The following is a 144,179-nucleotide window of genomic DNA, read 5'->3' as shown; positions in this document are numbered from 1 at the left end:
AATTCCTTGCACTTCCTCCTCACCCCACTCCCCAACAAACAAACTCCTGTAGATCCACAAGATCTGGCTCACACCCTTACCTCCTCTTCAACCTTCCCCAACTCCCAGGGGATGACATTCAAAATATTTAGCAACCAGTTTAGCAATCATAATGGAAGTCAGCTGTGAACTACCAATCTACCATATTGAATCTACATTGAATCTCTGCACTGCCACAATCCTGGTCAGAATTAGCCACCCTGCCCATAGGGGTCCTCAGAACCTGGCCCTATAGATATCGATGTACTACCCTTTATCTCCTTCTGTGAGGGGTCTCTTGCCTTATCCTCCACCAACCCTCCCCACTCACTCACATGTACAAATACACACAAATATGCCTGTGAGCTTCCAAAAGGCAATAGTCCTTTTCTTTTTATTTATCCAGTAGACTAACGCAGGTACATCACAGGAGCTCAATAAATACATATGAATGAGTTGAGGTAGGAAGTAGTCTAGCCTTTATTCTGGAGAATTTCCTAAAATACCATTTCTGGATCAACAACCTTTCCTACTTCAAGACTAAAAAAAATTGTGTGTTGGGCACTTTTTAGTGCAACAGCCCTTATATAATACCTTGAAAACCATTCCTTTGCTTCTTTATTTCTAACTCTAGTTACTTAGTTGTAACAAAAGAGTATTATTATAGGTTAAATTCTTAAATTCATGTGTTGAAATCCTAACTCTCAGGACATCAGAATGTGTCTGCATGTACTGAAGATGTGGTCTGTAAAGAGGTCATTACATTAAAATAAGGTCATTTGTGTGGGACAGACACAGAGGGAAAACTATTGGAAGACACAGGGAGAAGCCACACATCTGCACGTCACACAAAAACGCCTCAAAAGAAACCAACTCTGCTGACACGTTGATCCTGGACTTCTCACCTCAGAACTGTAAGAAAATAAATTTCTGTTGTTAAAGCCACCCAGTCTGTGATATTTTGTTATAAATGCCTTAGCAAACTAATATAAGTACCAATCTCCTTTGAAAATGAAATGTACAACTTTTCACTGTGTGTGTACTATTTCTGAGTAAATGGGAAACTTCTTGATGTTAGTAAATATGACTTTTATTTCTTAGAATCTCTCATGAAGCATAGGACCATTTTTATACATAATAGATGCTCAATAAAAATTTAGAATCCATTTCCTAAACTACAAATTATACGAAACCCCTTCCTTGTCTTTACATATTCCAGGGCTTCTCAACCTCAGCCTATTGACATATGGAACTGGATAATTATTTGTTATTTCTTCTGTCCTGAGCTTTGTGGATATTTAGCAGCATCCCTGAATTCTACCCACTAGATGCCAGAAGCACACACACTACTCCATTCTCCCCATGTTGTGATAACCAAAAAGTCTCCAGTCAAATATCCCCCTAGAACTCAAGACACAACTGGTTGAGAACTGCTGATCTCAACCAGTTTTGTGATACTAGCTTTTTCTCCTCTTCTTGGACATTTTGTTCAAGTATTATACAAATCTGGGGATTCCTTAGAGAAATGTGCTAAGAACCTCAAGCATCAGAACAGTAATGAGAAATAAGGCCAAATTTATTAGTGGATGGGGCAGCTGTACACCTCCGAATATGATCTGGTAGAGATGTTTTGTCAAGTTTGACCTGTAGGAAGCACAGTCTCTACAGTAGGACAGGGCCAAGGAGAGGCTAAAAAAGCCAGACAGTGGTTTCTGCTGAGTCAGAAGCCCAGGCCTCCGTTCCCAAGATTTCACCTCCTGGTCACTGGTCACTAGCTAGGATCAACATAGACAAGAGGTTATTTCTATATCCAGTAGGATCGACTATTTTAAATGAATTTGCGGTTCCAGGCCATTTCTTAGTGGACAAATCCCCACATCACAAAAACCACCATGGAAATTGCCACTAATTAGCATGCTTGTTAACGACCCTAGAAAAGAAGGCAGCAGCTGAAAGGACTGGGGCCCCAGAACTGTGGTCTCCGCTCCGAAGCTGGCCTGGCACTCTGGGGCTGAGGCTGGGAGTAAGCAGACAGCATGGCCTCTTACTTCCTAAACCACCTCCTTCTTGGAGAACCATCTCAGGGGCTCAGGACTATCCTCTGCACCCAATCAACTAGAGCCAAAACCTCCCATGGGTGTAAAAATAAAATTATGGTGGGGAAGGTCATGGGGTCAGTCTTACTTACTAAGAATCTGACGGAATGATGGGTCATGCTTTGTGGCCAAAACTATAATGCAGTCTGATGGTTCCAGTGCCTGTACCATCTGAGATCACATCACTTGAAGAGAGAAGGCAGAGGCTGGAAATAGGCACCTGGAGGCAAACTGAAGGGCCTCTCATGCCAAAAATAAGGAATTCAGATTATTTCTGGACTCATCAAACTTCCCATGTTAAGAAAACTTTTCCTCTGATATTTCTGGGAAATCATGGATGATATTTAAGACACCAGTGACTTAAAGCAATATAACTATAACTTGAGACAATAAAATGCTACCTAGAGAGAAGGTAAGGAAGCGCCGTACTCCTCAAATCTCTCTTTCTTTGATGCAAAACCCAGCAGCAGATAGAGCAACACTTTTCATTTCCACATTCTGAATGACTCAGTACGATATTTACCATCCCAGAGGTACCAAGAGTACCAGTGAGACAAACACATACCCGCACTTGGACATAAAAGGAAGTCTGTGTTGTATTCTTACTGTGGCCTGTCACACCTGCTCCCTTTCCCTCAGCTCTTGGTGACAGATGCAAAACTTCTTCCGATTTGACCAAATAGCACCCACGCGTCTGGAGTTTGAGTGAACAGACACAGGGGCACAGACTAAATATATCAGTGGGAGTTTCATAGGGGTCCCCACAGCTTCCCTATTTCCTTTAAAATAGCATGACGCACAGGGTTCTTCTTGTGAGATGCAGCTCAAGGACCTGAAACATGGCAAGGGGGGCAGAGGGCAGCTAGTTAGAGAAGGGTAAGGTTAGCTTCCGTCAATGTTCAATACAAACCACGCCTTACTCACATTATCACAGTTCACATTGTCCTCTATATTGTTTTCCATGGCAAAAGTCATTCTTCCATATTTCCCTGTTGTCTGACTTATCTAGAATAACAAGTCAATAATGGCTATTTTACTTAGAGCAGTGGTTCTCAACCTTCCTAATGCTGGGACCCTTTAATACAGTTCCTCATGTTGTGGTGACCCCCAATTTCATTGTTACAAATTGAACATAATTAAAGCATAGTGATTAATCACAAAAACAATATGTAATTATATATGTGTTTTCCGATGGTCTTAGGTGACCCTTGTGAAAGGGCCGTTCGACCCCCAAAGGGGTCGCGACCCACAGGTTGAGAACCGCTGACTTAGAGCTTATAATCGCTTTATTACTTTTATACTAGAATATAATATCCATAGCACAGTCATTTTTTTATTGTTTAAAGTATTACATATGTCTCCTTTTCCCCCATCAACCCCACCTCGGCCACTCCCACCTCCCAGGACAAGCCCCCACCACCCTAGTGTCCGTGTCCATTGTTATGCTTATATGCATGCATACAATTCCTTTGGTTGATCTCTTTACACACACACACACACACACACACACACACACACACACACCATCCTCTGCCTTCCCTCTGAGGTTTGATGGTCTGTTCAATGCTTCTTTGTCTCTGCTCTCCAGGTCCATCCAGGCTGTTGCAAATGGTAAAAGTTCCTTCTTTTTTATAGCAGCATAGTATTCCATTGTGTAGATGTACCATAGTTTTTTAACCCGCTCATCTGCTGATGGGCATTTAGGATGTTTTCAAATTTTAGCTATTGTAAATTGTGTTTCTATGAACATAGGGGTGCATATATCCTTTCTGATTGGTGTTTCTGGTTTCTTGGGATATATTCCTAGAAGTGGGATCACAGGGTCAAATGGGAGTTCCATTTTTAATTTTTTGAGGAAACTCCATACTGTCTTCAAAAGTGGCTGCACCAGTCTGCATTCCCACCAGCAGTTCACGAGGGTTTCTTTTTCTCCACATCCTCGCCAGCACTTGTTGTTTGTTGATTTGTTGATGATAGCCATCTGACAGGTGTGAGATGGTACCACATTGTCATTTTTATTTGCATCTCTTGGATGATTAGTGACTTTGAGCATGTTTTCATATGTCTCTTGGCCTTCTGTATGTCCTTTTTCGAAAAGTATCTATTTAGGTCCTTTGCCAATTTTTTGATTGGGTTGTTTATCAAATAATGGAAGAAATCTTGAGACAAGAAGAATAAATACACCAAAATACACCAAATAATGGAAAAAATCTTGAGATAAGAAGAATAAAATTGAAGGCATCACATTCCTGACTTCAAAATATACAAAAGCTACGGTAATCAAAACAATCTGGTGCTGGGAAAAATGGATGTACAGACCAATGGAACAGAATAGGGAGCTCAGAAATAAATCTGATTGATTGTCAAGCAAGGTGCCCAGGACACACTATGGGGAAAGGGTAGTCTCTTCAGTAAATGGTCATGAGTAAACTGCATATCTACATCCAGAAGAATTAAATTGGACCCTTACCCCACACAATATACAAAAATTAATTCTAAATGTATTAAAGACTTAAATGTACTAGGTGTACCGGTTAATAATAGCAGATTTTGTAATCAAAGAAAACACGATAATTTCAAGAGAAACATCAAAAGTGCTTTATTCAAACTAATGTCCATCGCTAGCTACATATTTCCCCCATCTTTCAGGTAATTTGTGGATACCGTCCCAATAGAACTTTTCTTGTTTTGAGGAAAACCATTCAGAGACCCAATTTTCCACTTCTTCGTATGTTTTGAAGTGCTACTCAGAAAGTGCATGTGCCATTGATCAGAACAAGTGGTAATCTGAAGGAGCAAGGTCTGGTGAATACAGAGGGTGGGTTAATACTTCCTAGGCAAGATCTTTTAACGTGTCTTTAACTGGTTTTGAAGTGTGTGATGATGCATCAACATGAAGCAAAATTACTTTGCCATGTCTTCTGGCTCATTCTGGTCATTTTACAATCAAAGTGTGGTTCAAATTGATAATTTGTTGTCAGTAGCGATCAGTATTAACGGTTTCACCTGATTTTAGAAGCTCATAATACACCACACCTTCCTGATCCCACAAAATGCAGAGCATTGTCTTCTTTCTGAAGCGATTTGGCCTTGCAGTCAATGTTGATGGTTGACCTGGATCAACCCATGATTTTGTGCATTTGGGATTCTCAAAATAAATCCACTTTTCATCGCCAGTCACAATTCGATGCAAAGAAGACTTTCTTTCATGCCGTTGAAGCAACATTTTACTAATGACTTTTTGGTTTTCCATTTGTCTTTCGTTCAGTTGATGTGGCATCCATTTTCCTTCCTTTAAAATCTTTCCCATTGCTTGTATATGATCGGAAATTGTTTGCTGAGCAACATTTAATCTTTCTGCAAGTTGTATTTGGGTTTGGCATGCATCTTCATCCAATAAAGTTTGTAATTATTGGTCTTCAAACTTTTCCGGTTAACCTGGACATTCTTTGTCTTTCACATCGAAATCATCACTTTAAAGTGTTTAAACCAGCGTTTACAAGTATCTTGAGATGGATCATGTTCACCATAAGCTTCCCAAAGTATATGATAACTTTCAGCAGCAATTTTCTTCAAAATAAAGTAATGAATTAAAACTTCCCGCAAATGCTCTTTTTTTGGCATGAAATTTGACATTTTTAAGCATAAAAATATCTATGATGTTAACACCTTCCGAAAAATTGACATATGAAGTTTTGAAGCTTACTATCAGTACAACAAAATAGCATACATATAAAATTGCATATATATATATATATATATATATATATATATATATATATCAACATATGTGTAACTCCACCTATTGGGAAAAAAATCCACATTATTAACCAGTACACCTAGTATATATTCATCTATTTTTGGAAAAGGAGAATAGAGGAGAGAGCAGATAGGCTTGAGTTTAGTGAGTGAAACTAAGCAATTAGGAGAAGAAGAGAGGAGAGGAAAAACAAAAGCATTAAAAAATTGGCTATCGAGGAAAAAGAAAGGAGAAGGGTGCATGGACTTGGAGCAGGAGAGAGGAAATTAGATATATGAGTAAGCCTACAGTAATAATAACACGTCAATAAAGCAGATAAAGAAGATCATTTTTAACAAGGAGTAAAAAGAAAAGAGAGAGAAGAACTAAAGAGGGGACAGGAGAAGAGAAACACGATGAAAAAGGGCAAAGTGAGAAAGATAAGGGTGGAAAAAAAGAAAACATAAGATAAAATAAAATAATGATAAAAAATAAAAATAAAATGAAGAAAAATAATATAAAAAATAAAAGATAATTTTTAAAAAGAAAAAAATTTTAAATAAAAAATAAAAAAGTGAACTGTCATTCACTTCAGCTGAGTTTTAATGTCCCATGAGGGCTGGTTTAAGACCGCACTCTACTGTTCTGTCTGCCACTTCTCAGTTTCCTGTTAGGTAGTCAGCACCCTGTTGAAGTTCTCAGCAATCCACCACTCCTCTGTGTCTGTCTCTACAGCCCTGGTTGCAAGCAGGCGAGACCAATCTGCCTGCTTTGCTTGTCTGCCTATTGTCAGTCTTAATTACTCAAACATCTATTTCTGACACAGGCTTTAGGTGGGGGTGTTGCTGTATTGGTTTCCAGGACCAAATGGCCCCTCAACCCAATCCCCGAGGGCTTTCTGGGGCTATTCAGAGTCTTTGTTTCCTCTGCAAAGCTTGAGGCTGGGTGCAGCTGCACTAGTTGCCCTGTGGCTGCTGGAAGAGGCTGGCTTTCAGGAGAAAAAATGTCTGCTTAGGGTTGGAGGGTCCGGAAGTGTCAGTGCCAGATTCCTGGTCACCTCTCCCTGTCCTGATCCTCTCTACAGCCTCTCCCCAGCCTCCACAAAACTGCACCTCTACCTGCACCACAGCCTCAGTAAGTGTTTGTAATTGAAAGGTCCTATGAACTGGGTTTAGTGAGTAAAATCAGGGAAACTACAAAGGCAAAACAACTGCACCACTGTGAATTTCTCTCCCCACACCCCTCTGGCTACCCAGTACCACGCGGCTCTGGCAGTTCTTCAGGCTGCCTTTCTGGGTGCAGCCTCTCACAGCTGTGGACTTAGATCTAGATTCCCTGGCTGCTGGCAGCCCTGTGGACCTCCCTTCCACAGTTGAGTGTTACTCGTGTCCCCAAGGGACACAGACTTGGTGCAGAGCAGGTTCCTTCTGACCCTCTCATCCCGGTGGTCGCGCATCTCTCCAGCCCAGATCCTCAATCCTACCATTCTCCAGGCATCCTCTGTCTTTTCCAGCTGTGGATTGTCTCACCAGTTGTGTTTAATTTGCCAATTCCAGGTGAATGTTATTCGATTTAGTTGTTCCTTCTATCTGCTCCATGAGAAGGCACAGGATATATCCACATACTTGGCCGCCATTTTGAAAACGTATAGCACATTTTAATTTCATTTAACAAACAAGAGAAAAAAAAAAATGAAAACTGGTACAAATGCTGAGGACACATGCTAAGCTAAAAAGTTCTTGTAATGTGAAGTTTAGCTTCATCTATCACCTTGGAAAAAAACATTAGAGAAATCATTTTCCTTTTTCCTTTTAACATATACTGTGTCTCACAAGCCATTCAGCCAATGGGCAAATAGTATAAGTGGGAATTTTAGAGCATCCCTAGTAATTAGCGGGTAATCCTAGTTGCAGCAGGATTGAAGCATATTTTCCTTTAATAGAGGAGTGCAGAGGTTGTGGGCAAGACTGACTCTGTTCCATGAGGTCTCCCAGAAACACAGCTCTTTTAATTTTTTCTATTTTTTTTATTAGGATCTAATTTTCATAGAGTCAAATTCACTTTTTGGTGTACCCTTCAACCTTGTGGCTCCACTATTCCCCATGATGTTGTTCTTGTCTGCACATCTCTTCTCCATTCCACCCCACAGGAAGAGTGAAAGAGAATACCTAGCAACAAGCTTCTTTTTCAAGAGAAGCTCACATCCCACTGACAGGAATTTAATCACATACCTAGCTTCTAGGGGACTTAGGAAATGGAGTCAGTGTGTCCAACTAGAATGTTGAAGAATCTATTACTGAAAGGATGAAGGGAAAAAATAATACAATTGGGAATTATGCCATAATATCGAACTCTACAAAACTTAGGAATTATGTTTTTTTCCAATATCTTTTTTAAAAAGGAGAATATAGTACTAGAACACAATTTGCAACTAATCAACAAAGTAAAGGTATTAGGCAACAATGTTTACCTCTAGCATCCTTGTTTGATGTTGTTTTTTGTCTATCACTTAACTTCCATTTTTCCCAAAGATCTGAATCAATCAAAAGCATAAAAATTTTCTGTCAGACACAAGAGACTTTTGCTATTTAGTATCTTTGTTATTTTCCTTTAGTACAATCTAGAATTTACTTTCAATGACTCTGACAATCATAAAATGAATAAGTCTGTGGAGCAAGAATGCTTTCAGCCCAAAGCCACTCTGCATCATGTGACAAGAAAAAGATCCTGTGCTGTTTTCTGAATCATATATTTCCTATGCTATAGGCTATGACTCTGATCTGATCTTAATTTCCCATGACAACTATGAAAAGGTAAGAATAATGAAGTTCTGTAGAACATCAACATTTCGTTAGTTGTGGTTGCTTTTGATGAAAGCATGACTAATTGTTTGGCACAGAAAAGTTCTGATTGAGTGAAAGAAAATAAAAGATGCTATCAGTGTGTTAGCGAGGAGCTTTTTATGGTGCACCTACAAAACAAATATACAAGATGTTAATTTCCAATTATCAAAACAGCCTGTTGATGTGAAGTTTTATCTGTTTTGAAAATGTCAACGCCTAAGAGCAGATTTGCTATATTCCATTGCCATGACGTGTTGTGCTGAGTGGGTGGCTTAGCAGAAGTAGATATTCTTCCAACTCAATAGTAATAATAATAGTGAGCTTAACACCAGTAATAATAGCAGCTGTAATTTCTTTAGATCTACTATTTTTGGGCCACTATCCTACTTACTTTTTATGAAATCTTTCTTATAATTTCTGCAATAACATTGCAAGGTAAATATAATAGGTATTCTCACTTTAGGCTCAGGGAATAATTGCCTCGCCTCATCTGGTGGTTGTGGTGGTAGAACTAACATACAACTGAGTCTCCAGTGTGCCAGACCGTGTGCTAAGCACAGTGAAGCTGGATTCAAATTCATGGCATCCTTGCATGGTGCCTCATAAAATGAAACCTCTGCTCACAAGGACAGAAGCCAGGTTTGTCACAAGCCACAGGCTTCATCATGCTGTTTGTAGCCACTCAAGTTGCCTCAGAAAGTGTAGGTTCTGAGCATACTAACAGGTCCAGTGGTGATGTGGGATTCTAAAATAAATCTGGCCCGCCCTAACCGGTTTGGCTCAGTGGATAGAGCGTCAGCCTGCGGACTCAAGGGTCCCAGGTTCGATTCCGGTCAAGGGCATGTACCTTGGTTGCGGGCACATCCCCAGTGGGGAGTGTGCAGGAGGCAGCTGATCGGTGTTTCTCTCTCATCGATGTTTCTAACTCTCTATCCCTCTCCCTTCCTCTCTGTAAAAAATCAATAAAATATATTTAAAAAATAAATCTGGCCCAACTGGTGTAACTCGGTGGTTGAGAGTCAACCTATGACCCAGGAGGCATGATTCCCACTCAGGGCACATGCCCGGGTTGCAGGCTCGATCCCCAGTGGGGGGGGGGGGGCGGGTTGTGTGCAGGAGGCAGCCAATCAGTGATTCTCTCTCATCATTGATGTTTCTATTTCTCCCTCTCCCTTCCTCTCTGAAATCAATAAATATATAATTTTTTAAAAATCTGAACTAGGAAGTACCATACCCTCTCCTGCATGTGGTCATAGTAGGTGATGGCTAGACAATAGCTGCACAATTACTGGAATGATATTTGTGGATATCAACAGTTGTGCTTTAATTCAAATCCCCCAAATTTGTCTGAGGTAAATAAATATAATGTTGATCAGAATAATATGTCCCACATCCTAAAATACTTGAAAGTGGGGAAAAAAAACATTTAAAGGAAGCAAATATGAACCAAGCGCCGTGATCCATATCATTTTTTAATCCCTTCCAGTTCTTAGCAAGATGTCTTCCTATTGTAAGTGCTCAAGATTGCTCAATAAGCCCTTGCTGGGTGGCTCAATTGGTTGGAGTGTTATATCTAGATTGTGGGTTTGATCCCTGGTTGGGGACATATGGAAGGCAACCAATCAATGTTTCTTTCTCACATCAATATTTCTCCCCCCACCCTGCCCCTTCTCTCTCTCTAAAAGTAAATAGAAACATATCCTCGGGCCTCTGTTGAGGATTACAAAAAAAAAAAGCAATGCCCGCCCTAACCAGTTTGGCTCAGTGGATAGAGCGTCGGCCTGTGGACTGAAGGGTCCCAGGTTCGATTCTGGTTAAGGGCATGTACCTTGGTTGCGGGCACATCCCAGTGGGAGGTGTGCAGGAGGCGGCTGATCAATGTTTCTCTCTCATCGATATTTCTAACTCTCTATCCCTCTCCCTTCCTCTCTGTAAAAAATCAATAAAATATATTTTTTTTTAAAAAAGCAATGCCCAATAAATAGTTGTGATTGCTGTTTAAGGAAAAAAACTGAATTAGCTAAGCAGGTTACTTAAGGGTCTTTCTCTGTTTCCTGGATTTTAAGCAATTGGATTTATTACTAGTGTATTTAACAAAGAGATTTGGTTGACTGATTAAAGAACTGAGATGGTGGTACCTAGAAATGTTAAATGGCAGATTTTTCTGTTGTGATTTTCTTCCATTAAGATGACAGAAATAATGACCCGCCTGCTCACAATTGGTTCTTTTGTGGATGTATTAAATTTATTGGGGTGACATTGGTTAATAAAATTATATAGGTTCCAAGTATACTATTCTATGATACATCATCTGTGTATTAGTGAAGGGTTAAGGCAGTCATATACATGGTGACAGAAGAAGATTTGACTTTGGGTGGTAGACAACTGTTTTTATTACAAGAGTCTGCACTCACTTATTCATTTATTTAAAATGCAAACTTCTGTCTGTAAACCATGCTTTAAGAGATTTTAGAAAGTCATGACACATGGCTAGGGGAAGACATGAAGATAGTCACAGATTATACTTACTGTTAATTAAAATTAAGTTGTTGAATTTTACAACTGTCATTACTGCTATTAGCAGTAGCTGTATTTATTTGAATTCTACCACTCTATGTCTTTTTCTAAAAAAAAAAAAATTTAACCCAGAGAAGTTTTTGGTCGTTGAGATGGCTGTTACAATTTTGTCCTCCTCCCACAGAAGCTCACAATAACAAGAGTTAATCTAATGATAGTGCTCTCAGAGTATTGGATTCCAAATGTAATGTTTCTGCTTCCACACACATTGATCAGACTTGTGTTTCCCACCACACAAGGAGATTTTAGAGGGTAAGGTCCCCATCTTGTAAGACTTTGTACTGCACCCACCTACCACAGCCCCAATAAATTCTTTCTAAAAAGAATAATAAAAAAAAGAATAATCACCTTCATTTGTAAATTTCTTGAAGAGAAGGATTTTTGTATCTTTTTTCCAGCAGTGATTTAAACTTCTTCAGGTTGAGTGTTCGATCACTAACCTTGATAAATAGAAACAGAAGGCAAAGTGAACACGTCAGTCATCACATCAATGATAAGCAAACTGAGGATGATATGAAGTGATAAATGCCAACAGGCAAGTAGTTAGATGTTTTACATTTTCAGTTACACAGTCTTCCAAGAACATGTCTTGGAATTGGTGAGCTGCGCTTTATACTCAGGGACTGTCTTTGCTACAAAGGCCACAGCCACAGAAACACAGCCTGTAAAGTTGGTAAAGAAGTTCACATTGATTCTGTTCACATTTACTGAGCATTTTTTAAGTCCAGCACTGTCTTAGGTGCTGTGAAAAACATAAAAAAGCAGTGATGCCCTGGCCAGGTGGTTCAGGTGGTTGGAGCATTGTCCTGTACACCAAAAGGTTGTGGGTTTGGTCCCCAGTTGGGGGCCTACGAAAGGCAACCATCCCATGTTTCTCTCTCACATTGATGTTTCTCTCTCTCTCTTTTTTTCTCTCAATAAAAACATATCCTGGGGTGAGGATTAAAAATAGATAGCAGTGAGATTTTATGAAGAATTTACTAACAATTAACCCAATTGCATATTAATATAAATAACATGTTCTTATGAAAAATAACTATATTTCTCAAACAAAAATGTCAGTGAGAAGAGTGACATTGTTTCACATTTTTCCTATTTTTTTTTTAAATCCTCAGCCAAGATATGTTTTTGTTGATTTTTAGAGAGAAAGGAGTGGAAAAGAGAGGGGGAAAAAACTTTGATGTGAGAGGAAAGCATCAATTAGCTGCCTCGGTTACACGTCCCAACTGGGGATCGAACCCAAAACCTAGGTATGTGCCCTGATCAGGAATCAAACCCACAATCTTTTGGTGTGTGGGATGACACTCCAACCAACTGAGCCACCTGGCCAAGGCTTTGCCTGTCTTCTTAATGTCTGATTTAAGATAGATGAGTTGGATTATAAATCCACTTGTGTATTCAGTCTGTTACAATGTGTGCTTTGGGTTGAAGTATATGAAGAAAATTTAGCCTCACACAGATATGTAATTGAAAAAAAGAGCAAAATTAAAAAAAAGAAAGAAAAGAAAAAAGAGAAGTATTTTATAGCCATTTTGGAACATTGTGGCTATTCTTTGATATTACATCAAACTTCAACAAGTGATAGTTTTTTAATGGTTAGATTCAATGTGGAATCCAAAACCAATACATTAAAATCCATTGGTCTTCCCGTGAGGTAGGGACGACCATTATGCATTGGCCTTTTGGAAAATACAAGTAGATCTTGAAATGTTGGCACTTCTATCATACAATATCAAAAAATTACATTTGTTCACATCACTAATGATCTCATTTGAAAAGTCTTTAAGTATTGCCAAGCTGTCAAATTCATGGTAGTAGATGCAAATTTTACAAAATATTAATTTTCACTTACAGTAAAAGCTCAAATTTTATCATTGGCCGTAAATACTGCGTGTTGTTTCCCTTGAAGTGTCAGACTCAAGCTTCTCATGTTTGAGAAAAATTTCTGTCAAATACACAAGCTGTCGATCATTCTTTCAATAAATATGGTGTTACGTGGAAAAAGCGGCTAGTTGCTCTGGCCAGTGTGGCTCAGTTGGTTGAGTGTGGTCCCATGCACCGAGAAGTTGAAGGTTTGATTCCCTATCAGGGCACATTCCCCGGGCTGTAGGCTTGATTGCCAGTAGGGGGTATGCAGAAGGCAGCCAATGTTTCTCTTTCTCCCTCTCCCTATCTCCTTCTCTAAAATCATTAAAAAACATATTTTTTTTTAAAAAAAGAAAGAAAAAGCAGCTACTTGAGCTTGGAACTCAAACAATTGTATAAGTGCTTTTTCTCAAGAGCCAGCATTTATTAATCTAAAGTGTAAATTTTCATTGGTAAAACATGTTTGAATAATTGAGAAAGTCATGACAGATGGGTCAGGGCAGGACATAATGATAATCACAAATTATACTGCAGTGCCTGGTAGAGAAGAATACAATGACTATGGGGACAGTTTGGTGCCACTGCCTAGACTGGTGCTAAGGTACAAGTGATTTTATCCACCATTAGTGCAAATGTCAATCTAGTGAACTGAACAAATCATGTCTTTAAAGTTTTATGAAATGATTTCTACTTTGTAGTCCAACTGAAACGGTGTCAAGACCCACCATAAAAACTGCTGAGGTAGGAGAACCTACCAGACCCGCCTAGTTTGAGGATTTAGGGTATCAGTGTTTCTTGATTTCATTACCTGCATCACTATTAGCTCAAGTATAATGTGACATATTTAATATCTCCTGATTATATACATGCTTCTGTACCATTAAAATCACAGAAATTTCTTTCACAACTGGCCACAGCAGCTAGTTATGTGCCAAAAAATAAAAATCTCATGAGCAATATTTTTTTGTCCTTAAAAGCAAAAGCATTTTGTGACCTTCTGTCTCCAAACGACTGATGGATGGCTAGCAAGATGAGTTAGCCTTTCTAGTTTCAGCAAGCTCTGCAGAGACAATCAAAAGGGAGGAAGAGGGTTAAATGTCACCAACCCTATTTAATAAAATCAAAAAGGTCCAGAGCCCCAGTAGTTCAGAGCTCCTTTTGAAAACCTTTTACCAAGTATGATTGTGAGCTTGCCACAAACTAATTTAAAATCCAGAGTATTAGAAAGTGAATCAGAGATTTACAGCAAAGAACGTGAGAAAGAGGTTGACTTGGTTTTTAGCCCTATTTCCTTTTCCCTTATACTGTAAAATATACCAAATATAGTAAGTATTTTTGGATAGTTTACATAGAAAAGAAAGTACATTCTATTGCCAAATATTTTATTACATACAAAAAAAGAGCTTGAGCATTCTAATTGTAAAGACAAAAATGTGACAGGAAAAATATAAAGTAAGAGGCTTATAAGAAAGGTTGTGAAGGGGCCCAGATCATAGCAGGATAGGGAATTCATCATGTCTGCTGCCTGGTCAGCTCAGGCTGTGTCTTCCTGCACCTTGTGTCGTATACAGGAAAGTAACATTTGGTCAGAAACAAGAGATTCAAATTAAAAGATTTTATTTTTAGAACATTTTTAGGTTAACAGAAAAATTGAACAGATGACAGTTCCCAAATACTCCCCACCCCCCACCCCCGCCCCGCTCCACACACACCTCACCTGACACGCAGCTTCCCCTGTTATAAACATCTTGCATTTGTTTCTATCTGGTGGTGCACTGAGTCAATCAGTCAGGTGGTCAGCAGTGAGAAATAGTATGAGGTGCTGAGAGAAGCAAGGACAAAGTGGAACCCACTAGCAGCTCCACATATGTCCCTCACCACCTCTGACCCAAGATGACCTTCAGAGCACAGTAGCCACTGATTTATTCCTAATTCCTAAATCTTACACAAATTTCTCTTGTGGTCACTCTAAACCTGGGGCAACAGGAGAAAGAATTTTGGGAAACACAATTCCTAATTAGCTACCTTGACACAGTACAAAACATCACAGTTTACTTTTAAAAAAGAAAACTAGAAATAAATTTTCTCAGCAATGCAAAGAGTTTTATGGGAAAATGATAAAACATATAACATTGCAAAGAATATATAAAAGAATGTGAATAATAAGAGAGGTATTGCTGGATAAAACTAAATTAATCTATAAATTTGGTACAATCCAAATCAAAATTACAGTCAATCAAGAATGCTTCTAAAAGATTGTTGGCAGAAAAACACATGAGAAAATATCCCATCTGAAAAATAATAAAAATTGGAAGTGGGGTTAGCAATAAGGAGCTTGCTCCATCAGACACTTAAAAATATATGACAATAGTATATCTATAAATAAGTCGCTATTGCAGGAATGGGACAACAGAATAATAGAACAGAAACAATAAACAATCTCATAATAAGTTCAAACATAGAAAATAAAGGTCACTTTAAAAATCAATAAGGAAAATATATCTAAGAAAAATATTGGAAAACTAGATAAATATTTGGAGTGAGGAAAGAAATACAGCAAGAGTTCTGCCTCTTCCCTTTTGGGAAAATAAATTCCAGGTGTCTCAAAAATTTGAAAAATAAAATTTATATGAAGTACCATAAAGTAATTTGGTGGAATATTTCTATAGCTATGGGGAAAAAGTAAATACATCATCACACACATGCACACACACACACACACACACAGAAATAAAAAATCTGATAATTTAAATATATAAATTTGAAACTTCTATTTTAAAGACATGCCATTAAAAAAGTTTGAAAAAAATATTAACCTAGAAAAATATATTTGCATTACATATGAAAAACAACAAGAAATTTATAGCCCTCAATAGGGTGTGGAGAACAGGCACTCATGTTTCACTGAAGGAACTATAAATTTATCTAAGTATCAAAATGTAAATTTATATGATATGTAATGTATCAAAATGTAAAATGACCCAATAAACGAAATTCTTAGGAATTTACCTAAAGTAATTATCACCCAAGTGGAAAGATATATACCAGTGGTTGGCAAACCGTGGCTCGCGAGCCACATGAGGCTCTTTGGCCCCTTGAGTGTGGCTCTTCCACAAAATACCACGTGTGGGTGCGCACATACAGTGCGATTGAAACTTCGTGGCCCATTCGCAGAAGTCGGTTTTCGGCCTGGGCGAGTCTATTTTGAAGAAGTGGCGTTAGAAGAAGTGGGGGGTGTCGGTCGGTCGGCGGGCGACGGGAGACGCGGCACAGGCGGGCCGAGGGATACGCAGCGCGGGGGAGGCGAGCGTGATTCATGCACGAGTTAAGTGAGCCAGTCAGTCAGCAGTCTCATGTGCAGTGGTTAGTGCTAGTCGCGTCCGCAAATCGCATGCGAGTGACAAAAGTACCTATTCGAAGCATAAAGTTACCTGTTTTTTCCAACCAGCTGCAAATCCTACAGGTATTTTTATCATCAATTTAAGAATTGTAATTCTTTTGTGTTGGTGGCTTTATTATTATAAAATGAAACATTTTTTTAGGTGTCCTATTTGAGATGGCTACAAAGAAGAAGCAAGGAAAAACGGAAGACGAAAACCGTGAATTTAAAATTGAATTTAAAGTTGAATGTACCTACCTATATAGTATAAGTTTAAAAAATTTGGCTCTCAAAAGAAATTTCAATCGTTGTACTGTTAATATTTGGCTCTGTTGACTAATGAGTTTACCGACCACTGGTATATACCAAAGCATTGTTTATTATCTATATAGATAAAAGCCTGCTGTGCAAAGTGTCCCCTGGGGAGTTCGACTGACCAGGAGTTCGATCACTCGCTATGATGTGCGCTGACCATCAGGGGGTAGCGGGGAACATCCACCCACCCTCCCCCGCCTTCCCTCTGAATTAAATTTTACATTAATTATGTACAATCTAAAACAATTTGTTTAATTTGGGATTGTTTTCAAAGGAGGGATTTCTTTAAGCCCCATAATAATCCCTCTCCAGGGCCACTTCCTTTTTAGTCACTTGGAAATCATTGTTAGCCTTCATACTGCCAATCCATGGTTGTTACCAACTCAATGCCAACAGAAGTCGCCAAGTTGGGGGGTGTTGAAGAAGGAAATTTTATTCAGTGCAAAACAACTCAATTGTGATACAGCAAGGGCTGTGATACAGCTCAGCCCAGGGGCAGGTAGGTCCCTCTCCAGCTAGAACCTCTGCTCTGCTCCCTACAGGTCTGTGCTGGTCTGCTCCACTCTGAGACATCTTCAGTCTTCAGTGGAAAGGGAAAGTGTGCTTCCCAAGACACAGGGGAGCTGGCTTATGTGGACAGGAATCCCCACCCCTCCTCCCTGATTGGTCTGTCCTTATGCAAATGAGGACTCCAAATCTTCAACGTTTGGTTGGTCCAAAAGGCACTGTCCTGATTGGTTAGAATAGGACTGTTCTGATTGGCCAGAGCTGCACAGTCCTGTTGGCTGTAATAGTATTCCAGGAACTCTTTTGTAAGGGCTGGCTCAGGGGCAGAAACACAGTGCAGGCAAGCAGTTAAGTGCAGAGGCAGGCAGCTCAGCACAGGCTTCTCCAAAAAGTGCAGATTGCTGAGAGGCCCCTGCATGGAAATGGCTGCGAGGCTCTGTTTTTTAAAATTTAAGCCCAGTTAGCCATCAGGAGCCCTTCTTAGTAGATGTCTTCTCCCAACCCACCCCCCATATTCTGTGTCTCAAGTGGGAACACATTTGAGTATTGTGAACCCTGGGTTCACAGTTCTTCCTTGAATGACTTCTTTTTAAAAATCACTTTTTAACATCTGATTATACTTGTAATACCTGTTGACAGGAGAACATTTTTTAACACAGGAAACCATAAAAAATATTGATGCGAATTACCTCAATTCAATGGCTCAACGCCTCACTGCAACGTTTCCTCTTTCCCTTCCCAGTCATTTCTTTTTGTGTGTATAGTACGAAATTTGAGAAATGGATCCAGGAAATCATATCATGGGCTTTCTAGAGATCCCTTCCTTTTGTAAATGCAGCAGAGACTCCTGGATAGCTGCCTTGCCAGACAGACCTCTGGATGGAAAATCCGAAAGAAACAACTTTGCTGATATGTAAGCTACCTGCCTCTTTTGGAGCTTTATACTAAGTCTCATGTTACATGTAGGAGGTGGTGCCTATAATCAAAGCACTTCAGTAACCAGGATGCTGTTCCATTTGTACAATTCTATCTCGTGTGGAGGGTAGAAGAACCCACCACTGAAAGGTTCCTTTCTTTTCTGTAACCATTTGCACTAAGAAAGATGAGATTGGACTTGGGGAGAAGTATTAGCCAGTACTAGCTACTTCCCTGAAAATTAGACAAGAACTCCCGAGATAACCTAAATGCCTAAGGTAAGAATAATTTGCTATCCTTGAAGAAATGAAAGAAAAGGAATGAAAAGGGTTCAATGGCAGGAGGGAGCAAAAAATTTGGAGTGTTTACTATGTACTAGGTAGGTATTTTACTGGTGCTTTCAGACACTCAGAGATGTATCTACAACCCTGAGGTGAGACTGATATTGTCCATGTTTTACAGAAGAGAACTGTGAGGCTCAGCACGGTGAAAAACACGTCATGAGGTCACGTGGTTGGAATGACCAAGAAGTTTCCAAAGAATAGGACCAATCAAAATGCACACCTTCCCCCAGTCTAATTATTTAATATTATTCGTATAAATCACCCAATTCATAGAATGAATTTAGGTGAAAAGGACATTGAGAGAAACTATCTAGTTCTTTGACTTTGATAGGTCTTTACTATAAAACTACTTGAATTCAGTTCACCATATTACTTATTGCTTGACTCTATGTGCTTTATAATCTTAAAGGGAATGAAACTGAATGCAGTTCATTAAAATACACACCAAAATATTATGATGAACTAAATTACCACAATTGAAGGCACCTGGGAATAACATTGTTGAAGTCCTTTTTGTTTTTTTCCCAAGACTTTTAGCCTACTTCTAGGCTTTAAAAAAAAAAATTTCCTTGGCTTATCTCATTCCTGTTACTAAAAGAACGTCAACCTTCTGTTGTCTTGTGTTTGGTATCTTATCTGATTTTCTACAGTCATTTATTAAACTATATATTTTTCCTGAATCATTAACTTAACACATTCTACTAGTATGCCCTTCTACAATATGATAGATTTCCAGTCTGATCAATACTAACCAACCAAAGGCAGCTGGGAGGAGAGTTACAGAAGGAGGAGCAGACTTAATAGGACTGAGAAGGGAATGTATCTATATAATTATCACAATTAATTATGATGGCAGCAGCAGACTGTGGTGGACCCGGCACTGACATGGGTCCTGGTTTTGGCACAAGTGGGTATGTGACGTTAGAGAAACCATTTCCATTTTCCTTCATTTATAGATAAGAAAACAGAGATCTGAAGAGGTAAGGTGTCCAAGATCCCTTCCAGCTCTAAGGTGCTAAGATGGTAAATCCATGTAACTTTTTGAAGCCACTATCCAACATTTTCATGTATTATATTTATTCAGTGTTTAGTTCACCAGACAAAATACTTGGGAAGAACAAAAACTTTTCAACAAATGTTTTAGAGGCTACCAGGGCTTTCCTCCATGCTTTGGCCTTTTCTATGGCCTGAGCTATTTTTACTCCATATTCATCTGCTTATGCTAATCTTTGGACAACTGGGCAGGCTACTGACTTCTTACTGCACTAAGTCTTTCTGAAATAAAACAAGGAATTATAGATCTGAAGTTACTCCTACCCTATGTTCCAGTTTTATTCTCACATAGATTATAATTTTTAATTCAACTCCTTAAACATTTACTAGATGCTAGCCCAGATGCCAGGCAAGGTAGTAGGCCTTGGAATTCAAAGAATACCACCCAATCCTTGCTCTGGACACTTTTAATAGTAGCAAATAATAGCTCACATGTATTGACTACTTACTAGGCATTGTTCTAAGGCAGTGGTTCTCAACCTGTGGGTTGCGACCCCTTTGGCGGTCAAACGACCCTTTCACAGGGGTCACCTAAGACCATCCTGCATGTCAGATATTTACATTATGATTCATAACAGTAGCAACATTTCAGTTATGAAGTAGCAACGAAAATAATTTTATGGTTGGGTCACAACATGAGGAACTGTATTTAAAGGGCCAGAAGGTTGAGAACCACTGTTGGGGCTTTCCATTTATTACTCACTTAATGGTCACAACTTGTAAGTTCTATTATTATCTCTATTTTACTGATAAGATGAAGAAAATTACTTAAGACGATTCAACAACCAGGTGGCAGAGTCAGGATTTAAACATTCCTCCAAAATATATATTGGTCTTCCATGTGCTTTTATTTTATGTAAAAGGTTTTTCTGTTTCTTACTTTATTTGGCTTTATGGCTTTTAGATCTATCCATGATGCTATGATATATCTAATGTCATTCATGTGTTTATAGATCTACTAGCTTCATCATGGTGTGTTTATAAAAGCATTGTTGGATTCAGTTAGTGTTTTATTTAAGAGCTAGAGGCCTGGTGCACAAATTTGTGTACAGATGGGGTCCCTCATCCTGGCCGGCAATCAGGGCTGATCAGGGCAGTCTCGTCCAGTCTTGATCAGGGCTGATGGGGGCCGGCCGGCCGGGGAGGAATTATGGGAGGGCTCCAGGGTGTGTCTGGCCCTATTGCCCAGTCCCGATCAGCTGGACCCTAGCAGCAAGCTAACCTACCAGTCGGACATTTACCCACTAGTGGTGAGTGCACATCATAGCGACTGGTAGAGCGGTCGACCTATTGGTTGGACACTTAGCATATTACACTTCTATTATATAGGATTATGCATCTACATTCACCAATGAAATGGGCCCAATATGTTTTATAGTTGTACTAGAGGCCTGGTGCACAAAAATTTGTGCACTGGCAGGGGAGCGGAGGTAGGGAGGTGTCCCTCAGCCCCACTTGTGCCCTCTCACAGTCTGGGACCCCTCTGGAGATAACCACCTGCTGGCTTAGGCCCGCTCCCCGGGTGGCAGATGGCAGGCCCCATCCCTCAGTGCCTGCCCCGCCTCCCCTGGTTGCGCACACGGCAGGGCTGATCCGGGGGTTGGGACGCCGCCCTGGGATGCCCGGATGGAGGTCGGGCGGGCTGGCCGATCGCTGCTGCACCACCCGGCCGCCCCAGGTCGGGTTGCACATGGACGCCCGCCGCCCCGGGTCGCAGATAGCAGGCCCGGATGGCGGCAGGGCAGGCGGGATGGTGCTGTCCCACCCTGCCTGCAGTATGCAAATTAACCACCATCTTTGTTGGCGGTTAATTTGCATATCGTGCTGATTAGCCAATGGGAGGCTTAGTGAAGGTATGGTCAATTACCATGTTTGTCTATTATTAGATAGGATATGTGGTCTATATGATACTTGTCCCTTGGTATTTATGGCGGCTTCATACATGATCTGTTTTCTTCATCAAACTCCTCCTGTGTCCCTCTCATGTGTCTATGTGTGTGGTTCTCTGTATCTCAATATGGGTCTTTAAATCTGTTATTCTAGAAGTTAATCTCTGTGATTTCTTTATTTATAGCTTTCTCTTTCTGGGACTCTTATCAGATGAATGTCAGCATTTCTATTTCTGTCTTCTGTGTTCTTCAATTTGGCTTTTCTTTTACATTTTATATCTCTTGAACTTTCCTGCATCCTTCTAGGAGAGACCCTCAGTCTGATATTCTAACTCACAGGCTTAGTCTCTGCTGTATTCTTCCAAGTATTTGGCCCTTCATGAATTAAATTTTTCAGACATGTTTCTGCTTTGTTCTTTTTTACTTCTCGATCTTATCCAGCAGTGCTAATAGTGTCCCTTATCTCTCCAGGTATATTTAATCACACGCCAATGTGTCAGGGACAGTTGGGATGGCTAATGCTGTCTGATTTGCTATCTTTAAGGCAGTTATTGTGACTCAGGAACTCATTTTCCCTGGGGGTGTTTCCCTCATTTGGGGAGAATGTATTTTGGAGAAAAACCAAAAGAGTTAGTTTGCGTCACTGTGGGTGTCTTAGGGGGAAATGATTTCCAAATGGGGAATCCCAGGCATAGCAGCATTGCTAGTCCCATTTGCTAATTCCCCACCAGGCAACCCCTCCAGCCAGGATTTTACATTTCAATCCTTAGGGATGCACAAAGCTGCAAGGACAGAGTCTCCTCCGCCCAGTGCCTGGAAAGAAAGAGGGGTCTGGGAGTCAGCTGGTTAGTCTGCACCTGTTTCCTGACCCCTCAGTCCAGCAGGGCTCTTGTATAGCCCTAAGATCACCCAGACATGGCACCAGGCATACCATTTTGTAGTTTCCTGTTGCTGCTATAACAAATTACCACAAACTTCATGGCTTAAAACAACAGTAAGCATTGTCTTTTAGTGCTGGAAGTCAGAAATCCAAACTCAGTTTCACCAGGCTGAGGTCAAGTTTGCAGCAGCTGACTCCTCCAGGGCACTTCCTGCTTCCAGTGACCACCTGTTTGCCTCAGCTTGTGGTCCCTTCCTCTGCCTTCAAACTGCACCCTCTGACCTCACTCCCATGGTCACATCACCTTCTCCTCTGACTCCTCCGGTGTCACTCTTAGAAGAACTGTTGTGATTACATCAAGTTCCCAGATAACAGGATAATATCCTCGTCTGGATCCCTTAATTCCATCACATCGGCAAGGTCCTTTAGCCACATAAGGGTAATATTTGCAGGTTCCTGGGATTAGGGTGTAGACATATTTAGGAGCCATTATTCTGCCCACCACAACCACCTGGGCTCCTAGAGGCTGAGGACAATAAGATTACACAGCACTTTTGAAACACCTACTGCATACAGAGTATTGTCGGGGATGAGCAGAGAGAGCACAAACAGTTATCCTAGCTAATAAAAGAGTAATATGCAAATTAACCATCACTCCAACACACAAGATGGCAGCCCCTATGTGGTCAAATATGGCTGCCCCATGTGGACACAAGATGGCCTCCACAAGATGGCCAGCAGAAGATCAGGCCAGCAGGGGAGGGCAATTGGGGGTACCAGGCTGGCAGGGGAGGACAGTTGGGGGCAATTGGGCCAGCAGGGGAGGAGTTAGACGTCAATCAGGCTTGCAGGGGAGTGGTTAAGGGGTGATCAGGCTGGCAGACAGAGCGGTTGGGAGCCAGCAGTCCTGGATTGTGAGAGGGATGTCTGACCACCCGGTGGGATCGGGCCTAAATGGGCAGTCAGACAACCCTTGATGGGTCCCAGATTGGAGAGGGTGCAGGCTGGGCTGAGGGACACCTCCCCACACCGCCGGTGCATGAATTTCATGCACTGGGCCTCTAGTTAAATATAAGTGAGATATATATCTCCCTATAAAGAAATGTATACTATAGATGTAGTGTAGAAGACATATAGAGGTTGATAGCGTGTGGGTTGTATATGAAATTAACCAGCTTCAAGGCTTAAATGATCATATTTCCACTCTGTCCTGGTGGCATGGCTGTGCTAGAGGGACCTTCAGATTCTGAATATTAGCATCCCCTGGACTGACTTGGAACAGAGGCACTCTTCTTACACTACCCATCTTTACTGGGCATATGCACTGGGGATTCAGAATCAGGCAGGTGAAAAGATACATAAAGCCCAGCTCCTGTACTTAAAAGGAGTTCCGTCTAGCCCGGCTGGCATGGCTCAGCGGTTGAGGTCGACCTATGAACCAAAAGATCATGGTTTGATTCCTGGTCAGGGCACATGCTCGGGTTGTGGGCTCGATCCCCAGGAGGCAGGGGGCACGCAGGAGGCAGCTGATCAATGATTCTCTCTCATCATTGATGTTTCTTTCTCTCCCTCTTCCTTCCTCTCTGAAATCAACTTAAAAATTTTGTTCAGTCCAGAGAACCAGACACAAGCAAGTGGTGAACAAGCCGGTGCTGGAGCAGGGGACTCACCAAGAGCAGGGAGGCTGGCTAACCACCGGTTCCCAGGTGAGGAAGGAGATAAGGGCAACCCAGGCTGAGAGACCACAGCTGCACAGAGGCTCGAAGGAGATGACACATCCTGGAAACACTGAGCAAGTGAGCTCGCTGCACTGGGCTGTGTTAGCATCTCTCCTCCTCCTATGCGCTTGAGAAAAGATCGGCATCAAAGCCCTTCCCTAACCTCCTCCTCCAACCTTTCTTCTTCCTCTCCTTTCTTCTTTCCCATTTCCCTAGAGGGGATGAGGAAGGAGATATTAAGGTATCACAGTATGCTTCCCCCTCAATTCAAGTCCTTACGTTACAACAAACTCGAAAGCCTAGGGCTTGGCAAAGAAGAAGAGAAGAAAAATCAGTTGCGCTGATGTTGTCAGCCCTCAAGGGCCTCCTGACCATTGTTTCATCTCCGGAAACTTTTATCTCAAATTCTTACAGCACCTGCCTTCAAAGGCTTAAGAGCCTCACAGATACTCTCCCACCCCTTGAACGTAGGCAGGGGAGCGGTCCTCAGATCTTTGCTTCGCAGCTGAGAGAGGGAGCCAGCAGGACCTCAGATCTCCTGTGCAGGTCTCTCCGGGAGCTCGTGCTCCATCCCAGAAGCACACCTGACTCCAGGCTCCAGGTCCTGATGGATGACAACAAGACAGAATCTGAAATAATAAGGATTCTGCAAGCTGACTGAGGCAGAGGCCTTACTCTCACCCACTCGCTCTCTGGGGTAAGGAGGGAAAGAAGACTGAAAAAGCACCACCTCCTTCCACCTTCCTCCATAGTTTTATGTCCACAGTGTCACCGAACACAACACATGACAATTACCAGCACATAGAAAATGAAAAATGTCTATTATATGATACAAATTAGACCAGATATCGTAGACCATCTGTGTGTGCTTCATAAACATTGAATCAGGAAATCCACAAAGACCAAACTGACGTCACAGTTCCTTTCTGGCTAATAATGACTCCTTAGCTAGACAGGAGTAAACAGCATCCAACATCTGGTGCTAGGCCCCTGTGCACACATCCTCGCTGGGAGGACACAAGAGGCTGACCACGTGGACTGGTTTATGGGTTGTTGACTTTTTGCACGGAGTGGAGGGTGGAGCAAGCATCTGCTGTACTTCCCCTCGCTCTCCCACCTCTGACCGCACCTTATGGGCAGCATTCACGCAGTGGACATGGTGATGCTGAAAGGCTGCCCTTGACCTGCACGTGCATGCAGGGTGTGAGCTGACGGGGTTCACCATAAACAGTGCAGGCGGGTCAGGGAGTGACAGCGTGCTCACCGGATCTGAGCACAGTCCAGAAGCACAGCTCCCCTGGCAGAGCTCCCACGGCAAACTGACTGCAGGCATTCAGAAAACCACCGTCACAAGGCCCTCATCATCACTTTATTCACGATTTCCATGGCTTGCTTGGACGGGTTATATTTGCTCCATGAGTAACACAGAATGCACTGCCATGTTTTTAGCTCAGATGTGGAATTAAACCATCCTACTCTCAATGATCTATTTCCTATGGTTAAAAACAAAATGTTGGTTGTATCTCATAGTATAAACCTGGGGCTTCCACGGAGTCTGTATTTCTTAAGCATTTGATCCATCTGATCCATCCATCCAAGGAAACACCTGAACCAGATAATGTTAAAACTTATAAGAACATTGATGCTGTTTTGAAGAGTATTTTGCAAATGGATCAGAGGAAAAAGTTCAATGATTTTTAGTCTATGGGCTTATAGTAAATTAGAAAAAAAAACTAATCTGTACCCTCTGTGTGGACAGGGAACTATTCCTAAATTCATCAGTTCCCTTGAATGCCTTAATGTACTTAATGTACTTCACACAATAGGTGCAAAGTAAATATTGCTGCCATTCATTCAAAAATAGTTTTGAGCACTTAACATGAGCCAGGCAGGCATTGTTCTAGTCATCAAGAGACTCAAGACAGACCCCAAAAATTCTTGCCTTGAAAGTCTTGTATTTTAAGACTTTCCAAGTCATCACCTGCAGGACAGAGGTAAAGGGCAATAAAATCACTGGGATTGCCAACCCTGTGCCTTCTTTGGCATCTCAACTCTCCCTAGTAAATGGTGGTAGGAGGAGGGTGGTGGAATGAAACTTACCAGGGAGGCAATTGATTTACTGGGGCCTGGATTTATTGCAGCCATTTACAAGGCTGTTGTAAAATAGGTTATTGCTTTTATTGCCTAATCTTTCAAGAATCTCTGAATAATTTCTTTTTCTCCACACAGTACAAATATAAATTTTTAAAAATCTTACTTCAAATAATGCACTAGTAGCTTTTCTAGTTGTATGAATAAAACTCAATTGTCAAGTGAAAGAACGCTAATGAAAAATATTTAGGGAAAAGGGGGGGGACTTATTTGCTTACATGATTGGGACATCTAACAGGTCTTGCTACCATGGGATCCCAAAAGTTCACGGGCGGTCTTCAGGACACCAGCCCTTTTTCCCAGCCTCTCAGTTCTGCCCTTCTCCCTATTGGCTTTATTTTGGCAAGCTCATTCCACATGGTGACACAGGGGGCCGACTACAACCCAGATCTTTGTGATCTTTACCCTTGTGATCTCAGAGATAAAAATTGCCTTAGGGCCCTGGCTGGTTTGGCTCAGTAGATAGAGCATCGGCCTTCGGACTGAAGGGTCCCAGGTTCGATTCCAGTCAGGGGCGCATGCCCGGGTTGTGGGCTCGATCCCCAGTGGGGGTCATACAGGAGGCAGGCGATCAATGATTCTCTCTCATCATTGATGTTTCTGTCTCCCTCTCCCTTCCTCTCTGAAATCGATAAAAATATATTTTTTTAAAAAATTGCCTTAGGGACACAAGGGATTCCAAAAATGTAATCAAGTCATTTTCTCTCTGTACCTCTGCCCCTGACAATCTCAGCTCTGCTTCTCCATGTCAACCTTGTTCTCCCTGCTATCACGCATTCCCCCAGGCAGAGGAAGAAGGGGAGCACGGAGTCCCTGACAGTTCTAGTTTTGCATAATTCCAGCTCAGAAACTCTGGGGGAAAGAGAGCGCTTGCCATGTCCTTATTCCCATAATATCTCTGGAGAGGCTCCTACTTGCTCTGGCTCAGGTACTAGACTAACAGGCCAGTTATCATGGCCTTGAGGATAGCATATCATGATTGGCCAGGCCTTGGTCATGTGCCCATTACTTTCACTGGGGCAAAGGAGAATTAACAGCAGGTGGCAACCCCTTCAAAATCAACGCATTCAAATGAATTCCTCTCCCTCACCCCAATGGATTTGCATTGCTTTTAGGAAAATGGCCCCAACCTCTCACTGTCTCACCTCGGTTGCACTAGCCCAAGTGCAATTTTCAAGTGCTCTGTGGCCACCTATAACTCTGGCTACCATACAGATGGCATAGCTCTAGGCCCCTGGCCGGGCCTCTCTTGTTTTACTCTAGGGAGCTCAAAACATTTGCTTAAATATGAATGTTTTATGCCAGGGTTCTTGTTCCAGCATCAGGAAGGGTTCAGAAATCTGGAGAAGGGCTGTGTGTAACTTACTAAAGAGTCCAGAGACGAAGCATAATTTTGAAAGGCATTATAGGGAGTCAGAGGAGTTTAGCTAAAAGGAACTAAGTTCTCCTCCTCTCAGGACCCCTTGCTATTTATTAACACAATTTGTCCTAAGGCGAGGTGGAGATATACACTTCAAAGGGTAGGGTTTCATTTACAGAGTCTCTTGTCAGATTGGAAGAATTTGCCCATGGCTGTTCAGGTGTTTGGCCAGTAGGAGGCAATAACATGTAGATTAAGATGCCCTGAGCTGTCTGGCAGCAAGCAATCATCCTTTTCAGGTTTGGGGAAATGCCTTTTAAGCCATTCCCAGATGATTCAGCCCTGCTGACATGCTGGAATTGGCTTCTGGCAGTTTTATAGTAGTTTACTATTGCTGCTGTAACCAATTGCCATGAACTTAGTGCCTCAAAGTAACAGAAACTTATTATCTTACAGTTCTGGAGGCCCAACGTCCAAAATGGTTTCTCTGGGCAGAAACCAAGCTGTAGCAGGGCCATGCCCCTTGGGAAGCTTTGGAGGAGAATCTGTTCCTTTGCCTGTCCAGTGTCTAGAGCTGCATTGCTTGTCCGTGGCACCTTCCTCCATCTTCAGAGCCAGATCATGGCATTTCCAAATCTCTCTCTGCTTCCATCATCACCTTGCCTTCTGCCCTCTGCATCAAATCTCCCTCTGCCTCACTCTAGTGGAAATTTAGGGCTCATTCTCATAACCCAGGATAACCTCCCCATTTCAGAATCCTTAATTACATCTGCAAAATCCTAGTACCATATAAGGTGACATTCACAGGTTTTAGGGATTTGGACCTGTATACCTCTGCAGGCCATTATTTCGCCTACCACAGAGGGTGGAGATAGAATGAGTATTCCAGTAAAGGTAACAGCCTATGTTAATACCCAGTTGTAGAATGGAGAAGGTCAAGTTCTTAGAACTGCAAGGCCAGTGAGACTAAAGTGAACAGAGAGGGAATAAAGAAGGAGATAAGGTTAGAACAGTGGGCAAGCCCATTCAGAGACTGTGCCTTGAGAAAGGTCTGGGTCTTTTTCCTAAGAGCAATGCAAATCCATTGAGGGTAAGTGGAATACATTTATGTTTTTTTAAAAACCACTCTGTCACTAGTGTGGAAAAGGGACTGAAAGAGGAGGACCAGAGAGCCTAGAGGAAGATCAAGTTAGGATGCTAATGCAGCAGTCTGGGTGACAGGTGGTGGTGGCTTAGACTGTGGTTGGGCAGTAGAAATAGAGAGAACAAGACATATAAGAGAACTAATTAGTGGAAACGCTGATGGGAATTGGTAATGAACTTTCTCCAAAAGAGTGAAGGAAAGGACAGTCCAAACCATGACTCCTTTTCTGGCTTACATAAATGATGGCAAAAGGAAAGAAAGAAAGAAAGAAAGAAAGAAAGAAAGAAAGAAAGAAAGAAAGAAAGAAAGAAAGAAAGAAAGAAAGAAAGAAAGAAAGAAAGAAAGAAAGAAAGAAAGAAAGAAAGAAAGAAAGAGAGAGAGAAAGAGAGAAAGAAAGAGAGAAAGAGAGAAAGAGAGAAAGAGAGAAAGAGAGAAAGAGAGAAAGAGAGAAAGAGAGAGAGAGAGAGAGAGAGAGGGAAGAGAGGGACAGAGAGAGAGAGAGAGAGAGAGAGAGAGAGAGAGAGAGAGAGAGAAAGAAAGAAAGGAAGAAAGAAAGAAAGGAAAGAAAGAAAGAAAGAAAGAAAGAAAGAAAGAAAGAAAGAAAGAAAGAAAAGAAAGAAAGAAAGAAAGAAAGAAAGAAAGAAAGAAAGAAAGAAAGAAAGAAAGAAAGAAAGGAAGGAAGGAAGGAAGGAAGAAAGAAAGAAAGAAAGAAAGAAAGGAAGAAAGAAAGAAAGAAAGAAAGGGGCCTGGCTGGTGCGGCTCAGTTTGTTGAGCACCATCCTGTGCATAGAAAGGTCACCAGTTCGGTGTCCAGGTTGCAGGTTCTGTCCTCCAGGGGAGGCAACCCATCAATGTTTCTCTCACATCAATGTTTCTCTCTCTAAAAGCAATTTTAAAAACATATTAAAACAAAACAAAAACATTTTTTTAAAAAAAAGAAACACTGCAAGAGCCCTGGCCAGGTGGCTCAGTTGGTTGAAGCGTGGTTCCATACACCAAAAGGTTGCAGGTTTGATCATCTATTGGGGTGCTTACTGGAGGCAATTGATAGATGTCCTCTCTCTCTCTCTCTCTTTCTCTCTCTCTCTCTCTCTCCCCCTTCCTCTCTCAAATCAATAAAAACATATCCTTTCGTGAGGATAAAAAAAATATCTGGAAGAAAACCAGGAAGTGTATTGGGAGGAGCGAGGACAGCATGAGTGTAGTTTTGGACCTACATTTGTGGAGAGGTCCAGTAAGCATATTAGCCTGAAGTTCAAAGATATGAACTTAGAAATCACCAGTGTAAATGAAGTATTGATGAAGCACCAATGAAGCCCTTTTCTTAGCTGCATTGGAAGAAAAGGGGAATGAAAGGAGGAAAAGGTCTAGAACCAATTCTTCAGAAATACCAACACATAATGGCTGCATTGAAAAAGGAAAAATCTTCAAACGAAACTGAAAAGAAATAGCCACAAAGAGAGGGGTATGTTACAAAGCCAAGGGAAGGGTGTGTTTCAAGGAGGAAGTGGTCAACAGTGTCAAACAGTGGTGAGAGATTAAATCGGATACGAATGCAGCATCTATTATATTTTTACAACCTCTCATTCACCACCAAAAACATACATACACACAGCAACTTACACATAGTATGTATTCACTAAAGATTGATGTATTCACTGAATAGCAGGAGGCAGTGTAATGTAGTAGAAAGAGCTCTGAGTCCCAGACCACCCATTTGCTAACTGTGGCATTTTTGAACAAGGCATCTCAGAGTCTTGACTTCCTCACCAGTAAAACAGAAATGGTAATGATGGCTTTAACATTGGCTCAAGAAATGACTATTAATATTAATAGCTCTTTAAAAATATTAATAGCTCTTTATTCTTTAAGGTGTTTTCTTCTGAATCATCTTATTTGAGCCTTAGCACAACCCAGTGATTAGCCAACTGTAGGTTAAGCAAGGTGTCCAGGGGCCTAGAACTGGTCAGTTTGTAAACCAGGGTCTCTTGACTGCCAGATTAGTGCTATGATAAGAAAACATACTCTCAGGATCTGCAAGTTATTGCTTTTTGTTCCTCAGATGGATTGCTTTTTGCCGGGGTTCTTGTCCCAGCATCAAGAAGGGTTCAGGAATCTGGAAAAGGCTGTGCGTAGATGACATAGAAATCCGGGGACTAATAAAGAGTCCGGAGACGAGTTATAATTTTGAAAGGCATTGGGGGTCAGAGGACCTTCAGCTAAAGGAACTGAAGAGAGTCCCTCCTTGTCTAGGACCCTTGCTTTTATTAACACAATTTGTCCTAAGGCAAGGTGGAGGTAATACACTTCAAAGGGTAAGGTTTCAAAGGGTACAGAAGCATTGTCAGTTTGGGGAATAGCATACGGCTGTACAGGTGTTTGGCCAGTAGGAGGCAATAACATGTAGATTAAGATGCCCTTTAACTGTCTGGCAGCCACAATCAGTTTCCTATTCAGGTTTGGGGAAATGCCTTTTAGCCGTTCCCAACTGGTGACTACATGTGTGACTCAACCCTGTTGAGTCCCCAAGTCTCATGAACCTTTTGATGAAACTCTTAAAATTATGACATGCTGGAATTGGTCTATGGCAGCTTTTCAACAATCATTCTTGGGTAACTGATGTGATGGATACTGAGTGTGGGAATGGAGATATGAAGGTGAGATATAGTTCCTGCTCTCCAGGGGGTCATGGTACCATAAAGGAGACATACTATAAATAGATAAGTGTAATATGGCATGATAAACTCTCCAATGGGGGGCCTTTAAAGGCAAAGCACTGGGAGAACACAGTGGAAGGAAGTAATGATGAACTCTGGAACATGGGGGAGGGAAAGAGAACTCTGGTAAATCTTGGTGAGAACAAGGCTTAAAAATATATACCAACTTCAGCTATGATTTCTTTTTTTATTATTCTTTATTGTTTAAAATATTATATATGTCTCCTTTTCCCCCATTGACCCCTCCCTAGCCTCCCCCACCCCCCAGCACATGCCCTCACCCCCCTACTGTCTGTGTCCATGGGTTATGCTCATATGCATGCATACAAGTCCTTTGGTTGATTTCTTTAGCCACTTCCCTCCCCTACCTTCCCTCTGAGGTTGGACGGTCTATTCGATGCTTCTATGTCTCTGGATCTATTTTTGTTCATCAGTTTATGTTGTTCATTATATTCTCCAAATGAGTGAGATCATGTGATACTTAACTTTCTCTGACTGGCTTATTTCGCTTAGCATAATGCTCTCCAGGTCCATCCATGCTGTTGCAAATGGAAAAAGTTCTTTCTTTTTTACAGGGGCATAGTATTCCATTGTGTAGATGTACCACAGTTTTCCAATCCACTCATCTGCTGATGGGCACTTAGGCTATTTCCACATCTTAGCTATTGTAAATTGTGCTGCTATGAACATAGGAGTGCATATACCCTTTCTGATTGGTGTTTCTGATTTCTTGGGGTATATTCTAGAAGTGGGATTACTGGGTCAAGTGGGAGTTCCACTTTATGATTTTCTTTTTCTTTCATTAGAATCACCTAATTTCTGCACTAGAAAAGACCTTTTATTAAAAGTATCACTCTCTTATAACAAAGACAGTGCAATTGAAGACCGGAGAGGTGAGGTAACATTCCAAGGTCAAGAGTTAGAAAAAAAGCCAGGAGTCCCAATGTCCACTCCACAGTTCTTTAAACTCAGCTTTGTCGAAGTCAGGACTGTAGTATCTAGCACAGGGTTCGACTTGGTACTCACCTCGGTTGGTCTGCCAGTTCAGGCAAGAATGGACTACCCTCATCTGAAAGGCGTCAATACCCATGAAGGAGACTTGAAACACAAGGGCCTGGGCCTAGAGACATTGCTGGGCATTCACTGGAAGGCTATAGATGTATATTATCACAATCATATATTGTTTCTTTGAGAAACAATATTTCTTCCCTGGGGTAGCTAATGTAATCTGGTGTTAGAAAAACAAGGGAACACAGCAGGGTGGGAGAGGCCTACCAGAACCTTCATTAACAGGGGATAAGGTCAGATAGGGAATAAGGAGAAAATGTCTGCTCATCCTGTATAGATCAAAGTAGGAATCACTGCAACAAAACCTCCCCATTAAAAAAAAAAAAAAGATTTAATTCCAAACCCATGTTTCAAGAATATTCAATACAACCTCACAAAATGAATTTGGTATTAAAATGAAGTATTAACCTCACTAATTCAGATCCATTTAAGAAATGACAGAGGGTTAGAAAAAATATCTGACTCTTTGAAAAACAAATCAATCATTTCAAGATTGTTGTCAAATAAAGCCCTTAAAAGTTAAATAAAAAATTAGATGATCAGTAAGGTCATATACCACACACCATTTGTTTGTGAACAGACACCTATTACTAAACTTGATGATACTTAAGAAGTTAGTTTTCTGGAAGTTAAACATAAGTCATCTGCTTAGAAACCCTAACTTTATAGATGATAAAAACATTAGTGTCTATCTACCCTTTACCGAACTGCAAATTCCAAGCAGAATTCAAATAAATTAATTTGGAAAGTCCCTTGAATTCTTTGGAATGGAGTTAGACCTGTAGGTCAATTCTTCTGAGTCTTGCCATGACCACTATCAATATTTTATAGTGACACTTTCATAAACAACTTGAACAAGGAGCAAATCGTATAATCAAAGATAGCTAACCAAGTAATAAACAAACAGATCTCTCTCTGAAGATAACATTTTTAAAAAGCTAACAGTATACATTTTAGAAGACTAGATACAGTAAGGCCTCATTTATCCAGCACTGTTAAGCAAGGAGTTTGTCTATGAAAGGGCATTTTTCCAATAGCAGCTGATTTCCCCTTTAAATGACAACACTTCAAAAATTATCTTGATGAAGATTATTTTAACATGTACTACACACTTCCTCACTAGTTTACCTGAGCTGATCTATTATGAATTTACTGAGTCTTTTTTCTTCAGTGACTCAAGATCCCCAAAGATTAACATTTAGTGTGATAGTGTCAGTACAATTGATCCACAGAGTTGACTGGTATTCCTAGGGTTTCAGCTATAGACCCAACTGCTATGCCTTTTTCATTCTTATGTCTCCTTCTCCACTTTGCCTTTTTCTTACAATTGTCTGTATGCCTTCCTCCAGCAGTCTCCCTGCCCCCCCTTTTAATTTGATCCTTTAAGAAGTCAGAGGGAAGGAGGGGGTGGGTGGGTGGGTGGGTGAGGCGAGATTAACCAAAGAATTTATATGCATACATGCATAACCCATGGATACAGACAATAGTGTGGTGGGGCAGGGGGTAGGAAGGGGTCATTGGAGGGGAAAAAAGGGGACATCTGTAATCCTTTTAACAATAAAGATAATTTTTTATAAGTATGCCTTATTTCCTATTTTCCATTATGGGCATTCCAAAACACTTGAAAAAATATTTCTAAAAATAAAATTAATGTACTATTTTAAAATATTCACCTATCATACACAGATGTTTCTTCCTTGTTTTTTTTTAACTCAGATTTGTTTTAAAGTATATTAAGACAACAATAGATTCACTAGTGATAAATAAAAATGTATAACCTTCTTTTTGTGCTTGATAAAGCAAATTTTTTTTTCAAGAGAAACATTTTAAGGGTAATAATATTTCATCAGAGAGATTTCCTTCACTAAAAAAATCCTCTTTGTATCTCACATGTAGGTAACCTCTGGTTTTTCTATACCACCTTGAAGCTGAATACAACATTTCACATCACATCCCCCAAAGTAAATTCACCTCACAAAGCATACATGAAAAATGTAGATTGCACTGAAGAGTTTATAGGAAAACAGGGAAGAATACACTTCCTAATTTTCAATTTGGTAATATCCATCAAAATGAAAATGTATTAAAATAATCATTGGAACATTGTTTGTAACACAAGACTGGAAACAATCTTAATATTCCATTTATAAGGGACTGAGTTTATATATCCTATATAATAAAAGGCCAATATGCAAATCTATCAAACAGCAGAGTGATCGGTCGCTATGATGCCCACTGACCACCAGGGGACAGACGCTCAACACAGGAGCTGCCCCTTGGTTGTCAGTGCGCTCCCACAGGGGGAGCGCTGCTCAGCCAGAGCCCTGAGTCGGGCTCATGGCTGGCAAGTACAGTGGTGAAGGATGTCTGACTGACACCTTAGGGGCTTAGGCCTGTTCCCCACAGGTAGCGGGCCTAAGCTGTCAGTCAGACATCCCCCAAGTGCTCCCGGACTGCGAGAGGGCACAGGCTGGACTGAGGGAACCCTCGAGTGCACAGATTTCATGCTCTGGGCCTCTAGTATAAAATAAAATATTATGTCATCATTTAAAAGAATTATATAGATCCATAAAGCAGATATAAAATGATCACTAAGATATGTTATAATGTGACAATATAAGGTGCAAATGATACATATATGTCTTTAAGCATCTATGGATACATGCACAAACACACACATATATTTCAGATTCAGGGGGAGGGAGGCACACACACATAAATATGCTCTAGAATCTCAACCTGATTCTGGAAACATACACTAAAATGTAACAGTCAGGGCCTCAGGCTGGGAGGCACGGGAGGCACGGGAGGCACGGGGGTGGTGGTGGGGGGGGGGGAGTTTCATTCACTATTCACCCTCTGGTACAAACCAGGGAATTGGTTGTGGCTGTTGCTTCACCATGTGTATGTATTACTCTTCCAATTTTTCAATACCAATATGAATAATTCATTTAATTTTTAAAAGCATGGTAATAATAAGGAAAACTTATTGTCTACTCTGTGCCAGGAAGGAGAGTTTTTTACATGTATAATTTCATTTAACCCTCACAATAACCCTGGAATGTACCGTCATTATCTCCATTCTGCAGAAGAGGAAACAAAGGAACAGGAGAGTTCAGTACTTGCTCATCACACCTTTGGGGAGTAGCAGAGTGGAGGTGGAAATCCAGGCAGATGGGCCCCCGCCTGCATTCTCAAACCCCCAAACATACAGACTGCAAGCACAAAACAAAAATAAAAGGCATAAAGCCATTTACAAAGTCAGACAGACAAACAGACACAATCAATTATTCATTTTTGGAAAATAGTTTCCACACAGGAACAAGGATGCTGGTGCATGTTTTCCCCTACATCTTCTAAAAAGCTCAAAACTGGAATTAACAGTATAGTGGTTAAGTGATAGCTGTCTTCCTCCTGTAGAGAATTAGGCTGAATCTTTTTAATGTATATATAAAGTATTTTTTATACTGTTATCACTGGAATAACTGGAAAAACACTCCTCTACTACGGGAACCCTCAACAGCATCACTCCTACATCCCTTCCCATTCCTTTCCCCACATCTTGCCACAGAGCCAGACTAGCCACGGGAGGGTCTCTGAGGACAAGCCCCAAGGTGTCACGTTCTAGGGCTCTGCTGTGCCTGAGCCCTCTTCCAACTGCATATTCCTACCAGTCACAGTCCTAGACATCCTTCAGGCCATGACCAAATTTCACCTCTCAGAGGAAAACTCTCCTGACCATCTACATCAAAGTTCACCTCGCCCTCCCCTGGAGCTTTCGTAACACCCCATTCACTAGAACTGCAAACACAAATAAATAATACAAAGGAAATGTAGATTATGAAAATGTGTACCCACCAGCTACCTCTCCCTGCATCACAGGTCTCAGGAGATCCAGAACAAAACCTTTCCATTTTTTGTACCACCTCCCTGGCACAATCCTATATAATAAAAGGGTAATATGCAAATCTACTGAACGAGCGGAACAACCACCAGGGGGCAGACGTTCAATGCAGGAGCTGCCCCCAGCCCGCCGACCCAGATTTTCTGATCGAAGGCCTGTCCAACCTCTCGGTCCCTTCCCCGGGCAGGCAGGCTCCAATCGCCTGATGGGGAACAAGGAACCAGGGGTGGGTGGTGGTGGAAGTGGGCGGCGCCAGGTCAAGGCCCCCACCCTGCCAGTTGCCCCACACAGAGGGCAACTAGCAGTGGGAAAGGCCAACCTCATGGTCCTTCACCCCCCTCTCCCCCCCGCAAGCAGGCTCCAATCGCCCTTTGGTGAATGGGGAACCGGGGATGGGTGGGTGGGGCCAGCCAGCTGACATTCTTTCCCCACAGCCGAGACACAGGCCTGCCCACAGCTGCAGACAGTTGCTCCTCACTCCTCCCCACCTGCTCCCTGAGTGGGAGGGAGAAGCTATCAGCAAGGTAGCAGGCGTTGGTTAGGTGGGTTGTTGAGAAACCTGTTGCTGTTGAATTCTAACCCTGTTCAGAATTCCGTGTTCTCTGCTTAAAGCACCTGATCTTACCCTCCTCAGTGGTGATGCAACCTGAAATATAATGGGACCTTTTTGTGGGATGGGTTGTCGTGCCCCAGGACCCTGCAATTAGAATCCTCCAGTGAATAAACTCGGTGAACGTTCAGGAGTGACCAGAATGACCCTGATGGTGCCACTGGCCCCCTGGAACTCTCTCGGGCATTGGGCCCACACCCCATCCCTTCCCTGAAAGAAATTCTACACAAAAGCACCTCCCGTGAACGGGCCTCCACCAGGGGGATCACAGTCTCCTACACGGGCTCGAAGTATATCCTGGGCCAAGCCCACCTCGGGTGCAAGATGGCGAATGGGGAACCAGGGGTGGGTGGTGGCGGGGGACGGGCCAGATGCCAGCAGCTGGGGAAGTTGGCCCTGATCGCAAGCCAGGCCTAGGGACCGTACCCGTGCACAAATTTCATGGGCCGGGCCTCTAGTATTTGAATAACTGTTCAATGAAGGTTTGCTAAAAATAAAATACAGGGAAGGTCACAGTCATCAGGGAAACCTGGGGCAGATGGAAACCCGGGAAGTATGAGCAGTCAGCACTGGGCCGTGGAATGTTAGTCATCTTTGCTCTGCTCCAAGGTGATGTTGTCCCTGACAAGAGAAGCAGAACTTGCTACCAAAGAAAGTGCAGGTTTTAAAAGAAACAGAGGTGATGGGCATCCTGCTCTAGAGGGAACTAACGCTGGCCCAAAACTAGGTAGGGCCTGGGAATCTTCAAGGCTACTGGAGAATCGCTAATGGCATAAGGAGCTTCCGTTCGCCCTCACCCTCCCCACCTCATCCCTGGTTTGTGTTGTGTGTGTCCAGGGTGGGAAGGTCTTGGCATAATGAGATCAGCTTGGGTATTAGCAAGAGGAGTTTGTTGTTGTTGTTTTTGTTTTATCTTATAGGTACTTGGCTCTGAAGAACGTCAAGGATCCAGAGTTAACAGAGCTTGGCCACACCTGAACAAGAAGAGAAGCTGTCCTCACTGCAAGACCAAGCAGAACCCTGAAGGAGAGAGGTGGAAAGGGAAAGCGGGCAAAAACCAAGAGGAAAGGTGCCTTCTGGGAGCCTGTGCAAGGTGGCTTGCCTGGCCCAAAGGAAACCTGAGAGGAGAGCCCCTGAAATGCCCCAACACCCTCTGCCGTGGGCGTGCCCATAACTGGCCATGAGGAAGAAGGGACGCTTCTGGTGATGGGCCACGCTAGCCCATGAGCCTGGACAACCGTTGCAGGGAAGGACCCAAGGTTTCAGCATTTTAATGCATAAAAAGCCAGGCTTTGCTGAAGGCTAGAATTCGCCTTAATAGCTGAGTAGCATTCCAGATGTTCTCTGACAGTTTGGGAAGAAGAAATGGGTAAGGGGTTAGTGCAGAATCCAACTGAGACCTCCTGGAGGAAGGGAATGGAGGGAGGTGACAGCAAGGTCAGGGCTCAGTGGCTAGAAGCCCAGAGGAGCATCCTTAGGGAGCAGGCAGGAAAGTACCTCCTCAGTGGGGGGCAGGCCTGGAGAGGAACTGGCTAGGGGAAGCTCAGAGCAGCCTGAGGCCAGAAGGGAGGGCCCAGGAGAAATAGTCCAGGAGACAGATCCTGGGCAGGAATCCTGAGTCACCGTCCTAGAGGCAAGCCCTAGCTCCACCTAGCGCTCCGTCCAAATCCTCGAAGGTACACGAAGAGCTTTCTTCCTTATTGGTATCTCCATTCCTTTCCAGCCCTCTTGTAATTCAGTTGCTTGGTTTATTTACTGAGCTTCTCCAGTCAAATTATCATTGTACACCTTTAGGACCTTTCTGTGTTTGAAGGAGAAAAAAAAATCTCCCACATCAGTTTCCTCAACCATAAAATGGATATACTAGTAGCTATTGTGAAAACTAAGCTATGGGAAGAGATTTTTATCAACTAGACAGCATTCAACGAAAGTACGCTACTTTATTGCTGTTAACGTTACTTTTATCATCATTATTACAGACCTTGAGTGGAAACTCAAAAGAGTGACTTGAACATAGATAATCACACACATTTTTGAAATTGCTGTACCAGGGTTGGTGGAGTTGGAGTTGTTGGCACACATTTGCATTAGATTATTTCAGATGTGGTTCTTTTTCCTCTGTACTTTAGGAATAAAATGACAAATTCCTCCGATGTGGCAGAAAGGGAATTAAAAGTACAGCCCATCTACACTCTTGCCTCAAATGGGAAAATAAAACCTAGCAATCCTATTTCAAATGAACCTCTGCCATAAACTCAAGCCCAGAAACAGATGGGAAAAATCCCTGTGAGACAAAACACAACACACCCAACCCCCAATAAAAATAATAACAACAAAAGCACAGAAGCCATGGTGCTTCCAGAATGCAAGAAGTGTGCCAAGAACCATACCTGGAGGACAGCTGCTGCTGGCACTGGCACCTGCCAGGAGGAGATTACCTGCAGGCCATTCTTACTGTCCTCTGCAGAACTGAGGGGGAGAGGTTGTGTGGAGGGGAGGGCGGACAGAGACAAGAGGAGTGGCCTAAGGTAGAGAGTAGAAAAAACAATCAAAATGGGTGCTGTGGGGGTATACATAATAATAACTGACAAGTGATTCCTGGCCATGAGACCAGACATTCAGCAGTTTAAAATGCCGTGAGGTGAAGGTGTGCATAATTTGTTGTTATCACTAATTAGAAACACTACCAGATGCCTTCTGAAGTAAACAGATGTTCAGCTAAGGAAGAGGAGCAAAAGCAAATATGGAGACCAAGGAAGAGCCAAGAAAGGCAAGAGCCAGTTCCCTTCAAGCTGGTGGTTCTATGTTACGTGGCTGCACTGTCATCGCTGCAGAGCGTTCAACAAAAATCTGAAACGGGTGCTAGAGGTGCCGCCATGGATCTGATGGGTTGACACAGCACGCACGTGCTGCAGCAAAGGGCTCTCAATCTAATCCTATATAATAAAGAATTTTATGCAAATGGTCGTCGAGCCCTTGCACCCTTGCGCTGGGGCCGGGAGACCTGAGGCCACACCCCTTGCCCTGGCGCAGGGGCCAGGGGACCTGAGGCCAGGCCAGGGGACCTGAGGCTGGGCCCTCCCCCTGCCCCAGCGCTGGGGCCAGGAGACCTGAGGCCGCGCCCCCGGCCCAGTGAGGCTTTATGGGGGACCTGAGTCTGTGCCCTCCACCTGGTGCTGGGCCGGGGGACCTGAGGCTATGCCCTCCACCTGGTGCTGGGCCGGGGGACCTGAGGCTGTGCCCCCTGCCCTGTGGGGCTTGATGGGGGACCTGAGGCTGTGCCCCTTGCCCTGTGGGGCTTGATGGGGGTGGGGCCAGCCGGGTCTGGGTCTTGAACTATTTGGAGGTGCACTCAGGTGGGCGGGGACTTGACTCTAGGTCGCGCAGTGCGCCCCAGACTCTGACAGGAGGGAGATTTTCATATATATTTTACTAATTTTCTTTCATCTCTGACACTTCTATTATAGAGAAAGGGCAATTAGCAATATTAAAATATTTCCTCTAATTAATTCCCTTTTAATGTGCATGAATTCCGGGCCACTAGTCCAGTTATAAGATGGAAGAAATGTTTGCCCACATGCAAGTTCATGTGTACGCACACACACAGACACACACTCGGCACCCTGTGGGAACAGTCACTTCCTTCAGTTTCTGCAGCACAGGCTCAGTCAACCCGGCCGTAGCCCACACAACGCTCTGTGAATGACGCTCCAGCCCACTCCACTGCCAGCCCTCAGACTTGCTACCCACGGGTCTTTCCTGACCCTCCCTCTCAGGATAGTCACCAGAGAGTCCCAAGACGGCAGCTGATATGACTCAAGATGCTCTTTAATAGAGACCAGGCTACTCAGACAACGCTGGCCTCTCCCAGTGATGTGCTTGTGCCCAGAAGCCCTGCACCTCCTGGGAAAACACTCCATTGATGATTCTCCTCAGATGAGTTCCAGTCTCTTGACTGGACTTACATGCCTTGGCTAGACATGCTACAGAGTAAAAGGAGAGAGAGTTTTAGGATACAAATTATTCTATGACCTTTTTAATCACTTTGTTCCACAACCACAAATAAACAAGCCATTTGGAAATGTCTGGGTTTGATGGTTGAAAATGATAAATTTTGACTTTTAGTGTGTTGGGGTCTGTTAAATATGTGGATTTTTAGAGCATCTTTTAGTGGCAAAAAGTCCCAGAAGTGCACCCCAAAAAATACAATGATGGGTATATATATATATATATATATATATATATAGGGGATATAGGAGCCAATTGGAAGAGTTCCCAATGGACAAAGCTGCAGTAATTCAATTAACAAAGTAGTATTGGATTATAACCCAACTAGAAGCCCGGTGCACGAAAATTCGTGCACAGGGGAAGGGGGTCCCTCAGCCCGCCTGCCCCCTCTCACAGTCCGGGAGCCCTCGCGGGATGTCCTACTGACGGTCCTCTGAGGGAGGCAACCGGCCGATCAGGTATATAGATACTTTCTGGAGGCAGCACGGACTCCTTCCTTATTTCTTTCTTCTGTGGTTGGAGAACAGGGGACTAAAAGGTGGAGGCAGAACTGTGGCCGGGCCCAGGGCTTTTGAGGGCAGCGGAAAGAGGGAGAGGGCTGGGGAAAGCCTAGACACATTTCCTTCGATTGTCCTCCCTTCCTCTGGGCCCCTCCCTCCGCTTATTCCTTCTCGTGGTGGATGCTCAGGCCTCAGACTGACCGGAGCCCAGCGACAGTGGTGTTCAGCCCCCTCACTTCTCAGCTGAACGTACAGCCACCTCCCATTCCAAGTGGGGCTGTTTTCAAGTGACTGAAGCGCTGGGAATCCAGAGCTCCCGGCCTCTCTCCTCTCGGTTTTCTCCTTGGGTCGGTGGCAAAGTTCACCGAGACACTGAAGCAGCTCTGCGCTGGAGGGGGACGCTCGCAGGCAGTGCCACGTCCCAGGTCAGGGACACAGGCAGCAGCTTCACCTCAGCCCTGGGCAGGACGTTAGTGCTGGGCAGGCCTGGGCGTGCCTCCGCTGGGGGCAGAAGTCCCCGCCCCCCAGCTCCTGTGCGTGTGCAACCCGTTGACTGGTCATGACTCGGACACCGTAATGGACAAATTAGCATATTGCCTCTTTATTAAATAGGATATCCATGCTGATATAAATTATTAAAGAGATAAATAAATAGACAAATCTCTCATGCAGAAGAATTCCAAATAACTTATGTAGCTACTCCCCCTCCAAGGAGGTGGACTATAACTGCCCACTATTGAGGTGTGGGCTACCCACAATGAGCTTGTGCGAAGAGTACAGATGGAAAGGTGGGAGAGAAGGAGTAACTTTACCGTGGAAAAGCCTGCAAAAGCCACCTCAGCCAGGTGAGCCAGGTTAACATCCACAGTGAGCCATGTTGATAGCAGGACCCTTGGTGTGATGTGATGAGAAGGGCACTTACCTCTGTGGCCTTCCTTCCAAAACCCAGTGAGGCCAGTCTAACCATGAGGAAAACATCACACAACTCCCAACGGAGAGACATTCTACAAAATACTCGCTAGTCTGCCTCTAAAGTCTCAACGGTCACCACCAACAAGGACAATCTGAGAAACTCAGCCCAGAGAAGCCTAAGGAGACATTTACATAACAAGTAAATGTCACGTGGCGCCCTGGATAGGAAGCTGTAATAGAAAAAGGACTTGGTGTGAATGAAGTGTGGACTTTAGTGAATAATAATGTATCTATAGTAGCTCATTAATTGTTACAAATGAATAAAGAAAATTGGATGTGACATAAATGGGAACTCTGTACTATCTTTGCACCTTTTCTGCAAACCTAAAACTATTCTAAAAATAAAAATGTATTTGAAGAAAGTGGGCTTCCCAGGTGCCCCATCCCCAGAGGCTGTGATTCAGTAGGTCTGGGGTGAGACTCATCAACCTGCAGGTAGAGGAAGCTCCCCAGGTGATTCTATTGCAGGCGCCTGTGCAGACTTTTAAACGGCTACGCTCCAGATATATTTGTTTAAGCAGAAAAACAAATGGCCAACGAAATGTCTACCTTCCTTTGCCAGTGGCTCTGAGAATGAAAATGCCTGCCTTATACCTGCCTGGCCCATGAGGAGTATTCCCAGTGCTGGGCTACTCTGAAAATGCTGTCATATTATTCCATGGCCATTCACCAAGGCCACATTTCTTTAGGTTTTGACGGCCTCCCAGTACAATCAATTCACAAAGATGAGCTTTAAACAGCGAGGATAGCCTCCAGCTCTGCGAACTCGCACAATAAAGAAAATAAAATGGGAATAAAAGACATTGCTTCCAGCAGCCCTCAAACTGAACATAATGTTACATGGACAAAAGCTATTCATTCACTAGGAAGGGGGCAGGGGAGGGCATGTGACATGGGCAACTTCAAAGCTGATTTAAATGTGCTTAGTTGTACATGGTCTAATGGCACGCTCCCAAACCCTAAGCTGTTTACTCCATACTTCATCAATTAAAAGAAACATAATTTAACTAGTGAGTGGTCTTCAATTTTTAAACAGGAGCCTTGAGCTATTGAAATAGTTTAGTAAGGGAATAAACATATGTGGTTATTATAAATCCTACCATACCATTAGAATGGGCTGCTACAGACTATTAAGAAACAGTTGAATTGGATTTCTATTATTTTCTCCATGGGTGTTGATGCCTTGATCTCTTCATTTATATAGCCTCATTCTTTGGTGGGCATGTTATTTGTTTCCTGTGAATATGACATTTTCACAGTGACAAGATAGTCAGTTACTCCCAGGCTTTATCGAAGCATCAGGAAAAACATGAGTGTGTGTGTGTGTGTGTGCGCGCGCGCGCGCGCACATTTAACCAAACCAGCCTACTGCTTGCTGAAGGCAGCACTGCCAGCAGGAGTGATGAATCTGAGCACATGCTGTCTTCAGTTACACCACCAGCACTTGCTCACTGGTCACCCATCCCCCGGCCCAGCATGGGGGTCAGGCTAATGAGCTCGGTCTGTGTACCAGGCAGCAGTCTCCACTGACAACGTTTTCATTACTATTTTGCCTTCTTGCTCCTGGAAATAAATTGCAACACTCTGTTTTTGAGTAAAATGCAATGAATTCTGAACCTAACCAACCTCAGAGGAGGGCGGACTGTAGTATCTGACAGGCTAGCAGTCTTCCAGAGAGCCGTGAGTAGATTTGCTTTTGGAAAACAGCCTGGAGTTGGAAATTTTTTGTCTGAAGTAGAGAACCGTGGAAAAAATTCATTGAAGAAATTTAGCCCAAATCCACGTTGCCAACCTCAAATGATTAGTTTCCATATAGAAAACAAAAATAAAGACAAGGACAAGATAAAGTTTATTCCCAGACTGCTCTACTACATGAATCATCCCAACCAAGTAACCAGGATATTTCCGTCCACAATACCTCAAAACAGACTCAAATGGCATTGAAATCAATTGTATTTCCCCATTTTTAATGGCACAAAGTTCATTTGAGTTAAGCAAATGACATCATACAGGGAGGGGGGGAGGAAAATAGCAATATTTCACTGCGTATATCCATGATGGACACTTTCAATGGTATTGTGGGCCTATACTAGCTGTTGAACTACAATAGATTTTGCAAATGTCAATGTCCACATTGTAGTAAAGCAACTGATCAGAACCCAAAATCCTTGCCAGAATAATTTGTTTCTGAGGCAAATTATTCCGGATACTTTTTAAATATTTCTAATTAGAGTCACTAATTAATCCTCACAGTACTTGGTCCTTATAAACAAACAGTGAAGGAAACCACAGGGAAGCTAATTGATCATGGAGCAAATCAGAGGAGAATTAAAATTTCAAATGAAGTGTTTATCTCCTAAGTTCTAAGTTCAAGGCATTTTTCTCCACATTACTGAAAAATTGCCACAGAGATAAGAAATAGGCCAAACAGAAATCACTATGTGGAATGCTTGTTGGTATCTGGGCTCAGACATCTGAGGCTGCCTTTGGGTTTTTGACATCTTTATTTTTTGGAAATGCTAACTAACCCTGGCCGGGAGGGGTAAGGTAGGCCAACAAATACTGGCCAAAAAGGAAAAGACCCACTTGTTGATCTTGTTTTTAGTTAGACCAGTTTCTAGGTCCTTCAAAACAATTGTTCAAGACAAACTTACCATCTTATGCCTTGTCAAAGCATCTTCTAGGGTCAGCAACATCAAATGCTTGGCAAGTAAACTAAGCATGTGACAGCCATGCTCTAGATGCTAACGATACAGTGACCCAAGCGACACCTTCTCTCACAGTCCAATACAGAAAGACGCAAAAAAGAAAAACCCTGATCTTTCCTCTTGGACCTGAATGTCACAGCTCATGTAGGCCACAAGTGCAAGCAAGGTGTGTAGTTTACATTCTCTAAAAGTCACTTTTTTAAGTTAAAAAATGGTGAGATAAATGTTAATAATATATTTTATTTAAATGAATATATCCAAAATGGTGTCCTTTCAACATGGAATTGATGTGACTGAATCATTAATGAGGTTTTGTCCACATTCAATCTCTCAGATCTCTGTGTGTTCTTCATTCAGAGCACATCTCAGGTCGGACTGGCCACATTGCCAGTGTTCAGTCCACACCTGTGGCTAGTGGCCGTCATATTGGACAGCACGGCTTTAGATGCCTAGCCTGGCCTCTCTTCTTTCACTCTGGGGAATGCAAAGCATTTTTTCAAACAGAAGGTAATGTATTAGTTGCCTATTGCTGCTGTAACAAATTACCACAAATTTAGTAGCTTAGGTTGCAACTGCCCCGGTGAGGTTGAGACGGCCCCGGTGAGGTCGAAACGGCCTCAGTGAGGTTGAATCAGCCCTGGTGAGCTTGAAATTGCCCTGGTGAGGCTGAAACGGCCCTGGTGAGGTTGAAACGACCCTGGTGAAGTTGAAACGGCCCATGTGAGGTTGAGACGGCCCCTGTGAGGCTGAGACAGCCCCGGTGAGGCTGGGATGGCCCTGGTGAGGTTGAGACGGCCCCGGTGAGATTGAATCGGCCCCAGTGAGGTTGAGACAGCCCTGGTGAGGTTGAGACGGCCCCTGTGAGGCTGGAACGACCCCTGTGAGGCTGGGACAGCCCTTGTGAGGCTGAGATGGCCCCTGTGAGACTGAGACAGCCCCTGGGAAGCTGAGAAAAATACCACATGAACTCACTCATTTATGGATAATAAGGACCATTATAGACTGATGAAAAAAAATGGATACAGAGGCAGAGCAGCATTGAGCAGACTGTGAAACTACAGTGGGAACCCTGGGGAGGGTTGGGGGTGGGGGTAGGAGATCAACCGAAGGTCTTATATGCATGCATATGAGAATAACTAATGGACACAAGACACTGGGGGGTGGGGGAAGCCGGGGGAAGTCAAGGAGGGAAAAAATGAGACATGTGTAATACTCTTTGTAATACTTTAAGAAATAAAAAATAAAATTAAAAAAAATAAAAAAATTTAGTAGCCTAACACAACCCAAATTTTATTGTCTTACAGCTCTGTAAGTATAACATGGGTCTCACTGGGCTAAAATCAAAGTGACATCAGGACTGCATCTCTTCTGGAGCCTCTGAGGGAGAATCCATTTCCAGCTTCTAGAGCAGCGGTTCTCAACATGTGGGTCGCAACCCCTTTGGCGGTTGAACGACCCATTCACAGGGGTCGCATAAGACCACCCTGCATATCAGATATTTACATTACGATTCATAACAGTAGCAACATTACAGTTATGAAGTAGCAACGAAAATAATTATATGGTTGGGGGTCACCACAACATGAGGAACTGTATTTAAAGGGCCAGAAGGTTGAGAACCACTGCTCTAACCCCTTCCCCCATCATCAAAATCATGTTTCAACTCTTTGACTCTTCCTCTCTAATCACATCTGCCTTTGACTACAGTTTAAGAAGATTCGATCGGGCCCACCTGGAGAATCCGAAATAACCTCCCCATCGCAAGGTCCTTAACTTCATCACACCTGCGAAGTCCCTTGTGCATATAATGTATTCACAGGTTCTGGAGATAAGGGCCTGAACATACCGAGGGGACGGAGGAGGGGGACTTATTCAACCTGTCACGGCTATCAAGATCCTTTTCAATACAGTGGGGCCTTGACTTATGAGTTTAATTCGTTCTGAGACCGAGCTCCTTCGGGACACTCGTAAGTCAAGGCCCCACTGTATAAGTAGAGGAGAGTGAACAATTAAACCATGGAGTTACACTGGAAAGGCACTGGCTTTTGTCCTCAAGCTCATTAAGATTCCCTCCCTTGGGTAAGAAAGGCAGAACCAGGTTCAGGAAGTTCTACCTGTACCTCAAGACGGGAGTTTTTTCTCTCACGTGTCACTGACCATTCAAAAAATATTTTAAGGTTTTTAGATACCAGACATGTTCCAATCCTACAAAACAACCACAACTAAATATCAAGAAGAAAATCATGGCATAAGGTGGTAGTTGGTTTTCAAAGATAAGGGTTTTTAAATTATTGTTATTTCATTCTGAAACCTATTTACCATGTTGGGAGCACATTTACCAAGTGCCCACTACATGCCAGACGCTGTTCTAAGGCTAAGAACATAGGGAACAAAACTGGCAAAGTCCCAGCTCTCGGGGAGCTTACACTCCAGGTCCCCAATTTTAAATGCTCACTCTCCTCTCCTTATATTGAAAGGGAACTTGATATAAGTTACACTCGGGTAGGCTCTAGCAGTGGTTCTCAACCTTCCTAATGCCGCGACCCTTTAATACAGTTCCTCATGTTGTGGTGACCCCAGACCATAAAATTATTTTAGTTGCTGCTTCATAACTGTAATTTTGCTACTGTCATGTATCGTAATGTAAATATCTGATATGCAGGATGTATTTTCAGGGGTCAAGACCCACAGGTTGAGAACCGCTGCCTAGTGGAAGAGATAATAAATACTTACCTCAGGTGGCAAGGGGGCAAAGAAGGAAAACAAAGCAACGTAAGGGGTTAAAGAGTGCTGGAAGGTAGTTGCTATTTGACCAGCATGGTAAGGAAAGACTATATTGGTAAGTTGACATTTTGAGCAGAGACTAAATTAGGAGTACAATTTAGAGCATATTTAGAATAAAAGCTAATTGTAAACAGCATGGACATGATGAAATACTAGTAGAAAAATCCCCCCCAAAAAAGCTACTGAGGATGTGTGGGGTGGGAGCTGGTGGAAATGGGAAAATAAAAAAGCAGGAGCAGGTTTGAACACACCAGGTGGAATGGAATGTGGTGCGGACAGTCTGCTGACTGCTCACCCGAGTGGATGTGACGGCCCCAGGAGCCCCTAGGATTCACCTGTCCTGTGTGCATGGCACTGTCTGGGCGGTGCCGTGAGGACGGGTGCCATGAGCATAAGGCAGCAGTTCTAACCTGAAACTGGGGGAGAAACCTAAGCAGAAGTGAACGGAAAGGAGAAGATGCTCCAGATCCTGACTGGGCATGGAGGTGTGGGCTTTACAGTCAGGCGAGGTGAGGGGCCGGGAATGTGAAACAAGGAATGCCCGCAGGAGACTGCGAGGTGGTTGCAGGTCGGGCTAATTGTGCCCCAGGAAGCGTTTTACAGCTGAATTCGGGGCTCTGTAAGCCGTGGGCTGTGCTGCTGTACCACCTTGCGGCTCAGAGGAACACTGCACTTGAGGCCGTGCCTTCCCAAGGCTGCCTCGGTTGTAATTAAACGCGCATGGCTCCGCGACGGTTCGGAGACTGCCCTGCCGCGAACCCGTGGGAAAGGCTGCAGAGGTACCTGCGGAAGGGCTGGCGCATGGGACCACTGCAGAGGGCGAGGGCGAGCTGCCAGGATGACCGCCCCAGCCCTCCAGAGCGCAAGCATCTCAGCTCTTGTTTCTTCACCCTGAATCCCGAGGCAGCTTCCGGAGATCAGCATTTCCCCACTCCTGGCTGAGAGCCCCGGGCCACGCGACAGCTCTGCCCTCTTCCATGTCCCCTGGCATTTCTCCCGCTACAGGTTCTGACCTAGAGCCTCCTCCGCCGCCATCTCCTCCCCTCCTCTGATCCCGTCCCACGCAGGGCAACAGCCACGCAGGTCACAACCTCCTGGTGGGTCGCGGAGCTTCTGCCAGGAGCTGGGGCAGGAGTCCAGGTGCAGGCAGGACCCGGAGACACAAGACAGTGATGAGACCGGCCAGGACACTAGCTTCTCTGACTACTTCCAATTTCCTCCCTCACCCTGCGCATCCAACCTTACTAGTAAAGAGGCTGACAAGCCGAAAACCCAGGGAATGTGTACTTTTCCCAGGGAAAAATTCAGGAAACAGAAAGTTTCTGTGTGGTTTTTTTCCCTTAATCTTCTTGTGCTTAAACATCATTTTTCTTCAAAGCTGTTTTTGCAAACACTTAAAAAAATACACCCCCACACCTCCTTTCAACAAATTTTGTTGAGTACAGTAGTCCCCCCTTCGCTGCAGGGGATATCAACCCCCCGTGGGTGCCTGGAACCTCAGACGGTACTGAAGAACCCTGTAGATACTGTGTTTTTTCCTATATGCACAAAACTATAATAAATTTTAATTTATATATTAGGCACAGGAAGAGATTAACAACAATAACAATAAAATAGAAGTTATAATACACTGCAATAAAAGTTATGTGAATGTGGTCTCAAAATATCTTCCACCCTTTTTCTTGAATTGATGTGAAATAAAATCCATATTAAGTCGAGAGACTTTCACCTTTTCACTTAAATAAAGCACTTTATGAATTCTCTTTGGCATATCCGAATTGCCACCATCACTGCTCTTGCACTTTGGGGCCACTATTAGTAAAATAAGGGTTACCTGAACACAAGCACTGCCATAGCGACAGTCAATCTGATAACCAAGACGGATACCATGTAACCAAGGAGCAGGGAGCATGCACAGCTGTGCACAGCGTGGATAGCTGGACAAGGGGATGGGTCAGGCTCTGGTCTGAAGGAGCAAGACATCATGAGATTTCTTCATGCTACTCAGAACAATGCACAATTTAAAATTTATGAATTGTTTATTTCTGGAATGTTTCATTTAATATCTTTGGACCACAGTTAACCACGGGTAACTGAAACCTTGGAAAGTGAATCATGGATGGGGGACTACTGTATCTGTTTTAAATGATTTTTTCATTGTGATGTATAACATGCATTTAAAATATTATATAAAGAATGTGTATACTTTGAAGAAAAATAATAAATTGAACATTCAGGGACCCACCACTCATAAAAAGAATACTACTGGTACCTTAGAAGCCTCGATTGCATCTGCTTCCCTTTCCCCATCTCCACAGGTAATTTACTATCCTGAATTTTGCAATAATCATTCCCTTATATTTTTAATAGTCATATATGTATTCATATATATATGTATGTATGTGTGTGTGTATGTGTGTGTGTGTATGTATATGTGTGTGTGTGTGTGTGTGCATATATATATATATATATATATATATATATATATATATATATATTCTACATATGAGGGGTCCCAGATTGGAGAGGGTGCAGGCTGAGCTGAGGGACACCCCACCCCAGTGCATGAATTTCATGCACTAGGCCTCTAGTATATACATAAGTGTGTATATGTATATGTAACAACAGTATATAGTTCTGCTTGTTTTTGAACTTTACCTAAATGGATTTACTTTTTGTGTGTTCTGTAACATGCCTGTTTTGCTATTATATTTTTGCAATGCATCTCTGTTGATGCATAGCAATTGTCCTTTTCCACTGTTGTATAAAATGTCCTTGAATGAATATATCACAATTTATATATGCAGTCTACTATTCATAAACACTGTACATACCTCCTGGTGTACATAAGCAAGTTTTTCCCCTAGAGTTTATATATGATAGTGAAATTGCTGTGTAATAGGGCACACACAAATCCAACTTAATTATGTAATAATCATTTTTCAAAGCAATTGTACCAATCTCACGAATCAGGTTGCCCTGGAAACAGACTCCGATGTTCCTGTGCAGGAAGTTTTTTTGGAGGGTGCTGTCAGAAACACCTGTGGGTGATGAGGAAAGCGGGCTTTATACCAACCATCTTATTTTGTTTTTTCTATTTTTTTTTTTGGTCCCAGTCTGTTTCTTTTTTATACTTCCTTGATTTCTATATATAGCATATATGTGAGTATATATAGTATTATGAGTATATATATATACATATATATATTCCTACTGAATACCCTGAAAATTTATTTTAGCTTGCTTTTTAATAATCCACAAAAGTGGACAAATATAGGTATAGCTTTTCCTAAAAAATTTAATATGTATTCTGTTTTTACTTGAGAGTTGTTGGGTTTCTTGAATCCGTGGAGGCTTCTTCCATCATTTCTGGAAAATTCCAGCAATTATCTTTTTAAATATTAATTCTGCTCATTCTCTCTCTTTTCCTCCTATAATTATTAGACATGTATTAGTTCTCCTTTCACCCAATGTCACTAGGGAGGCCTCCTACTTGAGATAATTGGGTTCTCCTGATGTAGTTGGGTCTTGGATGTTATTGTCCTGTTCATGGGTGGAGTCTCCTCTCAGGGTGTCTGATTATGTGGCTCGCTCCCTACCGCGTAGTGCCAACCATTGTGGAGGCGCTGACCAAACAGCACAAAATACAAAAATACAAGACACGACATAGAAGGAACAGAACACAAATGTATACAAGACACCTATACCCCAATAAAAGTGACCACCAGAGAAAAGAGAATTAGGAAAGAGAAAAGAGAACAAGAATGATAATAAGAAAGAAAAGGAAAAAAAGACTATGGCAAGAAAACACAACACAACAAATAAACCAAAAAGCACAAAATAAAAAACCCAGAAAACAAAGGCAGAATCTGTAGATGCAGAGCTTAAATAGAGAAAATAAGGTTGAGGGATTGGATGAATGGGGGAAGGACCATGGTTTAGAATAGAGGAGGGAGAAAAGAAATGAGAAGACAAGAAGAAAAAAAAATTTTTTTTAATTAAAAATAAAAAAAATTTTTGAAAAGGAGAATAGAGGAGAGAGCAAATAGGCCTAAATTTAACAAGTGGAACAAGTTAAAAAATTAGGAGAAGAGAGAAAAAATTGAGTAGTGAAGAGAATGGAGTAGGAAAAGGGGTGGGAAAAGATAAGAAACAGGAATTTTAGGGGAATATAGGCAGGTTTAGGGAATTTTTAGAATTGGTGTCCATGGAAAAAAACACAGGGCTACCGACTGGGAGAAAGCTTGAAGCTCCAAGCGGTCCATAGATTCATTCTTCGATTCTCACAAACCCGGGAACCAATCTGCCCAGGGGAACATCATGTGTTCTAGTCCAAAAATTTCATATCAGAAACACTAAAACAGGGAAAAGAGAAGAAAAGGGTGCAAAAAAGTAAAAAATAAAATAAGATAAAATAAAAATAATTTAAAATTTTAAAATAAAAAGTAATAAAAAAAATTAAAAAGTGAAGTGTTGTTCGTTTCAGCCAAGGTTTAATGCCCCATGGGAGCTGGTTTAGGACCCCATTCTGTGCTGTCTGCTCATTCTGGGCTTCCTGTTAGGTACTTCGTGCTGGCCACTGTCAGGCACTGTCCTTTGGCTTTTAGCACCCTGCTTGGAGCTCCAAGTGCTCCACAGGCCCTCCGCTTGTGTCTGTCTCCACAGGCCTTGGCCGCAAGCAGGCGGGGCCAATCTGCCCTCCTTGCCTGTCTGCCAGCTGTCAGTCTTAATCACTCATGCCTCTGTTTCTGACAGGGCTTTAGGTGGGGGTGGTACTGTTTCGCTTTCAGGGAATAAGATGGGTGACTTTTTCCTGAGTCACTGCTCCACAAGTGACCCAGATATTACTCTGGCCTTGGTTGGAGAGAGATCCTTGTACGGAGACCAGTGGAATTGGCTGGCAACCTGGAGTTTTTTCAGTCTGGTTCACAGAATAGGGAGGCCAACTGGCCCCTCTTCCAATCCAGTCACTGAGGGCTCTTTGGGCCTATTCAGACCCATAAACTTAGCCTCTGCCTTTGTTTTCAAAACGCAGGCAGGGTGTGGCTGGCTCTATTACTGGGAGGGGCTGGCTCTTCAGGAGAGAAATGGCCTCTTAGGTTTGGAAGCCTAAGAATGTCCCATTGCCAGATTCCTGGCCACGTCTCCCTGCCCTGCTTCCCTCCCCCACCTCTCCTCAGGGACCTCAAGACTGTGCCTCTCTCCCTGCGCCAAGTGTTTGCAATCGAAAGATCCTATGTTCTGGGTTTAGCAAATAAAAGCAAAGACAAAACAGAACCAAAACGACCATGAACTGCGAGTTTTCTCCTCCCAGCACCGTGCTGCTTGGGCTGTCTTTCGGGCGCCTTTCGCGGCGCAGCCTTGCGCGGCTTTGGTGCAGTGCAGCTTCCTCCTCACCCTCTCAGTGGTGTCCTTCTCCAGCCCAGATCCCCAGGCATCCTCTGCCCTTCCTTGCTGTAAATTGTCTCCTCAGCTGTGTGTAATTTGTTAATTCTGGTGGCTGTTCTCCGATTAGTTGCTTTTCCAGTCTGGCTCCAGCACGAGGTGCACGACACATCTGCCTATTTGGCCGCCGTTTTCTAGCGCCCCATCTATTTTATTTTAGCCGTCCTAGTGGATATGAGGAAGTTCTCTGTTCATATTTAAGCTTCCCTTTTTGTCTTACCAAAATATATAATACAGCTACTTTGTATTCTGCATCTGACAATACCAACATCTGAAGTCTTTGAGCTGGTTTCCACTCTGCTGGTTCATGTTCACGGTTTTGTACATTTTTAAAATCTAAGTTTCTCATTTTTCTTGGAACTTTATCTTTGGGAATAATTGAAACATTAGAATGAACATGGGATTTGGTTGCCTCCCACAGGTTCTGAGAAGCATTAACAGAAAAATGTTAAATTCTTCACTTGAGGTTTTTTAAACCACTTAGGTAGGGTGAATTTAGGCTGAAGCTCACATGAGAATTAGCTTATCAATTCTCAGGGAAGATGTTTTTCCTCTCAATTTACTGCCAAAGTTTTGGACAGAATAAAGTTTTCTTCTGATCCCCAGAGTGGGAGAGTTGGGGTTCCCCGGCTCAACTTCACATTTATATTGGCCTACATTTTCCTTGCCTTCATGCTGACTATCGAGGCATTTAGGAAAAGTTTTAGTATTTTATGCAGCATGTTTGTTTTCAATGGAAGGGTTAGTCATCTGCCAAGCTAACGAAAATGCAAGTCTGTAAACAAGCTGATTTAGTGTGCTTTTCATGTTGTTTCTTTTTAAATCCTTACCCAAGGATATTTTTCTATTGATTTTTATTGAAAGGGTGAGAGGGAGAGACATCAATCAGTTGCCTCCTGTACATGCCCCGACCGGGGATCAAACCCCAAACCTGAGTATGTGTCCTGAACGGGAATCAAACCTGTGAACCTTTGGTGCACAGAACGATGCTCCAACTGAGTCACACCAGCCAGGGCTATTGTGCCTTTCTTTAATTTACCTTACAGACTATTTAATCAAGAAATGTGGCTCGTCTCTTAGGTGATTCCTATCATCTGGTATTACCGAGCCATCTTTTGTAAGACTCCATATATTGTATCCAATACATCATAGTAATGAGTATAACTACACATACCTGATTCAAAATCATTGGCTATGGAGTATGGGTTTATAATGCACCGAATTACAAACTTTCCTAAACATCTTTTAACATTTCACTTTCCCCATTCCCCTGAATGGAGGATTATTTGTTCTCCAGACTCCTGCTTCTCCTCCCTCTTGGAGAGAGGAGTCAGGGTGGAGAGAAAGAGGTGAAAGGCAACTGATTACTCCAAAGTGTTCATCTCAAAAGCTTGAACAAGTATGGGAGGGTACATAGTGCATGTTTGCTGGTGCAAGACGAGCTCTAGTTCATGCGTGAAAGGGCCTCTATTGCTGTCAGCTCTGACAGGCAGAATAAGATTGAAGATAAGGAGAGAGAAAAATCAAATTGTCAAGCTGAGATAATTACTTTTGTCTGGTTTCTAGAAACCAACCAGAGACCCTTATTAATATTGTCCTTCTCAAAAGATATACATAAAATACTTACATTATAAAGATTTTCAGTTGTACAGTAAAACCTTGATATATTGGACTAATTCTGGCGAGGTGGTGTCCAGTAAAGCCGAAAGTCTATTATATAATAGATTTTTCTGAATGTGTATGTTAAAAAATTGACAAATCAGTTTATCTGTTTTTACTTATGTAGACACGTTTGTGTAATTAAAATTAAATATGTATAAAAAGTTTAATTTCAGAGAATAGTTTTCTATATGTATTACTCTTAATTTTAAATTTATAGTGAATAGGTCCAGTAAATGCGTGCATTCACCAGTCACCTCGAATAAACAAACGCACACGGCTGGGGCATGGCTTAACATCACCAGCAGGTGGCAGAAGTTAAATAAAACTTACAGGAAGTCTAGCCAGGTAATAGAATCAATTACCCCACGATGCAGCTCAATCTGAGCTAATCATTTGAGGAACATTGTTTACAAAAAGTGACTCTTGCATTCAAATATGTAAACTATAGTTATAGATATGTAATATATATTTATGTCAGCAAAATTTTCCAACATATGGCCTATTTGCTAAAATTTGTTAAAAAATTAATTAACAAAATTCATAATTAGTGAATAACCAAAAAAACCTGCTAATGTAATTATAAGCAAACCTTGGTTAAAAGCATTTTAAAAGTAAAAAGGCATTAATTTTCACATATGACATATAGACCAGAAATTTTATCCATTAAACCTGAAGTCCATTAAATCAAGGTCTGCACAACCAAGGGTTTAGTGAACCAACTTTGACACAAAGCAATCCCACATAATAGGAATGCAAAAATACACTATCAGTCAGTCAGACCAAAGAGCTCTGGCCGTTATTTCCAGTCAAGAGAGTGGCCAGATTGATTGACAACCAAACCTGAAAAGTTCAAAGCTTTTAAAAATGTTTTTGACAAATATTTAGGAACTAAAGGAAATCCTAATTATATAAAACTAGAGGCCCGGTGCACTGGGCCGGGGCGGGGCGGGGGGGGTCCCTCAGTGTGGCCTGTGCCCTCTCACAGTCTGGGAGCCCTGGGGGGATGTCCAACTGATGGCTTAGTGGGCCTAAGCCATCAGTCGGACATCCTTAGCGTTGCCATGGAGGCGGGAGAGGCTCCCACCACTGCTGCTGTGCTCGCCAGCTGTGAGCCTGGCTTCTGGCTGAGCGGCTCTGGGAAGCACACTGACCAGCAGAGGGCAGCTCCTGCGTTGAGTGTCTGCCCCCTGGTGGTCAGCGCACAGCATAGTGACCGGTCATTCCACCATTCAGTCATTTACATATTAGCCTTTCATTATATAGGATACGCTATAGATGAGGCCCCTTCGAACCAATGCAAAAAATTCACTGTTAACTCATTCTGGAATTGTCCCCACTTAAAATCAAATTCCTCCCCCCCCCCCACCTCCCCCTGTGGGGCGTGTGCTGCACCTTGGGAACCACTGTGCTTGACACTTTCCCTCTCTGAGCGTCATTTCTGCATACGCATATACATGGGAATTGTAATCTCTCCTCCGCCTACCTCACTGGGTTGTCATGAGGAGGTTCTGAGCTAATAAACCTAGAAATGTTTCATCAAGTAAGTGATGTCTAAACGGGAAGGGATTGTTATTTTTAAGCCCACAGGTACCCTCGCAGGTAACAGGTGCTGATTAGGGGAGGAGGGCATGATTGTCTCCTGGGACTGTAGCTATGGAAGCTTTGCAGAGGGTTCCACAGGCCTCAGAGGGGTGGGCTCTGGCCAGCAGCCCTGTAGCAGTGGTTGACCCTGGAGGTGCTGGCTAGGGGGAGGGGGGAGTGCTAGGGGGATGCTAGGGGGGTGGCAAGGCTGAAGGGGGAGTAACTGTCAAACCTCCCCACTTGGCACCATTCTTTAAATTGTACATGGCCTTTTCGCAGCTGTATGTGCTCAGGGCGGGGCTCCAATCTCCTGGAGCAGGGCAGGGGCTGGGCCAGGGTGGGGCCAGGCGGGCTAGGAGGATGGGTTTAGCCGCACCCCCAGAAAGGTTCAGTGCACTTCTGCTGTCGGGGAGGAGATGTTGGGGGGAATGAGTCTGACCCTGGGGAACCGCTCAGGCCTGCCTCCACCAGGGTCTGGAGTTGTAGGGAGGAGAGGCGTGCCTGGCCCCAGCGGAGGGGGCCCAGCAGCAGCAGGCCACGGGCCTCGGGTGCCTCAGGGGTGCTGACGGGTTGTCGCAGGCGTGCTATTGTTGTGGGCGCCCCTGGCGGGGGTGGCAGGGGAAGAGATTGGGAGTCGGAGATACGGGCTGCAGCTACCCCCAAGGCTGGGTCTTTTCCCTGTCTGGTCAGCCTCCCTGTCCCCCTGGGGGTGCGGGGGCTGGGGTAGGGTGTCCGTGCAGGGGAATTGGAAGAGCTCCCCATGGCCGCTTCCTCTTCCTTCTTTGCAGTCCGGGCTCCTGTCAGGCACTCTCCTCAGATCCCTGGGAACTTGGCTCCGGCCGCCCTGCCCCTCCATGGCTCCCTGCAGCCCCTGCCCCACTCGGCTCTCCCCGCCGCCTGCCTGTCAGGAGGCTGCCAGGATGCCCTGCTTCGGGGCCACCGGGGAGTATGTGCTAAGCCTTAGCTAAGCCCCCGGCTTGCCGCGCACCGAGGGCCCCAGGGGTGTGGCGGAGGCCGCGGCACGCGCTTCGCTCTCGCTGCTCCTGCCCAGGGCCAGCCGGTTTCGCTCCGTCGCTTGGCGTCTACGTATGCAAATTAACCGCCATCTTTGTTGGCGGTTAATTTGCATATCGCCCTGATTAGCCAATGGGAAGTGTAGCAAAGGTACAGTCAATTACCCTTTTTGTCTTTTATTAGATAGGATATATACAGGGGGGGAAACATGAAGGAAGTATGCTAACATGTAAATAGTCTCTATGTTATTACAAGTTGTCATCTTTTTGTGTTTTGGTTTGTAAATATGGTGAGTGATGAGCAGAACTTGGGCTTTGGAGCCTAATGACCTGGACATTACCCTATCCCTGTTATGTAAGAAACCTAACTCCTCTGAGGCTGAGTTTTTTTCCACATGAAAAACTAGAAATAATGACAAGGCTGATATGTAACTTCACTGTGAAGCACTTGCCATAACAGTAAACAGAAATTATATGAACATGTATTGTATTTGGGTGCTTGCCCCTTCTTTCATTTTCTATTTTACTTATTATTTTAAACATTGCTTCTCCACTATTTCCTTAGAGTTCAATTTCCTTCTCATAGAAGTAGTATATACTTCATCAGGTTTTCTTCTCAGCACAGGTAAGTTAAATGTAAACTCTTTCAGTCTACTAGAAATTTTATGTTCACTCTTAAAAAATAGTTTAGCAAAATATGAATTTCGGATTTGACTTTTTTAAACCAGATCTTTGAAGATGTTCTATTATCTTTTGGCTTCTATCATATCTCTTCAGCAGGTTGCTGTGAACCAAACTTTGCTTTGCAGGTAAGCATCTGTACCCTCTGGTCGTTTTGAAGGTGGTCAGTTTTGCAGTTGTGTTTTAAACATTGTGTGTGCACTCACATGTGCATGTGAACACTCACATGTGCATGTGTACATGTTCTATAAAATGTTTACACAGAATTGCACATAATCTGTGCAGTTTAACCACTATCCAACTCAAGAAATAGAATATTGTTGATACATTAGTCTTCTGTATATCCCTCTGCCCCAGAAGTAACCACTAACCTGGATTTTATAGTAATCAGTTCCTGTTTCTGACACTTGTAAATTAATATCCAACAATAACAGCAAAGCAACGCTTTGAAATGTCCTGTACAGCACAAGTTCTACGCAGCAGACTTGGTAATGGTTCTGTATGAGGTGCTCCACGCAGAAGTGGTGAGAAAGCAGCTCTCACTGCACATTCTTATACCTTCTATAATTTAATAACGTATGCACTTATAACCCTCTCAAAAGATAAAATATAGACAAAAATGAAAGGGATATCAATATTAAAGCATATGGAGAAAAAAACATTTAAGTACTACATGTAAATTAAAATAGTACAGTTACCTGGGAGAGGAAGGTGGATAAAAAATATTAAAACGTCTTGAAAGCTAATAAGATATTGAGGAGTCAGTGGGTCAAAATCCAACAAAAACAAAGGACCCTAGGAGGTAAACCCAGCATTCAACACCATTTTTTTTTTGGTCCCCGAATAATTGCCAAACCTGACAAAAAACCAGAGTAATATTCTGGCAGCCTCATAGGGCTAGACAGGCAAAAGGCAATCCTCTCCACCCGCCAACAGGACAAACCACCTCTTCTTCAGGTCGGAGCTCCCAGGGCTGCACTCTCTATATGCAGGCCCTGGCCTGGAGGGCAGCACAATCAAGCTGCCCTGGTGACCCAGGAAACTTCAATTTAAAGTAAGGAGCTCCCAAACTAGTTGTGCCCCCAGGCACCTGACAGAAAAGGATCCCCCCCCCCCCCCCCCCCCCCGCACACACACACCCAAGAAAAAGTACCATCATTCTAGTCCTTTGCTCCATATCATACAGATAGGTCTCAAGTGGCAACAATTTTAAATCAAGTTCTTTTGACCCCAGAACCTATGTTCTTACTTTTCTAAACTGCCACAGAAAAAAATAGTGTATGGGAATGGATGTCATTTAATCTAAAGTTATGAACTGTTTGGAGTTCTTTTCAAAACCTGCGGAAGTGATGAGCCAGCACTGCAGACACATCTCCAAGGACAACACCTTTTTCATGAAGGGGATCTAGTACAATTTTTGAAGAGCTAACTGAATCTGCCACTAACTTCTACCCCCAGTACTTACCTGGTCTTCTAGGGTGACAAGTTTCAATCTGTCTACACTGAAAGCCCCCACACCTTTCCTTCTCCAATCCCAAACAGCCTTTTTCCTTCAGTGAAAACTCAATTGATATTATTTTTAGCTCCCTCATATTAGGCTGTTATGGATGTGGACGGTTCACATTATTTCTGTTCTTTTTAAGATGGTATCTGGACTAGGCATGGTCTGAATAGCACAGGGTCAAGCAAGACTATCATCTACCATGCCCTGGGCTTAAAACCAACTACTGCAGTAGAAAAACTGCATTCCACTGCAGTGCGGAAAACTACAAACACTTTCATTAAGCATCTGAGTAAGAGCTAGCTAAGCTGTTTTCAAGATTTGTCACAACTCCTCATGCTGTAGCAGAACTGGTCTTTGGTTCTTCAAATAAGTCACGAGCCTCTTCCCCTCAGGGTGCTTGCTGGCTGTATTGGAGCAACTCTCCCACTCCCCTCCACCCCTAACTTCCTGCCTGGTTGGGACCTACTAAGCTCAAACCTAGCCTAAGCCTCAGCCTCACATCTTCAGGAAAGCCCCAAGTTCCTCTGTTTTAGGCTCCTACCTTACAACAGAATTTAAATTGTTCATTTAAAGATTCTTCTTGCCCGGCTGGTGTGGCTCAGTGGTTGATCATTGACCTATGAACCAGGAGGTCAGGGTTTGATTCCCAGTCAGGGCACATGCCCGGGCTATAGGCTCAATCCTCATTAGAGGGAGTACAGGAGGCAGCCAATGGATGATTCTCTCTCATCATTGATGTTTCTATCTCTCTCTCCCTCTCCATTCCTCACTCTGAAATCAATAAAAACATTTTTTTTTAAAAAGACTCTTCTTCACTAAAGAATAAGCTCCATAAAGGCAGACCAATGGGGGAGGGGGTGTCAATAAATGTTGAGCTTTTCTTTTTCATTCAAACATATTCCCTCTCCCAACAGGGCATTGGCACCAACATACTTTCTCTCTGCAGCCTCTTAGGATCCTGATACGTGCCTGAGGGTTTCTCATGTTCCATTACCCTGTATTTAGGCAGGACCATGATTTACCTCCCACATTATTATAGCACTTAACCATTTGGGCCTAGTGAGGTCTTATGGGATCTGATTTTCACTCAACACACTGACTGTGTATCTCACCAGCTGTGTCAACGGCAGACTCTGCCACTGAACCAGGGCCCCCTCCTTCTGGAAGCCGTGGCTTCTTGGGGTTCAGGGCCAATGAAGAGGTCTATTGGCTTCCCCAAACTTAGGCAACTTAAGGGACTTCCCAACATTTGCTACATGCATCTGAGGTTGACTCAGTAACACAGACTTACAGGTTGGAAAAGCTATTGTAACATTTCAATCTCCCTGGAATCCATGTCCTCCTGCCCCACAAAACCCCATCATTATAAACAGAAACGAGGTTGATTTCAGGTATAAGTAATTCTGGCAGCTTCTCTTTCTTCCTAACAGCCTTATTCTGAGTACACAGCATTTTAAGCCTTTATAGAATTTCTAAGCATCAACTTCTGGGTTCATAGAATTTATGTAACAGGGAGGAAAGTAACTGTATATCAAGAAAGCCATAAAAATATAGCATTTGAAGTAAAATATTCAAGCCTATAGTTGTAAAAGAGCAGTGTGTAAACATAGAACCTTCCTACCTTTGAAGGAAAATGTCAAATCATGGTTCCGTCATCAAGACAAAGAAAAATAGACTTTGAAGTCCCTTGTCTGCTCCTAGTTTACTTCAATTCTACTTAAATATTATTCCTTGATATGGTTACTGGGTAATGATCATAATGCTCTTTCACACCCCTGACCAACAGATTTCCAACATCTTCACCCAAGGCAGTATAAAAAGCCATGCACCAATGGCCTATGGTGCCTCACAGTGCTGACTTGCCCGGTGGGTTCTGAACTATTGACTACAGGTCTCTGGGAACATGTTCTCAAAAAGCCAGGAAGCCACAAATGTTCATTCCTTTCCTCCATGTAAAATGCCTCATTAAAACACAGATACTATGTCTCCGTACAATAACTCTATTGAAAAAGAAAATGTAAATCTGACAGACTCTGCTCTTGGTAAACCTATGCAGCCTCTCCCTTCTTTCTTCTCTATACTTAAACAATATGCTTTCAACAATTATGATATGCTTTCTTCTCAGGACAAATAGACTCACCAAGTCTATAATTTCTAGAATTTACCTTCCCCATTCAAGCAATCCTAGAGAATGGAAAAAATGCTGGAACATCTTTCAAATTTTCTAAGCACATTACCTCATTTGCTTTAAGTCAGAGGTTGCAGCTTAAACACGGACAGGCCCCTGCGGGCAACAGAAATGGGAGAAGTGGAGCAGGTCATGCCAGAGGTAAAAAGAACATAAGCCCAGACTCCAGGGGCCATCATTATTAGCTCCTCCCAAACTGCAAACAGAGGAGTGCAATCAGTGTTCCAGAGCTTCTAATTTTTAAGGAGAATCTGAAACAAAACATATTGAAATGTGAAAATGCCTTATTTTTGTGTTACTTTAAAATACTCTCCCATTGGGCCAAAGCATATCATTGGGCTGATTCAGCACACAGGAGTCCAGTCTTAACCCCTTACTGTAAGCTAAGAAATCTATGTAGGTGTCTGTTTAAAAGAAGAGGTATGGGGAAAGGGGAGGAGCTAAAATATCAAATTCAGGGGCTTCATAAAATATAAAATGTTTCTTTTATATTTCTCTTCAATCTAAAGCATTACCCTCCTTAACCTAAAACACAAAAAGGTGATTACAAAACTACAAAGAATGGAGGAAAAAAATGCAATGATCACCCCCAAGGAATCACCTTCACACATTCTTTTGTTCCTGCTATAAACATACTGCTGCAAAAAGGGCTCAGATGTTTACTCTTAAACTTTTCGCACAAGAACCCCAAAGGCATATTCATCCTTGGATATGTGACTCCTCTCCATCTGTCCACTTTCAAAAATCTGAAGTATTTCATCAAGCCCTGTCCCTCACCCTCCTCTCTATCCCAGCTAGGACACAGATCACAAATAATCCCAATGTGCAAAATTGTTCAAATTTTGGAATTGCAGTCAAAGTAATCTTGCTAACCTTTTCTCAGAATTTTTAAATTGTTATATTGACTGGGATGCACTCACACCCAAGCCATTGTTTGTTATAATTTCTTGGCATTTTGAAACATTCCTGAAAAACTAGAAAAATCATTCCCTCATTTCTAAGGCTTAAAATACTTAAGGAAGTCAAATTCCATTTGTAATAAATTAACAGCATCTAACTTTTAAGTGCTTTATGCTTCATGGCGTAATAGAGGTATGATCCCTATGTTCTATGGAAGGAGTGTTCAACCCACACCAGAATTATTTCATAACACACTCATAGAGAAGTCAACCAAAATATTCTAGTTCAAGCATGTCAAACTCAAAGGCTAACACAGGCCAGATAAACAAGATTTAAGTTTATGTGGGCCGTAAAAAAACAAAAGCTTCAATTTTCATAGAAACATAGGTTTATTTCGAAAAAGACATGTTGAATACAAAGGGCTGAAATAAATGAGTAATTGTTAACATAAAATAATTGAATATTTTAATAAAAATTATTTTTTCTTAAACATTAACTTACCAGACACTGAATAACTGCACAAAGTAATAAGCATAACACAAATAAACCTATTTTTCTTGTTCTCCAAAAGCAAAATATTTCCTGTTGCGCACACCAAACAAGTCAGTCCAAGACTAATGATGTGGCAATCAGCTGCTAAAATATTCACTGCTAGTATTAGTGGAGAGAAATGGTGTGCCTGCGTGTAAGGCACATAAGGGAAATGAATGCAACACGATTATAGTAATCAGTCATTAGCGGATGTTGTAGTTCGTTATTAATAATTACGTATAACAGGATATTGTAAAAATTAAGTTACGAAATTTTTATTAAAGCGTTTCTTACATACCGTTATATCGGTGGGCCGCATGCGGCCTGGGAGTTTGACATGCTTGATCTACTTTGTACTAAAATCCAAATCTGATTAGACAAATAACCTTTCAAGTCACGGTGTCAGAATCCAGAAGCACCTAAATAAGTAGTTAGAATCCAGTGTCCAATTAAAAATATTCTTGCTCTAGCCAGGTGGCTCAGTTGTTTAGGGCATGTTCCGTACACCAAAAGGTTGCGGATTCGATCCCCGGTTCTCTCACATCGATGTTTCTCTCTCTCTCTCTCTCTCTTCTCTTTCTCTCTCCCTCTCTCTCTCTGTCTCTCTCTCATCAATAAACATGTCCTCAGGTGAGGACTTAAATATATATATTCATTCCTAACTTCTCTTGTCCTGGAAAACCATGTTAGAAGCACTGAGATTGTTTGATGTGTCTTCTATTACAGCAGTTCCACTTGTATGCCCTTGTTTTAGTTCAGTACAGAGTAGTTAATAAGATATTATACAATGAAACCGAGGCCAGGCATTTCGTAAGTTTATTGGAGAATTCTTAGGTGGAAGGGGAAAAATCACAGACTTAAACAACTGGTGAAAGATAAAAGAACAACTGAGAATTATTACAGAAGTAATTTTTGAAATGTTTATTTTGAACCACTGCTGAAACAAAATTTTAGTGCATCCTAAAGTTCGTATTTCAGTAAATGAACATATTAAATTACTGAAAAGCAAAAAGAAGTTACTGTTATACAATACAAGGTCTTAATATAGTAATTCAGCACAGTCAAATAAACAACTACAATTATTTAAAGCTGCTTTTGCTATATATCTGATATATTAAATAAGAATGTGAATTACTTTTAACACTGCACAAGTAACAGAAGATAGCAAATCCAGCAATATTAAACCTGATATTAAATAGTATTCAAACATTACAACAAAAATAAAACAATGAACTTCTACAACTACAATTCTACCCTTGTGAAAGGAATGTACATGGATGGTAAAAAAAATAAATAAATAAAGTGACAAGAGTGACTAACACTGTATCTGCTTCTTCAGAGCAGAAATAGAGAGTAACTGCATACAGGGTCTTTTGCTACAAATGAGAAAAAATGTATTTCACTTTAGTACAATTTTATAATTCCCACTGAAGCTCTAACTCTTCTGTGCTGGTGACAGGTGGATAGGGTTTTAAATGAAAGTATTTTCCCTACAGTTTGAGTATGGATGTGTCATTTTTTAAAAATTTGTTGGAAAGTTTCCATTGAAAAATATAAAATTTAAGCAATATACTGATGGGAAATTGATAACATTAATTGTGGAAGAATAATATTAGCTAAATAATTAACTAAGAAAACATCTGGGTCTGGACTCTGATGATGACTCAAGTTTGCCTCTGGGGAATGTGCACTAATGCCAAAGTCACTGGGTAAACCACCTTTCATTTCATAAAGGGTGCGTTTAGTAAGTAATTAAACTCTCTTATCAATAACATAAACCACTTATTTAAGCATAATGAAAGTATTATGAATTTAATTAATTCATATCAAATATCTGAAAGGGTAAGTGAAACATTTTTCAAAGTATAAAGATGTCAGTCATCACATATATTCACTGAGTGAATACTTTCAAAGGTTTTATTCCATTAAATTGTATCAAAGCATCCAATAGACATTGTAATTTTCTTCTGTGATTTATAATGAATCATTTCTTTTGTATAAATCTGTACATATTTTCAAAATCAACATTAATAATACCTAAAAATTTAAACTTATCTTGAGAAAAGAAGACTATGAAAGACTTGCCACATTTCAGTCTAAAATAATGTTCTAAAAACCCCTTATCAGAGGCCTCATTCACTTTCTACAGATCCTTCAATGGCTCTAAATGTGATAAAGAAAATTCAACTCAATGCACATCACAATTTTAACAGTTCTGAATAAGATATTTCGTAAGAGCGAAAATCTACAGAATGGCATTAATACAACATTATAATATAAATATGTCAAGTAGATTTGTATTAAAATAAGACAGAGCTGTCTTCAAAAAACAGCTGTTCTGAAGACTGAGCAACCAAAGGGATCTAGAATGTCTTTGGAAAAATCACAAAGTGCCTTCAAAGAAAGTAAATTTAGACTGTACTTGATAAAAATACTGCTCTAAACACAAATGTTTTCTAAGTAAGGAGGCTTCTTTTCACATCTGCCAATACTTCACATTTTCTCTATGTCCCTGCACTGAACTGATACAAGTGTGGACTTCTCTATGATTATTACTAGGCATGCCAATACCTAATGACTGGGCTGACATAAGTGGAAGCTAACTAAGAGAACTCGGAAAACAGCACAGCTCCATGAAACTGCAAAGGAGAAAAGGAGCTGAGGAAAATCTTACCTCAAATTATTTTTTATTATCTATCTTCTTTTTTAAAATCCTCACCTGAGGATATGTTTTCATTGATATTTTAGAGAGAGAGGAAGCAGAGAACTCAGTTTGCTGTTAATCAAACCCATACATACACTGAAGTTTCTAAACACAATGACAGTTACACATTTGTAAAAATTCAATCCAAACTTAATAATCAGTTAACAAGTGTTATAATTAACAACAAAGCTCCTAACATTTAAAAAACCCAGTCCAGTGCTGCTGTATCTCAAGTTTGAAGAAGCTAAAGGCAGAAACAATTCTGGCTATATACATTTCCTGCATTTCTCCACCTTAAAAAATACTTAAAGAACTTGAGGAAATTTATTTTCAAGGCCTGCTCTTTATCTTAAATTGAGAAAAACCAAAGCTTGCAATATAACCTCAAAATATTTAAATAGCTCTTGGCATTTTCTTAAAAAGCAAATTTGACTTTCATTATAAAATACATTTCTCTACCATAATTATTAATTCAAATTAACGTAAGTACCCCTATTCCTTGTCCCATTGCAGGTGCTATGGCTTCTACACTATGTGCAGCTTCCAAAAAAAGTCAGTGCTCAGGGGAAAAAAATAAAATGAATTAAAGCAAAACCAAAGCCCCCAGAAAAAAGTGATTTACTCTAGACTGCAAAATCCAATCGTGGAAGAACCAAAAAATTCACACATGCACACTCTCCAATACAAAACCAAGACACAATCTTGGTCCTCTAGTCAAATCAACTTGCAGTTTCTAAAGCTAAAGCAGTAGGAAATGTAGAGCCCAAAAGGATCATGTCAGAGGTCTTTACAAAATAGTGCAGATAGATTTTATCACAGGAGGATCCTTATTTTCCCCTAGAAAAAACTTATCTTTGCTCAAGAGGAGAGGTTTTCAAAAATGCATTTCCCTATTAACATTAATTTTTAAAATTTCAACATGTTTTTCAACTTTATTTTAATTTATAGAATAAGTTGGGGACCCCAAATAGTCAAAAAAAGAAATAAAATTTTTTGCTGCACAATCTTTACAGACATTTTAAAGCACCTTTTTAATATCAATAGTGAATTTCTAACCAAGAAAATATTAAAATAAAAGAGGGCACAAACCACTAGCAAGGTTAAAGTACTCCTTTACACACACTCACACAAACACACTCACACACACACACACACACACACACACACTCACTTTCCTGCCAGAACGATTGGAAATAATGTACTTTGATGAAAGGCTGAGAAAAGTATCATTTACAGTATTAACAGAAACCTAAAATATTAATGTTCCTAAGGAATTAAATAGTTTGAGGGATTCAAAAACCTACCAATAGCTGAGCTTTGAAAATAAAATTGACTTTTAAAAATGAGTCCAAAACTACCAGAAAAAAATCAGCTCCAATGCTATTTTTTTATGTCAAATTAGTAATTAATAGGATACCACTTGTTTACAAAGGAGCAAATTCTAACTCTTTATCCCTGGCACCTATCCTTAGCTACCTCAGTGCAGTTTTTAGCAGCACAATTTGGATGTAAAAAGAATGACATCAATGTCCCTGAAAACCTCATGGTTAGACCTTCCTTCAAATACGTTCTTAGGGTTTTAACATATTACACATGTGTATAGAAGAATGAAGATAATATTTGACAGAGATTACAAAAGTATGAACTATATACAGTATGTGATGACACAGGAGCTTAAAAAGCTGTATTTACTTTCCCCCAATTTACTTTAAATGTTAATATTCACTATTCAAATTTTTTCCTATGCGTCTTTATCTGTTTCTTCCTCTCCTAAAACAAATAACAAACATATACTGGTTTGGAATTTGTTCTATGCGTTTTCCAAGAGCCAATCATACAGTGACTTGCATTTCTCCTCACTGGAAGTCTTTTCCACCACCTCATAGTAGTTAAGCACAGCCTGCAGGAGGTCTCCCACTTTCCATCCTTTTTCTTGTAATTGTTTTGAAAGCTAATAAGACAGAAAGATATGTCAAACATTAACCAAAAATAATTTTATAACAATAAAGTTTTCATTTTTATTTACATCAGCGAAATCTAAGAATCTTGTTTGTAATAAAATACTGTTTCCCAGTTATAACAAAGTTTTCTCCCTAACCACCACTTTACACAAATTAAACATTTTCCTTTCCTGCCCTTTATAAACACATCTCCTCCACAGAATGACACTTTGGTATTGCTGGAGACAGAACTCCAATAACCACACCAAGCAAATATCCTGTGTGGGAGTATAGAGCTACATTTCTACAGGAAATTCTTAACCTAACTAAATACATCTGCCACACTCTCAAGTAGAAACATAAAATAGTAAAGGCAATGTCAAGCTTAATAAAAGGATGTGGATTTTCCTTCCACAACATATAGTGTGGTGTATGTTTTTGGAATACACACTCTAGCCTCAAAGGAAACATGGTTTTCTAAGTTAAGAAATGTTAATGTTTTAAAAAAACAACAACACAAAAAGTAAAATACTGTGGTCATCATTTCACAATACAGTATATATGACGACGTATACCTGAAACTAATATAATATATATCAATTATACCTCAATAAAAAAAAAGTAAATAGTTCTGGCCTGTTGGCTCTGTTGATTAGAGTGTCATTATGCACACCAAAAGGTTTAGGGTTCAATTCCCGGTCAGGATGCATATGGAGGCACCCAATGATGTTTCTCCCTCTCTTTCATTCTCTCTCTTCCCCTTGCTCTCTTGATTAAAATCAATAAACATATCTTCTAGTGAGGATTTTTAAAAAGTTAATAAATACAGGTTTAAATAAATCTCTATCGTCACCAATCAGAACATCTTCACTCATTTTTTTTCTATTTAGTTCTGTAAAAACTACTTTAATTTCTGTAATGTAAATATGCTTAGCCTTTTAAAAAATAGCTTTTGAATATACCTCAATAAAAATAATTCACATACAATTCACTCTTTTAAAAGTGTACCTGTTGATGGTTTTTAGTATTATTCACTGAGTTGAATGCAACCATCACCACAACCAATATCAGAACATTTTATCACACCACAAGGAAAGCCCTACACATTAGTAATCACTTCCAATTTCTTCCAATCCCCTCAACTCTAGAGAATCACTAATCTACTTTGTGTCTCTATTTGTCTATTTTGGCCATTTCATATAAATGAGGTCATTTATATGAAATTATTATTTATATCACATGATCTATTATGACCAGCTTCTTTCACTTAGCACAATAATTTCAAGGTTCCTCCATGGTATAGCATGTACCTACTTCATTCCTTTTTATTGATGGATTATGTTCCATTGCATAAATATGCCATATTTTATTTATCCATTCATTAGTTAATAGACACTAAAGATGTTTCCACTGTTAATCTATTATGAATAATGTTGCAATGGACAACATTCATATACTTAGGAGTGGAATTGCTGCCTTATATAATAATGTTATGTTTAACTTTTTTTTTTTTTTTTGCTATGTTTAACTTTTTGAGGAACTGGCAGAATATTTTCTGACAAGGCAGAATATAGGGACAAGGTCCCCTAACTCAAGCGCTATCACACTCAGCTCTGCTGCTGGCCTTTCTTAGCCCTCAGTTTATCTAAGACTAAATGACTTGAAAATGTTTGCTCCCTGAGGTCATTTCTAACACTTTTCCTACCCATTCTTTCTTCTTGACAGTTTATTTCCTGAGCATCACTTTCTGTCTTATTTCTCCCTTTGCCCAAAAACAGAGACCTAAACTGAAAAAAAAAAAACAACCAACAAAAAAACCCCACCAAAATATCTAAGTAAAAACAAACAACAACAAAAACCCACTATTTTTTCATAATATCTTTTTCACACACTTCTTCCAACAATACTTTTGTAAATTCTGAACCAGGAATCACGAGAAACTGGGCAGTTCCTTTTTTGTTATTATTGAGCAATTTACATTGGTTATTCATTAGACTATTCTATACCTTACAATTAAATTAAACCAAAGTTCTGATAAGAAACATTCTGAGCCAAAAATGTTAAGAATCTAAACTGAAAAAAAAAAATGTTTAATGAAAATACAGTTTTTTATTGCAATAACAGACCATTATATTTCTTTAGCAAATATGCTCATTATTTTTTGGATATTTGAGATAAAAGAACTGTGGTAATGATTCCCAAATGCTGGTTTGTGCAGTAAACTGAAAATCTTGACTAACAAGGTGCTTGGTATACAGTACGTTCTCAATAAAAATATCCTATTAGTGCATCAAATCTGAATGTTTTATTAGAACCTTATTAAACAGGTCCATTGTCCCTTATTAGAACTTAAACTTCTACTGATTTTTGATTTTGCTAGCTCCTCACACTAATGAAACTGAATTAACAGAGAAAGAGACAAACGAAGTACTAGGCACAATTATAAATCAATTTAATACAAAGAAAAACTCAATCTTTTCATAGAAACACCTGAAATGTTTATTAATGGCACCTAACTTTGAGAACTTAGGATGTACCAGGCACTAGATTAAGCATTTTTTACAGTATTATATTGAATCCTCACAAACCTCTGTAAATTCTATACTCACTTCCATAGTGCAGATTGGAAATTGGTGAACTTGCCCAAGGTTACACCGCTAGAGAGTAACAGGGCTGACATATGAGCCCAACTATGTGACTCTATTGCCTACACATTTAATCACTCTACTATCGATGAGTTATCTTATTAGATCAACCAGTTGACACAGAATGTCATGTACTAAATATATCTTCACAACCACCCTATAAGGCAGATACTTACTTGTATAAACTCTTTCTTTGCAGAGTCATGAAAAGAAAGTTCTGCAACTTCAGCCTCAGAGGCCACGAGCCACTGAAGAATAATCCTTAGTTGAGGGTCTACTGTGCATGGCTCCATGTCAATATTCGTTATTAGCAGCGTCTTTTCATCTTGCCCCAAACCTAATATTTAAATTTAAACAATATGAAGTGAAATGCATCAATTCAACTCTCAATACTCTGGTTTCCAAGGATATGTAAATATTTGCCACGTCTTAAGATTCCAATGAATGCTTGGAAAAATTCATCCTTTTTTAACCACACCAAAACATCAATTGAAATGTTTCTTTGAAAGGGCGAAATAATGTAAAACAAAGGGATAACTTTGATCACCTACTGATAGCACAGTACTGAAGTACTACACATGCCATCATTTGTGTCAAAATATGATCCACAGGTAAAAGGAGAAAAAATGAAACTATAAAGCAAGATTACAATCAAAATACAAATGAAACACACAAATAAAAACCTCAAATAAACACATTAAATGGACTTTAAGAAAGCTTTTTGAACTAAGAGAAATAGCAGCAGCAACTACTTGTATAGCATACATTAAAGTATTATTCTAAGCTGTTTAGATATGCAAAGTCCTATAATCCAAAACCACCTATGATGTAGAAACTATCATCATCTCCATTTTACAGGTAAGGTATCAGAGGCAGCGAGAGATCCAGAGTCTCAGAGTGAGGAGGTGGCTGAGGAAGGATATGAACACAGGCAATCTGGCTCCATGCTCTTAATGGAAAAATGTTATATGCAACCACTTTAATCCCAAAAGCAAGACAAGGGAATTTTCTGGCACACCACTATCATAAATGAGATATTGCTCTCACGTTTATTTATTTATTTTTAAATGAAAGTTATGTTTTCACCCTAGCCACATCGTTCAGTTGGTTGGAGCATCTTCCTGTGCACCAATAAGGTTATGGGTTTGATTCCCAGTCAAGGCACATATCTAGGTTGCAGGTTCAATCCCTGGTCAGGGTACATATGAGGCAACTGATTGATGTTTCTTTCTCATCTCTCTCTCTCTCTCTTTCTCTCTCTCTCTTCCCGCCCCCTTCTTTCCACTCTCTCTAGAATCAATGAAAATCATATCTTCGGATGAGGATTTAAAAAGTAAGATAAAATCAATGTAAAAAAAACATTCTCAGGTGATTAAAAAAGAAAATATAATCATGTTTTCAACATAAAGTAGGATGAATCTGTTGACTGTAAAAGTAATGACTTAACACTCCTGCTTAAATTAGGATGGCTGGACAATAAGCAGTGCTAAGACATGGGCCATCCCACACAAAAGGTGAACAGTAGGGCCTGCTGGCAGACATGGTACCAAATAGTACCAGTAATGGAAATTTGTTGGTTAATGTCCCTGATTCATTTTTATAGTTTGCATTCTAGACCACTGCTAATTATTTTTAGGATATGTGTAGGTCCCTAATTTTTTCACTTAAAAAGCTGGTCTGGCCCTCGCCAGTTTCTCAGTGCTTAGAGCAGTGATGGCGAACCTATGACATGTGTGTCAGAGGTGACACGCGAACTCACTTTTTTGGTTGATTTTTCTTTGTTAAATGGCATTTAAATATATAAAATAAATATCAAAAATATAAGTCTTTGTTTTACTATGGTTGCAAATATCAAAAAATTTCTATATGTGACACGGCACCAGAGTTAATTTAGGGTTTTTCAAAATGCTGACATGCCGAGCTCAAAAGGTTCGCCATCACTGGCTTAGAGTATTGGCTTGTGAACTGAAGGGTTGTGGGTTCGATTCAGGTTAAGATCATGTACCTCAGTTGCAGACTCGATCCTGGCCCCAGTAGGGGCATGTGCAGGAGACAACCAATCAGTATGTCTCTTTCACATCAATGTTTCTCTCTCTCTTCTCTTACCCTCCCTTCAACTCTCTCTAAACATCAATGGAAAACTTACCTTAAGGATTAACTTAAAAATAATAATAATAAAGCTAGTCCACATTATTCTCTTAAAATAAATGTAGTTTTGCCCTCCTCTCTCACCATTGACTTTCAATCAAAAAGGGGTTTTGGTGCACTATCGTACTAAATATGGTCTCTGGGCCATGTTGTGATTCCTGCAGGGGTCATGGGGTCGGAAGCTGTCACCCCAAGGCTTCTCTGTACTATTGGCTTTTTCAGTTCAGGACTCCTGGCTGCCTCACCTATGAATGACCTTTGTCTTTAGAGAAGGTACTAAACACTAGTGAAAAGAGAAGGGACTGACATCCTAAAACTACAAACAACCAACAACAAAAATTTTGAGGGTTTTTTCCTTAGAATTTCCATAATTTTGAATCTGTCTATAAATCTACATCAATCTATCTCCTAATTTACCAGTTTCTAATTTAAAAATTTTAAAAGTTGGCTACAATTTTCTATATAATAAGAGATGACTATAATTTCAAAAGCTAGGTAATAACATATATTTTCAAATAATTAATCTCCTGATTTCTACTTACTCACAAAAGAAATCCTAACAGCCTGCCTAATGCCAAAAGTGAAAATTTCTAAATGAATTTTATAGATATTAACTTATATTTTCTTCCATCTTAATCATTCCTCAGTCAAGTTAGCATTCATTACGGAAAATATTCACTATATGCATTTATACCATGTATATAGCCTTTGGAATAACCTACTCATAGATATTACTTGGGAAAAGTATAAAACTTTTCTATATTAAAAAATCAACACTTTAACAAAAATAAAGCAAATATTATTATGCTAGCCATAACTCAGCAAGTACCACACTACTTCTACTTTATATCTGATGAGAAAAACTTACTTCTAGAAGCCCTGTATGAAGAGACTATCTACTTAGCAGAGGCACTAGCATTCAAATAGAATAATCATCCTAGGTCTGAGGATTTTAGCTAAAAAATTGGTACATGACTTTCCTAAACAAGAAAAGTACAATTGGTCAATTGGTAATAAAACTGACTGGAAATTTAGGTGTTATAAAATACATTTCAAAAAATTCATTTTGGCAATTTTCTCAGTTTACCCACTTCTAAAAAAACCTACTTATATAAAAACCCTGGGTGTAACATCACAGCCAGAACCGCAACCAACCTGAAGGAAGTCAGTCCTGCAGGGGTCGTCTTGGAAACAGCTTCGCCCTCCCCCAGCTGTTTCCTGGAGAGCGAGGTTTCAGGCAGGAACCTGCCCTCAGAGCGGAGCTTGGAAGTGAAATGATTTGTAATGGATCTATTATTGAAGCTACCTTTGGAAATACTATATCTATAGATCAGTGGTTCTCAACCTTGGCTGCACATTAGAATCACCTGGGAATCTTTTTAAAATCCTGATTTCTGGGCCTCATCCTCCGGAAATTCTGTTTCTTTGTTACTAATGTTGTGGCCCTACCCCATAATAAAGAAACAATTTCCGGAGGATGAAGCCCAGGAATCAGGATTTTAAAAAGATTCTCAGGTGATTCTAATGTGCAGCCAAGGTTGAGAACCACTGCTATAGATAATATTAAAAATATATCTAAATGTGCAATTCTTTGTCCAAAAAATGAGAATATTCAAAAATTAAATGAAGAAAATTTGGATATACTCGATGGAGATTTTCACACATATTTGAGTGATGATTCCATTGATTCCACAAATGATGCTGAAAAGGAAAATTTTCCCATAGAATTTCTTAATAGTATTACTCCTTCGGGAATGCCCTGTCATAAATTAAAATTGAAAGTGGGTGCACTCATCATGCTGTGGGGAGCCGATATAGGATTAAGCCTCGGACTGACCTGTTGGCAAAGTCACTAACAGGTCTTCCGAGTCTTAAACAACCCAATCCAAGAGGTGGCCGCTGATTTACACGCGCTGTCATTTAAAAAATAAAAATGGGGGAATTTGCCGGAAGCCGGTCCACCCTTACTACTTGACACGGTCGCTGCAGGGAAGAAACATCTGCACAGCATATGTTTCAAGGGACCTGGCATATATGGCATACTGTTCTTAATATGTTTGCTCCCCTACTTAGCGCTATGTGTTTTAACCAAGGTCACCTCTCCAAGAAAGGTTGTTTCCCCAGGTGGGATTTTTCCCTGGAGTTAGGGATTAACAGGACTAAGGAAGGGAATAAATCAGTAAAACCCCTTAACTAAGTACCATGCAGGTAGTTAATCACTTTAACTATGAATAATCACGCTTAAGCTACATAATCTTTACTTAGAATAATCTCCTTCAGTTACTTCCTTGTAGCTTAACAGAACAATAGAGTAGTGACCTTGGAATGGAGATAACAAATGCCCTAACCTTCGGAATAGAATGGATAAGATTAAAATCAACTGGTATAAATACAGATGTAACAGGAGAATAAAGACAGAACCTGGCTGGAGAACCTGACTAGAGAACCTGGCTAGGCTGCTGATAACTGAACACTGCCTCCGTGTCCTTCCTTCTTCGCCGACTCCGTCCACACCTTGGGGAACCCCTGGACCCGCCGGGCTGGACCCCAACATCATGCTATTGAGAAATCTCAATATTAAAAGGGGTCTTTGTAATGGTACCAGATTTATTATCAAAAGATTTCGACCTAACATTATCGAAGCTGAAGTATTAACAGGATCTGCAGAGGGAGAGGTTGTTCTGATTCTAAGAATTAATTTGTCCCCATCTGAGACTGGCCTCCCATTTAAATTGATTTGACGACGGTTTCCCGTGATGCCAGCCTTTGTGATGACTATTAATAAATCACAAGGACAAACTCTAGACAGAGTAGGCATATTCCTACCTGAACCCATTTTCACACATGGTCAGTTATATGTTGCTTTCTCTTGAGTTTGAAGAGCATGTGACATTACAGTTAAAGTTCTAAATACTTCATCACAAGGGAAATTAGTCAAGCACTCTGAAAGTGTTTTCACTCTTAATGTGGTGTACAGGGAGATATTAGAATAAGTTTAATCACTTTATCAGTCATTGCTTGCATCACTGTTGTTTTTATATCATGTTTCTGTTGTTTTCATATCATGTTTTTGTTGTTTTTCATATCATGTTTTTGTCGTTTTTATATCATGCCTCTGTTGTTATATCCTTTTGTTACTGTTTATTTATTAATAAATTTATATATTATTTTCATATATATTTTACTAATTTCCTTTCATCTCTCACACTTCTATTATAGAGAAAGGGCAAATAGCAATATTAAAATATCTCCGCTAATTAATTCCTTTTAAAAAAATATATTTTATTGATTTTTTTACAGAGAGGAAGGGAGAGGGATGGGGAGTTAGAAACATTGATGAGAGAGAAACATCAATCAGCTGCCTCCTGCACACTCCCAACTGGGGATGTGCCCGCAACCAAGGTACATGCCCTTGACCGGAATCGAACCTGGGACCCTTGAGTCCACAGACCGATGCTCTATCAACCGAGCCAAACTGGTTAGGGCAATTAATTCCCTTTTAATGTGCACGAATTTCGTGCACCAGGCTACTAGTGATAACATAAAAAATCACTGGTTCAAAACCAAGCACTATATCTCAAACAGTATGAATCTTTTTATGTTCCATCCTAGAGAAGACATATTGATATTTTCATAATTAAGGAAAAATAAGATGGGGGTTGGGGGGAGTCAACAACCATCTAAATACAATAAAAATTCAGCTTCACCCTAAGCTGGTTTGGCTCAGTGGAAAGAGTATCAGCCTACGGACTGAAGGGTCCCAGGTTCGATTCCAGTCAAGGGCACATGCCAGATAGTGGGCTCAATCCCCAGTTGGAGACATGCAGGAGACAGCCGATCAATGACTCTCTCATCACTGATGTTTCTATCACTCTCTCCCCTCTCCCTTCTTCTCTAAAATCAATAAATATATATATATTTTTAAAAAATTCAGCTTCAATGTGAACCATTTTTAGATTCATTCAGACAGTCTAAGATATTTAAATTAGGGATTACAAATCACAGCCCAGAACTCCGTAACCAATTGTATCTGTTATTAACATATTCAGAATTATGTTCATTAAAGGGAGAATTGAGTATTTTCTTCAAATACATGTATGTGAGTGTAGTACTGGAATTTGGGAAGACATGTGAAGAGGGAATATGATTTATGTGAGATTGTCATTAAACACTAATTCTAGAAGTTACTTGTTTGAAAGGAAAAAACTATGACATACACTATAGTTATAATAAATAATATGAGTAAGGAATTTATTTTGAAAAAGATAATTATATAGAGTTGATCATGAATTTCCCTCACAAGTAACTGAATCATTCTTTTAAAGCAACTCAGTCTTTATATCAATGGGTACTTCATTAGTTTAGCAATCAAATAATACAAACTACTCAACAAAAGGCCTGACATTGGATAAATTAAAGAATACCCTGATTTATAATGTAAATACCCTTATTTGTAATGGCCAAGAGCCTAACTGATAAAATGAACAAATACAAAAATTAAAGACTCTTCTAGAGAACCTTCTAGAAAAGCATGGCCCTGCCATTGTGGCTCAGTGGTTGAGTGTCAACCTATGAACCAGAGGTCATGGTTAGATTCCTGATCTGGGTGCATGCCTGGGTTGTGGGCTCAATCCCCAGTAGGGGGGCATGCAGGAGGCAGCCGATCAATGAATCTCTCTCATCATCCCTCTCTGAAATCAATAAAAATATCCTATATAATAAAAGGGTAACATACAAATCGACCAAACAGTGGAACGACTGGTCGCTATGAAGCGCACTGACCACCAGGGGGCAGACGCTCAACGCAGGAGCTGCCTCCTGGTGGTCACTGCACTCCCACACAGGGAGCACTGCTCAGCCCAAAGCTGGGCTGATGGCTGGCGAGCGCAGGGGCCCGCCTCTGCAGCAGCGCTAAGGATGTCCATGGGGAGCAGGCCTAAGCTGTCAGTCAGACATCCCCTAAGGGCTCCCGGACTGCAAAAGGGCGCAGGCCGAGCTGAGGGCACCCCCCGCCCCCCGAGTACATGAATGTCGTGCACCAGGCTTCTAGTCTACACTAATAAAAGAGAAACATGGTAATTAGCGTACGACTGCTACCCTTTTCATTGGCTAATCAGGGCGATATGCAAATTAACTGCCAACAAAGATGGCGGTTAATTTGCATATGTAGACACAATGCAGGGAGGCGAAAGGGAAAGCAGGAAGAAGCCCCCTGCCACTGACAGTGATCAGAAACCCAGGGGGGAGCTAAGAGCCATGATTGGACAATCGGGCGCCTTTGCCGCCCTGGCCAGTGATAGCGGGAAGTAGGGGCGAAGCTGGCAGTCCCGGGAGCTTCCCAGCCCCGCACCCAACTTCTGCGATCCATACCACAGAAGCTGGGTGCGGGTCAGGGAAGTGTCCGCTGCCAGCTTCCCTGCCGCCAGCTTCCCTGCCGCCAGCTTCCCGGCCGCGGCTTCCCCCTGCCGCCAGCTTCCCGGCCGCGGCTTCCCAGCCCAGCATCCGGCTTCTGGGATGGGTGACCGCAGAAGCCCAGTGCAGGGGCGATCACAGAAGCCAGGTGCGTGGGCAGGGAAGCAGCCTCAGCCAGCTTCCCTGGCTGGGGCTTCGCTGCCCCACACCCGGTTTCTGCAATTGGTGATGCCTATTTCTGCATGACACTTAACTGACTACCCTCCCTTGAAGCACAGAAGAAGAAGAAGCCCCCAGAAGAAGAAGCCGCCCACCTTTGGTCCTGGCGCCAGTGCCTGGGGCTGGCTGCAGCCCAGGAGATGGACAAGCTACTGGCCAGAGGTCCCAGGCTGCAGCCACCCGGAGAAGCTACCAGCCCTGTGGTCCAGGGCGCCAACGCCTGTGGCCAGGGAAACAGGTTCCCTCTTCTCCTACTGTAGTCATTACTTCAATATTCCCCTTCTGAATTTCTCTCCTGTGCTGCAACCCAACTCCACTTTTTATCGGAAGGATACGGAACAGAGAGAGCAGTGTTAAAAGCTTACATTTTTAAGCCGGTAAGGTTGGTACTTAAACATATAAATGGAAAACTAGAGTCTTTAAGGTAACAAAGGCTACAAAGGACAGGGACAGCACATGACCTATTATATCCAGCAATCCATATGGGGACTGAAAACTTTGCAATGATGACAATTACTGAAGATATGAATCAACTAAAATAGTTGACAGGGACAATTCTTCCATCTTTGAAAATATATACATCAAATCTGTTTAAATAGATTTTCATCTGCATAATATAACACATTCTGACAAGACCACCACCACCGCCAATGTGGTCAGTGTTGTGCTGTAAAATGTTTAATAACTGAGGGACACCCCCCCCCTCGAGTGCACAAATTTTGTGCACCGGGCTACTAGTATTAAAATAAAACAAAACATGCAAACACTTTGAAAAACAAATTGTCAATTACCTTCTATGTCGTCCACATGCTCTTCGTCTTTATCATCTGGCCCATCACTTTTTGAATAAAAGAACAGAAGCAGTTAAACAAAAAAGCTTTAATAATGGTATTAAAACCAATTCTTGAAATGTGGTAAAGAATGAATGTTACAATATGATGTGTGATATTTAAAAAGGGGAGAAATGACAATAAAAAAGGAAGCTTTGCTTCTCACATCATTTCATGTTAAAATATGAATTGCAAATGATGCCTAGATAAGTTGTCATAACCTAGAAGTTCTACCTGACCATGATATATAGAACACCAAGTAATTTCATAATAAAATTTAATTTAAAATAATTTGAAGCCAAAATATTCTACCAATTTGGTTTTAGATAACACAGCATTTGAATATCATAGAATGCCACAAATTATTATTTATTAATGCTTCTGCTGATGCCGTTTATATATTTTTAACATAGTAAGAACACATTTTTCTTATGTATGAAGTAAAACTATATAAAAAAAAAGGACAAAACAAAAACAAAAAAACAGAAATCCTGTAGGAAGCAAGCTCTTTTTAATGAAATAATAATTGGTAGAATGAAAAATAGCAAGCAGAGCAATACATGCATAAAAGTAATACATTTTGCAATTAGATGTCAATCATATCTTAGCATAGAATTTTTTCATTAGATGTAATTTATCAAGCAGAATCATGTCAAAAATAGGAGAAAAGCAGCTTGATACATATTGGCATTGTAACCCACACTGTTTTAAGAATATGACATCATGCATTAGTGGTGAAAGACTCATCAGTTTTTAAGTTTCTGGACTGGACCAACCTGTCTGATGTTGGAAAGGATAAATTGTCCTCATACAAATCTCCTTCTAAACCAAGACTGCTCCAGCTACTGCTGTTACCATTACTGCCAGAGGAAGAAAAGAACAGAGCTGAACTAGAAAATGAATAGTAAAGACGATCATGGTTTTCCTTGGAACAGCTTCTGTCAAATGTTAACTGTGGCTGTTCTGAAACTGCCACAATGGAGTGCAGCATCCACAGGGGTCAAGAGGCCCACACTGCTACTGCAAAAGGTACCTGACAGCTTCAGAGATCTGGGTGTTTTCCTACTTGTCCTCAAGAGATCATAACAATTATTCTAAATGTATATTTATTTTACAGATTATGACAACAAAATGTCTTTAAAAGCAGCAAATGAATGCATGAAGTTTTACAATTAAATTAAGTATATGTCAAGTTTTAAAGGCTAATACTCTTCAGTTTGGAATAAGAATGTTAACATTCTCTCAGGTCTTTAGATAGTGCAAACAGTGATAGATTTGGGGGGTAAGGGAGGTAGACACTGAAACATAGTCCCAAAGAGACCTTTTTTTCAACTACTTGGAAAAAACAAGTATTCTTATTATGTCATTACCTTCATTTCATATATTACATATAATTCAGTAGGTGGCAAATAACATACATTTTCTTCAGAATATTGACTAACCAAGGCTTATTCAAGCATTTCACTTGTCTGGTTGGCCAGTCACTAATTCCACACAGATAACAACTTATTTTAAGCCAATCAAAAGAAGAAAGCAACTATATTCTAAAATTGCAACAAAGCAATAAAAAACAAAAAGCAACTGTGTTCAGAAACAAAACTAAATTCAATCTTTCAGATTAACACCTAAACATGCAATTTTTAAAAATTCTAATCAAAATAATTAGTAAGCACATTAGTTTGCAGTGAAAGCAGCTATATTTCCCCATATTAGGCTAAGGAATTATAAAAGTTAATATTTATATAAACCAAAATTTTGGTTTTAAAAAATGAGTTAACATTAAATAATTTCATAGGCATCAGTAAATGTTGACAAAGTTACTAGAAAAAGGAAGATTATTTAAAAGTTCTAAGTAGTTTCCAAGCAATCTCAAATAATTTACATATCCATGTTTACTCTACCACTAAGAAATTGTGACAAACTATAATGTATTAGGGAATAAAAGTTAAAACGGAGCAGTAGCTTTTCACATATATTCAAACAAACATAGCTCTATCATAAAACTATTAAAACAAGCAGAATCTTGCCCATGTAGTCTGTCCAACAAACCAACACTGAGAAAATACAGAAATAGAGTGAACAGAGAGCTACTAGCCAGAGAAATTAATGATCTCAAACACTGTATTTACTTCTAGTAACAGAATGATTAGCTAAACAAAAAAATTTACAAACTTTTTACCCATACACTAATGATTCCCCCACTTAATAATAAAAATCAATCATCTAAGTATTAGACGAACATGAAAATACCAGCTAAAATATTGTCAAACTCCCTCTATCTAACCTCATTCCCCCTTCCATGTTGCCCCTTAAAGTAGAGATTTGAAGTCCGTTATTTACAAAATGCCACTTATCAACTAGAATGGCCATGTATTTTTCAACTCACCAGGGCACTTCTGAAAATGAAAGACGTCACCAACAATAATTATACCAGAACAGAAATAAACCAGGACTGTCCTGAGCAAACTGGGAGGTATGATCATCCTATGTTAACCACACATAAAACAACTTCATTTCTTCACTTAAAATCTTTCATTTCATTCCTGAACACTGTCCTGCTTCCATCATTTTCTTTTATGTCTTTTCATGTTTCCTATGTTAAAGACAGACATTTGCAAACCACTGGCAGTTATCTAAAAAGTTTGGCAAGTCCAGCCCCATCTCTTACCTAAACTACTACAACTTTAAAAAAAAAAAAAAAAATATATATATATATATATATATATATATATATATATATATATATATATATGTATATATGTATATGTTCTGATGATTAGAGACAAAGGGAGAGGGAAAGAGAGATAGAATCATCAATGATGACAGAGAATCATTGACAGGCTGCCTCCTGCACATCCCCTAATGGGGATCAAGCCCACAACCCAGGCATGTGCTCCCAACCGGAATCGAACCTGGGACCCTTCAGTCCGCAGGCTGACGCTCTATCCACTGAGCCAAACCAGCTAGGGCTAAAACTCAACTTTTAAGAAATTCACAAACCAGCCCTGGCCAGTTTTTTTCAGTTGTTAGAGTGCTAGCCTATGCACCAAAGGGTCAAGGGTTTGATTCCCGGTCAAGGGCACGTACCTCTGTTGCAGGTTCAACCCCAGAACCTGGTAGGGGATCAAGCAGGAGGCAACCAATCAATGTCTCTCTCTCTCACGTCAATGTTTTTCTCCTCCACTCGGTCTAAAAATCAGTGGAGGGACAAAATTCACAAACTGCTGAAATACTTGAGATTCACTTACATAGACCAGTTCTCTTTCTGATCTAATCATTATACATTCCTCCTAAACACTTGTGAACTTTTGAGATTATTGTTTCTTTTTTAACTGGTGCCCTCTATGGAACTTCCTACTTAGAGGGAAAATGCAAGTTTGTCCAAATCTCTGAAGTCTTTAATCTCCTACCTTGATTTCTATACCAGAAAATAACAGTGCCTACAGCACATGTCATCAAAAGATGAAACATGAAAAGCCATATTATCTTACATGTGTTCTCTGAACCTTCTGCATTAAAATTATCTGAGGGTCTTATCAAGCATGCAGTATCTTGGGACCCTCTAATGACCTAGGGAATCAATCTCTGGGACATGAGGCCCTGAAAATTGTATGTCCAACAAGCCTGGATGCGTCCCACTAACTTTCTTTGTGCTGAACCTTAATGCCACAAAGCGTAATAGTTCTTAAGACTGTGGTAGATTAAACTACAGAAGTTTTTCTGACAAAATGCTATCAGGCCAAACTATCCCCATCCTGAATTCAAATAATTTTCTGAACCGACTTGGAGACTTGGATTTATCCATATTAAATATACTTATTTTAGCCTCAGCCTAATTTGGTCTTTTTAAACCTTGATTGTTAATGGAATTATCTTTCATCCTAATTTTTAAAAAATTTTTACTGAATGTATTGGGGTGACATTGGTTAATAAAATTATATCGGTTTCAAGTGTACAACTGTATAATACTTCATCTGTATTTTGTATTGTGTGTTCACCACCCCAAGTCTTCTGTCACCATTCATCTCCCCTTTACCCTCTTCTACCTCCCGCTCTGGTAATCACCATATTGTTTTCTGTGTCTATGAATTGTTTTTTTTCTTTGCTAATCCCTTCACCTTTTTCACCCAGCCTCCCAACACCCTTCCCTCTGATCGCTGTCAGTCTGTTCTCTGTAACTATGAGTCTGTTTCTAGTTTGTTATTTTATTTTTTTCATTGGATTCCACATATAAGTGTAATCATATGGTATTTGTCTTTCTCTGACTAGCTTATTTCACTTAGTATAATACTCTCCAGGTCCATTCATGCTGTTACAAAAGGTAGGATTTCCCTTTTTACGGCCAGGTAGTATTCCATTGTGTAAATGTACCGCTGATTTTTTATCTCCTCATCTCCTGATGAGCTGCTTCCAAACCTTGGCTATTGTAAATAATGCTGCAATGAACATAAGGGTGCATATATTCTTTCCAATTAGTGTTTCAGATTTCTTCAGATATATTCCCAGAATCACTGGGTCATAAGGCAGTTCCATTTTTAATTATTTGAGGAAACTCTATACTGCTTTCCATAGTAGCTGCACCAAACTGCATTCCCACAAACAGTGCACCAGGGTTTCCTTTTCTCCACATCCTCACCAACACTTGTTGATTTACTGTTTTCATCTTCGTTTTGAGTCGTTCAGAAATGAGTATTACTTATCACCAATAAAATAATGCTGTATAGGACAGAACCAAGAACAGAGCATGGTAGATGTCTCCCTCTTTTCATCAAACTAGGTAACATTCCACATAGAGCTGTTCAACTGGCTACAATGCTCTTAATGCCACTAGCCTCTAACCCTAGTTTTCCCATTTTAACACCGGGATTTCCTAAGCAATGTCAACTCTCACTGAAACTCTAAAAGCCTATATCTCTCAAAGATGAGAGAAAAATTTAAGTGTTCATATTCTAGTCTAGATAAAGTTATGGAAAAGAGCCAAATGATGATGTGTGATTATCACCCCCACTTCCTACCCCCAGTTTTAAAAACTGCCATTTTTGGGTCTAGATTTTAAGAAATATTGAAAATTTACAACTACATTTTAAGAAACTATGATAAAATAGATACTTTATAAAAATACTAATACTTACTAGCTAATCCAAGCATCAAACAAAGTACTCTGAAATGATGATCTGTTTTAACAAGTGATAGCCATTTCCTTTCTTATGCTCCCTCATCCCCTCCTCTAATAGTCTGCTTACCTCCCACTCCTGATAAGTCCATTCCAAGGCTCTGTTCACCTAGAGCCTCACAGGGTCCTTTCCACATATGCCCAAAATTGGAAGTATGTATGCCGAGAATCCTCTCCACTCCCTAGACTCAGCTATAGATGGTATTTATCATTTCCAATTGTCAATTAATTTGGATAAAGATTTTATGGAATTTTATTGGTTAGAAAATGCCTGTATAGAGTTATACATATAAGAAACAACTGTATCACAATTAATAAAATATTCCATAACTTATTCAAAATAAAGTTAATTAAGAAAAGTTATATATGAGGTAGGTGCCTCTGCTATACCAAACAATTTATAATGAGTTTATGTATTTCAGTCATTCGAGTATAAATGATCTGGATCATTTTTTTCCTGAGTAGCAGGACAAGTAAGGAACCTTTCCCCCCAAAAAACATACTATCTAAACTAATCCCTGTGAAATTACAGGCCATTTTTATGTCTCTTACAGATAACTGTCCTTCTTCCTATCCTCAAACAGCTATTTTTAACTGGCATGCCACAATAATTTTTTTAAAAATGTAATACCTGACTATTTAGTCAGGGGCACTGACCTCTTTTCCTTTAGATTGTCAAATTAAAAACTGACAACAGCCACACAACAATACCAGTACCTGTCTGGTGTGAATGAATCAAAAGCATACCTGTTTTTTTTTGTCAGATTGGCAAAAAATATGTTTTTTGGTGTGCTACAGAATTTTAGTAATTACTGTATGTGTGCCATGAGATGAAAAAGGTTGAAAATCGCTGCTCTACAGAAAAAAAAGTACTCTCTTTAAAGTAAGAAAAAAAAAGTTTTTCCTCAAAAATTCATTAAAAGTCCAGGTAAAGCCTAAAAGGGTATAAAATTAAATGTATGTAACATTTTCAAATCAACTATTGGCACATCCAGAGAAAATTAGCTGGGCTAATTATTATCCTATATAATAAAAGCCTAATATGCAAATTGTCCCCTTGACCAGGAGTTCGACTAGGGGGTGGGGCCAGCGGCCGGGGGAAGGGAGATGCCCCCAACCGGCAGCCACTAGGAACCCTACCCATGCACGAATTTCGTGCACTGGGCCTTTAGTATTTAATAAATGTCAAAAAACCATTAGAAATATATTGCAAATAATAAAATACATTTTGAAAATAATGACAGATTCTCAAATTCAGAATTTTAAATAATACTCAATGTAAACTAATAGCTCACTTCATAGGTCTGAGGATCTAAACTATGCTATTGCATGTAAAGTTTTAGTTACCTTTCACTTAGATGATGAAAACTGCTGCTTTCATCCTGGTGTTCATCTTCGAAACTTAAATTGGACCAACTACCAGTGCTGTCATCACCAATACTGAGATTCATCTGCTGGCTACCAAAAGACTCAGTTGACTGAAAGTCTTCTGTTTCTTTTGGACTAAAATAAATGAATAAATGAATGAGTGCCAAAAGCATCAGGTTCTGAACTATCTATATATATAAAAAGCTAGCAACCAGAATGCCAGAACGACCAGAATGCGGGGTCACTATTATGACGACCACTGCGGCCAGCCCAATAGGGGGTGGGGCTAGGTGGCCAACCTCTTGCGGCCCCTCCCCCATGGGCCTCCACCACCCGGATCGGCCTGCAGCCCTTCCCCCTGGCCGGTCCTGCCCGATTGCCCACCTACCCCAATAGGGGGTGGGGTTGGCCGACCAATCTCCCACGGCCCCTCCCCCAGCCGCTGACCCCTGATCAACCCCCTGCCCCCAATCGGCCCCCTGACCCCAATTGGGGGGCGGGACTCACTGGCCAATCGCCTGCAGCCCCTCCCCCCAGCCAGCCCAGCCCTGATCGGGTCCCTATCGGGGCGGGCCAGCCGGCCAACCTCCCACCGTCTCCTCCTCCTGATCCATCCCGATTGGGGCTGGGCTGGCCTGACCCCACCCATGCATGAATTCGTGCACTGGGCCTCTGATAAGACTTTAATTCTTATAAATGATAAAGATAACAAAAACAAGAAATGATATTCAGAGTCAGACCAGTGGTCCACCTAACCCCCTTTCATTGTGTCTGCTAACAAAGAGACTTAGCAGGGTAGCTTATTACTTTCAGAGTTAACTGAGTACCCATGAACACCCATCCATCCTAAGTGCATCACTTAAATTCTCTTCAAAGCAGTTCATATTTTCAACTGGGACCACTATGAAAGAGCACAAGTTCCTAAGTTTTCCAACTGCTTTGTAAGATAGTACTTTTATTTGCACAACAAAACAAAACAAACTTCATTTTGGCTTTAAAAACCAAAAAAGTAGTTCAAGTAATTCTAGTACTGTAAATTAAAATTAGAGTCAAACTAGCCAAATCTCTTTGATGTTAAGTGTGTATTATAAACCTAACCCTACTCATTTTTTTTAATAAAGAAATGTTCTCAAATTTTATTCTAACTTTTCACTAGGAAGGCCATTCACTGTTCAATTATTGCAACTGCCCAACTCATTTAATTCTCAACATAGCAGTTGAAAGTATATTTTTAAACATGAAGAGGGAAAATGTTATTCTTCTGATCAAAACCCTCTAGTGCAGCGGTTCTTAACCTGTGGGTCTCGACCTCTTTGGGGGTCAAACGACCCTTTCACAGGGGTCGCCTAAGACCATCCTGCATATAAGATATTTACATTACAATTCATAACAGTAGCAACATTACAGTTATGAAATAGCAACGAAAATAATTTTATGGTTGGGTCACAACATGAGGAACTGTATTTAAAGGGCCAGAAGGTTGAGAACCACTGCTCTAGTGGCTTCTCACCAGCCAAAATAAGCCAAATACTTATAACATATTACCTGGTATGACAATCTCTCATAACCTACACCTTATCTCCTACTACTCCCCTTGGCTCACTCACTTCAGCCACTCAAGCCTCTTTGCCATTTCCTCCACATGCACAGTCCCAACCCTTTGCCTGGAACCCTCTTTCCACTGATTCTCATGTGACTTATTCTCTCTTCACCTTTGGCTCTTTGCTCAAATGTTACCTTGTCAGGGTTATTTTTGCCTGCTACCTGTTCAAAACTGCAAACCAGCCCCACATGCTGCCACGTACTGCCACCACCAAAAACACTAAACCCTTGCTTTAGTTTTCCTCCGAAGCGCTTATTACCATGTACTACATATTTTACTTATTTTTTTTCACATTTTACTTATTGTCTTACTTTACTGTAACATGAAGTCCAAGTGAACACATATTTTTGCCTGTTTTATTTACTTTTGTTCCCCAGTGCCTAGAATAGGTCCTGAACTGCCCCCACTTTGGGGCTATTCTCATTTTGTATTTAAAATATACTAATCAGAATTATATTGGGCATTCCTACAATCACACTATAGTTTTAAACCATAATAACTTCATATTTTAGTTGGGTAAATGGTTAATACCTTCCCTCAAAAGCCTGTTGTGGGATAATGAAGAATGTATATGAAAGTAATATGTAGGATATGAAACAATACATCAACTTTAAGAAATAAAAATTATTTAAAAAAAAAAGAAAAAGAAACAATACATCAATGTAACAGAGAAAACTTGTTAATTTAGGGTTAAAAAATAATCCTACCTTTCTGAACAGAATCTAAGACATATATGATCAAGTTTAACTTTTTTTTAAATCATCACATGAGGATATGGTTTTATTTTTTTTTAATTTAGAGAAACATCGATGCGAGAGAGAAACACCGATCAGTTATCTCCTATACTTGCCCTGACTAGGGATGGAACCTGCAAACTGGGTGCCCTGACTGGGAATCAAACCCGCAACCTTTCCAACTGAGCCATCTGGCCAGGAACGATGGAGTTTAACTTTTCATTTTATCATAGACCCAAAAGAAACTTGAAACTTACCTACTAACAGCATGTTCAACATTCACGATGGCTGAGGTCATTATTTCTGTAGTAAGGCTTTCAGCAAAGCTAACACCATCTTGTCCAATTCCACTATCAGCTGCCAAACTGGTATTGCTCAGCTCTCTCTCTGCTTTTTCAATAGCTTCAGCAACTATCTTCTCAGCAAGCACTGTCTTCTTATCAAGATCAACATGAATTTGAGGGACATCAAGGTGAAAAATTCTAGATTTCTGATAAATGTTGCTAAATTTTGAATTAGAACCTGGCTTACTATGAGCAAGTGAATCCTGTCTGAAAGAATATTGAGGTGAGTTTCCATTGCAGTCATGGAGTTCTTTCTCATCACAGTATCTGCAAGCTTGACTTACAAGAGGTGACAACTTTTCTGCATAAGTGATCCTATCTGCTGCTTTTGCTGTCTCAGACACTTGGAAAACTGCAGATCCTAAACTGAGTTCTAAAGTGTCATCAGCTACTTTTTTAGCATACTGTTCTATAGCTTGAACAACATTCACTTCATATCCATACCCATTTAAGCTGCCTGCACTGTGGTAAAATCTGTGATTTTGCGGGGAAGGTTGAAGAGACTTAGGAAATTCTGGCTCAATGTGAGACTCATTATCTTCATCACATCCAGACTTTTCATAAAGGCAAGAATCTGTTGAGGATTTTGGCAAGCCAAGTGCAGACACTGTAAGCTCTTTTTTAACATCTCTGGTTATGCTGTGAGCAAGAGAGGTTGAAAAACTATACAGTTCAGAGCATTTACTTCTGTATGTATTCCCTGTCCATTCACAAGTTTGATTTTTACAGAGGTAACCTTCATTTCTTTTACTTTGTCTTTTTTTATCTACTTCTTGGTGGTGTTTATTTAAGAACATTAAGAGTTCATTGTTGGCTTTCACCTGTGAGTTTTGCAAGGGAAACATTTTTGAGTTACACTTCATTGTTGCTCCCTTAGCTGCTTCTTTCAATCCTGATTTGATAGATCGATAAGCAAGTCTATTGGCATACTGATCCATTATTAACTCACTATTACCACCTTCCTGTTTTAGTATTTGGATAATGTGACCTGCATATTCATCTGTCACACTTTCACAGCTGGGATACTTATATGACAGACTTGACATACAAGAACTTGGTGGTAATGAAAGAATAAACGGGTCAACTTCTCTTGGATGTGATACAGTCTCTATATTCAACTTTTCTTCTAATCTATTAGGTTGGTCACCATCACTATAACTATTCTTCTTCTGCCTGCAAAGCATACAACTTCTAACTTTTGCTATTTTCTCAGCTTCTGTAATGACTTCTGCTGCCATATCACCTGCAAAATTGCATAATGCTTGTAAATTTTCATCTGTGTGATTTAACAAAGTAGGTGATACACTTCTTTGACTCTGCACATTTAAGCAAGGGCTTTTAATCTTGGGTTCTTGAATTATTTTATTATCTAAATGGGAAGCTGCCATTTCAGTTGCAAGAGAAACGATGTGTGAAGCTAATGCTTCGGCAAATTGAGTTTTCTTCTCTGAGTGCTCTGCCTTCACATCCACTTCCGGATGCTCTTCACCTTCACTACTTTCAACTTCTTCTGAAAGAGATCGCATGAGTTTCAACATGAATTCCTCTTTTTCAATAGTATTTTGTTCATTTTCAGACAAACTACCAACAGATGAGTAGTGAGGTGTAGAAGGTGGTGTAGCAGGTGCAAATTCTTTTGCTAATTCCCCTTTAAGCTTTTTGGTTAACTTCTTGATATCCCATTCAGAACTAGCCTGGGATGGTACTAGAGGAGTTGATGGAGGAGTATCAGGTATTACATTTCCATCTCTGATTTTCTGTTTATCTTCCACATGCAAACCATCTACACATGTAAGCACTGCAGATGAGAAAGTATGGGAATGGGGATAAGGATTTTCTTGCCCAAAAGACAAGGGCACCGGTGCCATATTATTCAAATTATACTTTTTCACTGATTTGTCCTTAGCAGCTTCCTTCAAATCAGGTTTTTGACCTGCCATAGTTGAACAACATGGTAGTGGCTCTAAAGAAAATCCATGAGCTACAGAATCTTTACATTCTGGAACACAATCCTTTCCCACTAAAAGTGAACAGTGAGTTAAGTGATCTTGAGCATCAAGAGATCTGGGAAACTTTTCCCATATCAACCGTGACTCTTCTTCAGCAACAGGCAAGCCTTCCCTGTTTACCATATTTTTATCCACATTGGAGATCAGTGATTTGCTTTTCTCTACGGAATGTTTAATAACAGATTTAGATAATCGATCAACAAACATGTCCTTATTGCTAGCTTCATTCTGTTGCAGGGTCACTTGATCATAGTGGAAAGGAAAGTTTTTTCCCTTTACTGTTTTAGTTAAACAATCTGTGTGTTCATCAACTGTTTTTGTAACTTTGAATGATGTCACTGACTCTAAAGTTTCATTTACTATAGAATGCACCAGTGCTGTAGAAAAGTTGCTAATAATCACAGGATCACTTGGTAATTTTGAAGAGCTTTGCATTTCAACATCATCATTAGTTGGTTTAAAATCATTCTGGTTACCTAGACTGTGTTCTGAAGATAAACAAATATTTCTGAGACAAGCTACTTCCTCTTCGTTTTTTGTGGAAACACCTGCTTCAGTAGAATCACCATTCAAATTACTATCACCAGATGACAGATGAGTCTTTGCCTGATATATATTAGATGAAAAGTGATATGGGAGAAGGGCACTTCCAGCCAGGGGCACTGGTATAGAAGTAACAATTCCAGAAGTACAAAATAAGGCCTGCTGTACAGTGTATTTATATTCTGGCATTGGTTTTGTCACAATTGCTTGACTATTAAAAATGGGACATGTGGAAGTCTGTGTCCATGGCACAATATTTTCTGCACTCACATACTTTATGTTATCTGTAGAAACACTAACTGCTGCCTTTGTTGTAAAGATCACATCAACTTGTGATAGCTCAATGAATGCTTCCTGCATTACAGATTCAGACAAATCTTTTGCATATGACTTCACTACTTTGTCTTCATAGTCAAATGAATACTTTGGAGATGAAGGTGTTGGAGGAGATGAAAACTGACACACTTCCATGATACCTTCAAAAATAAGCTCTTCAGCAAGATCTGCAGCAAACCCAGCAACTATGTTTGTAAATATCTGCTTCTTTACATACTGTAAATCTTTTAAAGCATTTGAGAAAGCTTCACTCACCAAAAAATTAGCCAGACCACTAATAGCACGCTCTTTCAGTGAAAATGCATGCTGCCTTCTCAGTTCATTAAATGCCATCTGAAAAATGGATGACGTTAATTTGACGGCTAAATGGCACAATGCATTGGTACATGAAGAGACTCCTTTCTGCAAGTCTTTAAATGCACTGCCAAAACTTTTTTCCACAAGATCTGCTGCAAATTTTTGAATGCTATCTCTAATCATTAAGGGTTTATTTTTAGATTTATTTTGATCAAGGTTTCCACTCTTTAGAGCAATGGTTTCATTTTCTCCCTTTTTAACACTATTAATGTTTGATATTGCATTAGTATGTTGAGTATGAAGGACCGAGCCCAGTACTTCACATGTAATTCTATTGGCATAATCTTCATAGGTGTAATAAATAGAATCATGATCTTCATGAATCCTATCTCCACCAATATCTGTTTGGCAAAAACATTCAGCAGGTGTACAGCTTCCAAGAGGACTAAAAGCAGAGGACCGAATGGGGCTAAACAAGCCACTGTCTTCCCCAGATGCCTTCACTGGGCGAGGAGAATCTGGAGCATCACACAGGTTGCTGTAAGGGGATTCTGGTTTACGAGGTGTTGGCTTTCGAACATTAGCTGGGAGAGCTGGACAATCAAACTTGAATTTTTGAGGATTCATAGTAGTGGTTACAGAAGATTTGTCATGTTTGTGCCCTTTCTTTTGCGATGTCTTCCCTTTTACAGAATCTTTTAGAAATGGACAAGAAGTCTCTAAAGTTTGTTCTAGTTCATCAAACTGATCAAAACTATCAAAAAATTCACTTACTTCTGAGTCTGAGTCCTCTATATCATCTTTCATTACAGGAATTTTTGGTAACTCAAGTTTTGCTTTTAAACTTTTTTGATATCCTTCTTCATCTAAGAAAATAACCGGACTTGGACTTGAGCATTCTGATTCAGATGAATAGGCAGGAGAAGAAGAAAAAAACGTTTTCTGCATGTCACTACCTTTATCTGAAGCATTAGATGACCTATAGAAACTCCTTTGGATCCAAGGCTCAGAAATTGATGTTGTGACTGAACTTTTCACAGGTTGTTCTTTATGTCCCAGAACATTTATTAAGGAAGTTGAAGGTTTCGTCAATGACTTCTGCCGCCCAGAGCTAACCAGAATCCTTAAATCATGGGTTTCTAACTGGTGACCAGCAGTAGTCTGTGAAGCAGCATCACAGTGGCTCTTTAGTGCAGTAATGTTTACTCCTATAGGAAAAGAATAAAATGATCAGCTTATTCTTGAACAGAATTTTTTTAAAATTTAAATCAATGGGAATAGACTTTCAGCATAAAATATTTATTTGTAACATGTCTCTTCTAAATTATGTTAACATATTCATCCCAAATCATTCTCAAAATCAAATATATCTTTTACTAAAATAATTTAATTTTACCCCATACTTGAGAATACATAGAATGCTGTCACATGTGTTAGAAACACGAATACAGTGACTCTGCCAGTTAACTCCTCTCAAGTTTGACCCTAGGCATGTTCCAAACACTTAATATGGTAAACAGTACTAACAAAATAAGAACAGAAATAGCAAAACTAACCAGATAACAATGGCCCAGCCAGGGTGGCTCAGTGGTTTAGCATTGACCTATGAACCAGGAGGTCACGGTTCGATTCCCGGTCAGCACACATGCCGGGTTTGAGGGCTCGAGCCCCAGTGTGGGCATTCAGGAGGCAGCCAATCAATGATTCTCTCTCATCATTGATGTTTCTATCTCTCCCCCTCTCCCTTTCTCTCTGAAATCAATAAAAATAAAAACCAGATAGCTATGAACTTAAAAAATCTCAAAAGTAATTCCTCAGACAATCAGAAAAAAGGTTAAAAAGAATTGAGTAACTTGGCCTTAAAGCCTTTAAAACTGAACTTTAAACTTTAATCCTCTTCAGTGGTTCTCAACCTTCCTAATGCCGCGACCCTTTAATACAGTTCCTCATGTTGTGGTGACCCCCAATTTCATTGTTACAAATTGAACATAATTAAAGCATAGTGATTAATCACAAAAACAATATGTAATTATATATGTGTTTTCTGATGGTCTTAGGCGACCCCTGTGAAAGGGTCATTCGACCCCCAAAGAGGTCTCGACCCACAGGTTGAGAACCGCTGCTCTATACCAAGAAGTTTAATAAAGACAAACCATCATTATATGGCTTTAAGGTCTCTTCTTCCTCTAAGTGCTCAAACGCAGTGACAAAATCATCCTCTATAGAAGACACTGACTGGTTAGTATCATCATCATCTTCATTAGTGGTCTCCAGTTGGCGTTTCTGATGAAAGTATGTATCCAGGGTGTATCTTATACCAGTAGCATATTTACTTAGGAGACTAAAGATAAAATCAATTCTGAGTCTTGGTAATGTAGGTGGTAACACTCTCATGACACAAAGCATTCCAGAATGACGACTCTTGGGAAAGATGATAAAAATATTTTAATATAAAAACATATTATACATACAAAACATATTAACTGGCAGTGAAGCCTAGAAATAACATAATCTCATGGGGGAAAATAAAAAAGAAAAATACATGCATCCTGAAATGCAGCCTGATTTTGTAATGCTTAATTCTTTTCTTTATTCTTTCTCCACATTTCTCACTCCCCAATCTTTTTCTCCCAGCTTTCTCTTAACCAGGTATTGAAATTCTACCTACATTATCTTCTTAAATGTTATAGAACTTACTATCCATTCATTTAGCAATAATGTTTTCCTGTACTATTGTACAGCCCTGTGATTTTTCTTATTTAATCATTCACCTAACTTACCAACTACCCTGCAAACTGCTTGAAGGCAGGAGCCAGGTACTATTCTATTTTTGTATTCCATTTTCCTGTAGCGTTCAGCATGATTTCAAAGCTTCATGAGTTAGATTTCTCATGAATCATACTTCCTCAAATATGGTTTCTTTTTTAAAAAAAACAAAAAACTTCACCGAAGCATTTAAAAATTTAATAGTCTTAATCAAATGTCATTGTAAAATCTGCCCTTAAAAACTCATTAGAAATTATATATAAAAGTTACCTGATTTAGAGGACCACTGTTTATATTTGGTGATTTATTTATATCCTTCATACAAATAATTTCATTTTCATTTAGACTACAGAAGTGTAGTGAATTCAGAAGATCTGGAAGTTCCAAAGAAACAGCAGCTAAATCCTAATTTAAAGCAATAAAACTTTGTTAAGATTCCTATAATGAGGGTCCTATCTAAAAATCTTAATGTCTACTGGTTAATAAATTTCCCAGTTCATAATAGTTAACATATGCTTATCAACCACAACCAATTTTTTTAAAACTCAAAAATGAAGTGTACTAAAATATTTTAAAACTCAAAAATGAAGTGTACTAAAATACCTGCCATTTCTGTACCCTTTTAAATGTATTAATATGAAGCAAAAAAAATTTTACATGGTACCTCACACATCCATGAGGGTTAATAGTTTTTAGAGGCAAATGTCAACCTGCATTCCTCAGGTTTAACTGTGAAATTTTTCATACAGGATTCTTGCCTACAGATTATACTTCACTGGAGTTTAAGTTTTATATTCATAAAATACAAGTCTATTTTTCTGCTTTTTCTCTCTGAAGTATTATATTAAACTTTGATAATTTAATAAAGATGTAAAGAAAAAAGCTTTTTTCTCTCATTTGTCCTTTTTATGTAAATACTAGAGGCCCGGTGCATGAATTTGTGCATGGGTGGGGTCCCTAGGCCTGGCCAGCAATCACAGTCCCAATCAGAGCCAGACAGCTGGCGGGCGGGGGGAGGGCACCGTGGGAGGTTGGCCAGCAGTGGGAGGTTGGCTATGGGAGTGCACTGATCACCAGGGGGCAGCTCCTGCGTTGAGCGTCTGCCCCCCTGGTGGTCAGTGCACGTCACAGCTACCAGCCGGTCATCCGGTCGACTGGTCATAAAGGTTGCTTAGGCTTTTATTTATATAAATTTTACCCAGTTAAGGTATTTTAACATCCTTGACCTCTCAGAGTACTTTCCTTTCTAATTACAGTTTTACCAGTAACTCTTAAAGAGGAAGTAGAACAAGAGAGAAATACTTTGGAACACTTCTGCTTTCAGCCTCACATTCTCAGGAGTATGTCCTCTCTTGCACCTACTGCCTAAACTTTTTCCTTCAGGTAAGGGTACAATCAAGACACACAAGAGTTTTCATTATCACTTTCTATGCATTGTTCACAAAGAATTGAATAGTATTACTTCTTCTTCTATTGGGAGACTTTTACTGCCACAAAAGGAAACATATGGCAATCACAAACCTTAAGATACTGCATGAGGTAAAACACAGTATGCCTACCACACCTACTGGAGCGTCAACCACCCTTTATGTAACTGTATAGCTTTCCTTTGCTGATCCTAATCTCAACTGTCAGTCCCTCTTAAATTCCTGTGTAAATCAAACAGGCTAAAAGTTTTGCATTGGCTAATATTACTTTTTATAAATTTTACCTTTTAAATTTAATTCTATCTCATTTATTTTACCATTTAAATTTCATTCTATCTCATTTGAAAATATAAGAATCTGACTGTTGAGGTCAGATTATAAAAACCATCCAAATTAAAAACAAGGCTTACATTCTACCTCAGGAGAAAAAGTTCAGCCTACAGTTTCAGCTTCCTTAAGATAATTGACTTTTGTGGTTTCCTAACCTAAAAATGCTTTCTATACCAAGAATACTCAGTGAAAATGCAAAAAGTGAAAATGTCCAAAGCACACTCAAAAGTTGATCTCAAAATGTCACCTTTTAACTTTAAACAGAAATGATAACAGAAAAGTTTTAGTGTTTAAGTTTTTGGTTAATAAGGCAAATTTTACGTGTCCCAAAATTTGTTCCAAATAATCTCTCCTGGTCCTTCCCAGTTTAATAAATCATCCATACCTGTATATGAGCAGCATCTGTTTCTTCATTAAAACCTAGAAATGTGACCTGAATAAAAATAAATAAATAAAGCTCTATTAGTTCAAACGTTAACATTTTATCTCAATTAGATTACTGACAGCTGAGAAACAGAAAAAAACGCATAAAGAATTAAAATACTGTCATATATAAATATCAAATCATTATGTTGTATATCTGAAGCTAATATGATGTTTTATGTCAATTAGACCTCAAAATAAATAAATAAAAATGCTGACTATCTTGGACAGAATGATTAATTTTTTCAAAGATGATGACGAGGCTTTCCACCAAAGATTTGGCTTTATAGTGCAGTTCTTCAACTTCATTAGCAAGTTCGATCAATTCTACTCCCAAAACATATCTCACATACATCTACTTCTCTCCATTCCCGCTACCACCACTTCTCATCTGCACTACTACAATCCTATTCCACATGATCCCAGTAATTATCATGTCACCTGCCTTTCAAAAACCATGCTTCCCAGTGCAGTTCTAACAGGCCCCAAGGCTCTGGGTTAGCTGGCTTCAGTCTTCCCTCACTTTCATTTATACACATTGGCTCACTTCAGGGCCTAGAATATGCCCAGTATGTACTTGCCTAAGGGCTTCACAATAGCGCCCCCTCAACCTGGATCTCTCCTTGGATGTTCCCATGCCTAGTTCTACCTCATCCTTCAAGATCCAACTTAAATGTTATCTCCTCGGAGAGGAGGCCCTCAAGGTTACCTCCTTATTGACTCCCTGTGATATCATCACTTATTTCCATCAATGCCCTTATATAGAGATTTCTCTGTAGAAGTTTATATAAGTTAAATCTCTAAAGAATATGAAATGATATGAGGACATGTCACATTAAATAAAAAAGACAAGTTACACAAAAATGATAAAGAGTATGCCTACAATTTCAACAATATTTTTTAAAACATACGCATGGGAAAAACACTGGAAAGCAGTACATCAAACTACAACAGTGATTAACTCAAGACAATGGAATTATAAGTGATCATTTTTTCTCTTTTTTTATTGATTTTAGAAAAGAAGGGAGAGCGAGAGGGACAGAAACATCAATGATGAGAGAGAATTATTGATTGGCTGCCTCCTGAAAGCTCCACAATGGAGATCAAGCCCACAACCCAGGCATGTGCCCTGACCGGGAATCGAACCTATGACCTCCCGGTTCATAGGCCAAAACTCAACCAATGAGCCACACCAGCCAGGTTTTTTTCTACTTTTATCACTGTGGGTTTTTTTCCCTCCTTCATAAGATTAATGATAGTCATTTTTTTCTTTCATGCTTTCTATAAGGAAATATGTACTGCTTTTATAATCTGAAAAAAAGTATTATTTTAAAAGTTTATATTCTCAGCCCTAGCCAGTTTGGCTTAGTGGATAGAGCATTGGCCTGCGGACCGAAGGGTTCCAGGTTCGATTCCAGTCAAGGGTATGTACCTCGGTTGCAGGCTCCTCCCCGGCCCTGGCCTTGGTCGGGGCTCACGCAGGAGGCAACCTATCAAGATGTTTCATTCACATTGGTGTTTCTCTCTGTCTTTCCCTCTCTCTTCCACTCTTTAAAAACCAACGGAAAAATATCCTTGGGTGAGAATTAAAAATAATAAAAATAAAGTTTATATTTCCTTTGTCTTTGACATCATTAGAAGAAATATTTTCCATTTGAAGATAGAATAGTAAACTGTCTGCTAAGCAAGCACTGTGACTAAAAGTATGAAATACTTAAATAATAGCAATATGGATAATCTAGGAATTAAGGGAAAATATCATGGTTAAAATACAAAGCAACACGATATACTTTTGATCTCTTTCTGACGATTCAGAAGCAAGTCAGAAATTAGCTCAGGATGTTTATTCTGACTTATTAGGGTTGTTACTTCACAGAATTGTTATAGTTAATTTCTACAGGTCTAGGTAGGTTGTTAACCTATAGTAGCTTGTCTCCGCATCTATAAAACTTAAGGCAATACAACTTCTCCTCCACAGTTGTGAGGGTTAATCAGATAATGTAGAGGAAAGTGCCTAGTATATTACAGGCACCCAATAACAAAGAGACATTCAATTAAATTCCTTTCCTTTCTTCGAAAAGATACTTTGGGATATGTACACTCTAAAGTGAGAAAGAAATTCCTTCTATTCTTTCAAATTTCCTCTTACTGAATACAAAAGAGAAAATAAGCTGACATGGGGTTTTAAAAATGCCACTTGAGTCTTGCATATCCCATTGATCGAAGAAGACCTTGCCAAGGAATGTGGGCTCGGAAAGGCACTACATAAGGAGCTGGAGAGATACAGGCTGGAAAATTGTTTGAGGGCAGAAGGACACAGGAGACTTGTCACATAGCAACAACCAAGGAGATTAAGAGCGGCTCAGCTTGATGAAAATAAAGTAAAAAGGGAAAATAAGATAATAGTCAAGAGCCATAGAAATTGAGCTGATACAAAAAGAAGAGGCTCTGGTCAGAGAACACTATAGGCCTGAAAGGTGTGCTCATCATTCTATGGAACTACTTCAATATAGTTTCTCAAGAAATAGGAAAGAAAATCATTCCCAAACATAAGAATAATCAAGTTTCTATTAGAACACTAATTTCAAAAATATTTGTATTAACAACCTAACAACTCAGATCTTATTTTTCAGATTCAATGAGTTCATACCCTCTCTCATTTGATATCATAAATGTGTTAATGGACTATGATTATATTGAAGAATAAAATTTATTCCTTTTTTAAAGCTTTTTGTTTTTGTAATATATTTTTATTGATTTCAGAGAGGAAGGGAAAGGGAGAGAGAGATAGAAACATTAATGATGAGATGCACACCCCCTACAGGGGATCAAGCCTGCAACCCAGGCATGTGCCCTTGGTCGGAATCAAACCCAGGACCCTTCAGTCCGCAGGCCGACGCTCTATCCACTGAGCCAAACCGGCTAGGGCTGTCATTCCTTTTTATTAGTAATAAATTCAAACAAAGATAGGAAACATTAATGTAGCAGTGAAACAGGTGAGCAAATGATATATCTTATCTTCAAGTAGTAAATATCTTTTTTTTTAAATATATTTTATTGATTTTTCACAGAGAGGAAGGGAGAGGGATAGAGTTAGAAACATCGATGAGAGAGAAACATCGATCAGCTGCCTCCTGCACATCCCCCACTGGGGATGTGCCCGCAACCCAGGTACATGCTCTTGACCGGAATCGAACCTGGGACCCTTCAATCCGCAGGCCGATGCTCTATCCACCGAGCCAAACCGGTTCCGGCAAGTAGTAAATATCTTAATTTCAAAATAAATTTAGCACTACTTTTTCATTTTGACTCAAGGTACTGAATTTAAACAACCAAGAAAACTAACAATAACCAAAAAAACAATTACAAAAAAATAAAGATATATTTCATGTTTCACAGTAGAAAATTTCAGTATTAAAGTACCAATTACTGAATCGAGTAGGAATCATCTGATACAGCACCATCTGTCTGATGAGTGGGCAATAATGCCTGTGCACTGAATTAAACGACAATTATATTAGTGGGTATTTAAAACAGGTACTTCTCATACATGTATTAACATGTAAACATTTTAGGCATTTTAAAAGTAGGAACGCAGTTCTACAGAAATGCATGAACATACATTTTGCTTTATTAGGAAAGGATATAGAGCAGCGGTTCTCAACCTGTGGGTCACGACCTCTTTGGGGGTCAAACGACACTTTCACAGGGGTCGCCTAAGACCATCAGAAAACACAAATAATTACATATTGTTTTTGTGATTAATCACTATGCTTTAATTATGTTCAATTTGTAACAATGAAAATATATCCTGCATATCAGGTATTTACATTACGATATAACAGTAGCAAAGTTACAGTTATGAAGTAGCAATGAAAATAATTTTATGGTTGGGGGTCACAACATGAGGAACTGTATTAAAGGGTCGTGGCATTAGGAAGGTTGAGAACCACTGGTATAGAGAGTAATATGTCAAACCTCAGTCAAACTGGCATGTTCATCTTGCTTTAAACAGTCCTCTGCTGATACACTACACAGTTCCTTCTCACTCCGTAACAAAGACTTTACCGACTGGAAAACATCTTCACTGAAGCTCTGAAAACAAAAGATATTCTTAAGACAAGATTGATTCTAAGACAAGATCAAAGATCCAAGAGATATTCTAGTTTTAAATGGAGAGTAACTCCAATTAATATTCATTTGGCATATTATATACCTTTTGATAAATACAGAACTCAATTCAGCTAAGAGAAAAAACAGAACAAAATGCTTAAACAGAGTTCCACATGCTCAAAACACACACACCATAACCCAGACATTCAACCTACTGAAAGACCACGGGGCCCTTACACCAGGTTCACTTACTCTTACCTTACATTAAAACCTAACAGACTGCATACTTGATATCTAAGTCATTGGCAAAACAGAAGCAATAATTTATATAAGGAGTGAGACACTGTGGAAGCTACAATAAGGAATGCTAACAATAGTGATTACTCTCATAACTAAGTTGGTTATGGGGGGAAAAAGACTTAATAACCACAAATAAGGTTTTCAGGGACCTTAAGGCAGCTATATGATGAAGGTGAGGAAAGGCATTCCAGATTTGGCAGGAGAGGATGTCACAAGTACTAAGTACTAGAAGAAGGAAAAAGTTATATAAAGAAAATAATAAGTATTATAATTAGACATAAATAGACTTAATTTCCTTCTAACTTATTCTCCTGCTGATCTGTTGATCTACTTTTCTATCAGAAATATCCTTATTCCCCAATCTTCCAAGACATGTGAAGATGTTCCCATCCCTTGGTCATAATAAATCTCAAAGTTCCTATATTAACGATCTATATCACAATATATTATAATTCCTCTTTTCATTATATATTTGTCTTTCCTACCTATTAAACCAAATTACTGAGGCCAGAGACTGTAAAATTGTATTTAACTCAATGTGTTTCCCTACATTTCAATACCACACATACCAAGGATTAGGCAAAAGTAGGTTTACAGTTGTGAGTACACTAAACTCAGATTTATTCTTTTATTATTTATTATTGTATTATTTTCCATATGAACTATAAACCTACTTTTGCCACACCCTGTATATGAACTCAATAAATGTGTGCTAATTTTAATAAACTGAAAATTAGTGAAAATCTTCAGTTTAAGAGAAGAGATACAAATATGAAATGCTAAATGAAATAAGCCAGTCAGGGAGATAAATATAACATGATCTCACTCATTTGTGGAATATAACGAACAACATAAATTGATGAACAAAAATAGATCCAGAGACAGAGAAACACAGAATGGACCGTCAAACCTCAGAGGGATGGCAGAGGGAAGGGAGGGGGGGAGAGAGAGCAACCAAAGGACTTGTATACATGCATATTAGCATAAACAATGGACAAGAACCCTGGGGAGGTGGGGGCTTGTCCTGGGGGGTTGGAGTGGCCACAGGGGGGTCGATGGGGGAAAAAGGAGACATATGTAATACTTTAAACCAGCAGTCGCCAACCTTTCAGACCTCACAGACCACCAGTGAAACAAAACAAAAAAACAAAAAGAAAGAAACAATGTAGTTAAATTTGAATGTGAACTATCAATATGAACTCAAGATTCTTTAAGTATATGTACTACATTTTTCCACTGAAAAATCATAGAAGCAATGACCCTCAGTAACAATGAGCATTTCCAGCACCTAGATTTTGGTTTCTAAATACCATGTACCAATAAAAAGAACTAGAGCTCCTTGGGAAAATGGTTAATTCTAGGTCAGAAATAGAAAAAATATGAAGTGTGGCTGCAACTTCTTATTGACAGAATGCAAAGAAGTGCCCAGAGACTAACTAGGTCATTTCAAAAGACATGGAAGCCAACTTGAAGAAATTCCCACTGGCCTAATTTGGGACAATTTGGGTATTAAAAGAATAAAAATGGTAACAGACCATAAAAACTAAGTTTTTTAAAAAAAAACTAAACTAAAAAAGAGATATGTAAAAGGGTAGAGTAGGGGAAGAGTCCTTCTTTATATAAGAACTAGAAGCCCAATGCACGAAATTCGTGCAAGAGTAGGCCTCCCTTCCCCCACCTGCCGGCACTGGCTTCCCTCCGGCCGCTGGCAGGCACCGGGACCCAGACTTCCCTCCAGCCACCAGCAGGCACCCGGGACCCAGGCTTCCCTCGCAGCCCTGGCTTTGTCCAGAGGTCATCCGGAAGGATGTCCAGAAGGACGTCCAGTCTAATTAGCATATTATGCTTTTATTAGTATAGATGCTGACTGCCCTAGCTAGTTTGGCTCAGTGGATAGAGTGTTGGCCCTCAGACTGAAGGGTCCCAGGTTCCAGGGCATGTATCTCAGATGTAGGTTTGATCCCAGCCTTCCTCAGGGCATGTGCAGGAGGAGGCCAATCGATGTGTCTCTCTCACATTAATGTTTCTCTCTGTCTCTCCCTCTCCCTTCAACTCTCTCTTAAAAAAAATCAAAGGAAATGTCCTCCGGTGAGGATTAACAGCAACAACAAAAAAGCTAACAAATACGGACAGAATGACAAAATTAGAAAATCCGATTTGTAACTACCCCTGTAATTACTGATTTAGGAAAGGAACATCAGTGTATCCTAATCTACTGGATTACAAACTACTGGGGAACAGGATACTCACACTGTCTCATAGAATCACTCTACAGATGACTTATTAATTACAAAGGTATTATGTGCAGGAGGTCGCCCATTGTCTTCACTAGCAGAGAAGTGCAAACAAGGATCCCGGATCGCTGGTGAACCTTGAACCCATGGCAAGGGCCTGAGTTATGCACCGATTGTCTAGTCCTAACAATGGGGACTCAAGCTATTTCCTGATCAAATAGTCTCAGAGTAAATCCTTCTAATATTTACTGACCTTTAAGATAGTCTGTCTGCTACTGCAATTGCCTGCCTGCCTAAGGGCTTTATGTGTAACCAAAGTTGAATAAAAGGCTGGCGAGGCCTGGGCACCGGTGGAAGTCCTTCCCCTTGAGTTGGACTTGCCCGCCTGGCCCCCCAATATTTCCAAATTATCTCTTGTCTCTTCTCTTTCATTTGTGTGCGGCTCCTCTTCCAGATCCTGAACCCTGAACTACGCGGGACGTGGGGGAACACATACACAATTATGTGTCTTTATATTGGAGATTATTATAACCTTAATAAGATTATTATAACCTGGTCAAGCTGGCATCAGAGTGGAAAGACTACATTACCTTTGGGAGGTTCCTGCTAAACCTAATCACAGGGCAAAACAGATGAACTCCAAATATAGAGATGTTCTACAAGACAACTGGTCCAGACTTCCAAAGACCTACTGTCATAAGAAAAGAATCTAGACCAGCCGTGGGCAAACTACGGCCCGCGGGCCGTATCAGGCCCGTTTGAAATGAATAAAACTAAAAAAAAAAAAAGACCGTACCCTTTTATGTAATGATGTTTACTTTGAATTTATATTAGTTCACACAAACACTCCATCCATGCTTTTGTTCCAGCCCTCCGGTCCAGTTTAAGAACCCATTGTGGCCCTCGAGTCAAAAAGTTTGCCCACCTCTGATCTAGACCATTGAAATGGACTAAATTGGGAGAGACCACAAAGACACAATACCCAAACATACACTATGAACCTTGATTAGATCCTTAAAGACAGGCAAGGGAAAAGTAACTAAGATATTTTGAGATAGTTAGAGAAATTTGTGTATAGACTGCATATTACGTGATGTTATTGAATTAATGACTTTTGAAGGGTGGTAATGATGCTCATGTTAAGAGATGTATGCTGACATATTCAGAAGAGAAGTAAAATAATATCTGCAGCTTACTCTCATATGGTTTCAGGAGGTATGGAGGAGAGACTGTTTCCTGGCATGACCACTACTGGACCCTTGAGTTGTATTATATTAGACCCTGGCTAGAACAGAGATTGTTGCTGTAAATCCAGAAGGGAGATTGCTTCCCATAAATCCCCTCAGAGATATGACTCCATTTCCATGCTGTGCTGGCTCCTGGAACAGGCCACTGCCCTGCCCGGACAAGCATGAAAGGCATTTTCCCTTACTACCTGGGACCAGTCCAGTCCCTCATCCATCCTGCCCTGCTCTACATAATTCTTTAGTGCCTGCCAAGCATCACGGAGATTATCTACTTCCTCTTGCCACAGCACAAGATGAGCCTATGTTTCCTTTAATAAACTCTGTTAATTGATGGACTAGAGCGACCTACTTCTTTCTTCGGTCTTCCTCAGCCCTCTGCTTACAGAGGTAGATTTTTCAGTCTCTGGGATTTTCCCTGGATCTGCATGTATGAGCAAAAAGGAAGTGCATATGGTCCTAAGCAATTTGGCTCAGTGGACAGAGTGTTGGCCTGTGAACCAAAAGGTCCCAGGTTCGATTCTGGTCAAGGGCACGTACCTTGGTTGCAGGCTCCTCCCCAGCCCAGGCCCTGATTGGGGCTCATGCAGTAGGCAACCAATTGATGTGTTTCTCTCTGTCTTTCCCTCTCTCTTCCACTCTGCCAAAAAATCAATGGAAAAATATTCTCGGGTGAGGATTAAAAAAAAAAAGTGCATATGTATGTGTGCATGTGTATGTGTGTGTGTGTACAAAGATAGAATGATTATGGTAAAACATTAACAGGGTAAATGTAAGTGAAAAATATATGTGGGGCTCACTGTATTTTTCTTCCCCCAACTTTTCTGTGGGCTTGAAAATATTCAAAATTTTAAATGATTCTGTTTTCATTAATGAGTGGAGGTTTACAGGCTAAGATACTAACATGAACTAAGAAAAATTAAAATGTGAAATCTGAACATGAACTATCAATATAAACTCATGACACTTGAGGAAGCAATAAACATTCCTACTCCTAGTTCCCAGATTTTGGTTTCTGAATATTATTCAGAGTTCTTTAGAGGAATAGCCAATTACAGATCTGAGGAAGAGAAAGTAGAAGGTGAAACTGGGATCAATCTGTTGCAGTACAAACAAGGAAGCAATCAAAGAATGATGAGCCTGAGACAAAAGGACATAGAGACCAGCTTGCAGGGGCTCCCAGAGGCCAAGTTTGGGATAGTTTAAAAACTTGAAACAAATAAATGAGTGAATGAATAAGAGACTATAAATAAAGGATTGGAAAATGTAGACTTTTTAAAAAAATCTATGAGTCCAGGGTAATACAAATAAACAAATGAATGAGTGAGGGGAATAAACTCACTTGCCACCACTAGAAGTGACTATTCCACTAAATCATGAATCTGAAAATTGGTAATTAAAGGGCATTTACCCTCCCTTTATAGGAGATATCATAGTTCTTATAAGGTAGATGACAGAAAGCTTTTCTTTAAGAAAAAAAAATGTTAGCTAATAAATGTAAAAAAAAAAAAGGAAAATAGAGAAAAATTACCATTTTGCAACTTCTAGGAAATAACAAGTTCAGGAAAGGGTCATTAAGAAATGCCAAAAATATTAGATGAAAGGTTGTTGGGGGGAAAAAAAACACAAGATATTTGCACACAACCAAATATCAGCCTATAGATTATTGCTAACTAAAAAATAGAAAATGGACAGCTTTTAAATTCGAGTCAAACAGGTATGTAGTATTATGCTTAAATGCTAGGTATACAGAGTTACTACCTTACTCAACTGATCAATTTTTGCATCGCTGATCATAGGAAAACCTGAAATTCTGTCCTCAAATCACCCTATCATGTATTCTTGCCAAAAATGTTTAACCAGAATCTAATTAATCCTTTATACTAAATTCTAGTCTATATGAAATATAGAAGAGAGATACACGAAGTATAAGATCCCATAGTACAAGACCCCACATGGAGACAGTACAATAAGGACAAGGATTCTCTGCATGCCCAGGGAAAGCAGCATTATGACAGGAAGCAGAGTGGCTATGGTGGGCAGACTAAGCCAATTTTCCAGAAAAAGGCTCAAATTACAAATTGCTGAGGCTTGAATGCATTGAGTCCAACTGTAGATCTAAGAGAATGCTAACCTTAAGACACACAGGCATTTTTGAATTGGGAGAATGAAAGAAGAGAAAAGACCTCTTGATCCAGTTCTAAGCTTCAGCTTTTGTTTTATTCTGAAGACAATAAAATCTTGAGGTTATATTTACTTTTTTTAAATTATTTAAATAGAAAGAGGAGAAACTTTCAGACCAAAAGAAAATAAGTCATAACCATCAAATGCAACTTAAGGCCTAGGAGCTTACACTGAATCCAAAATGGAAGTTAAGGGAGGGATTATAAAAGATATTTTAAGGGTAATAAAGGAAATCTGAGTATGGCTAGTATTAGAATAAGGGAATTATATTTAATTTTCTTAGATGTGATCATGTATTATTGTTATGTGGGAAGATGCTATTATTCCTGGGAGAAGCATGCTCAAGTGTTCAGGAATGAAGAGACATTAAGACTTTAACTTTCAAATAGTTCTGCCAAAAAGTAAACACACAAACACATATATACACCAAATAAGACAAAACATTAACAACTGTTGATTATTGGTATTTGGTATACAGATTTATGTGTTGGTATACTATGCTTTTAAGTCCTCAATATGCTTGAAATTTTTCATAATAACATGTTTAAAAAAATAATAGAGTAGAAAGTATAGCTCTTTCTGACCTTCATAATATTTGATTCCTAATAAATATTTAATGTATCTCTATTTTCAATTAAAAGTAAAATGAAATGTAGAGAATTCAAGTACACCTTTCAATTTCCACACTAGCCAATAGGGAAGTTTTGTCATTCAGCCATACCAAAGAAAGACATCAAAAATGGTACAAGTGTATGCATAAACAGTATGTAACATTTGAATTCACATACTTTTCTCTAAAAGAGTTTCCAAGTATTCAAATGAATTCAAACCAAATTTTTATTTTGTGCCTAATGTGGGTATGTGCTGAATAACAAAAGATATTAAAATAATAGTATGATGAGGGATTCAGAAGATGGCTGCTGAAGGGAAGGCAGACTGCAAGACAGTGTGAGAGTGAGAGAACGAAAGGAGAGTGTGTGGACGTACTGAGAGTGTAAATTTGTGGGTGAGCGATAGCTATACTCCAGGGGACTGTTGGAGACTGCCGAATAGGGCTCCCCTAACCCGGCAGCCTCCACTGCTGCTGAAATCTCTCCCGGAGCACCGGCTCAGCCACGGAGACCGCACCATCTTGAGTAGCTGATATCAGAAGCGTATACATCCAGAAACCCTGCAACCATGGCACCCAGAGTCCAGCTACGAACCTAGGAACACCGGATCTCAAGCAGCGCGAATACTTGGACTCAGACGAGCCCTGCTCCTCCTCAGGAAAGGACAGATTTCGCCTAGATAAAGGTGCGGTTTGTAATTCAGGTTGGAGAGAGGAACGCGCGCAGGGGAAGTCTGCGCCACACAAAGTCCGCGGCCGTTGGGGCCAGTGTGATCCATGAGTGTGGAAGGGGTCCCGCAGGGCTGCTGGCAGAAGGGAACACTAAAAATCAACCCATAGCTGGATTGGGTGAAAAAAAGGCAACCTTGGATTTTGCCAGTTTGCTGGCTGCTTAGAGCCAGGGGAGAGAGGACGCAGAAGAGACTTTGGGAGAATTGCGCACTCTGGCTCTTTTTTTTTTTTTCTCCTTAAATCTTTGCTTTTGATTATTAAACCCAATACATAGTATCGCCCAGTTGGGGTCACTCACAGAGACTGCAGGGGAAAGTTGTTTTTGTGGAACCTGGGAATCAAAGCGGGGAGTAAGGACCAAGGAACCAGCTCTGGGGCAGTCGACTCTCCCAAACCAGTATTAAGTGCAATAGGGAAAACAAAAACTAAATACTGGCTAGAGAGGACTTGTAGCCTCGGAGGTCAATCCAGAAACACTGCCACACAGGGGCTGAACCAGGAACTGACTCTTCTGTAAAAACAAATAAAGGCAGACTGGGAAACAAAGAAATACTGCCTGCTTTAAAATCAGAACTGTGGTTTACAATACAGAGCAACAGTGTATCGAAGGGAACTTCAACACTCTCCTGAATACCTGACAGGACTAAGCCGTGCCAAATAGAAGAGTAGAGGAAGTAAAGGACCTTCACTACTGCACATTTTTATTTTTTTCACCTTTTACTTAAGAAACTAATTTTTTTTCTTTTTTCGTCACCTGATTTTACCTTTTCAATTACTACATTTTTGCTTTTAACCAGTATTATTACTACTACCATTTTACCTTTTTTTTTAAGTGTCATTTTATTTTCTCTTTATTTTATTTTGGGATTAGTGTTCTACATTCTATTTTCATCTTTCCTTTAGCATCCTTTTACTCTATCTCAACTTTACCTTTATGCCAAAACTCTCTTCCTCACTTTTCCCCTTTTGTTGTCCTGTTTCTCTTACCCCATTCCTGCTTTAGATTTTCCCTATTCCTACTTTTTACCCCCTGTTAAAATTTCACCCTACTTATATATCTAATTTCCAACCCTGTGCTCTAAGTACATATATACCTCTCTCTTCTCTTTCTTCATTATCCAAAATTTTTTTCTCTGTGTCGTTTTGTTGTTGTTTGCTTGATGGTTGATTATATTGGGGTTTTTTAATGCTTGTTTGTGAGATTGTTTTTCTTTTTCTTTTTTTTTGTTGTTTTTTTTTTTTTTGGTTATTTTTTGCTTCTGTTTTCCCTCGCTTCGCTTGATATTAGTTGTTTGTAGTTTGCAATCATCTCTAGGTATCTATTGCTGGAATTTGTTGGGATTAGTGACTGTTCTATTGGAGTTTTCTCCCCATTTAAATAGTTTCTTCCCCTCTTCTATTTCATACTCTTTCTTTTCTCTCTTACTTTTTTTTTCCATTTCCCAATCTCATTTTTGCACTCTTTTTTTTTCTTTTTCTATTTTTTCTTTTTTTCTTCTTCTTTCTTCCTTATCCCCTAATTCTCTTTTCTCTGGTGGTCAACTTTATTTGGGGTTATTAGTAACATGAATACATTTGTGTTCATTGCCTTGTGCGTTGTGCCTTGTTGTGTTGTATTTTGTGCCTTTAAATCAACGCAGCTGAGAGAGAACTACATAACCAAACACCCGGAGAAGAGAGATCATGGGGAGACAAAGAAACAGCCTGCATAGGAAAGAAAAACAGCCATCACCAGAAAAGGAAGTAAACAAAATGGAGGCAATGGAGGCAAGCAACCTGTCAGAGAAAGAATTCAGAGAAATGGTCATAAGGTGGATGAAAAGAATGGAAGACAAATTCAACAATATGTGTAAGAACCAAGAAGAAATGAAAAATGACATCACTGCTATAAAGAACTCAATGGAAAGCATCAACAGTAGACTAGAAGAAGCAGAGGACCGCATCAGTGAGCTAGAAGACAAGCTAGGAAAAAATACCCAAGCAGAGCAGCTTCTAGCAAAAAAAAATTAAGAAGCAGGAGGAGAACCTAAGAGAACTTTGGGACAACACAAAACAAAACAACATCCGCATAATAGGGGTGCCAGAAGGAGAGGATACTGAGCAAGGAATAGAAAACCTGTTTGAAGAAATAATGACAGAAAACTTCCCTGATATAGGGAAGAAAAAACTCACGCAAATCCAAGAAGCTCACAGAGTCCCAAACAAAATGAACCCCAAAAGACCGACGCCAAGGCACATTATAATTAAATTGGCAAACACCAACGACAAAGCAAGAATCTTAAAAGCGGCCAGAGACAAAAAGTTACCTAAAAAGGATTCCCCATCAGACTAGCGACTGATTTCTCAACAGAAACATATCAGGCAAGAAGGGAATGGAATGAAATATACAAAGTCATGCAAAGGAAGGGTCTGAATCCAAGAATACTGTACCCAGCAAGGCTATCAATCAAAATTGAGGGTCAAATCAGGAGCTTCACAGACAAAAAAGGACTACAGGAGTTTATTACCACCAAACCAGCAATGCAAGAAATTCTAAAGGGTCTGCTGTAAAAAGAAAAAATAGGAAACGAAGAAGGAACACAAAGGTAAAGAATAAAAATGGCGACAAACAAGTATCTATCAATAATAACTTTAAATGTAAATGGATTAAATGCCCCAATCAAAAGACATAGGGTAACTGAGTGGATAAGAAAACATGACCCATATATCTGCTGTCTACAGGAAACCCACCTCAGAAGAAAAGACGCACACAGACAGATGGTGAAGGGATGGAAAAAGGTTTTTGAGGCGAATGGAAATGAAAAAAAAGCTGGGGTAGCAATACTTATATCTGACAAATTAGACCTCAAAGTGAAGTACATAAAATGAGATAAGGAAGGCCACTTCATAATACTAAAGGGAGCAATCCAAAAAGAAGAAATAACTCTGGTAAACATACACGCACCCAATATAGGAGCACCCAAATACATAAAAAAAACTTCTGGAGGAGATCAAGGGAGAGACTGACAGCAATACAATCATAGTAGGGGACTTTAATACCCCACTGTCACCATTGGACAAATCCTCTAAACAAAAAATCAGCAAAGAAACATCAATCATAAATGACTCACTAGATCAGATGGAATTAATTGACATCTTCAGAACATTTCCCCCAAAGCCACAGAATATACATTCTTCTCAAGTGCACATGGGTCATTTTCAAAGATAGACCATATATTGGGTCACAGGCAAAGTCTCTTCAAATTCAAGAAGATAGAAATCATATCAAGCATCTTCTCAGATCACAATGACATAAAACTAGAAATCAAATACAATAAAAACAATCCAAAAAAATCAAACACATGGAGACTAAATAGCATGCTATTAAACAATGACTGGGTTACCAGAGAGATCAAAGAAGAAATAAAAAACATCATGGCAACAAACGACAATGAAAACACAACAATCCAAAACCTATGGGACACAGAGAAAGCAGTCTTGAAAGGGAAGTTCATAGCTCTACAAGCCTACTGCAAAAAACAAGAAACAATGATAATAAATTACCTAACCCTACAACTCAAAGAGTTAGAAAGAGAGCAACAAGAAAAGCCCAGTGTAAGCAGAAGGAAGGAAATAATAAAGATCAGAGTGGAGATAAATGACATAGAGACCAAAAAAACAATACAAAAAATCAACAAAACCAAGAGCTGGTTCTTTGAAAGGATAAACAAGATTGATGAACCTCTAGCCAGGCTCAACAAGAAACAAAGAGAGAGGACCCAAATAAACAACATCAGAAATGAAAGAGGAGAAATAACAACAGACCCCACAGAAATACAAAGGATTGTTAAAAAATACTATGAACAACTCTATTCCAACAAACTAGACAACCTGGAGGAAATGGACATATTCCTAGAAAAATACAACATTCCAAAACTCAATCAGAAAGAATCTAAAAATCTCAGCAGGCCAATAACTATGGAAGAAATTGAAGCAGTCATCAAAAAGCTTCCAGCAAACAAAAGCCCAGGGCCAGATGGCTTCACAGGGGAGTTTTACCAAACATTCAAGGAAGAACTAAAACCTACCCTCCTCAGACTACTACAAAAAATTCAAGAGGAAGGAACACTTCCAAGCTCATTCTATGAAGCCAGCATCACCCTAATACCAAAACCAGGTAAAGACATCACAATGAAAGAGAATTACAGGCCAATATCCCTCATGAACATAGATGCCAAAATCCTCAACAAAATCCTAGCAAATCAGATCCAGCAGTACATCAGAAAGATCATACACCATGACCAAGTAGGATTTATCCCAGGGATGCAAGGATGGTACAATATCCGCAAATCAGTAAACGTAATACATCACATAAACAAATTGAAAGAAAAAAACCACAGTCATATCAATTGATGCAGAAAAAGCATTTGGCAAAATCCAACACCCATTTTTGATAAAAACTCTCAGCAAGGTGGGAATAGAAGGATCATACCTCAACATAATAAAAGCCATATGACAAACCCACAGCCAACATCATACTCAATGGACAAAAACTAAAACCATTTCCCCTAAGAACAGGAACAAGACAGGGATGCCCACTCTCACAACTCCTGTTCGACATAGTACTGGAAGTATTAGCCATTGCAATTAGACAAGAAGAAATAAAAGGCATCCAAATTGGAAATGAAGAAGTAAAACTGTCCTTATTTGCGGATGACATGATATTGTACATAAAAAAACCCTAAAGACTCCATCAAAAAACTATTAGACTTAATAAATGAATTTGGCAATGTAGCAGGATACAAAATTAACGCCAAGAAATCTATGGCATTTCTATACACCAATAATGAACTCACAGAAAGAGAGACTAAAAAAGTAGTCCCATTTACCATCACACCAAAAAAAATTAAGATACCTAGGAATAAACTTAAGTAAAGAGGTAAAAGACCTCTACTCAGAAAACTACAGGATGTTGAAAAAAGAGATAGAGGAAGACATAAACAGATGGAAGAACATACCATGTTTTTGGATTTTTAGAATCAACATCATTAAAATGTCCATACTACCCAAAGCAATCTATAAATTCAATGCACTTCCCATTAAAATACCAAGGACATATTTCACAGACTTAGAACGAACTCTCCAAAAATTCATCTGGAATAAAAAAAGACCCCGAATAGCTGCAGGGATCCTGAGAAAGAAGAACAAAGTAGGTGGGATCTCGATACCAGATATCAAGCTGTATTACAAAGCCACTGTTCTCAAAACTGCCTGGTACTGGCACAAGAACAGACATATAGATCAATGGAATAGAATAGAGAACCCAGAAATCGACCCGAACCAATATGCTCAATTAATATTTGACAAAGGAGGCAAGAACATGCAATGGAGTCAAGACAGTCTCTTTAATAAATGGTGTTGGGAAAACTGGACAGATACATGCAAAAAAAATGAAACTAGACCACCAACTTACACCATACACAAAAATAAACTCAAAATGGATAAAGGACTTAAATGTAAGACGAGAAACCATAAAAATACTAGAGGACTACAGAGGCAACAAAATCTCAGACATATGCCGAAGCAATTTCTTCACCGATACAGCTCCTAGGACATTGGAAACTAAAGAGAAAATAAACAAATGGGACTACATCAAAATAAAAAGCTTCTGCACAGCAAAAGAAATCATCAACAAAACAACAAACTTAACAAAAGGAAGATAAACAATCCAATCAAAAAATGGGCAAAGGACCTAAATAGACACTTTTCAAAAGAGGACATTCAGAAAGCCAAGAGACATATGAAAACATGCTCCAAGTCACTAATCATCCGAGAGATGCAAATCAAAACAACAATGAGGTATCATCTCACACCTGTCAGAATGGCTATCATCAACAAATCTACAAACGACAAGTGATGGAGAGGATGCGGAGAAAAGGGAACACTCGTGCACTGCTGGTGGGAATGCAGACTGGTGCACCACTATGGAAGACAGTATGGAGTTTCCTCAAAAAGTTAAAAATGGAACTCTCACTTGACCCAGTGATCCCACTTCTAGGAATATATCCCAAGAAACCAGAAACACCAATCAGAAAGGATATATGCATCCCTATGTTCATAGCAGCACAATTTACCATTGCAAAGATCTGGAGGCAGCCTAAGTGCCCATCAGCAGATGAATGGATTAGAAAACTGTGGTACATCTACACGATGGAATACTATGCTGCTGTAAAAAAGAAGGAATTCTTACCATTTGCAACAGCATGGATGGAACTGGAGAGCATTATGCTAATAAGCCAGTCAATGAAAGAAAAATACCACATGATCTCACTCATTTACGGATAATAAAGACCATTATAAACTGATGAACAAAAATAGATACAGAGGCAGAGCAGCATCAAACAGACTGTCAAACAACAGCGGGAAGGCTGGGGAGGGTTGGGGGGTGTGAGGAGGGGGTAAGAGGTCAACCGAAGGACTTGTATGCATGCATATAAGCATAACCAATGGACACAAAACACTGGGTGGTAGGGGAGGCCGGGGGAATGTCAAGGGGAAAAAAAAAATAGACATATGTAATACTCTTTGTAATACTTTAAGCAATAAAACAAAATTAAAAAAAAATAGTATGAAATTTCAGCTGTGGCCTAATTCCTCATATTAGTAAATTCGAGTCAAACAGGTATGTAATATTATGCTTAAAAAACAAGGTCAGTAGCTCATTACTATATTTTGTATGTATATTTCTTAGTTCTAATTATTAATATAAAGCAATCTGTATAATTTAATTATTCGCTTAAAGCTATGGGTCCTGTTGCATATAATATGAGAAGAGTATAATACACTACAGTTTACAGAAAGTAGAAATCTGCTCACTACTGATTATCTAATACCTAGTGTAGGACCTGACCTATAGAAAACATTCAAATTTATATTTCCAGAATGAATGAATGAATGAATGAATGGGGAGAAAGCACCAATGAGAGAAGAAAGTGGCTGGTACATCCTCCATGTCCTTACAGGCAGGAAGGTGGAAGCCCTCCAGCACATCTGGACAGCAATACCTCTGGCAAAGTGGACATAAGAAGTACGCCCCCTGGTGGTACAGATTCCTTGAAAAGAGAGAGAGGCAAGGACAGAGAAGTGGCGCCACAGGGCAAATTAGCCACCAAAATGCCACATGCCTTCAGTCCTTGCCCAAGGGAAAGGAAGGATGGAAGGATGGATGGATGGATGGATGGATGGATGGATGGATGGACAGATGGATGGATGGACGGATGGATGGACGGATGATAATACTTTGGGGTAGAGCTAAAGATCTATAAGAAAATTTACACCTGATACTTATAGTGCTAAAAAGATGATAGAAAACTATCTGCTGAGAAGAAATGGGGAGGCACTGTGATCTTTAGGAAATAAGGTTCATTATCTTCATGATTTCCTATCACTACTGTCATATATTCCAATCTTTGCAGTATTTCAATGTTACTAATTTCAATGAGTAATTTGAAACAAGAATATCACAGCTGCTTAACAAAAAAAATCAACATTTTTACTAAACTATCACTAAAAGTAATGTAATATAGAGAACTTACTTTTCTGACAGATGCTCTAGTCTTCATGTGACTGTTTCTGAAAGTCTGGAAGGTTGCCATAACTATATTGCTGCTGTATGTGATGAATGAAGAGTTAATCCATAAAACACCTAAAGAACACATATTAAAAGAAAACAATTTATTACCTTTAGTGACTCAGGCAAGCATTTTGCCCTAAAATAACTTCTAAAATAGTTAGTTTTTGAGTAAAAACATAAACAAAAATTCTGAGCCATCAAATTTTTACTTAGCAATTCCAACAAGAATAGTTGAAAGATATGTTAATATCAGTACCTTAATATGATACCACATTATTACAAAAATTTTATTTTTATGTTCAAGGTTATTATAAAGTAGTTTATCATTCAATCTCGCTGCCCTTTTTATTGCAAATAAAAATATTTGAAAGCCTCAATAAGTATTTGAAAAACCTTTTAAAATCTAAAATAGAGAATATCACAAAAAGATTACAGCCTTCTTGTCTCCTAAAAGTCACTCTATCCTCATAGCAACTGTGAATGCTCTAGACATTCTTACTTCTTGAGCAGGTAAGTTTGATAATATACAAATAAAAATGTGAAATCTGTACATATCAAATTAAAATCAAATAAACAAAAACAAAGTCTTTATATAGTAATCTTAACAGCATACCAATGACTAGAGTTCAAAAAACATCCAAATTCAATGATGAATAGTACTTAACCCCTAGAGTGCCGGGGAGCGCAATCGCACTCCTCCTGTCTTTCGCCAAAAGTGCCGGGAGCACTATCAAAGCTTCGAAATGGCGTCCAGTTCTAAGTCTGCTTTTATTAGTGATGATGATATTGCTAAATATGTCGATGTAGTAAAGGTTCCCTTAAGTTTTTGAATACGTAACTTCATTTACTTGCGATTCATAATTTTTTTCCTAAACTGCTGTAAAATCAGCAAAAATGCCTTGGCAATTTTAGCATAGTTCCTAGGATATTGGTTAGCACTCAAAGGGTTAAAACACATGCGTGCACATGTGTGCACACAGATACAAAGCCCTTGGGAGACACTCTAAAATTAAGTCTTAACTTTTTAATCAATGCTTTAATAAAATACCTTTGAGAGCTTAAATCAACTCAGCATTAATCACTCAATATCAACATCTGACCACAGTAACTTGGTCATCATTCAACATTTACTTGCATTAGATGCTATGGATACAGGGGAGAACAGCCAGGAAAATGTTTTATTATAGTAAAGGGTGGGAATGGGAATTGAATTCTAAATCACTAAATAACTAAAAAATTTGAGTCAATAAAGATTTAATGGTTAATTAGTTTCAATCAAACTTGTCTTATAAAAATTACCTAACTGCCCTGGCCGGATGGCTCATTTAGTTGGCACATATTCCATACACCAAAAGGTTTTGGGTTCAATGCCCAGTCAGGGCACACACTCAGGTTTTGGGTTCGATCCCCAGTTGGGGATGTTTCTGTCTCTCTACATTCCTCCTGCTCTCTAAAAAAAAAAATCAATGACCATATCCTGAGATGAGGACTGAAAAAAAAAGAATAACCTTGTAGAAATTTTAAAGACATTCAGTTATTAATATTAATTTTATTATAAAGAGACTTATATGGAAAACCAAACTTCAACCTAGTCCCATTAGAACTGCAAAAAACACTAAATTTTAGCGGAGTTCTAATTTTATATTCTTGTACTATAGACATAAAGCTGAAGTGTGTGTGTGCACCCACACATGCACCTTCCTTTGCAGCAGTTCTCAACCTGTGGGTCGCGACCCCTTTGGCGGTTGAACGACCCTTTCACAGGGGTCGCCTAAGACCATCCTGCATATCAGATATTTACATTACGATTCATAACAGTAGCAACATTACAGTTAGGAAGTAGCAACGAAAATAATTTTATGGTTGGGTCACAACATGAGGAACTGTATTTAAAGGGCCAGAAGGTTGAGAACCACTGCTTTAGAGATTACTAGATTCTAATTTTCAGACAAAGAATTATGATTACATACTATTCTGAACTAAGATAAATCCTAGTGGTCTAACAATAAAATTTGATCAATGACTGGAACTGAAGTAGGACTGCAAGAAAGGAAACAGAGGTCCCCAAAACACATGATAAAGAGAGATACACCAGGATTCAGAAAAGTACCATTTGTGTTCCTGTTCTACCTCTCATTAGCTTTGTTTCCTTTAGGTAAATTGCAGTATCTCTGGATCTGTTTCCTCAATATATATATTACCTCACTTACCCAGAAAGTTTATTATGGGAATCAAATGGAAAATAACTTATAGGAGGCACTTTGGAAATTATAAAACATAGGTAAAATAAAAATTAAAATAATTATGGGGCAAAATGAACAAGAGGACCAAAATTATCAAAACAAGGTGTAAATATAAAGATTTATGTGGCCAAAACAAGAAAATAATCCTTTTATTTATCCCAAGCCAACTCACTCCCCTCCTCACCCCCAGAGTTCTCTTCAACTGCCAGAAGCCCTTAGGCCAATGGACTTGCCTCAAACTTCACCTAAAACATGTAATATAGAGGTCAACACAAGGGTTTCAGAAAACTCTCAAATTCAACTCCCAAGTAAACTGACACCACCTTTCTGGAGGGCAATTTTGAAATGCATATCAAAACCCTGAAAATATTCCTACCCTATGACACAACAATTCTACTTCTGGGAATCAGCAAAGGAAACGATGATTCTGGAGCATCTATGATTCTAACTAAAGTTTATAAAGCACCAAGTGCTTTGCTGAGATTATTAAGTTAATATCTCATTTAATCCTTAGGACTGAATGAGTAGTATTCCAATTTTATAATGAGAAAAACAGGCACGTGGAAATTAAGCAATTCATCCAAGCCCACACAGCAAGCAGTAGAGTGAGGACTCAAATCCAAATCTTCAAACTCTAACAACCAGGTATAAAGGTTTGAAAAGCTGTTCATCACACTTTATCGTAGAGAAAAATAAGCAGCACTCAAGATACCAGAAAAAAGGGAGTTACTGAATAAATTGTCATGCATTCCTGAGATGGTAATGGCAGCCTTTTAAAAACAATAAGGGCAGACGGGAGAGGCACACAAAACATCTTTACTTTCTCTGACTCCTGAAAGGGTGGAGTTGAAAAAAGAGATGGGAAAAAGCAATAACCTTTACAGCTGCTGACAAGAGGCAATATGAGCAAAGATTAAACACTAAATCATTGGAGGGGAAAAAAACTGACCAGTTATCTACATGAGCTGCTCACCTGAAGGTGCGACATGCCACGCCCACCTCAGGGCAGAAGAAAGAGTTCCAATGAGCTTGTGGGGAGGCCTGTGGTGCTCTCAGACAACATCCCAGATCTGACATCTCTAGCTACCCCAGTTCACTCTACCTACAATATTCCTGAGTAGCAAACCTAGATAGAACACTCTTTTCAAAGCAAAACAGAATCCAATACAGACCTATAAAGAAAAGTTTAAAAAATAAATAAAACCAATATAAGGAGGAATATACTAAAGAAAGAAAAAAAAAATCCAGACAAATATAATCATGCCACCCAAAATTTACATTATTTATTTTCAGGATAATACCTCAGAATTTATATTAATAAAAAAGAAACTAAATTTAATTTCACATCTACACTTTTCTTCACTCATTAAAAAAACACAATTATGAACCCTACTCCTTCACTGTGTATATCTTAAACATAAGTCAAACATCTCACAAAGAAAAAAAATCTATCAGAGAATATCTATGCAATGGTCCATAAAAGTGGACCTAACATGAGATTAAATGACTTGCACTCTGGTAAAGAAAAAACAATCACTTTGGAAATGATGCCAAGACAGATGGGGAGAAAGAGTAACAGCAGAATTTCTTCACTATCTTATATAATTAGAGTGTATGCAGTTTTAGACAGATTTCATAAGAGGAGCAAAAATACAGTATTTTTCCTGAGGACACTTCTGTGTTAAAATAATAAACTTTTCATTTAAAGTTTGTTTGTTTTTTTGCTCTGTGACCTATTCTAGGTGAATAAACAAGAGTCCTAAACAGGAAAATACTAATTGTGTTTCTCTATAGTCAAAGAAATGAAAGTGAACCTAAGTCATTTTTTTAAAAAGCAGATCCGAGACAAGAAAGTACAGACAGACAAGGGAAACAAGTCAAAAGTGAGCTGCCAGAGCTCAGGAAAGACACAGGATAGAAAAACAATAATATGAAATCCCTTAGAAACAGCAAAAAGCAGAACACACATTGTTTAAAACACTGGAACACCAAGGAAGTTTTAAGAAATATCACAAAATATAAAAGATAACAAATGAAAGCAATTAAAGAAACAACTATAAAGGGTACAGAAAACAGTATAGGACACTCTGAATAAGTTACACCTATCCTTTGATCCTGCAATTTCACATCTTATCCTACATATATACTTACAAAAATTCACAAAGATATATGTGAAAGAATATTAAAACAAAATAAGATAAAACACCAAAAATAATCTATAAGTCCATCAATTAAAATAAATTATAATATATTCATATTATTACCCAGCTGTTGGAAATAGTTATATCAATACATATTGATATGACAGCATGTCCACAAAATATTAATAGAAAAGACAAGTTACAGAACAGTGTAAATAGTGTGCTCTCTACTTGTGATTAAAAGAAAAATTACAAACACAACTCTTACACACCTATGTATGCACACACCTAGGAAAAATGACAGATACAGACTAAATTCATGATAGTGGTCACTCATGACAATTAAGTTGTTTTTTTAAATGTTATAAAATGTCATATAACATGGGAAGACTAGTGTCCCAGTGCACGGATTCATGCACATTGAAAGGAAATTAATTAGAAGAAATATTTTCATATCGCTATTCGCATCTTGCTAATGAAAAGAAAATAGGATTCTACCGAGTATCCTATCTACCTCCTCCAGGACTTCTGTGAGGATCAAATGAGATGAGGCACAGGAAAACGCTTCACATTTGGTTAAACTGTAAAATGTTTGCACCTGGCTATAAAGCAAGTCGGGTTCCTGGGATAAAGAAATTCCAAGGATGCTAGTCTCTAGGGAGAGAAAGCCAGGTGTTGCTACGTGACATCATTACCTGATGCCCACAGCCACCGTTTCCGGGCTGGGCTGGGCTGTGGGCCACATTTTGTGCCATGGGGTCTTGGCAGTGTTGGCTGCGATTTGGTGGGGTGTCGCTCTGGGGTGGTGGTAGGGCCTGTGTCCCACTTGGGGGAAGCTGAGTGTTGGTTTGTTGGTGCCAGGTCCATGGTGCCATTTATTTTTAAATGGCCAGTGCGTGTCATGGCAGCTCCTGCATTGAGCATCTGCCCCCTGGTGGTCAGTGTGCATCATAGCTACCAGTGGGACAGACAGACACTTAGCCTTTTATATATATAGGTAATAAATTAAGTGAAATAAGGCAGGTTCCAGCATGTTCACATTATCCCCATTTTATGTAAAATCTGTATTACTACATGTCTATATTTTTATGTGCAGTAAAAGAGAACGTATATTAAGGGGTATAAATATTGGTTTTGTCTGGGTAGATGCAATATTGTATGTTTTATTTTTCTGGATGTGCAAACATTCTTTTATAATAAGAAAAACAAATATTTCCCAGTCTTTTCTCCTCTCCTCTGGCCTAAGAAATGTTCAAGACAGCATCATCTACATCTTGGCCTTTTTATAACATGACTTAACCAACCAAGCCCAGGAGTTTCTGAAATGCCTTCCTACTCTTCCATCATCAATAGTGTCCTATCTTGACTCTCTTCCTATTGCACCAGTTCTCAAACTTCAGTACACATAAGGACCAACTTACTTCTAACATCTTCCCCCAACCCCGAAGATCTAGATTCAGGCCTACATGGAAAATAGAAATCTTTATTTTTAATAAGTACTCTTTTATTTCTGATTGAGAAACACATGTCTAGCCATTACATTAGTCACCTTCTCTAAATTCTTTTATAATTTGTTACTCAAATACTAATATTTTCTTTTTTAATCCTCACCAGAGGATATTTTCCTATTGCTTTTCAGAGAGAGTGGAAGGGAGGGAAAGAGGGGGAGGAGAGAGAAACATCAATGTGAGAGAGACACATGGACTAGTCACCTTCCCCACAAGCCTCCACTGGGGGGCGGAATCCAACTCAAAACCCAGGTACTTGCCTTGACCAGGAATTGAACCTTTGACACTCTAATCACTGAGCAACACCAGCCAGGGCCTCAAATACTAGTATTTTCTAACCTCCACCTCGTCCTCTTTGGCATTCATTTTATTTAGTTACCCAAGTTTATATCTACCATTAGTTTTTACTATGCACATAACTCCCTAATATGTATATAAAGGGTGTCCCAAAATTCACACAAGAAGTAACTTTGATAGAAAACACAGGTTTACAATTAAAAATTGTAAATTTTTTATTGATTCATAAAGTATACAGTATAGGGTTATGTATGAAATAGCATATCGGGTAAATGGCCTCCACGGCTTTGCTGGCACATACACTCTTTTGTTGAAATTTTCCATGACCGTTTTGCATAAATGTGGCTGAATTTCGATGAGGCTCATTTTCATCTTTATGGCTTGGTTAATCGACAAAATTGTCGCATGCATTTGGGGTTCAGAAAATCCACGAGTGATTGTTGAGAAACAAATGCATCCACAACGTGTCACTGTTTGGTGCGGATTTTGGGCTGGAGGCATCATCAGACCATTCTTCTTCGAAAATGCGGCTGCTCAGGCAATAACAAAAGAGTGCATATGTGCCAGCAAAGCTGTGGAGGCCATTTACCCGATATGCTATTCCATACATAACCCTATACTGTATACTTTATGAATCAAAAAAAAATTTACAATTTTTAATTATAAACCTGTGTTTTCTATCAAAATTACTTCTTGCATGCATTTTGGGACACCCTTTATATCTTCAGTACACTTTGTGAACTTTAGTTTCAGTTCCTTATGTTCAGTTTTCTGTTAGGTACTTCTGAGTAAATGTCTCAACTACCCCAAAATTAGTATGTTTGAAAACTGAATGAACTTTTCTCTCTAAACAGTCACCTCCTGCATTCTTTGTATCAGGAAGAGTCAGTAAACCAATTAAGCCAGTAAGCCAAGCTAGAAACTGACCTTCCCCTCAATTGCTACAGACTACCACATCTAGTAAATCACCAAGTCCTGACCCATCCTCCTCCTAAACTTTCATCAAATCTACTGTTTCTTGCATCAGCTGAACTGCTACTGACTCTTCATGAATGTTCAAGGGCCTCCCTAGGAAGGCTTGGCTCATCTCCTTGCCCAAACAGTAGCCACCTCCTTTATGCTGCCAAAGTGGTTTGTACTTTATTTCTCTGGTGCAAATGTTTGCATGCTTCCCTCCTATTGTGAGTTCCTTGGAGATAAAAGTGTTTTATTGTATTTGCATTTTAACACTTGGAGTGCGGGGAAACGAGTTAAGTCGGCTCGCGTGAATTGCGCGTACTCCGCGGGAGCCATCTTTAACTCGGTTCATATAGATTTGCGGTGGAGTGCGGGAAACGTGTAAACTCGGGCCGATTGTAACTGCGTATTACCAAATATTTGTTTGTAACCCACCCTTTTGGTGGATGGAACAAAACCAAAAGACAGAGCCATCTTATATTTTGGCGGGAAATTCACCCGCACTCCAAGTGCTAACACAGTAAGATTCAAACATCTGCTCAATTAATAAATAAAAAGTAATTCTTTTTAAAGTGCAAAGTATGCCTTTAAATGTTTAAATGGGTACATTTAATGAATTATTTGAGAAAATAAGACTACAATAATTTCTAATTTTATAATATTTGAGAAATATTTACAATACGTGCTCCAAACATACATTCTGACAAATACCAAACAAATGGCCAAGTGTTAAAAATTAATATTCTGTTCAATATGACTATAACAATACAAGACAAAATACGTAAAACATTGGTTTTCAAACATTACACAATAGGCAAAGCACGACTATGATCCGGCTACATCCTTGTCACAACATAGGGAAAGGAAAGCCAAACTGGCTGGCAGTCTCACCTAGCTGCAGAGACAAAGATCAGAGTTTGTGAAGGCCAAAGTGTCTAGAATTTGTAGGGCAGAGTACTGGAGAGAGAGCTCAGGAAGAGTAAGAGCTTTAGAAATGTGCAGATGAGTTCCCCTAGAGTCCCTGGCTCAATATTGATCTGTGCAGAGTATCTGAGGTTGGGAAAATAACTACCAAAGAGCAATAGGCCAAACAATACCTGGATCCAGCCAGGACTTGGAATACTTTGCATTCTCACCAACCAAAGTGGAAAAACCCTGAAATATATCAGGCAATGGATGGACTCCTAGAGACTAGGAAAAAACGGGATCAAGAGAGAATCCAAAGGGACAACCATAATAAAGTGTTCCTGGGGAGGTAAACAAAGAACCACAAAAAGGTAGCAGTCTGAAAAGCAGGTGAGGTAGATTTGGATTTAGACAAATTTACTGTGATTAAATTCAAGAAATAGTTTTAAATATGAAGTGGTCATCACTAGACTTTTAAACTCCTGAGAGTGGAAATTATATTCTTTCTTTTTTAATATGCTTTATTGATTTTAAAGAGAGAGGGAGAGGAAGAGAGAGAAACATCGATCTGAGAGAGAAACATCAATCGGTTTTTTCCACATATGTCCCAACCAGGGACCAAACACACAACCTGAGGATGTGCCCTGATCTGGACTAGAACTGGTGAACTTTTTGATGCACAAGACTAACACTCAACCAACTGAGCCACACAGGCCAGGGCAGAAATTATATTCTTTCATCTCTGAATGCTGTAGAAGCCCATATCATAGTACCTGCCAGAGTGTACTCAGTAATATATACATCCTTATACTGTGCCAGCCAGGCACTGCTTAAATGCTATTAAACAGAATTCAGATTTCTCACAACAGAAGTTGCTGTTATCATACCCGTTTTACATATAAGGAAAATGAGGCACATAACAGTTACATAATTTGCCCTAAATCATATATCTAGGAAAATCTGTCCTGAAAGAAAACATTGCTTAAAACAAGTTCAATAAAGTTCTAGGGGAAAAACTCAAAACTGCAGGATGTTAAATACATCAGAGGTACCCTTCCTTTCCTCCCTGTCCACACCCCTTTCTTAGAGAACTTTCGGTACTCAGTCTAAAAAAGTACAAACTGTGAGACACACCTAAGTCTCCTCTCCATCCATTTTCCCATTTTCATCTTCCCCCAACCACAGCCCACTGAACTGGAAGTGGGTACCTAACCAATCAGATTCTCTCTTTAGAAATTCAGAATTCAGATACAGAGGTATTTGTTGAGAATCATACTTCAATATCAAAGTGAGTCTGGTGTTGGCACCATGACAAATCAACGTTTCATGCAAACCAAAGTTATGGGAAAGCAGAAACCAGGAGCTTTAAAGAGAGGGACAATCTGAAAAAAAAACACACACAAAAAAGTGGGACATAACAGAGTACTAGTAGCAGAAAATAGAGTAGCAGAGAATAAGACCATGAATTCCCAGGAAAAAACTAGAAGACTAACCCTCTGAAGATATTTTGGTTCCTAGGACACTGAGCTGAAGTAGACTTCATACAATAGACTTTAGAGGCAGTCATCTATCTGACAAACACCTTTTTTTAAGTAAGTTAATTCAAATGGGTTTTTGTTCCTCACAAATAATCCTCAAGACATTAAAAGAGGTCAATGAAAAAAGACTGAGTAAGCAACTACTATGCTCTTCCCAATACTTTTTGAGGTACGTTAACTCTCTTTTCAGGATGAGGAAAAAGAGGCTCAGTAATATTTATAGATCTGCCAGATTCCAAAACCTAAAACTCTTTACAATTTACCTCATTTTCACTCAAGTAAACATACTCCCTGTTTCAGGCCACTACGTTACCTCTTACTTCTTCCCATGAAACATTCTCAGATTAATCCAAAAATGTTAAAAATATTTTCTCCTTTTATCCTGCCAAGTTTCTAATCTATATACAGGGTGGAGCAAAAGTAGGTTTACAGTTGTGAGTACATAAAACAAGAGTTTATTCTTGTACTATTATTTAATACTAGAGGCCTGGTGCAGGAAATTCGTGCACAGGTAGGGTCCCTAGGCTGGCCGGAGATCAGGGCTGATTGAGTCTTCTGGCTGCTGTCCAGGGCCTTCTTTCCGCTGCCGTTGCCAGCTGCTGGCTGCCAGCAGGGGCTTCCTGTGTTTCACGCCACCCCTGGTGGTCAGCACACGTCACAGCGAGTGGTCAAACTCTCAAGGGGACAATTTGCATATTAGGCTTTTGTTATTTAGGACTAGAGGCCTGGAGCACGGATTTGTGCACCAGTGGGGTCCCTCGACCTGGCCTGCACCCTCTCACAATCCAGGACCCCTCAGGAGATGTCAGAGAGCCAGTTTCGGCCCGATCCCCACAAGCCAGGCCGAGGGACCCCACCAGCGCACAAATCCATGCACCGGCCTCAAGTATGGACCTCAAGTTATGCGTATAAGATCTTTGGTTAATCTCTTCCCTCCCCCTTCCGAGATTCATCATGTCATGTTTCCATGCCTGTGGTTTCCGCTCCTGCATTAAGCGTCTGCCCCCTGGTGGTCAGTGCCTGTCATAGCTACCAGCCAGCCAGCCAGTCCCTTGGACTTTTATATATATAGACTAGAGGCCCCTTGCAGGAAGATTCCTGCAAGAATAGGGCTTCCTGTGGCCAGAGCGAAGCAGAGAAGGGAGCGAAACCCACCGAGGCAGGCTTCGCTCCCGCTTGCTTCCCTCCCGCCTCCGCCACCCCACTTGCTTCTCCGCAGCTTCGCTCCCTTCTGCAGCGCTTGGCTTCCTTCTACATTGTCTTCAGTCTTCGCTCTGTGCCTGTGTATGCAAATTAACCACCATCTTTGTTGGGTTAATTTGCGTACTCAGCTGGCTGGTGGGTGTAGCGGAGTGACACCAATTTGCATGTTCTCTTTTATTAGTGTAGACTAGAGGCCCGATAAACGAAGATTCATGCAAGAACGAGCCTTCCTTCTCCTGGCTGCCAGCACCACCTTAGCTCTGGCCGGAGCCTGCCTTTCTGTCTTCCCACGCTGCCCAGAGGCCCAGAGTGGCTGAGGCGGTGCGGAACACCTGCGTCCTGCCCCCGGCTGCTCGGCGCCTGCATATGCAAATTAACCCGCCATCTTTGTTGGGTTAATTTGCATAGTCACTCCGGATTAGCTTGTGGGTGTCATGAAGGTACAGTCAATTTGCATCTTTCTCTTTTATTAGTGTAGGCTGAAATATTTTCTATGCAAACTGTAAACCTACTTTTGGCCCACCCTGTATTTCAAATGCCTCAGTTTCTAGTAAATATTTTAAAATAAAATGAACTTTTATGTATAAAAGTTTGGTCTGTTTTTAAACTGACAAAGTATTTTTCTTTTCTTTCCCCACTTCACCAATATAGACACCCTTAACTCAAGCCCAAGCTAAGCTGGTAACTTTTCCTGACCTGCCCCCACTCCTTGTTCTGTCCAAGTTGTTCATTTTATTATTAAAAGGTAGGTGACTTGACAGAAAAAGAACAAATTCAGCTTACTTAAATAATTATTCTACCCAAAGTTACTTCAATTACTTTTCAAAGGCAAGACAAAATAACTAACACTTGCATCCTAAAAGCTTGAAACCCTTGCCAAAAGGTTATAAAGACCAGTAAAAATAAATAAAATAAGTCCGTTTTTCTATCCCTGAATATCACTTTGCCAATATGGAATGGGAAGGAACTTTTTTAATATAGATGGGTCTCTTTTTCCCATTCTCAAAAAGACATTTCTTAAGTTTTTCACATTTTCTCCAAGTATAGACAGAACTCCACTGACTATTTATAAGTGAAAACTTCCCTAAAAATGAGCAATAATGTATCATCTGATTGGGTTTGATTTCCTTTTCTAGAAGGTAAGTTCCTAGAATTAAAAAATATGTATATAATATTTACATATATACATATTAAATGTACTATCCTTCTTCCAGCCTCTAAAGCAAAAGACTTCTTCAGTTTCTAGACTTACCCCAGGAGATCAGAAGCTAGAGAATTTCTCACTGTGGTTCAGGGTCTTCGGCAAGTACCATATCACTAGTCTTTATCAATAACACAGTTATGTGGGTACATAGGGACATACACTAATGACTAGTTACCAGTTCAGCTTGGGATCCCATTTGTCCCAACTGCCCTACATTCTTTGACCTCTCACAAACTGCTCTGTTATAGCTGCAACTAACAGTGAAATTCACTGGCAACCCTTGCAGCAGTGCTGCTAGAAGGAACATAAAAAGTATGGAAACCAGGGTATTACGTGGAAACGAACTGTGTTTTAAAAGATTCATTAAATCACAATATTTTAAATGTCCTAATCATGCGCTGAGAACTATACTTCCATTTACTCTAAAATAGTAATTAAAATCATCTTTGCATTATCAAGAACCCCGTATTTTCTGAGTATTTCCACACATATCAAAATCACTATCAATCATTATAACATCCCTAACAAGGTGGGAAGAAGCTAAGGAAAGCTTACATGCTTTGCAAGGGACTGAATAATCACAAAGCTGAAAAGAGAACCTGAATTCTTAACTCACGTTTGCACCAGGCCAGTAGATGTCTCAGCAGTATTTCTCGTCCTGAAATTTCCTTAACATCTTAAGCCAAATCACCTTCAGTTTAATAAGGCTTTAGAGCACGGGGTTAAGCAGAAGAAAAGAATTGTTACCAAATCATATTACGGTGGTGGTTTAGATTGTATTCCTATAGTCTTTTTGTCAACGTTTTTAATACTTTGGTCACATCTATGTGTTTGTTTTTTTATAAAGCAGCTTAGGTGCCTGGAATAACAGACGTATACTCAATCCATTCGGAATACGGATGACCAGCATTTAAACGACTAACAGCCTTAGAGAAAATCTGACCGAAAATGCAAATTTCAACCCTCTGAGGAGCTGCTTGACGCCTTCCATTTCTGCCACACGGGTTGCGCCTGGTTCCAGGGCTCAAGGATTCTGACAGTGAAGGATGCTGCTGTTCGGGGACAAAGTGCAACGTCCTCTCCCTCCTGCACACCCTCCTGTGCGCGCACCACGCACACAATCTAAGCACACGCCCCACCACGCACCGAGCGAACACGGCTCTGAAGACCACCCGGGGGATGGGAGCTGAACTTGTCACTCAAAGGACTGCAGCTCCGCCGCCGCCGCACGCTGGACCCCGGGAGGACTCTTCAGCCCCTGTACACACACACCCTCGCCCCGTGCCCCAGGCTTCCCCCCTCCGCCCCGCTCCTCCCTCCGCTGCCTCCTCCCGCCCTCCTCCCACATCCAAGCGAAGGCGCAGCTCAGAGCAGCCCCAAGTCGGAGCAAAGGCTGCGGACAGGCGGAGGCTGGGGCGCCGGAACTGGGCCGCTCCATCCCTCGCGGCCCCACATCCCGCCGCCGCCGGCAGACACGCGGCGAAGGGACCCGCACTCAGCTCACCTGAGGACCGCAGCCTCCGCAGCCCACAGGCTTATCACTAGCCCGCAACGACCCGGCGCGCGAGCTGCAGAGCGGCACACGCCCCGCCCGCTCTGCTCCCAGCCCTCCCCCTCCCCGCCCCGCGGCCCGCCCCCGCCCTGCCCACCCCGGCTTTAGCCGCCGCAGCTCTGGCCCGCACCACCGCCGAGTCCCCACGCCTCCCACTCACTCTCGCGAGAGGGCGCGCCACCCTCTCGCGAGAAGAACCTCGTGACCTAGCCCGCGCAAAAGTGGGTGGGCTTTTAAAAAAGCCAAGAAAAGAGAAAAGCTTCTCACGTGCTCCGCGGCGGCGAGTGGCGCGGCCTCCACGTCACGTGAGGTGGAGACGGCCTCTCCATTGGCCAGAACCCGCACAGCCGTGGGAGCTTTAAACTCCGGCTAACCTATGAACCTGCGGCGAACGTCTTGCGCGCTTCCTGATCCGTTACCTTGGAAACCGTTTAACCCTTTCCTCCGGCAAAGCACCTCAAGCGTTGGCTTGCTCGGTGGGTTTGGATCCAGGCCCTGCCTCCGTCCCTGGGACCCCTCAGTCTTACCGCCTGGGGTCCGCTGGACTCCTTCTCCGTCACAAGCAAGCTTCGCTTTCTTCTCACTCCGGGCCCTTTCCCAAGCGGCAGCCCCACCAACGCCGACCGCTCAAGTGCGGCTCATCCCTCCGGTGGCTCCGCCCCTTCTCCTCAGCATCTCCCCGAAGGACCACTCAGAGCTCACCAGCCAACAGCCCTACGGAACCGCGACCGTTAGCATCCGGGAGCCTCGGGGCCCTAGTGCTCATCGCGACGTCTCCACGCGCATCGGACTCGGGGGTAAAAGCATTGGCCACGGAGATGGCGAGCCCCGGGTGGAAGCTGGTGTGAGCATTGCCCTGAGAATCGGGAGGCCAGGCCAGTCAAGCTGCGCCTCCTCAAGGGCATCTGTTCCTCGGGGTGGACGTACCTGGCAGATGAGAAAGACGCGTTTAAGAGTATCGCATCCTACCCTGACCGGTTTGGCTCAGTGGATAGAGCGTCCGCCTGCGGACTGAAGGGTCTCGGGTTCGATTCCGGTCAAGGGCATGCACCTTGGTTGCGGGCACATCCCCAGTAGCTGATGTGCAGGAGGCAGCTGATCGATGTTTCTAACTCTCTATCCCTCTCCCTTCCTCTCTGTAAATAATCAATAAAGTATATTTTTTTTAAAAAAAAGAAGATTGGGAGACGTGTAACCAATGTGAGAGACAGTCCTGAAAGACTTAATTTCCAATGACCTTGACATTCCTCTTTTAAAATCCATTAGGTCAGAGCCCTAGTGCTGTTTACTGCCTTTTGTTGAAAACAGCTGGACAAGTATTCAGTTACTGTTACTTAATCACAATAGGATAAATAGATGGGATTTTTTTTTTTGTAGTTGTTATTTTTGGGGAAACGAATGGCCCAAAAGAAAAGTCACCTTCCATCTCCTTTCCCCTCCAGTGACACCACGCCGGTAAGCACCTCTTCTAATCTTAAAGTCAGTTCTAAGCAAAGGCAACATAAAGTGATACTCAATAAAGACATTTATTCCTAAGTATGACACTTGAAAAGATAGAGGTTGAAGGTCAGAAAATGAAGGCGTTTTCCTAAAACAGAAATCCAGAGAGTTGAGTTCCCACGGGAAAACCTCTCAGTAGCTGGTGAGGCAATCAAATCACGGTGCCTTATCCTCGAGGCTCAGCTTCCTCATACACAAAACACGGCACCTTTAACCAGCCTGCACCCAGGTGGGTAAGCCTGAATTCCACTTCGGTACGCACAACAGTAAGACGAAAGCCAGGAAAGGAAATGAAGTGCATTTTTATAAAAACCTAATAGTCAACAGCACAAATCAAATGAAATTGGACACACGCGCGCGCGCGCACACACACACACACACACACACACACACACACACACACGCTGAGGGACTATGAAACTGGTTAATACAGACGCCAGGAATGCTTCCCTAAGAAACCTTGGCCTTCTCCACGTGCGAAAGCAAACGCATCGCCACCTGCTGAACCTCACATTTCCTTTCTCTACAGCTATTTTGAACCTATGATGTATTCAATAAATAATGATTCATATGTTCCTAATCAAGATTTTAAAAATAGAAAATAAATGTTTACAAGGCAATATCTTAAAGTTTAACAATGTTAATGAAAATAAGATTTTAAGAAAACTTATAGGGTTAGTTTTTCAAAGGAAATTACTAAAAAGAGAAACGGTGTTATTTTCACAAATTAAGACCACTCTTAAAAGACTGAAAGAATTGAGCACTCTTTTGGTGCCTTTTGCAGTTCTGGTGTGATTACCTGAAACAGCTGCTTGGTACTGCCAATTTAGATGAACAATGGGCTCAACTCTACCATTCTAACATGTATTAATAGAGCCATAAATCCTCCCAACTCACCCTAGCAAGACAGTCATTGTCGTCAATTATTTGGAGTACAATGAAGATAACATCAGAAGAAATTTAGGATTGAGATCCATTTTTATAGATACCCCTAGTTCCTGATTCTTTTTTAAATTATTTTCTTTTTTAACAGCTTCATTGAGATATAATCAGATACCATACAATTCACCCACTTAAAGTGGTTTATTTATGCATGCATGCATGCATGTATATTTTCAGAGTTGTGCAGTCATCACCAACATCTAACTTTAGGACAATTTTGCCCCCCGACCCCCACCCCTCCAAGAAACCTTATACCCATTAGCAGTCCATTCCCTACTTCATCTCTAACCCTAAGCAACCAATAATCTATTTTGTGTCTTCATAGATCTGCCAATACAGTACATTTCATATAAATGGAATTATACAATATGTCATTGTTTGTGTCTCACTTCATTTACTTAGTATAATGTGTTCAAGGGTCATCCATGTAGCATGTATCAGTACTTCATTTCTTTTCGTTGCCAATTGTATGGACATTTGTAATTCCATTGTATGGACATTTCACATTTTATTTATCAATTTACCAGTTAATAGACATTTGGGTTGTTTCCACTCTTTGGCTATTATGAATAATGCTGCTTTGAACATTTGTATACAGTTTTGTATGGATGTTGCTTATTCTTTTAATACTTTTAAAATAAAATGCATACAGTTTACAAAGTCCATATTTCTTTTCCTAGCACAGTTGCTTTGCTCCTAGCTTTGTCTTTTTTGCCTACTGTTTGAGGTATGTGCACTCTATCCCCATGGGGTTGGCATTTCACATCTGACCATGCCACTCCCCTGTTCAAACCCTTCAATGGCTTCCTATGGTTCTACCCAAGATCTACCTAACTTTCTCCTCTGCTCTCATATCATTCTCCCTCTCAGACAGTTCTCCTTTCAGTTCCTCAAATAGGGCCAGACCCTCCCTGCTTCACAGCCTTCCCACAAGCTGTTCCTTCAGTATCGAATGTCCTTTCTCTGTCCATCCTCCTTAGCCTCTTGAAGGCCCATGAATCCTTCAGCATTCAGCTCTACTCTCATTTCCTCAAGAACTCTTGTCCTGACTCCCCCGACTAAGTAAGCTCCTCCTTATCTATAACTCTACTTTTTCTTCAAAGCATTTATCAACTTACAATGATTTTTATTTGAGTGATTACATATTTAGTTTTTTTTTGTTTTTTTTTGTTTTTTTTTTATTTTTCGCTAAAAGTATTACAAAGGGTATTACATAAGTGTCCTTCTTTTCCCCCCCACCCTTGACAAGCCCCTGCCCTCCCTTACCCCCCAGTGTCTTATGTCCATTAGTTATGGTTATATGGATGCATACAAGTCCTTTGGTTGATCTCTTATTCCCCTCCCTCCTGTCCCCCAACCCTCCCTGGCCTTCCCACTGCAGTCCGACAATCGGTTTGAGGCAGCTCTGCCACTGTATTTATTATTGTTCAAAAGTTTGTAATGGTCTTAATTATCCATGAAAGAGTGAGATCATGTGGTATTTTTCCTTCATTGACTGGCTTGTTTCACTTAGCATAATGCTCTCCAGTTCCATCCATGCTGTTGCAAATGGTAAGAGTTCCTTCTTTTTAACAGTAGCATAGTATTCCATCGTGTAGATGTACCACAGTTTTCTAATCCATTCATCTACTGATGGGCACTTAGGCTGTTTCCAGATCTTAGCTATGGTGAATTGTGCTGCTATGAACATCTGGGTGCATATATCCTTTCTGATTGGTGTTTCTGGTTTCTTGGGATATATTCCTAGAAGTGGGATCACAGGGTCAAATGGGAGTTCCATTTCCAATTTTTTGAGGAACCTCCATACTGCCTTCCATAGTGGCTGCACCAGTCTGCATTCCCACCAGCAGTGCACAAGTGTTCCTTTTTCTCCACATCCTCTCCAGCACTTGTCGTTTGTTGATTTGTTGATGATGGCCATTCTGACAGGTGTGAGATGGTACCTCATTGTTGTTTTGATTTGCATCTCTCGGATGATTAGTGACTTTGAGCATGTTTTCATATGTCTCTTGGCTTTCTGAATGTCCTCTTTTGAAAGGTGTCTATTTAGATCCTTTGCCCATTTTTTGATTGGATTGTTTATCTTCTTTTTGTTAAGTTGTATGAGTTCCCTATAAATTTTGGAGATTAAGCCCTTATCAGATATGACGTTGGCAAATATGTTTTCCCACGAGGTGGGTTTTCTTGTTGTTTTGTTGATGGTTTCTTTTGCTGTGCAGAAGCTTTTTATTTTGATGTAGTCCCATTTGTTCATTTTCTCTTTAGTTTCAACTGCCCTAGGAGCTGTATCAGTGAAGAAATTGTTTTGGCATATGTCTGAGATTTTGTTGCCTTTGTATTCTTCTAGAATTTTTATGGTTTCCTGTCGTACATTTAAGTCCTTTATCCATTTTGAGTTTATTCTTGTGTATGGTGTAAGTTGGTGGTCTAGTTTCATATTCTTGCATATATCTGTCCAGTTTTCCCAACACCATTTATTGAAGAGACTATCTTGGCTCCATTGTATGTTCATGCCTCCTTTGTCAAAAATTAATTGAGCATATTGGTTCGGGCTAATTTCTGGACTCTCTATTCTATTCCACTGATCTATATGTGATTACATATTTAGTTAATGTCTGCCTCCTCTATTAGACTATGGGACCCATGAGCAGGAACCACATCTGTTTTCACTTATACATGCCTGGCACATAGTGGATGTTATTAGTTATTCAATAACTATTCACTGGAAGGGAGGGAGGGAGGGAGAGGGAGTTTTCATGTGTTCTATTTTTTCCTTCCCTTGCTCATGTTGAAATAAATCTCTAGGCCCAAGATGGAGCCATTCCTCCCCAGGGTGGCACATCAACAAATCAAAACTTAGATAACCTTGATGTCCCTGTAAATGCTCTGCTAGACCAGAAATGCAGTATGTCCAGTCAGCCAGTCCCTAAACATCAAGCCAAGTCTGAGCTCTATACATATTTTCTTGTTCCTTTTCACCCCAAACAAGGTTGACTATGTGGCTCCAGCCAACCAGATATTTTTGTATTTTTTTTCTTCCTTTATTCTTTACCCAATAAAAGCATCCTGCCTTCCAGCCCATTTTGCAGTCCTTCAAATGGTGATTGTCTGCTTCATTAAGTGTTAAGTAAAGTTTAATTGTATCATCTAAATTGTTTTATTTCCTCATTTTTTACACAGGGATTTTCAGTAAAGTCTTTTTTTTAAAATATATTTTATTGATATTTTACAGAGAGGAAGGGAGAGGGATAGAGAGTTAGAAACATTGATGAGAGAGAAACATCGATCAGCTGCCTCCTGCACACATCCTACTGGGGATGTGCCCGCAACCAAGGTACATGCCCTTGACCAGAATCGAACCTGGGACCCTTCAGTCCGCAGGCCGACGCTCTATCCACTGAGCCAAACCGGTTAGGGCAAGTAAAGTCTTAATAAATGTTAGAAGCCCAATCTATACTTTGTTAAGGGAATTAATGGAAGTTGAAAAGGATGGTAGGGTACACAAGTTTTCTCTGCCAGTACTACCTACAGAAGGGGGATTTGGAAAAGGGACGGCTAGTGGTGTACTAAAGAGCCACGTCAGAGTGTGACAAGTAGAAAAAAACAGGCTGGGTCTGAGTGTACCTAAGACTGTGCCTAGGAAGCCTCAGCTGTCTCCTGGGGACATTTTAGTAGGCTAATTTCTAGCAATGAAGTTGGTGGTGTCTCCTCCACTAGGAATTTTGCTATTTAATGGAAATGCTGCTTTTATGTGTTTACATTGTCTAATGGAGCCAAGACATTTGAGTTATATGTACATGAAAGAATTATGACCCAGAAAGGCTGAATGATTTGCTCTACATCACATGGGAGGCTAAATGTCATAGGTTCAGACTAAAATTAGCTGGTTCGGTCTGGTTCTACCTTTCAATAAGCATACTGCACAACGTGAGCCCCTCAGCTTAATCCTCCTAATGACCTTCTGACTACAAAGGCAGGATCATCTTTCCCCAGGAGCTTTACACTAGCAACCTCTGGCAGCGAGAAGCAGATTCCAAGTCGCTTCCTGTTTGAAATCTTGAGTCTCCCTTTGACCCACTTGCTGAATTCCTGTTTCCTGTCTGAGTGATGGCCCCAGCTGGCAGTTCACTTATAAAAGAGGAATGTCAAGTCCTTTTCCACATTGCTCAGACTTGCAATTTTGTTTTTTTATGATGATGATTTAATACAACTCATTTTGTAGGACATTGGAAAACACAGGAAAAGATAATGGTAGTTTATATGCATTATTTATTGTATTAATACTTAACAAACCAATGAAAAATATTCTAAAAGTGGAAAAAATATGGACATTACCATTTCATTAGTCATTTAAACATGTAAAAATGCGTTTTAAATTTAAAAGATGAAGTATCTTATTCATGCCTTTGTTTTAAAAGCATGTATATTATAGCACAGCCTGTTATATAGTTTATAACATACACTTACATAACTCTTTTGTAGTGAAACTCTTGAAGAACAGAAACACATCTTAACTGTTCTTATAACATGATACTTATTAATAATGTTTTTATATATCGTAGGTGTTCACTCAATGCTCAATGACTTCTAAAATTGTGACTATGATTATTAGTACCGATGATAGTTCAAAAGTGCTGTGCCTAATTAAAGACCTCTTGAATTAGCAAAATAAATTTGAGTGTCATTATATATCATATTCAAATATAATGATTCTTCTGATTTAAATCATCATAGTTAATTACTGATTTAATTTCCAATATGTGAAATACAGGTGTACCGTCTTTTAAGGAAATGTAATACATAAATGTCTAAAATTCAAAAACAAATAATCATACCTAAATGTAATTACTTCATAAGAGGTTTTTTTTAAAATATATTTTTATTGATTTTTTTAGAGAGAGGAAGGGAGAGATAGAAACATTGATGAGAGAGAAACATCTCATTGATTAGCTGCCTCCTGCATCCCCCGCCCCCCCCCCCCCCCCCGCCCCACACACACACACACACTAGAGATGGAGTCCATAATGCAGGCATATGCCCTGACCTGGAATCGAACCTACGACCTTTTGGTGCATGGATCATCAGTTCAATGTGGCATGAGCACCGGCTGGGCCATAAGAGAGTTTCTAAAATATCATTGCCCTCCAGATTTTAAATGGTTGATATAGAGTTAGTTACAAAAAATAAATCACAAAGGTTTGTAAAAAGCTTATGTTACAAAGAAGCACAAATGTTATCAAGCATTTCAAAAGCATTTAGTATAAGTAAATGGAAAAATACTTTAATTTACAAAAAAAATGTTTATGTACAACTTTTCCAAAATGTCTTTTGTCAGAGGTAGAACAGTCTATCTCTTCATGTGAGCCAATAGCGTACATTCTTACTACTTTAAAAAATACATTAGATAACTTCTCCTGGATTAGGTATCTTAAGGGCAAGGGAAGTCTTTTTTTTAAAAATTTTTTTATTGATTAAATTATTACATAGGTGTCCTTATCCCCACATTACACCCCATAAGGGAAGTCTTTTGAATATAGTCATGACCTTATGACAAAATAAAACAGATCCTAGAACAAGGTGTGCTGGGTCTATCATTCCTTGTTGCTTAACTGCTTTGCTTTTCAAATGAAATGTTAATTTAACATGCAGATAAGCAGATCCTTATTCCTTAGTTAACTCACATGAAATTCAACAGAAATATTCTTCTGTGATTAGGAGGATATTTCTGTTGAATTTAAAAGTAGGTAATTCTCATGCATGCAAAGCATGAATATTACATGCCTACTTCTGGCCCAGGAAGCATTAAACATTGTGGTGAAAATATGGGTTGAAAAGTAGCAGAACTTTTAAGCTGCTTGAATGTTTCCGAGGCTTTAGGAAATCCCTCTTCTAGTTAGGGTTTTAAGCCATTAAATTATGCTAGTGATGTCTAGTCTAGCCTCTTCCTACTTTTGACACTTATTTGTTTTGGATTCCCTGAGGTCATCCTTGAATAGATTTGCTCCTCTTCCCCTTAAAGGAACTGATGAAATCAGCCAATGTTCTGAAGACAGATGAGGATTCCTCATAGCCATTCCTCATAAATTCCAAAGTAGCCTACCATCTCTGGATTGTTGGTTTACTGGCCTACATCACTTCGTGGTCAGCACAATCTTCTTCCTCTGCAGGATGTGGCTACCAAAATACAGCAAATGCAACCTTAGAATTCTAGTATGATGCTCAGAAGAAAAGAGGTGTAGTGGCCTACTCTAAGCTAGTCAGTCTATACCTGCATGAACCAAGTGAAATACGACCAGAGGTGAAGGGACTAGAAAATATGTCATATGCAAAATGTAGCTTGTTGGTATTTCACCTGGAGAAGGGAAGACTCACAGGGATATAATAAACTGAAGTTGAAAATCTTAGACATTTATTATTCCAGAGGGAAAGGAATGGATTTGAGTTCAAATATAAGGGGGAAAATAATGATCATATCTTCAAATGGAATAAATTATCTTTATAAACAGTGGGTGTCAACTTTCTTGGCATGCATGCAATTTCTCTCTTTGTTTTTTAAATTGATTTTAGACTGAGAAACATCGATGTGAAACATATTGATGGGTTACCTCCTGTACGTGCCCTATTGAACCCTCAACCTAGGTATATTCTCTTACCAAAAATGGAGCTGGCAACTTTCCAGTGCATGAGATGATGCTCCAACCAACTGAGCCACCAGCCAGGGCTGCTATTTCTTTTTAAAATACACTGTTTAAAGCCCAAATTTATAAGGTCCTAATTTCTTACTTTGTCATATTCTGCTCTTATCTGTAAATTGATTTAAAAACTCTTTCTTTTCAAAGTTTATCTTTATCTCACATTTGATTATACAGGTTGCTAGTCTTATCAGTTGCTGTAATAAGATTCTTACAAAGATCTTGTTATCTTGAAACATCATGCCTGTACACAGGGTATAATGAGTGTAACAAGATTCCTACAGAGCTCCTGTTTAACAGTTTAATGGCCTATAGTGTTCCTTCTCAGATGGTCAGTAGCTATTCTGAAATTGACAAATAAACTTCTGATGGAAACAAGGTGTTCAGGAAACTGAAGTCTGATAAAACACCACACTAATTTTTGTGTGTGGCTTGAGGAAATGAAATTCTTTTATGGGAAAGAGAAATCAACATTTCGAAATATGCTTGGGCTTTAGTGTCAACCTGATACCCTTCAAACTTTAATGTTAGTGTCCATTTTTTATAACTTTAAAAAGTCATCATGAACATATCTTGCTGACTTAATTCTTAATACAATTCTAAGAATTCTCAGCTAAGTTCCAGTAGGAACTAAAGTCCTCAATTGAAGTTTGCGGAAATGTACAGTATTCTATTCAATTCCTGACCATTATTACCTCTCCACACCAGCATCTACTGAAGTGCATGCATTTCTAAATGTTCTCTCCTGTAAGGTCAGTGCTGCTTTCTGCAACAGCATCCCCTTATTAAAACATGGCCAGACAATGCCATGTTACAAACAACTTTTTCTACAGAAATAAAACTTGATTCTTAGGTACCATACAGATCTGTAGACCAGTCCTTTCTGCCAGGACATGGCAAAGGCTTCCTCTCATTGTTTTCAGTGATCTGACTCAGCACTTTCCCTGGGGACAGGATTTTGTGACATCCTCTTGTCCCTCATCATGAACTGGCAATAATATATGAAGAGACTAAGCAAATCCTCTGCTTGCCCTCAGAGAATCCTCTCTCAAATCACCTGCATGGCATAGAAAATTGTCAGCAATCTGCCCTCTTTTTATTTGTTCACTTTGGCTAACTTAAGGTTCTACTTTCTTTGACTCATGATTTCAGATAACCGCAGGTCAAAAGGTGAAAGAAATGGAATGGAATGAGGTAGAAGACATACACGAGAACAAATCCCTGCTGGGAGAAGCCAGAGGCTTTCTGTGCCCCATGCCAAGAATTCCGTTTCCCTGGGCCACCTTCAGAGTGGATTTCCTCACTGAGCTCTGCCTCTCAGTAATATAACACCAACCTCATGGCTGTTCCAATAACAAGTGGCTCACTTCCACCTACGCCAGCAGCCACTGGGATGTTCATACTGGTCATCTTTTACCTCTACAAAGGCATCAACAAGATTGCTCTAATCTAAGGAACCCCGTGTATTTATATTCAGGGTGACTTTAGATTCTGCTTGTGCCTGGTACTATCATGCACAAGCCTGGTATAATCACAGCGTTGCCTGTGGTTAGCACCTCTTTTCTTTCTCAAAATATCTGTTTGGAATGTAAATCATAGTGATATCTTGCTTTAGACAGAACCCCCTTTTTTTTACCTGTCAGATCAAAATAGCTTGTCCCAGGTTACTACCCCAGCCTACTAGCCAGACAGGAATAACCAGCCAGACCCTAAAGTTATATCTCCAACCTCAATCTTCCCACTACCAAAATAACTAATCAGTCATTTCTCCTTCTTCCTGTTTCACTTGTTTATTAAATGCCATCCACCCTTACCCCAGAATACCAAGTGTACATAAACTACCTTTTCTAACAAAGGTACTTCTTAGACTTAATTCTTTTTGTCAGTGTTTGTAAATGTAAAATATGTTGAGAAATTCTAAGGCACAAAGGATAACCGGCAGGCTTTCGTAAGGAAGTCAAAGTGACCTTCAAATAATATGTTAGCAGTGCTACCCAGGGATAACCACACCAGCATGTTACTTGTCTCAATAGCATTGTCTCCCTACAACCTTTCACAAAGCTGCATGGCACCCTTCTCATCTCTGCAGCATTATGGCCATCATCATATTGGTAACTTACAGCTACAGCTCCAAAATGCTCACAAATTCTACAACTCTCAAATTCTTCATCCTGCCCAATTCAACTCCTATCCTTCATGCTAATAAAGTATATTTAGGAATATGTAGTTCATGTCATACCAGATTCTTAGATCTACTGGGGAAAAGCCCTGTTCTTCAAAAAATGGAATATAAGCAGAAGGCCGAGAGCCTGCCATCTCATCTCTGCTCGTCATTTGTGGTCCTTGGCCATTACCTTACAGGGATGATGTAGAGACACATAATGCTGGGATTTCTACTGTCACGAGGTCCCTATAAAACTCTGTATTCCACTTGGAGGAGGGGGCATCACTTCTTATCCCCAAGGATCTGACACCCCCCCCCCCAGAATTCCTGAAAAGACATTTGGCAAGAAGCCTCCATGAGATAAATTTCCCTAGCCTCTGCTTCTGCCTAGCTCCTGATTCACCCATTGCCTTTGCTTCTCTACAACCCATTCAAGGCAGGCAGGGACTGTGTCTTGATGGTCATTAATCCCCAAAGGTCTGTCATGGAAGTAGGCACTAGGCATCAGTTGGGCAACAAACACATTTCTGCTCCTCTATAATTTTTAACTCTCTTTTCCCTTAAGGGCTGGCCTGAGGAATGGGCTGGGATCAGAGTCAGTAGCCTTGAAGATGATGATGCTTCAGGTTGGGTATAGTCCAGTTGCTAAAGAGGCTAAATCACGCATGAGCTCTTGTCTCTAAAGGATGATAGAGAGGTCTTGGAGAGAAGCAAGAATCCAACCTAGTATAGAGTCAGAGAGAAATCTTCAGATAGAAGGACCATGCTGTTTAAATGCAGACCTATTCAGGGACCTACGGCAAAAGGCTTGCTAACAGTGTTGTATTTTATAAAGCAAGTAGCTAGGGAGCATGCCTGCCTTCCTGGGCACAAACTTAAGGGACTCATGATGTTCCAGTCATCTCTTAGACAGAAGGTTTTATTTCCAAGTACTTTATCTCTAGGTCTGAGGAGTGATGGAAGGTAAAAAGAGACAGCTGTGTCCTAATAAATGGGTTTCTATTTTGAGGGCCTGGATATCAAGAGGTTTAATCTGATCAGTCTGACACAGGTTAGGAAGGAAGTCTGAAAGCTTAGCAAGTGCTGAGGGCTGTAAATTTTCATCACCCTTAGCTGGAGCTATCCATTACACTCATTCACTAGATGGGGACAGGCTTTAGGCAACAGAGCTGGTGGAAATCCAGACTGGAGTTCAGTTCCATATCCCAAAGATAGTTTATGAATGCAGTGGGTGTCAAAGGATCTAACACTAATTACAGGAGGTGATCCAAAAAGCAGACAAATCATAGCCTCAGGGACTCTAGGCTTAAGACAGACTCAGAAATACAGACCGACAATGGTAGGCACTAAGAAAGTATATCAACAAATAAATTGGCCTCCATCTATATGACTGCAAGAGTGGGACACCAGTTGGGGGAAAGGCATGGTCAAAGCAAGGGAAGCTTCCAGTCCTCCATCAACTCCTTAGTTACCAAGGACCTCAGGCTTAATGAAAATAGAGGAATCAAGTCTTATGAATCAGGGAATCAAGTTATTATACTGGGAACATAATATTTGAGTCAACACTAGAGTATTTTGTGTACCTTAAAAAAAATTGATGTAAGGATAAAACCGAGAGCCTGGTTCTGCAAGGAGAAGATGGAAATGGAAGATGGGAACTAGATACAGTTTTAAATTATGAACATTTAAAATAAATTAAAAATAATATAACATCTCTTTTTTAGAAGTAAAATATTTCAGGGACAGCTAAAGCCTCATTCTCTACTATCCATTTCTCCTTCTTTTGTTTCCATAGAACACCACCATCCTGAAATTGATACACATTATTATCATTAATTGTTTTATACTTTTACTGTATGTGTATGAATCCATAAACAATTTATACTATTTTTGAATGTTTAAAATTTCTACATATATGTTACCATGTCATATCTATAATAATGAAAGGGTAATATGCTAATTAGACCGGACATCCTTCTTGACGAAGCTGGGGTTGGAGGGCCCGAGGGAAGCAGCCTGGGTCCCGGGTGCCTGCAGGTGGCCGGAGGAGGTAAACTTGGGTCCCGGGTCCCAAAGGCAGCCAGGGGAAGGAAGACCTACTCTTGCATAAATTTTTGTGCATTGGTTCTCTAGTCCTATGTAATAAAAGGCTAATATACAAACTGACCAAATGGCGGAATGACTGGTCGTTATGATGCACACTGACCACCAGGGGGCAGACACTCAATTCAGGAGCTGCCCCCTGGTGGTCAGTGCACCCCCACAGGGGGGGTGCCACTCAGTGAGAAGCCGGGCTTATGGCTGGCAAGCACAGTGGCGGTGGCAGGAGCCTCTCCCGCCTCCACGGCAGCACTAAGGATGTCCGACTGATGACTTAGGCCTGCTCCCTAAGCTGGCAGTTGGACATCCCCCGAGGGCTCCCGGACTGCAAGAGGGTGCAGACCGGGCTAAGGGAACCCCCCCACCCTCCCACCCCTGAGTGCACGAATGTTGTGCACTGGGCCTCTAGTATACATATATTTGGAAACCGGCTTATTCTTTCATTCAACATTTTAAAATCCAACATATTGATTGACACCAGTTGATTTAATTCATTCAATTGTATGAGTTTATTTATTCATTTTTGACTATTAAATAATACATTCTTGCAGTAAATATAATTGTACATATATTTTTGTGCCCATATGTGTATACCTAGGAGTGGAATTGGTGGGTCATAGATCAGATGCATCTTCAGCTTATGAGGTATTATCAAATAGGTAAGCAATAGGTACTGATTTACATCCCTACTTGTAGTGTGTATAAATTTCCATTTCCTTCATCCTTGCCCCAAAATGTTTTATCTCAGTTTTGCTAGACAGAGAGACCTAAAGTTATATTGCATTTCCCTGGCTACAGTACTATTGAACATATTTTAGATGTGTATTGACTATTCTAACTCCCTTTATGGAAATTCCTGTTCAGACAATTTTCTCATTTTCTAATGGATTTTTTTATCTTAAAAATTAGTTTGTATGAATTTATACAGATGGCAGAGAAGCACACAAAAATGATGCTTGGTAACATTCATTATTAAGGAAATGAAAAGTAAAACTACAATGAGATACCCTGACCTACAAGAACTTACCTTTTAGAACTGCCTTAAAAACTGACAATATAAAGTATGGCAAGGAAGGAAGCAAATACTCATACATCAATGGTGGTAATAAAAATGGCACAGCACTTTGGAAAACAGTATGGCAGTTTCTTATAAAGTTAAACATACTATTTATCAGATGAGCTAGAAATCCTGGAATGTTTACATGAGAGAAAGGAAAATACATGTTCATACAAAATCCTGTACACAAATTTTTGCAGTGGTTACATTCATAATTACTCTAAATTGAAAACATCCTAATGTCCGTCAACTGATGAATAGATAAACAAACAACAAAAATCTGGTATATCCACATAGTGGAACACTACTCAGCAGTAAAAATGGA

The 144,179-nt window shown here is 40.2% G+C and overlaps 1 protein-coding gene across 1 annotated transcript; it reads right to left on the bottom strand.

The window, feature by feature from the left end:
* Positions 1-67,933: 67,933 nt before the first annotated feature.
* Positions 67,934-130,006, bottom strand: AKAP11 (A-kinase anchoring protein 11). Its single transcript, XM_006083507.3, has 12 exons — positions 129,927-130,006; positions 115,813-115,922; positions 100,800-100,916; positions 96,784-96,831; positions 94,912-95,046; positions 94,029-94,296; positions 88,604-93,083; positions 85,989-86,144; positions 80,245-80,328; positions 79,430-79,476; positions 71,036-71,196; positions 67,934-68,225 (listed from the first exon to the last, which is right to left on the bottom strand). The coding sequence occupies exons 2-12, from the start codon at positions 115,870-115,872 to the stop codon at positions 68,085-68,087; spliced, it is 5,697 nt and encodes a 1,898-aa protein (XP_006083569.1). The 5' UTR covers positions 115,873-115,922; positions 129,927-130,006; the 3' UTR covers positions 67,934-68,084.
* Positions 130,007-144,179: the final 14,173 nt, after the last annotated feature.

Source organism: Myotis lucifugus, unplaced genomic scaffold (genome assembly GCF_000147115.1).
Source record: "Myotis lucifugus unplaced genomic scaffold, Myoluc2.0 scaffold_7, whole genome shotgun sequence".
Lineage (NCBI taxonomy): Eukaryota > Metazoa > Chordata > Mammalia > Chiroptera > Vespertilionidae > Myotis > Myotis lucifugus.
Note: the sequence above shows the minus strand (reverse complement) of the source record. Positions and strands in the feature narration are given on the sequence as shown.

What these genes read in the sequence shown, in the direction of transcription:
- AKAP11 (XM_006083507.3), bottom strand. Translation starts at nt 115,872, where the DNA reads ATGGCAACCTTCCAGACTTTCAGAAACAGTCACATGAAGACTAGAGCA. An exon ending in ACAGTGGTCCTCTAAATCAG is followed by an intron (nt 94,297 to 94,911) that starts GTAACTTTTATA and finishes ATCTTTCCCAAG; the next exon opens with AGTCGTCATTCTGGAATGCT. An exon ending in GCATGTGGACGACATAGAAG is followed by an intron (nt 71,197 to 79,429) that starts GTAATTGACAAT and finishes TTTAAATATTAG; the next exon opens with GTTTGGGGCAAGATGAAAAG.